Source organism: Bos indicus x Bos taurus, chromosome 4 (assembly GCF_003369695.1).
Source record: "Bos indicus x Bos taurus breed Angus x Brahman F1 hybrid chromosome 4, Bos_hybrid_MaternalHap_v2.0, whole genome shotgun sequence".
In the NCBI taxonomy this organism is placed as follows: Eukaryota; Metazoa; Chordata; class Mammalia; order Artiodactyla; family Bovidae; genus Bos; species Bos indicus x Bos taurus.
This window is the reverse complement of record NC_040079.1, coordinates 31,059,911-31,204,089: the sequence shown is the minus strand read 5'-3', so window position 1 is coordinate 31,204,089 and position 144,179 is coordinate 31,059,911.

Genomic DNA, 144,179 nt, shown 5'->3' with positions numbered 1-144,179 from the left:
AAATATTAGAATATTTATAGAAAAAAAATTCACCAACATAAAATTCTTATAGTGCAAAATTATCCTTCAAAAGTGAAGAAAAAGTAAAGACTTCTTGGACAAACAAAAATTGGGGGGGGGGCATTTGTTGCTAATAGACATGCCTTGCAATAAATTGTGACCAAAAAAACTTAATAACTGTACTTTTTGTTAAAAAGAAAAGAAGAAGATCTTTAAAGAGAAGTAAAATGAAATAGTTAAAACACTTGGATCTCTGTAAAGAAAAGAAGAATATCAAAGAAGGATAATTGAGGGTCAAATATAAACTTTGCATTTTTTTATTCTTATTGATCCAGCAAGTAAAAGTTTATTCAAAATAATAAGCAATGCTTTATTCAATTATGTACACATATATATACATATATATCTACTTATGTGTGTGTGTGTATATATATATATATATATATATATATATATATCTCCACTTATGTGGGCTTCCCGGGTAGCCCTAGTGGTAAGGAATCTGCCTACCAATGCCAGAGACATAAGAGATGCAGGTTCTATCCCTGGGTCAGGAAGATAATCTGTAGGAAGAAATGGCAATCTACTTCAGTATTCTTGCCTGGGAAATCCCATGGGCAGAGTAGCTGGCAAGCTCCAGCCCAAGGGCTTGCAGAGTTGGACGCAACTGAAGAAGCAAGAGCAATGTATTCATATATAAAAGTGAGATAAATGACAACAATGAAACAAGGGATGAAAGAGAAAAATTAGGATTACTTAATTGTTATAAGGCATTCATATTGCCCATGAAGTGGCACAATGTTATTCAAAGTGGACTTTGATTAATCACAAATGTACAGTGTAAACTCTAAGATAACTACTAAAGTAAAAAATAAAATATAACTGATATGAAAAGAAAGATGAGAAAATTGAATGATATAAAAGCTCAGTTAAGCCACAAAAGGCAGAAAAAGAATGAAAGACAAAAATAGGAGCAAAGAACAAGAGCAACAAACAGAACAGTAAGGAATACAGTAGATGTTAATCTAACTAAATCAATAATAACTTTAAACATTGTGCTCTAGATGCACCAATTAAAAGAGAGTGTGGGAGGAAATAAAAAACAAGACCAACTATATGCTGTCTACAAGATACTCACTTTAAATACAATTACACACACAGATTAAAAATAAATGGAGAAAAGCATACTACTGATTTCAACCAAGAATGCTTGATTGAAGAATCAAGAATGCTTCAAGAATGCTTCCATAAGATGTTGCGTGCTATGTGTCTACATGCTCAGTCGTATCCGGCTCTTTGCGACCCCATGGACTGTAACTCACAAAGCTGCTGTGTCCATAATTTTCCAGGCAAGAATACTGGAGCGGGTTGCCATTTTCTACTCCACGGAATCTTCCCAACTCTGGGACAGAACCTGCATCTCTTGTGTATCCTGCATTGGCAGGCAGATTCTTTACTAACTGTGCCACCTGGGAAGCCCCATATAGGAAGTCAACCTGAGAAAATGGATGAAATGCATATTGTAGATGTACTATTTTTGCAACTATTTTTGGATAAGTATCAGACTATTTCAAATTGAAAAATTAGAAGTTAAAAATAATTAATAAAATATCAATTAAATGTGCTGTATGACATGAAAATTTTCTTTAATATGTTCCTTTTTAAAATTTGCTAACTTTTGCTAAAGTTTAAGAAGGTTCAATTTAAAAATATTCTCAATTCTAAATGATACAGAAGGTATAACACGGTAGTTTCAAGTACTTATCTTCAAATAAAAAACTAAAAAAGTGAATTTTTGAAACACATTCAGTTAACAAGTTAAGAAAAAAAAGATACATATGTGCTCAAAAAAAAACAATTGAGAGGCTTGGTAAATTTTGGAAAAAAGGGGTTTTCTTTAAGGCAGAACATAATGTTTTATAGAACATTTAAATTATGGTTTGAACAATTCTACTTAGGTTGTTTCCAAGAGTATTTTCAATTGAATATAGTTGTTCAAATGGTTCTAATACAAAAGAAATAAATAAATTGCAGTTAAAATAAGCCAATTTAGCACTGACAAATATTGTTTTCAACCTTAGACAAGTGTCAAAGTTGTTGATTTTAATAGTAGATTGCCAAATTGGTGCAATTACTTGGTCACTATGAACTGCTTACCAAAAAAGAAAACATAGGTACGTTTGCTGAGAGAACATCTTTTAAAAAACCTATCAAACACAGGATTTTCATTTGCATCTGTCATGATATTTGGAAGCCATAATATGCAACTATGTGGGAATTTTTTGGATTATCAGGTATAAAGTTGTTCTGAATGGCTTTGCCTATAACTAGAATTTATAACCTCTGTCTTAACTTCTACAACACAGACTTCTTTGCAGATACAGTGCACTATAACTGGTAACCAACAGCACCTTCTTTATTCAGCTTCTTCCTGTAATTACAGAAGTACAGTTAACCTTGGAACAATGTGGGTTTGAATTGTGTGGGTCCACTTATATACAGATGTTTTTCAATAAATATGGTACCTGTAAATACATATGAATTTCTTTTTCACATTATCTTTTTATTTTGATGTCTAATGTTAATGATACATATAACATCTACAGTGTTTTTGTATCATATAAGACAATACTGATATAGGTACAGACAGACAATTTATCTTGTAAACAGATGGCATCAACTTATGGCATTGAGCATGCATGTTCAATCACTCATCACTTCATGGCAAACAGATGGGGAAACAATGGAATCACTGACAGACTTTATTTTCTTGTGCTCCAAAATCACTGTGGACAGTGACTATAGCCATGAAATTAAAAGACATTTGCTCCTTGGAAGAAAAGCTATGACAAATCTAGACAGCATATTAAAAAGCAAAGACATTACTTTGCCAACAAAGGCCCATATAGTCCAAGTTATGGTTTTTCTAGTAGTCATGTATGAACGTGAGAGTTGGACCATAAAGAAGGCTGAGTGCCAAAGAATTGGTGCTTTCAAACTGCAGTGCTGGAGAAGACTCTTGAGAGTCCCTTGTACTGCAAGGAATTCAAACCAGTTAATCCCAAAGGAAATCAACTCTGATAGTCATTGGAAGGACTGATGCTGAAGCTGAAGCTCCAATTCTTTGTTCACCTGATACAAAGAGCTGACTCATTAAAGAAGACTCTGATGCTGGGAGATATTGGAATCAGGAGGCAAAGGGGGCAACAGAGGATGAGATGGTTGGATGGCATCATCAACTCAATGCACATGAGTTTGAACAAACTCTGGGAGTTGGTGAAGGACAGGGAAGTCTGGCCCACTCCAGTTCATGGGGTCGCAAAAAGTTGGACATGACTCAGTGACTGAACAACAACATTCCATTCTGAGCCTCTTCACTTGGACAGCCTCTAATTATATAACCAGTTTAAAGGGAGAGCCTCAGTACTGCTCTATCAGCCCACACAAAGCCACAGGCTCTAGAAAAACTAAGGAGCTGCAAGGCAGAAGGTAGAAGATCCCAGGTTCCAAATATGAAAGATCCCCAGCTGAACCTTTTGAGGTAGAGGTGATACAAGGTCAGTTACAAGCCACTCCAGATCTTTATTTCAAAACCAATGCATTTCTCTGAGAACTGATATCTCACTTAATGTTGTCTCTAGGTCAGCAAATCTATAATCCTGGGATTGTGAGGGCTGATGAAGGAGCCAGGAGCCAAAATAGAGTTTAATTCATTCTGGCCTAAGAAACTGCAACTGAGATATTCACAGTATTAAAAAAAAAAAAAATACATTAGATGCTGTTAAAAGTGGCGAGGAAGACTATTCAAAACTATTGCAGGGATTTCCCTGGTGCTCCGGTGGTTAAGACTCCATGCTTCCACTGCCTGAAGCATGAGTTAGATCCCTGATCTGGGAACTAAGATCCCACATGCCTCACAGCATAGCCAAAAACAAACAAACGAACAAACAAAACCCCCCACCCCAGAGTCGAGTGAACACATTACAAATGGGGTCTATTGAATCAACTCCGCTGAAACAAAAGGCAGGAGAGATTTTAAGCTGTGGGGAAGGCAGAAACTCTGGAGGATGTTAGGGAGATTGGTCACTGTGATTAGGACATTTTGAGAAGGAATTGGTGTTTTAGTTACTTTTACCCAATTCTGAAGAGTCTGACCCAGAAGACTTCTTAATAGAAGAGGAAGTGCAAAATCATGTCAGGTTTGTGGATCACTTCTAAAATGATAAATAATATTGCCTCTTTCTTTCTAGTCCTCATCCCTCCTTCTCATTTATTTGTTTTTCAGGTTGAATCTCAAACTCTTTGTTCTTCCAACATCTTACTCACCTTGGAAGTCATCCAGCATCTCTCCTTTCCCTTAGTCCATTCTGTTGAAAAGAGAAGGAGACACGATGAGAAATTATTGTCTAGTAAGGATATAAATGCAGTGAAGACATAATTTTAAAATAAAGATAAAATATCACAATGTTAAGAACTCAAATTTCTGAGAAGCAAGATTGAGACTGGTGGCTTTTACAATCTAACATTACACACTAGAGCAAGAAAATAAAAAGTACTGTACACATGTTAAAACGGCAAGAAAGATTTTACTCAAGATTATTGCAATAGGGGAGAGAGATTGAAGTCAATTCTAAATACAATAATAATTACAGTTCGGAATGTATAGTCATTGGGTAAGCTGAAGAAGCGGGTGGAAAGTAACTTTATTAGGTGTCAAGGGTGAGAGAGGAGAGGAACTTGATTAGATATCAAGGGTGGGGATTCTTTATAAACTGGTTTAGTGGGATTCTTTGCTAAATCCAAGCTTAGCAGATCATCACTGGAGTCTGGGAAAGGCTCAGAGGAGTCTGGCTAAATTTTGGTTAAAGAGAGATTCATTGTCAATGCACTAGTGAATTAAATTGCTGAAAACATTAGAGTTTAGAATGGGAAAATAAATACATAAAATGGTTGTTGAGGTTATTTTGAATAGAAATTTGGTTAATTTGTACATTCTGGTTTATGATGACAGGCTTTAGAAAACACTTGGCCTTCGTTTCCCAGTGGTCTTGTCCTGATTAAATTACTCATATTCACATGAAACTCTAGTGTATAAGTTCTGATATGCAGGAGGAAGGTAAAGAGAAATAATGTGGAAATGTTTCAAGATTTTTTTTATTGCATAGCTTAATATTTCTTTCTTTCATGTAAGTACAACCCCATTATATGGATTTTGCCAATTTCTTCCGCACTTTCCACCCTCCCTCATTCTCACTGACCTCAATCGTTTTCCTTTTATGCTGTCTTCATTTCTAAAGTAGAGAAAAAAGGAAAGTTATTCTTTTTATATCTAGAGTCCTATTTTCAATTTATTTTATATTTTCACATAATTTTTAAGTTCTTAAAATGTTAAGCTAGTTACTTTGCTTCCTTAAAATGTGCTATAGCAAGAGATAAACATACCCAACTATTTTAGGACATGAAACTTTAAATTATCTGTGAAAGCCAGATGAGTTTTAGAGACATTGGCATGCAAGAGCATGTATTAGAGACTATTTAGTTTCCAAAGGTCCTTCACAGCATCCAGTCCTGAAACAACAAACATCCTTTTGCTCTTGAAACTGGTTCAGAACAGAATAGAAAGAACAAGGCCTGCTGGTTGAAGCTTTGGAGGTAAGCCGACCATTTGCTTAACAAAGCAAGGCCTTGCTCCACCTCACCAAGGCGCTTTCATCTGAAAACTGGGTTTAAAACCAAATAGAAACAGGCTCTCTCCAGTGGGATTCATCTCTTCCTAGTTTCAGACCAGCATAAAGAATAGTTTCTTTTATGCTTTCCTGCTATTCACATTTTTAAACAGATCCAAAACTAGACGTATGCTTAAATAATGATAGCTGGTACACATTTCCTTTTCTCCAACTGGGGATTCAGATTCTTATTTTCCCAGAGCAAGGTGAAACTGCTTTTCAACTCAGTGCACTAAAAGCTGATGTACAATAATATGAAAGGAACAGTCCTTAATAATGAGGAAGATAATTGGAAACATATAATCTCTGCTGCCCCTTTTGAATGCCCTTTTTATTATTATTTTCTTAGCCTTTAAAATCCACAGGTTTCTTTTCTGAGGGCTGGAGGTAGAGAGGAGAGCTCTTCAGCTGTACAGATGGTGCTAAAATCATATAATTTAATTTAACATGCCTTTCAGAAAGCCATTTGTTTCCCATATTCTCATTTCTGTGTAATTAATGAGAACTTTGCATTGATTTATGTCTGTACCTACTGGAAGCTTAAATACAGGGTTCATCACCAGCACAACCAACATTTCATCTCTGTTGCCTTTTGAGAATGGTCAGTCTCTTCTGGAATGGAAATAAAGAATACAAACTTAGACCAAAACTGATCACAGGCAAGTGCTGTTTGTGCCTACAAATGACCATAACTATAAAATTTGTTATTGATCTTACTCACCCTCTCAACAATTCCTGGATGCTACAAACACAAATACATACTTTTGGTGTTCAGAAGTGGGTCAACTCTTCTTTCCTTAGCCACCTAAGTTCATGGGGAAGATGCCTTTGGATAAGAAACTAAGCATTGAATCACTAATCATTTTAGGCTAGCTCCTGCCAGAACACTTTAAAAGACCATACAATTAAAATTTCCTTGAAATATAAGAGCACCTGGAAATGCTATTCTTCAATCTTTGAAAAGCTTCTTCTTAAAAGACAATTGTTGAAGGAGTAGAGGACCAACATTGAAGATGGTCATTCGCTTCTTCCTGATGACAACCTATTAGAAATAAAATTCTGAAGATCAGTTCCTAAGCAGAAAACAACCCAAAATAAAGGAGTGAAAACGATGGACTGATTGACAGGTAGGTAGAAATCTAAATATTCAATAATAAGCATTTTATTAAATGCTGTACAAGATAGTTGCTAAGGAAAAGGCACATTTTCTATCTTTGAAGAGCTCTTGCATTCTAGTTACCAGAACAGAACGGAGGAAGTAAAAGCATAACCTCATTTGTTATTGTCAAACAACAAAAATGAAGCAATTTAGTAAAGAGTTGGATGTCCTTTATTCAGGGAAAGCAATCCACGGATTGGAGGGAAGTACAGTTCCCCCAAACACAGAAAAGCATTCTTCCCGAGGGATTTTAGGCAAAATGGAGTTTTATAGAGAGTTAAAAGAGGCAATGCTAATGGAAATACAAATATAAAGAACAGACTTTTCGATCCAGTGGAGGAAGGAGAAGGTGGGATGATTTGAGACAGTAACATTGAAACTTGTACATTACCATACGTAAAATATATGGCTAGTGGGAATTTGCTATATGACACGGAGAATCCAAAACCAGTGCTCTGTGACAACCTAGAGGGGCAGGATGGGGAGGGAGGTGGCAAGGAGGTTTAAGAGGGAGGGGACACATGTATACCTATGGCTGATTCATGTTGAGGCATGGCAGAAACTATTGCAATATTGTAAAGTAATTATCTTCCAATTAAAAATAAAATAAAATTTAAAAATGCCTAAGAAATAAAGAGGCAATGAAAAAACAGGGCACAACTGGTCAGGAGGTCAGGGGTTTTCTTAAAAGGCTAAGGGGTCCTATTTTCTAGTGTAAGCTGAGTTAGGGAGCTGGAAGGTAGTGACTGGTGTGGTTGGGTTTCATTGGCAGCGAGGTGTTTCCCATAAACACAGGCTGAATTAAGTTTCAGTTTGTGACATGGGCCAGGCCACTGCGGTATCTTCCATTTTATGGGTCTCAGCATATACTGATCACCTAGATCACCATCAGTCCCAGAAATGGATGAGCAGTAAACTAGAATCATTCAATCTCTCTTTCTCCCTCTGTCTCAACATCTAGTTCTCTGCTCATCCCTGTCTTTACAGCATGTCTCACATTTATAAGGATTTTAGATGACCCAGAAACACTTGAAGACACAGAGATGGAGCCATGTTAAAAAATTTATAAATAAACCCAATAAGACCATGATAAAACTATTTTTTAGAAGAAGGAAGAGCAATTATGCACATTTTATTTGACAAGTCCTTTTTTCATGATGAGTCTGAACATGATGCTGCTTTTTTGAGGTTGTATCTTTTGTTTGGAGCATCGTCTTCAATTTCTTCATTTTGCATGACTCCATGTTGGTGTCTGTGTATTAGATTAACAGCCCCCTTCCCAGTCTTGAAGGAAGGAACTGCTGTAGAAGATGAGCCTCTTCCTTGAACCCTGCCCTGGCTCTTAGTTGTCTCTCAAGCCTTTGTGATTGTCCAAGCAGCCTATTTTATTTGTAGTGGTTCCTAGTAATTGAAGGTTTTTCTTCAATTGGGACATGGATGTCCCAAATTGAGGAATCTAGGCAGCACCGAGATTCAGGCAGACTGGAAGCCAGACCCCTCAGGCAGCAACTTTGAAAATATGCAAATATACACAGTCTTGTGGGGCCCCCAATTCAAATCCTAAGGGCTACCAGAGCCAGAGAGTCAGAGGTATCCCCTCGGTCCCAGCTGCAAAAACCAGGAAACCAGAAGAGCACATGGCTTCTGTCTGGGAGAAGCCGCAAGCTGCAGCAAGGCAGAGGGGGAGGTGAGGGTGATGCCCACCAGGGAAGAAAAAAAGAGCAAAAAAAAAATGGCCCCCTGCAGTTTTCATCCCAGGGAGAATACAGGCCACCAAACGTTTTCCAGGTCAGACGGCTGCCTATCAGGCTGAGGAGCCAAGACTAGTCAATGAACCTCTCCCACAAAGTACCCCTGTCACTGGACTTGCTGCTTCCTCCCTGGACCCTGCAGCAGGTAAGCCCAAGCGCCCAAGCCCTTTCAGAGTGGTTTCTCAGGTCTTTATAATCTGGTGGGTCTCGTGGCCGTTACCTCTGCTGGTTTTTAAAGCTAGATGTTTGGGGAGCTCATCTCTCAGGGACAGGTCTTAGAATTTGGAGGTACCTGATGTGGAGTTCAAATCCTTTAAGGAGACGTTCTGGGTTTCACGTTCCCTCCCGGGTATGGAGTGTCTGGTGAGTCGGTGGCCCAGCATCTTCTACCTGCTTCCACAGGCTTCTCTCCTCTGCAGATGTGTGGGAGTGACTCAGACAGTTTTTAGGGTTTTTTTTTTTTTCAGGAGAATATGGTTCATATGCAGCTGTCGATATGATGAGTCTGTGAGAGGACATGAGTTCATGATACTTGTATGTCACCATCTTGAACTGGGAACCCTACCATTGATTTTTGAGTGCTGAGAATGATAAATAATGACAGATTCAAAACTATTTACAGTGAGTATGGGGTGAGGAAATTGAGTGAACAGTTTCATGATTTTCTATCTGATGTTTCGTGTCCAAGAAATCTGTTATACCTAGAAGAGGTCTGAACTAATCATTTAAAAATCCAGACCCCAAACAAAACAAAACAGAAACCCTGTTAATTCAAGCATGCACTGAATAGATTCCAGTTATTAAAGAAACCAAACCCAAGAAGTGTCTTAGTTCTTATATAAGGCCTTTCCATGAATAAGCATCATTATTAATGATAAATACTCTCAGAGTATACTGTTTGTTCAACCAATAAATCCTGAAGTTATTTGATTTTTTATTGCAAAATTATATATTTTCTTTGTGGCTACTATAAACAATTATTTTTAAATAATTTTTAATTGTAATAATTATATGTGTATATGTGCTTGTGTGTTAAGTCACTTCAGTCGTGTCTGACTATTTGTGACCCCATGGACTGTAGCCTGCCAGACTACTCTGTCCATGGGATTCTCCAGGCAGGAACACTGGAGGGGGTTGGCATGCCCGAGTCCAGGGCATCTTCCCCACCCAGGCACCCTGTGTCTCATGCCTCCTGAATTGGCAGGCAGGTTCTTTACCACTAGCACCATTTGGCGGAGGAGGCAATGGCACCCCACTCCAGTACTTTTGCCTGGAAAATCCCATGGATGGAGAAGCCTGGTAGGCTGCAGTCCATGGCGTCGCTAGAGTCGGACACGACTGAGCGACTTTACTTTCACTTTTCACTTTCATGCATTGGCGAAGGAAATGGCAACCCACTCCAGTGTTCTTGCCTGGAGAATCCCAGGGACGGGGAAGCCTGGTGGGCTGCCGTCTATGGGGTCGCACAGAGTCGGACACGACTGAAGCGACTTAGCAGAAGCAGCAGCAGCAGCACCACTTGGAAAACCCCCATTTGTGTATATATGTGTGTGTAAATGATAACAGTTTTATTTTAATTTTTTCTCCTTCATTTTATATCCTTTTCCTCACTACAATTTGAAAACAAATGAGAAAGATATCCTTGTCTCATTTCTTATCTTAGAAAAAAATGCTATTAACATTTGCATTAAGTATGATATTTGCCGCAGTTCTTTTTGGGAGGTTGGGGGACCGTTTATTTTTAAATAAGGAAATTCTCTTATTCTTAATTGCTATGAGTTTCTTTTTTCATGAATTGATGTTGAATTTAATCAAATATTTTTCCTTCGTTTACTGGAATGAGCATATGATTTTTCTTCTTCAGTCTATGTGTTGAAAAGCTAGTGTCCCTATATACTATATAAAAGTTGCTGCTGCTGCTGCTAAGTCACTTCAGTCGTGTCCGACTCTGTGTGACCCGATAGATGGCAGCCCACCAGGCTCCCCCGTCCCTGGGATTCTCCAGGCAAGAACACTGGAGTGGGTTGCCATTTCCTTCTCCCATGCATGAAAGTGAAAAGTGAAAGTGAAGTTGCTCAGTCGTGCCCCACTCTCAGCGACCCCATGGACTGCAGCCTACCAGGCTCCTCCGTCCATCGGATTTTCCAGGCAAGAGTACTGGAGCGAGGTGCCATTGCCTTCTCCGATATAAAAGCTAGTGTCACCAAATATGTTATTATAGAAAGTGAAAGTGAAAAGTGATCTAAAGTCGCTCAGTTGTGTCCGACTCTTTGTGACCCCATGAACTACACAGTTTATGAAATTCTCTAGGTCAGAATACTGGAGTGTGTAGCCTATCCCTTCTCCAGAGGTTCTTCCCAACCCAGGAATCGAACCAGAGTCTCCTACATTCCAGGCAGATTCTTTACCAGCTGAGCTACCAGGGAGTGTCACTATAGAATTACATAACAAATCACCCCCAACCTTAGTGACTTAAAGCAGCAATCATCTGTATCAGACCTATTAAATCTCCTGCCCATGGGATTTCGCAGGCAAGAATACCGGAGTGGGTTGCCGTGCCCTCCTCCAGGGCATCTTCCCAACCCAGGGATTGAACTCGCATCTCCTACGTTGGCAGGCAAATTCTTTACTGCTGAGCCACCAGGGAAGCCCTCATGCAGAAACTATAAGTCCAACTTAAAAAAAAAAAAAAGTCAAAGGAAATCCCATTGGATGCTACTGAATTCCAAATGAGTTATATGAAATAGTACTGCGTTATTGTTAATGTTCAGAAATATTTCTTGGTACATTTTGGGGACTTTGATTTTATTATAAAAGTTCATGCACAGAGTTAAGCCTTAAAGTAAAAGCAATAAGTTATCTCCTCTCATACACCCCCACATTCCCAGTTTCCTCTCATCAGAAAGGCAACTTCTGTATTTTCTTGAATATCTTTAAAACGAAATGTCTTTTATTTGCTGCATCATTTTCCATCATCTAGCCTTTTATTTTTCCATTACAAAACCACCCCAATTCTATTACTCATTGAGTCTACGTATTCTGAGGTAATCAGACTAGAAATCACTTTTGGAACTCAACAGGGAAATATATTTTATTTATCAGAGAAAATATGTTCTTTTAGCAAAAGAATTGGAATTAACAAGACACTCTCTGAAGCACTAAGTCATGTGGCCATTCTAATTTTAATAATAATAGTCAATGATGGTGTGTGAATGTGCATTTTGTAAGTATATCACTGTCATTTCACCACAGGATTATTCAATGTTAGTAACTCTAGCAGCAAAAGATTTTGTAAACAGTGTTTCATCTTCAGTGTCGAGTAATTTTTATGTTTTGTCTTCACACAAAAGGTATGAATGATATCTTTTCTCTGAGACATACAGAACAAGATGTAAGATTTTTATAAAAGCTAAATATATCCTTGGATACATCTGCTGGAAGATTACAGGAGAGAAACGTGAGCTAGGCTAATGCATTTGAAGCTTGCTATGAAGTACAATATACTTTAAAGTAAGACTATTTTGGATTTCTTCCAAGCCACTTATTTCTAAAGAACCATAAGAACCTTATTAAGTCGGGATTATTCTGGGAGATGTTTTAACGTCCTTTTAAGTTTCTCAGACTACTTGTCCACACAATTTTCTCTTTCCCCCAGAGAATATTTTATCCAGTCTTTTAGGAACTCTCATAATATTTCTCCTTCCCATGACTCCAAGGCATTATTATTCATTTACATCTTAAATCACTGTGTTAGGATCCCATCTCTAATTCTGAGTAGACAGGTATGTTTCACCTTAATTAAAGGAATATACATCATTCTTAAATGAACCGGGAATTTCTGAGCCTCTTAAAGCTCACTCTGTGGGCTAAGAAGGATGGTCTTTAATTTAGTATAATATTATTTTAAAGACCATGTCACAGGTAGCATTTTAGTGAGGTTCCTGACTAACAGGGGGTTCCCCCAATTTTTGGTTATAGTCAGGTAACTTGGTAAAGAACCCCAAAGAAAAATATCTATATTTTTTAATGACAGGATAGACTTTGATTTTAAAGCTTCTCTCAAACCCAATCTTTCTGTGATTGACTGCTTAACTTTCTACTTTGAATAGATGAAGTCTCCTTTGCCATGATTTGAAACTTAGGTTGGTAAATGTGCTGTATTAGTGACTTGGTGATAAAGCTACATTAAAAAAAAAATGGCAAAGCATTAAGTCAACTATATTTCAATAAGAAAAATAAATGACAAAAATGGCAAAGCATAGCACTGTGATGGCTTTCAATCTGGACAGCCTCATCTGGTCTGTTTGCAATTATTTCAGAGTGTGAAATAATTTAAAATTTAATTCACAAATGAAGCAATGGAAGATACTATTGTGAAATTAGAGACACAATGAAAGGGTGTTCTTTCAAGGAGAGTGGCCACAGATGTCACGTATCTATTTTGGCCTTGAGATAATGGTAAGTATTTTTTCACAATATGGAATTCCATTGGTGACATTTGTGATTCTTTCAAGAGTTCCTTAATGTACTTGAACTACCTGGTGAACTGACTTAAGGGAATTTATTTTCTTGTTATCTATATGCCTAATGATCTTTTAACATGTACCTTTATGACTATCTTTTATGAGAATACAAATTGCTATTTCATAACTCTTATTATTGTATGTAATCACTCAACTGACTGGAGAAGGAAATAGCAACCTGCTCCAGTATTCTTCCCTGGAAATTTCCATGGATAGAGGATCCTGGCAGGCTACTGTCTATGGGGTCACAGGAGTGCAACATGATTGAGCATGCACATGCTCATACAACTGAGTGTCAGAAAGGTATTTAAAAGAAGGGCTGATGACCTAAAAAGGGAGTTAGCTGAGTAACCTCACTAACTTTTAACATTCTATTGAAGATAACATTCCAGTATTAAAGTATGCTTTAGTTAATGTTAATAGTTTTCCATATGAGAGAAGCTCACTACTCAGTCCCATCTGTTTATCTAGTACAGAGTACACTGTGACTTTTAACACAAGTAGTCTGGACTATACTATTTATTTTTAAGTAATAAAAATGCCATTGGGAAATGTGTTTATATGTGGCCCTTTTTTTTTACATCCCTTTATTCAGAAGCTTCCTTTACTTTTAGAATAATAACCAGTCACTTGTGAAACCAAATTCCTTGCAGTTAAAGACAATTTCACTGTGTTTTCCCATCCCCAAAATCTTTTCTTGTATATGGAGGTAATACAAGTGGTTAAAATAACCACTTACAAGGAAAAAAAGTAAAGGGGAAAGAAACTTCCAATGCAAAATCTACAGTAGATTTTTATTTATTTTATTTTATTTTTTTCAGTTTGCTTGCATGCTCAGTCTTGCATCTGACTCATTGTGACCCCGTGGACTGTAGCCTGCCACACTCCTCTGTCCATGGAATTTCTCCCGGCAGGAATACTAGAGTGGATTGCCATTTCCTCCTCCAGGGGATCTTCCTGACCCAGGGATCAAACCCAGGTCTCCCACATTGCAAGAGGATTCTTTATCATCTTAGCCACCAGGGAAGCCCCCCTTTTCACTTAGAGTATAGCAAATGATACCCACAAAATAACATTGCCATTTCCTTCTCCACAACTAGTCTTTAAACCGTAGCTAATCAATAATTTCCTTTCTTTTCTCCTATACTTTCTCTTCCTAAGTCTCTCCCCTAAGCACTTCCAGGTTGGTGCTGCACATTTTGAATCAATTTTTGCTCAATAATATGCCTCAGTTTATTTTTTAAACCCTATTTTATGTCAAGGAGGATTTGATGGGGATGATTAAGAGTACAGAGGCCTTCATAAGATTCAATTTCAGTAAGTGCAGCTCGTCCTCACAGGAATTGGAAAGAAAAAATGCGTTTCTTTCTGTCTCTTTGTCTCTGTCCCTGCTTGTCTCTGTTACTGTGTCTCTATCTCTTATACATACATGTCCTTCATTTTTGATGTACATTGGCTTCATTCATTCTTTCTTTCTTTTTTTTTTAAACAGACTGGCTATTTATGCATAATTTGCAAGTCCATCTGATCTTTTCGTTCAAGCTTTCATACTGGTTCATGAAATATCTGTGTCCCTACTTTTAGTTTTCAAAGAGAGAAACTGATTTTGGCCTTGCATCTGAAATCTACACTGAGTCCAGGGTCCATGGATTTCATGGAAAAAATCTATAGTGAAAAACCAGTCTGAATTCTGGCACAGATGTTGAACAGCTGTGTGCTCTTAAACATGTCATCCATCTCTCTGGGTTGCAGTTTGGAGATCAGGCATGGAGAAAGGCAGCACAATTAGGCGTAAAAGCCTCAGCCAGGCAGAACAAGATGTAGGACCAGGCAGGGACAGACAAGATGGTGATTCTTTGTCTGGGTCCTTGCTTTGAACTTCTTTGGAGCTTCATTTTTAGAATTTTGGGATTAGTCACCTTCCAAGACTGTACCAGACACAGAAGGGAAATAATTTTACTTTCTCTCCGTGCACTCCCTCCCCACCCCTTGCCCTTTCCTATTTTACTCAATTTATTTCCTCTTTCTCTTTCCTTCATCTGCCCTTTAACAACAAACAAGAGTCTGAGGAGTGCCAAAGATAGATTCTGGTGTGTATGCCGGAGACTGTAAGGACAGGCTGAAGGGCAGAAGGAGGGTTAGGAGGGCCACTCAGCCTGGAAGTCTGAGTCACTTGTTCATTTCTTTGGTAACTATTATTAGACTTGAGGAAATAAGCAAATGTGTTTTGATCAACTCTGCTTTATTATAGCTGTGAACGATACAACTGCCTAATTACTGAACTACACAAATGGAAGTGTCAGAAAGAACTGATTTAAATCATTAGTCAAAATAAACAGAAAAATAAACATCTCCTACTTATTTGAGAAATCCAAATTGGGACTTACCTGATGGCTCTGTGGGTAAAGAATCTGCCTGTAGTGAAGGAGACACAAGATCCCTGGGTTGAAAAGATCCCTTGGAGAAGGAAATAGCACCCCACTCCAGTATTTTTGCCTGGAAAATCCCATGGACAGAGGAGCCTGGTGGGCTGCAGTCTATAGGGTCACAAAGAGTCAGATTGTCAACTTTGAACGAAGCTGACGATATGGTATTTTTGACTGAGTGCTGTTGGTCAGTTATAAAAATTCAAATCATGAAGAACTAACTAAAGATTATCTGCAGGCTGAAGGACTAAACCATTTGTCCATATCCTCTCTGACACTCTTATTAAAAAAGTCCTCCCTCGTTCTTTTATAATCACACTCTATGCTATTGGCCTGGGCTAGAATCAGACTCAAAAGTTCAAGCTTTGCGGGTAGAAGTGACTCCAAAAGAAGAACTTACTGGAGGGTCAGGGAATAACTGGCACATCTACTTTTATGTCTTTGCTCTTGAATGTTCAAGTCCATGAATTTAAGCCCCTTTAACTCTATGGCCTGTGTGTACCTTCTCAGAACTCTATCTCCTCTTGTGTTCAACTCCATCAAAATGCCCTTTCTGTTGTCTTGCTTTCTCTCCATGTTTACATGTCCAGTCTGGGTGTAAAAGGAAATTAAAGAGGAAAGATTGCTTTAGGAGGTATGGAGTCCTTTTCAGCATCTCTCCCTGACATAGACATGGCTGAATAGAACCGATAAAAATCTCTTTGCTTAAGCTCCAGAGTTCTAGACTTGGTTTTCTCTCCTTTTTATAGATTCTCTAGATCTGTGTCATACCTGAGTCTGTTTCTCTATCCACTTAATTTCAGTTGGATCCTCCATGGCTCTGGCTGTGCTGTCACCCAGATTTCCTCTTAATACCTTCTAGCAATTTCTGAATTCCCCATTTGCCGCTTGATAACCATGTACCTGGCTTACTCGCTAAGTGTATTCTCTTCTGGGGCCCTTGACTAGGTATGATGAGTTTGGGCCTGAAGCTGATAGAGGCTTTCTTCTTCTTTTTTTATAAAGTACACATTTCTTTTATTTTTATTTTTTAAAGTTCTTCAAATTTGTTATTCTTCTTTTAAAGGCATGTGTGCTTGTGCATGTTCATGATTCTTTGTGAACTCATGAGCTGCTGCCCACCAGGTTTCTCTGTCCATGGAATTTCCAAACAAGAATTACTAGAGTGGGTTGCCATTTCCTTCTCTATTATTTTTATGTTTGTTTTTTTTTTAAATTTGTGCTTTGCCTTTTACTTGCCCATTAGCTAGTGTTCAATTTGTTTTTTACAGAAATGGCTTGTGATCCAATTTTATCTGATTTTGGTTTTCATTTTTGAATACACAGGCTGACAGCTGCCTATGCAACAGAAAAAAAAAAAATGTGTGTTAAATGTCTTAAAGATCTTCTGAAAATGTTTCTTCTAGAAAATGTCCCTGTGGAATGACATCACATAAAAACCTGATTTGATTTCTCACCAGAGTAAAACATCAGCGGTGTCTTTCCCAGACTCATAGCTTGACAATTTATTACTCAATGATATAAAAAGCCTCATATACTACATTTTTATTACATATTCTTATGGTATGCTAATATGGGTCAACGTCCTCTGTGTTCCATGCTGTGTTAAGGAACTGACGTCTGTGATAAGGAGATGGCCATATTTTATTCTATCAAGTGTTTACAAAACATTAATATTTACATGTTAGCACTATGCCATATGAATCTATTCAGTGGTAGTATTCAAAACCTAGGAGACAATAATGATTTTTTTGAGTATTTAATTTTTAAAATGGTGTATCTTAATTAATAGATGGTACTATATGCTGCTTTGTAAGCAGAAATCAGAGAAAACTGGGTCATGCATCATTTTTGCTACTGCATTCATTCATGTAGGATGTGAAATCAGATTTAGTGGCTCATATTTATTCATTTACTTAAAAAGAACCTTGTGATCTTGCCAAAAAAAAAAAAAAACAAAAAACCTGAAACAAGTCTTTTCCTGGCAGGGGCGGGATTACAGTAAATAAAGTTTATTATGCTGTCCCGTCTGCCCATGGCAAATCACTCATAACACTGACTCTTCAATAGTGACAATGATTTGGACTTTCTTATGGTCAGAATGTGCATTGATCCTTTGTAGCACTAGAGAGTGATATATGTAAAGTCACTTAGGACTTTTGGTAGGTGCTGACTTGAATTCATTCTGTGTTTAGATTATTTAATTATCTTTGAATAAGGACAGTGCAAATAATTGTTTCAACTGACTATAATACTAAGCCCTACAAACAGCAATGCAAGTGTAATTAGTCTAACTTTAAAAAAAGTGAATCTACCCTGTATTAATCCAATACTTTCTAATGAGTAGGAATAAATAACTTTATTTCAATAATTTACCACTTCATTTCAATAATCAAAATAATATTCCAAATGGTCAAGGAAGATATTCACTGTGAATTCCTTACTGTTTCAATACACCAGAGGAGACCAAAAAAGGATTAGGAAACTCTGTATCTGCACTTCATATTCCTTACATGTGAAATGGAGTTGGGCTAGTAGATGATCCTGAAGACCTTGCCAGATGATACACCTAGTCAAGGGTTTGCAAAGACCTCAAGGGCATCTAAAGTCAGCTTCCATTCCTCCATCTGAGGCCTACTCAGAACTTGAGCAAAAGAAATCTAGCTTTGAAAGTGTTCAAAAAAAGATTGCTTTTTGTTTTTCATGTGGTTGGCTGGATGAAGCACAAGCTGAAATCAAGATTGCTGGGAGAAATATCAATAACCTGAGATATGCAAATGATTTCACTCTATGGCAGAAAGAGAAGAAAAACTAGAGAGCCTCTTGATAAAACTTAAAGAGGAGAGTGAAAAACCTGGCTTAAAATTCAACATTCAGAAAATGAAGATCATGGCATCTGGTCCTATCACTTCATGCCAAATAGATGGAGAAAGAGTGGAAACAGAGGCTGACTTTATTTTTTTGGGCTCCAAAATCACTGCAGATTGTGACTGCAGCCAGGAAATTAAAAGATGCTCGCTCCTTGGAAGAAAAGCTATGACCAACCTAAACAGCATATTAAAAAGCAGAGACATTACTTTGCCAACAAAGGTCCATCTAGTCAAAGCTATGGTTTTTCCAATAATCATGTATGGATGTGAGAGTTGGATTATAAAGAAAGCTGAGTGCTGAAGAATTGATATTTTTGAACTGTGGTGTTGAAGAAGACTCTTGAGAGTCCCTTGGACTACAAGGAGATCCAACCAGTCCATTCTGAAGGAGATCAGCCCTGGGATTTCTTTGGAAGGAATGATGCTAAAGCTGAAACTCCAGTACTTTGGCCACCTCATGCGAAGAGTTGACTCACTGAAAAAGACTCTGATGCTGGGAGGGATTGGGGGCAAGAGGAGAAGGGGATGACAGAGGATGAGATGGCTGGATGGCATCACTGACTCGATGAACATGAGTTTGAATAAGCTCCAGGAGTTGGTGATGGACAGGGAGGCCTGGCCTGCTGCAGTCCATGGGGTTGCAAAGAGTCGGACACGACTGAGAAACTGAACTGAACTTCCTTGGCCATTTGATGTGATGAACTTTGACTTATAGCAAAGTAAGCTTATTTCTCACTAGTGAACATTGTGGACACATCTATTTCCATTAGTGTTTCAGTACAGCAACAAGAGTAGTTTCATCTGAATTATTAAATACACGAAGACAGTTTCCTAAGGGGGCTTCTGTCTATTTTGTCTACTTGTCCTAGAGGAATTAAGCATGTACATCATGTACTGGAACTTCCCTGGTTGCTCACATGGTAAAGAATCTTCCTGAAATGCAGGAGACCCAGGTTCAATTCTTGGGTCATGAAAATCCCTTGTAGAAGGGAATGTCTACCCACTCCAGTATTCTTGCCTGGAGATGGACAGAGGAACCTGGTGGACCATAGTTCATAGGGTTGCAAAGAATCAGACATGACTGAACAACTAACATATATTAAGTAACTAACATATTGAGTAACTAAAAATATTGAGTAATTAAATAAAATGTATTGACATCACGTATTAAGTGACACCAGGGAAAATGAGTCAAGAAACTGCCAGTCATAGAATCCAGACCATCAGTTTCATATTCAAGATACTGAAATATATTTAAAACTCTTTGACTTAAACCTTTAAAAATAATTTTAAAAGTATTGCCTAAATAAAACAGAGTTTTGTTTTTAAACTAGACAAGGTATGGATTTCAGATTTTGGGGGGCACAGAAAAAATAAAACCATTCTCTTCCCTGGCTCTTCTAAGTCTTCTTTAAGGCCAGATTTCTCATTCAATATTGTAGGTACACTTAGAGTGCTGCCACTGAAAAGTACTAAATGACTGCGAAGCACTTTGTGAATATGGATGCTATCCAAAGGCTAAATGAAAATCTATAGCAGAAAACAATAATAAAAATCATACTCCAACTGGTAGACACAGTGTTTTAATAATTTAATATGGTTTTAGCACAGAAGCAAACATATTACTTCTCTAATTTATTGATGGCCATGTAATAGTTGCAATAGAAATGGATGATTTATGAATTCATGAATTATTCTTCAGCTAGTCTTTATTCTTGAAACTAAGTGTTTAAGTCTTGCTGTAGGCTTTCATTCTTGGTGCTATGTAAAAAGAACTTTCTCTCAGGCCTGAAAATGTAAGCAGACCATATTTGTATAATCCAAACACTTTTTTCATTATTAATTTCTACAACCGGCCTGTGATGAAGGTATAGCTTGCTATTTCAATATACAATGAAATGTGCATAGTCTGTCATTTGGGCTAGAGAGCTATATGTTAATGAAAGGGAATTGCTATCAGATCCCAGTTCAACCAACTGTATCTTTCTTGGAAATAATGTTTTTCTACGTTTGTGTTATAGGATTGCTTTATACAGTGATCATATCCAGTACACAGTGATTGTATATTGACTTAAAGTCATTTACTCACATGGCATGTACAAGTCACAGATCCTGTGATGTCCATTTAGCAGATGTTTACTTGGCTGTCCTAATTGTTTCTAAATGAAATCTGAGCTGCTTGTTTGAACTCTGAGTGCACAGCACATGCCCTGTGGGTGAGAGAAAACTCTTTCATTTGCTTCTATCTTAGATGCACTGGAATTCTCTTGACATTCTATTTTAACCCCATCTTTTCTAAATCCACTGAGGGTTTATTACAACCTGGACTCAGATTTGCTTATTGGATCATTGTGCTCCTTGATGGAATGGAATCAAGTTTTAAGGGACTATTCCTAGACACACAATTGGAAACTGTTAGAAAATGATTACTAAAATGTAGGTGTAGGCTAGTGGGCCCCCACTAAGTTAACACTAATCTTTCTGAGTAAAACAACTTTAATAATAAATAGAAAAATGACCCTCCTGGAAAACAATAAATATATAAATGACTCTTCTAGAAATGAAATAAAATCCTGACTGACCACTTAATTTACTGTCACCTTGTAAAAATTATTTAACATAATGTCTGTACTTTTTTGCCCTAATTGAACAAAAGTATAAAACAGTGGTATGTCCTTCATAAAGTTGTCTGAGGAACAATTAAGATTATCCTTGAAAAGAATTTAGCAGGGCACCAGGCTCATAGACATCCTTCAATGTTGACTAACAATAGCAAACAGTTCTAAGTACAGTTCCTAGCATGCAGAGGGTTTTTGATAACTGTGTAAATGAGGCACTGAAAAGGTATAAGATTGGGCTGTAATCATAAAGAAAAGCTATTTTTGTCTCCAACTGCCCCTTTACGACGTACTCACCCATAAGAGATTTTCTCTGTCATGGACGAACACTGAGCAGATCCGTGACCTTTATGTTCATTCTTAGTAAAGATACAAACATGTAAGCACAAAATTATGGTTACTTTAAAGCACTAGATACTCCATCAAGTCACAAATCTAGTATTCTGTCTAAGATTTGCACTAATATTTCACTCTTCGATCAGAGTTCCTATTTCACTCCCTTTTCCTGCTTCTTGTGTAATCTACAGTTGGTTGACCAGAAGCCTTAGGTGGGAAGGGGCTGGGAGACATCAAGCAGTCTTTTTATTCATCTTCCCCTCTTGTTGTGTTAGAGAATACCAGGGATGGATAAGGGGAGGGAAGGGAGAAGAGAGGACGGACAGTCATGTTCTTGCTTGACTGATGACTAAATACGTAATGAATGAACTTCCTCTCTGACTCTAGGAGATGTTTAGACCTGGTTCTTTTTTTAGTGGCCTTCCATTTGGAGGGTCACTGCTCCCTCAGCCAGTCTCTGGGGGCATATTCTGTGTGTGTGTCTTCTCCCTGTTGGAGTCCCTGTCACTCGCCATCTAGAGGTTGTCATCTTAGAAGAGTTTGAACTGGCTGCAGGTACATGTTTTTTTCTGTCTTTGAGCCCACATCTAGTCTACAATAAAAATCATTCATTTTTGGCCCCCACCATTGGTGGGAGTATAGTTAATGTGTGAAGCCCTCTTCTCTACCTTTTCCTCTTCTGGTCCACACACCATGTGTATTCCAGGCATCACAGACTCTCCCAATTTGGAGGCAACAGATTCCAAGCTTTCCAAGTGGTTCAGGGGAAGCCTCCCATCTTTGGGCTGAAGGGAAGGAGGAAGCACTGGTTCTTGCTTTGTCTTTTCGCCTCTCACAATGCAGTCTGTTGCTTCCTTGAAGAAGGTGGAGACCCACTCAGGGGAGCTGCTCTCTTACAGTCTCTTTCAACACTTTAATATTTTTAAAACAGATAAGGAGGGATTAAAGAAAAAATGGGGGTAGTTTTATGTTGTTTAACTTAGGAATTTCTGCTAGTGGTAGAATGACTCTATATTATTATAGAAATAACAATGATAATAATAAATTACATTTATTGAATATTTATTAGTGCCAGATATTGCGTAAATGTTATTTTATTTGCTTCATTAAAAAGAAAATCCTACTGGAAAGTGGATCTTAATTTCTAATTTAAAAAAAACCAAGGTATTGAAGCACAGAGAGCTTTAGTTACATGTTCATGGCCACCTAGCTAGTTAAGGGCCTATGTTATGCTATGCTAAGACACTTCAGTCGTGTCCAACTCTGTGCGACCCCATAGATGACAGCCCACCAGGCTCCTCCGTCCCTGGGATTCTCCAAGCAAGAACACTGGAGTGGGTTGCCAATTCCTTCTCCAATGCATGAAAGTGAAAAGTGAAAGTGAAGTCACTGTCGTGTCTGACTCTTAGCGACCCCATGGACTGCAGCCCACCAGGCTCCTCTGTCCATCGGATTTTCCGGGCAAGAGTACTGGAGTGGGGTGCCATTGCCTTCTCCGAGTTAAGCATTTTAATTTAGAGGGACATACTTAACACACTGCAGACTGCTTTTTCATTACTATTAAGTGACTCAGTGATTATTTTAGTTTCACTTTCCATGATCTTCTAGGATTTTACACAGTTCCTGACAGAAAATAGGCTTCAAATTTGTATCAGATGAGTGAAAAAAAATGACAAAATTTAAAGATACTATAAAACATATAGTCTTTTTTTTTTTTTTTTTTACATATAGGCAGAGGTTTTCTTCCACAATTGAGTCAACATGAATTTGGGTGGGAGACACAAATCAGTCCATTATACAAGGTCTTAACTGTGACATCTCACAATGTGGGTTGACAACTTTTTATGGTATCCTCCCAGATTTGTGTTGTCAACTAATTTGAGAAAATGGTGGTGGTATTTTTCAGTGCAGGATTATTACCACAAACTCAGCTTACCTGGGAAAAACACAAGTTTGGAATTGTTCAGCTTCATTTTAAAACAGGTTTTGTTTTGTTGAAGTGGCGCTAGTGGTAAAAAAGCCACCTGCCAGTCCAAGAGACAGATAAGAGTTTGGAACGGCTCCCTTCCCCGGTGGCTCAGACAGTAAAACGTCTGTCTACAATGCGGGAGACCTGGGCTCAATCCCTGGGTTGGGAAGATTCCCTGGAGAAGGACATGGCAACCCACTCCAGTATTCTTGCCTGGAGAATCCCATGGGCAGAGGAGCCTGACGGACCACAGTCCATAGGGTCACAAAGATTTGGACAGGATGGAAGCAGTTTAGCACAAAGAACTCCTTTTAACTTTCCTGTGACCAACAAAACTCCTGTAAGTAATGAGATCAGTCTTTACACATTCTAATCCTCTAGGACAGATCATCCCCCAGGAACCTGAATGAGTAGCACTTTGTAGCCAGCTCAGCAATGAAGGAAGCTCCCCTCAGCACTGAGAAAGGAGGCAAGGAACATGGCTCATTAGTCTGTGACTGCAGATTCTTTGTTCACTTAAAGATAGATCAGTGTCTTAGCTCTTTTTTGGTTCTGCTAAAACTTACTCTTCTCTGCAGAACTCTTCTTTGATTTCTAAGTTTTTAGAATTTTCTTGGCAGGGTTTGCGAACGCTACTCTTAACATTCTTCTCAAAAACCAGTTTTAAAATTTTCCATGATAAATGCTTTACACAGTTGGTCATTGTAAACATCCTATGTTTTCTGTTTAATTCTTCCCTAGGCTTCAGCATTTTTACTTCTAAAAATGTTAGCACTTATAGGATTTACACTTGTTAAAGAAAGATGATGCTTTTTAGAGTCCAGGCTCTATAGCCAGACTTCCTGGGTTTGAAATATGGCTCTCCAGTTTATAATCAGCATGTCTTGAAAAAATTATTTAACTGCTCTGTTTCAGCTTCCTCATCTTTAAATTGGGATTAAAATAGGATGTTGTTAAGATTCAAGAAAGTGATTTATTTAAAAGGACTTAAAATACTGCTTGATATAGAGAAACACTCCATGAAATTAGTTATCATTATTCTTCCTATTTTTTTACTTTTATTGAATAGTTGTGGATGTCCCTGGGCAGTTTAGAAACCCCCATATTCCCTCTTCTGATTATATGGAATCAGCTACCAGGGGAGCTCATGGCCAGGTTTGAGTAAGACCCAACTTGTGAAAGGCTGCACAGGCAGACTCTGGGTTCCCGACCTGCCCTTTGTCTATTCCTTCCGAATTGGAAGCATGACTTAGTAATGTAAGATCAGCTTTCAAATCCCTGCCTGCCAAACCCACTCCTCTGACCACTAGTTGGTGGTAGAGATTCTAGACTTGTGGATATAGCTTTCTCTTCATGTTTGTGAACATAGGGTTCTTTGTATAGCACTGGGAAGCCATTATTTTAGTTAATTAAGAGTACCTAGTATCCTTAGGTAATTTTGCCACAGTTTATCTACCAACAGGAGTTCCATTAGTCTCCTACTGCCCAGGCTTCTTTTTGTCCTTGAGGTGCTCAAAGTCATCCTGAGGATTTTCCCTGGGCTGGTCTCCTCAAAGCGCATCAAAAATTATAGCACAATGACATTTTTTGACATGATAAACCAAAAGAAGGAAAAATCAGGAGGTTTGGGAAAGTAAGTCAGTATGCCTAGGAGATGCAGGCATCAGAGCTGGAGCTTTAGGAAGCACCCTACTTGACATCTCAGACTTTAGGATATATTAAGATGATCTGATCCATTGGGCAGATTGCTCAACTCTGCTAAACTTGAGTTTCCTGATCTGTGAAATGTTGTCAATTATACTTCCTACTTTATAGGTTTATTGCTATAGATATTTATTAAGTATCTATCAACTATATATATTTTTTCATCTATTATTTCTGTCTCTCTAGTATGCCTCTCTCTCTTGGGCTTCCCTGGTAGCTCAGATGATAAAGAATCGGCCTGCAATGTAGGAGACCCAGGTTCAATCCCTGGGTCAGGAAAATTCTCTGGAGAATGGAATGGTAACCCACTCCAGTATTCTTTTTGGGAAATCCCATGGACAGAGGAGCCTGGAGGGCTACAGTCCATGGGGTCGCATAGAATCAAACATGACTGATCGACTAACACCTTCATCATGTATCTAGATATAACTTCATCTGGGGTCATTCACTGTATAGACTAAAAAAGAAAGAAAGAATAAAGCATCTTTCTACTCAAAGCACCTAGGCTAACCTCTGCTCTCTCTTCACTTGTATTAGTCAGTAGCATTAGACATTGGTACTGAGATTAAGAGGCACAAAATACTATGTATAAAATAAGTAAGCTACACGTTATTTTTAATTTCTGTAAACATCAACAACTATTCTGTAGTCTTTTTTGCTAATAACGGTATTAGAAGTCATACTTGTCTGTTTTTGTTGACTCTCACGATGGTTTATTTCCTTGCATGTTGATAAATTTTGAAAGTGAGTATGTATTTGGTTGATCTTTACATACAGAAAATCTATTTGACTGGATTCAGAATACTTACATACTGATGGTATTTGTGTTGGCTTTTGCTAAAGCCAGGGGACACTTCTCCAGATCCTGAACCATCACTGGTTCAGTTGCAGAACTTTAGATTTAGCATTTTCAAAACTAATCAAACCTGTATCAGCAATCGCCTTCAGGGCAGCTCCACTCTTTGTATGTTCTCAATACTCACTCCATTGGTTTCAGTTCGTAGGTTGTTTGTGGTTGTTTGATTGACACTCAGGTGGTTTCCCTTACTTTTTGTGAAAAATGAAATTATGTTCTCTCCAGAATCCAGCTGTTTTATACTAAGAGGTTTTACAAGAGGACTCTTCCATATTATTAATACTTGAAAAAGTAACTTTGTGATTAAAAATTATTTGATCATATGTCTTTGATCTGTCTTTAATATACACAATTGTAAGTTATGTTTTATTATAATGATCCAGTTTTCCATCCTTCTCCTCCTGTGTATGTTATTACTAACATTTCACACTTCTTCCTATATGAGCATGTGCCATTTATAAATGTGTTATATACATGGATTCTGGAGAGTTGCTATGCATATTTTTGTTGTAGTTTCCTGACCAGTAGCTTGTATTGTACATATATATTCATTTGTAACACACTCCTAGGTGATTATCATAGCAGTAATGAGATTTGAAATGTATTATAAACTGATGGACATGTTTAATAAAACATTATGGGTTCTGTCAATGAAACTGCTTTCTACATAAAGGCTTATTATATATATGTATTTTTAAATCCTGAAAATGCTCTAGAGTTCCAAGAATTATCGATGATATCTGATTTACATCTGACTAATTGAGACATCTTTGTGACTCCATGTACTATACAGTCCATGGGATTCTCCAGACCAGAATACTGGAGGAATCCAGAAAACAGGCCAGAATCCTTTCTCCAGGGGATCTTCCCAAACCAGGATTGAATCCAGGTCTCCAGCACTGCAGGTGGATTCTTTAACATTTGAGTCACCAGGGAAGACCTTCAGAAACCTAATAAATGTCAAAGTTGGGTTTTGACACACATGGTATCAGATTTGTAAGGATATTTAAGGCTATTTTTGGAGTTCAATTTGGTGCCAAGTAGAAATACATAGAACATTATTTTGGGCATATTTTCTGCTTCATGTTAAGTTTACTAGGTGGCATCTGCCAGTTCTACATCATATTTGAGGGAAGACTTTTAATCTTTTATAGAAATATTTTTAAAAACTGTTTTAAATTTAACTTGTCAGGTTCATGGGAATTTGCCGGACAGATGTGTGCTGTACTGTTGCTTGATGCAGTCTCCCAGGTGTGTGTGTGTGTGTATTTCTTTTTTTTTAATCTCTGCTCATTGTTTTTTCTCCCTCTTCCTTTCCCACCTTCCCTGGCTTGGCCCACTGACTTCTCTTCCCACAGATTCAACCCACCTCAAGCTCCCAGGCCAATCCCAACTTGAGGCATTGATACCGAATATACTCCTTCAGATGATTTGGGACACAGTGCTCCATGCTGACCCCTGTACTCCAAAGCGGTGCCTTGGGTCATCATTGTTTCCAGCTTGGCTATTGCATGGTGTCCCAATGATGAAAGCTCAGAGCCTATGTTTTTTTATACAAGTAGCAGCCTGGGCTTCTCTTCTTGGGTCCTGCAGGATTGCTGGTAAACCTTTGCCTTTGTTGGCAAAGCCTTTAGTTTCACCACCTAAGAAATTTGAAAACATGCATTTGTGTTAATGTGTTTCTCTTATAGTTTCTGAATCATGATTCACTAATAAGAGAGGCTTCCTAGAACACCTCCAAGGACTGGTCCCTACTTCTTGGAGACAAATTTCTCTAATGCTAGTACTACCTGATTTTCTGAGCATTGCTCAGCACTATTCCTATTGTTAATCTCCCATTTCCTGCCCAGTGTACCTATGTTATTTATCTTGGCTCCATCATGTCAACTGTTTACTGGACATTTACTGAGCAAACACTTTACTGTGTTTGCTGAACACCTTAGGCACTGAATCTTTGCAATTTTATTGAGTGGATCAATTACCATGCTCTAGTCCTTCCCTCTAACCACTTTACCTTTTTGCTCTCCGTCTTTGAAGAATATATTCTATAACTTATCTCTGGGCCTCCCTAGAGAAAGTACAAGTTCAAAAATTTATAGAACATGAATTTCTTAAAATTCAGAACTAAAAAATTAGAATTTTTACTTATCCTGGATTGGTTTGGTTTAGTCATTAAGTCGTGTCTGACTCTTGTGACCCCATGGACTGTAGCCCATCAGGCTCCTCTGTCCATGGGATTTTCCAGGCAAGAATACTGGAGTGGGTTGCCATTCTAATATATATATATATATATATATATATATATATATATATATTACTCCTCTTTGATATATTAAGTCCTTTGACTCCTTTCTTTTTGAAAAAAAAAAAAATTTGTTATATAAAAGGGAATTCAGAAATCATTTTGTAGAGTACTTTCAATTTACAGATAAGGAAATGTAGGCTTGACATGTTAAAGTTATTTGTTCAAGATTAAATTAGAGAAAAGCTAGGTCTCTTTATATCTTACCTAAGAGAAGTTTAGAAAAACTAAGCTCTATATACTTTAGACTTTATTTGCCAAAGAGTAGCAGCCTCTTTATTTTAATGATAAGTGATATCTAAGGATTGTAATAGACGTTAAATTTCACAGAGTAGACTGTTGAGTTAAACCAATGCTGTAACCAAGCTTTAGAAAAATTTTCAACTTTATAGAATTAGCTGTTTCAAAAACCAAGAGACTCCATGAACTTTTTAGACTTACATACTAGCAGTGACTAAGGCAATGTCAGTAGGGGGCAGCCAGCTACTAAAATTTAGAAACGTGCCTCTTGGCTTTTCAATTCTTAAAGTTTCCAAATCAGATTTTATACAATATTTATGTGTCTGACCCAGTGGTGATAATTTTTGATTAAAATAAGAATTTATTCTATTTCTATATCAACTATTCCAGTGCTCACTGGAGTACTGAAAATCAGTTCTAACACCAACCAGAGTTAGTGTCAGACTACAGGTTTATTAAGGGGTAGGGTACCCAACAAGGCCACCTTCACCTCAGATGCAAGCCACAAGTTCAGGGGATTCCTTAGAACACTCACGCTTCTGATTGTCTGGGTCTAAAAGTGAGGGTTCCCATCTCACTGTTTGGTAAGTCACTAGAAAAACTCACAGAACTCAGGGATGTGCTATACCTCTGATTACAATTTTTTTTCATTTTTACAACATTTTCTCTTTACCAGTCATTTTAAGTAATGGTTTATTTTGTTTTATCTCCTTTGGCTGCTCTGTGTGGCTTGTGGGATGTTAATTCCCTGACCAGGGCTTGAACCTGGGGCCACAGCAGTAAAACTGCCAAGTCCTAACCACTGGCACACCAGGGAATTCCCTTGATTACAATTTTGTTACAAAGTATACAAATCAGGAGGACCAGTGGAATGGGGAGCTGTGTAAGGCAAGGTCTTGGAGATAATGTAGACCTTCTGTATTCTTTCTTATGGAATCAGGGCATATTCTTTGGGCAATCAGTGTGTTCACCACCCAGAAAACTCTACTGAACTTTGAGGTCCAGAGTTTTCTGGGAGATCAGGTTGACCTCACATGGCTCTCAGCTCCAAACCTTTAATAGGACCTTTCATAGGTCTGAGACCAGCTCCCATTCTGAAGCTCTCTGCAGAGCGGAGCAATTCATATCATAGCATAACAAAGCTACTTCTAAAACTGGAGCTAACACAAGGATTTAGAGTCTCCCTTTCAGGAACCAGGAATAATGGTCACTCAAATTCTTTATTTTACAACAGAATCGTATTACATAAATACACTCAATTTTGCCAAAGAACATTGGAGTTTAAGAGTAATCTCCCAATTACCATTATCTTTATCTGTTGCTGTTCCTAAAGTACTAAAGAATCATATATCAGTGATACATTATAGATTTTTCTTTTTTTCCTGAAAGATTATACAGAGAGAAAAACTCAGGAAAAATGTTTTGCTATTAGAAAATGTAGAAACACTTCATTCCTGATTAAATATTTTCAAAGTCTGTAACTTAAAAACTAACGTCTAGGTTTATATTCAGCTCATAATGGACATTGGGGAGGAGTAAACAAATTATAGATAAACCAACAGAGAATACAGGAAGAAAACTGCTGAATGAATAAGGTGGTGGTCTTCATTAGGCAAAGGGAAACCAGATTTGTGTCAGTTGCCTCTGTCCATAGCTAGCTGTATTATCTTAAAGATCTGGATGCTCTGAATCTCTCTCTCCTATATTCAATATGTAGAAATTATATGCAATTATTTTAATTATAGTTAAAATACATTTCATCATTGAAAAATATCTTTTATAAGAAACGATCAAGTCCATGGTATTGAAATGGGACTAAAGCCATTACTTGGACCTCCTAAGTAGCACTAGTGGTAAAGAACCCACATGTCAATGCAGGAGACATAAACAAATGTCGGTTCCATCTTTGGGTTGGGAAGATCTCCTGGAGGAGGGCATGGCAATGCACTTCAGTGTCCTTGCCTGGAGAATCCCCATGGACAGAGGAGCCTGGCAGGCTACAATCCGTAGGGTCACAAGAGTTGGACATAACTGAAGCGGCTGAGTACGCAAAGCCATTACTACACAGGGTGCTGTTACCTACAGCTGGCAGTGGGGTTCCAGATTTCAATGCCTCTGGGAAAAGAGGGCTGAGTGTATCTTATGGGGGTTGGAGATTGGAGACTAATTTCCACATCCATAAATGAAAGCTGTAAAACCTTTATGTTGTCTAAGTTTACATCTGGATACAACAGTTGCATGGATAGTGAAGGGAGAAAGCAAAGAATCCTAAATGATTGGAAGCTAGACAATTATTGGAATATTAAGGCTTCAGTTCTAAAAATGTGAAATCCTTGAAGACATATAACACATGCTATTGATTTGTGAAACCCTAGGAGCTGAGTTGAGGCTACTGAGAGAGAGAAAGAAAAATAAATCCACGAAAAATAAACATACCAACAAAATTTACAAAGCGTCTGAAGAAATCCAACTCCAAGATATGAATTGTCCCTCACTGCAAACACATAAACCTGAAAACAATAACAAACAAAACTTCAATCATAAAAGTATAGATGTAATTCAATTATCTAGAATGTACTTTAAATAAATATGTTTAGAAACCTTGAAGCAATATCTATAAAACAAAAAGTGGGAGCTCTAAAACAAAGACTGGTTCTTGTGAACCACGAGCCAATTAGATTCTTTGTAAGGAAAGAAAAAGCATTTAAAATGGGAACCGCAATAAAGATTTGATCCCGACCCAGGGATCGAACCCACGTCTCTGCATTGCAGGCAGACGCTTTAACCTCTGAGCCACCAGGGAAGCAATAAAGATTATACTTGCTCAATTGAAGAGAAAAATTTTAATAGAGAATTTTGAAGATTACCTAAAATACCACTTAAAAAGATAAAGAGATAAAAAATATAAAATGAAGTTTAAAGAATTAGAACATAAATATAGATGCTCTAGAAGAATCTAAGTGAAAGTGAAGTCGCTCAGTCGTGTCCGACTCTTTGTGACCCTATGGACTGTAGCCTACCAGGGTTCTCAGTCTATGGGATTTTCCAGGCAAGAGTACTAGAGTGGGTTGCCTTTTCCTTCTCCAGGGGATTTTCCCGACCCAGGGATCGAACCTGGGTTTCCTGCATTGCGGGCAGACGCTTTACCCTCTGAGCCACCAGGGAAACCCAGGAGAAGCTGAAGGCCAACAGTTTACAAAACTGGAGAATGATATAAATTCTTATACTGAAAGAGAACCTTCCGTATCATGTATGACAAATAGAGGATGAGATGACTCAGACTGGGTAGATTGGATTTGTTTAGTTTTTTTTAAAAAACGTCGGCATATTATTTTTGTTTTTATTCTTATACAGCATTTAAAAGTTATACTCTTTTTTACAGTTATTACAAAATATTGGTGATATTCCCTGTGTTTTACAAGATTGGATTTGTCTCATTAAGATTACAAAAGTCTATACTATTGCACAATTGCACTCATCTCACACGCTAGTAAAGTAATGCTCAAATTCTCCAAGCCAGGCTTCAGCAATATGTGAACCGTGAACTTCCTGATGTTCAAGCTGGTTTTAGAAAAGGCAGAGGAACCAGAGATCAAATTGCCAACATCTGCTGGATCATAGAAAAAGCAAGAGAGTTCCAGAAAAACATCTATTTCTGCTTTATTGACTATGCCAAAGCCTTTGACTGTGTGGATCACAATAAACTGTGGAAAATTCTGAAAGAGATGGGAATACCAGACCACCTGATCTGCCTCTTGAGAAATTTGTATGCAGGTCAGGAAGCAACAGATAGAACTGGACATGGAACAACAGACTGGTTCCAAATAGGAAAAGGAGTTCGTCAAGGCTGTATATTGTCACCCTGTTTATTTAACTTATATGCAGAGTACATCATGAGAAACGCTGGACAGGAAGAAACACAAGCTGGAATCAAGATTGCCGGGAGAAATATCAATAATGTCAGATATGCAGATGGCACCACCCTTATGGCAGAAAGTGAAGAGGAACTCAAAAGCCTCTTGATGAAAGTGAAAGCGGAGAGTGAAAAAGTTGGCTTAAAGCTCAACATTCAGAAAACGAAGATCATGGCATCCGGTCCCACCACTTCATGAGAAATAGATGGGGAAACAGTGGAAACAGTGTCAGACTTTATTTTTGGGGGCTCCAAAATCACTACAGATGGTGACTGCAGCCATGAAACTAAAAGACGCTTACTCCTTGGAAGGAAAGTTATGACCAACCTAGATAGCAGATTCAAAAGCAGAGACATTACTTTGCCAACAAAGGTTCGTCTAGTCAAGGCTATGGTTTTTCCTGTGGTCATGTATGGATATGAGAGGTGGATTGTGAAGAAGGCTGAGTGCCGAAGAATTGATGCTTTTGAACTGTGGTGCTGGAGAAGACTCTTGTGAGTCCCTTGGACTGCAAGGAGATCCAACCAGTCCATTCTGAAGGAGATCAGCCCTGGGATTTCTTTGGAAAGAATGATGCTAAAGCTGAAACTCCAGTACTTTGGCCACCTCATGCGAAGAGTTGACTGACTGGAAAAGACTCTGATGCTGGGAGGGATTGGAGGCAGGAGGAGAAGGGGACGACAGAGGATGAGATGGCTGGATGGCATCACTGACTCTATGGACGTGAGTCTGAGTGAACTCCTGGAGTTGGTGATGGACAGGGAGGCCTGGCGTGCTGCGATTCATGGGGTTGCAAAGAGTCGGACACGACTGAGCGACTGATCTGATCTGATTTAGTCACTAAGTCATGTCAGTCTCTTTGTCATCCCATGGGCTGTAGCCTACCAGCTCCTCTGTCCATGGGATTTCTCAGGCAAGAATACTGGAGTGGAGAGCCAATTCCTTCTCCAGGGGATCTTCCTGGCCCAAGGATTGAACCGTCTCCAGCGTTGCAGGTGGATTCTTTACCACTGAGCCACCAAGGAAGCCCACTGGAACATTACTTAGCCATTAAAAAATATGAAATAATGTCATCTGCAGTATCATAGATGGACCTAGAGATTCTCATACTGAGTGAAGTAAGTCACATAGAGAAAGGGAAATATTGTGTGATATCCCTTGTATGTGCAATCTAAAAAAAATGATACAAATGAACTTATTTACAAAACAGAAACAGACACACAGGCCTAGAGAATGAACTTGTGGTTACCAGGGGGTAAGAGTCGGGGGACAGGATAGTTAGGGAGTTTGGGATGGACATGTACCTTCTGCTATATTTAAAATGGATAACCAACAAGGACCTACTGTATAGCACAGGGAATTCTTCACAATGTTCTGTGGCAGCTTGGATTGGAAGTATGTTTGGGGGAGAATGGATACATGTATATGTATGGCTGAGTCACTTTACTGTCCACCTGAGATTATCACAACATTGTTAGTCAGTTATACTCCAATATAAATGAAAAGTTTTTTTTTCCCTTAAGTATGGTAAATGAGGTCATTTAGTAAGGTTTTTTATGCAGATATAAGTACTAGTTCTTGGCCTTTAGCGCAAAATAATCCATATGCCAAAGAAATGTATTTCAGGGTGGTGTATTCTGGTACTCTTAACTATCTACATTTGATTGTAAATGTTTATTACATTTTCAAAATTTATTACAAATTTCCTGAAGATTTACCACTACCTACATTATTTATATATTTTTTGTTGCCTTAGACAAAAGAAGGCAATTTCCAAAACCTGAAAACAAATTGAAACAAAATTATGGATCTTTATCATTTAATATTTGCACCGTGGTCTGCTTTTACAAAATTAAAATTTTAGGCCTATGACATTATTGGTTTTGTGTGCTATAAATTATTACTTTAAAAATTCCCCTTTAAGTACCAAATTATTAATCTACCTCTTAATTTAATTGCCAAATTGCCTTTTGGCAGTTAAATGTTACATTAATAATTTGATTCTTAGATTATGCTGCTGCTGCTACTGCTGCTGCTAAGTCACCTCAGTCGTGTCCGATTCTCTGTGATACCATAAACGGCAGCCCACCAGGCTCCCCCGTCCCTGGGATTCTCCAGGCAAGAACACTGGAGTGGGTTGCCATTTCCTTCTCCAGTGCATGAAAGTGAAAAGTGAAAGTGAAGTCGCTCAGTCATGTCCAACTCTTAGCAGCCCCATGGACTGCAGCCTACCAGGCTCCTCCGCCCATGCGATTTTCCAGGCAAGAGTACTGGAGTGGGGTGCCATTGCCTTCTCCGTAGATTATGCTGAACCTCAATTTGATAATTAAACTATTATGTTGAATCTATTAGAATATTAGTTAGTTTCTAAAAGAAATATTAACTGGTAAGAGTTTGATACATTCTGTGGCTTGAAAGAAGTCTAATTTAAATTGACAAGCTTTCTTGTATTCTAGTTCATAGCATTTTACATTTAGAATAAAATAGAATTAAGATTTGAAAGTTAAGTATCTAGTTCCCAGAACTATACATCTTTCAGTGTCAGGCAGTGAAGAAATTGATTACACGAATCATTTTTTTTCTCATGTCATAATATGTTCTTGCAACATTAATATTTTCAAGACATTTACCTGATACATTAGTTTATTTAAGTTGAGAAAAATAGAGATCATTATTTATGTTGATTTGTAACCTGAAAAACCGCAGATCTGAGGTATAGATTATTTCCATTTGGCAAAGCATTTTTGTTTAGTTGAGGTGGCTCAGATGGTAAAGAATCTGCCTACAATGCAGGAGACCCCAGTTTGATTTCTGGGTAAGGAGGATCCCCTGGAGAATGAAATGGCTACCCACTCCAGCATTCTTACCTGGAGAATTCTATGGAGAGAGGCAATTGGCAGACTACAGTCCATGGGGTCACAAAGAGTCAGACGTGACTGAGCGACTAACACTTTAACTTTGAGGTGGTTAAGGGACATAACTAGTCTGTTGAATCAGAATACTACTTAGATGGTATCTAGCAAATGCATGGATAATCTTTTATTAAAATTCTTAGCATATAAATTCTACTTCAATGAAAAATAAAAATCTAGACAGTAATGAGTTTCAGTGCTACTTAATCAAATGGACCACATTTCCATTATGTGAATTGGTTGCCAGACTCTCAGAGCTCTGAACAGAAATCCTCTGATATTCATATCCCGTTCCACTGAAAACTATCAAGACAGCATTGTTCAACCTACGTTGAGCTGTGGCATGAATTCTCAGACTGGGCATTGGCTGTGGCTTCCTTTGTGGTGCTTCTAGGTCTGAGGTACTGATATCCTCACTGCTGTCAACAGTGGGAGAGTAGAAGCCCTCCGCTTTCTAGGTGCTCCTGTTTTCATTTGTTTTATATGGCAGTCTGCTCTCTGTTTCTAATTAAGATGCCATCACCCAGGGCAGTTTGAGATCAGGGAATTGTGTTCCTGTGAACTGTCTCGTGCAAAGATTGCAGTGTAAATAAAAGAGAAACAGCCTTTCATTATTTGCTTCAAGTGCAACAACTCAATGGAATAAAACAGACAGTATTTGCCTTTGCCAAGGCACAGAGCAGCCTTTGCTCTGATGATACATGAGACTGAGATCGTGTCTTTATTTTCAGATACCAGGAAATCACATATAGAATAAATTACATGTAATATAGTATGTATTGTAAGCCCCAAATAATTAAAGCTCACTGGATAATTCCTAAATTGTAGCAGACCTTAATACTGTAGCATGAAAGACTTAAAGTAACACTTATATTTTGAGCTAAGAAAACTAAAACAAATTTTAAGGATACTAATTTGGAGTGGGATGTGTAGGATAAATTGGGAAGTACAGCAACTAGAGTCAGGAAGGTAAGTTAGGAAATTGGAAGAATTTTTATTGTGGAGTGATGACTATGGTCATAATATTCTAGGTTGAGAAAAGGACTTATTGGTAATCTGATAAGGCCCTCTCATATTTCACTGACTTAGGATTGATAGTGAGAAAAGAATTCTTCACTGAAAAAGTCATTAGCTTTCTCCCAGGTTAGAAAAAAATGGAATAAATAAGAAATTATGGACGAAGAGGCCACATGGGTTGAGTCTCAGTTTTTGCTCTATCTTGCCCATATTTGACAGAATTTTAAACCATGATTTACCATAAAGTTAGCAAAACTTAAAATTCAGAATTAACTTAATTCAGAACTAAGATGTCCCCAGACCATTTCAAGAGGACTATTTGCAATGGGCAGGAATAGTGGCTCAGACGGTAAAGTATCACCTGCACTGTGGGAGACCTGGTTCAATCCCTGGGTCGGGAAGATCCCCTGGAGAAGGGAATGGCTTCCCACTCCAGTATTTTGGCCTGGAGAATTCCATGGACTGTATTGTCCGTGGGATTGCCAAGGGTCGGACACCGACTGAGCGACTTTAACACATATTTGCAATGTAGTCACATATTTCATAAAATTTACAAAAGCAAAATATTTTTAAATTTAATTTTTATTTTATAATACAGTGTAGTTGATTTACAATGTTATGCTAGTTTCAGGTGTGTAGCAGAGTGATTCAATTACACACATACATATATCCATTCTTTTTCAGAGTATTTTCCCATATAGGTTATTATAGAGTATTGTTTCTTATCCTTGTTGATTATCTATTTTGTATATAGTAATGTGTATATGTTAATCCCAAACTACTAAATTATCTCTCCCCTCACCTTAGCCCTTTGGTAATCATAACTTTGTTTTCGAAGTTCGTGAGTCTCTTTCTGTTTTGTAAACAAGTTTATTTGTATCATTTTTCCTTAGATTCCACATTCAAGTGATATCATATGGTATTTATGTTTTTCTGTCTGACTTATTTTACTTTGTACGATAATCTCTAGGTCCACACATGCTACTGAAAATGGCAATATTTCACTCTTTTATGGCTGAGTAATGTTCCATCGTATATACATGTACCACATCTTCTTTATTCTTTCCATTGATGATAAACATTTAGGTTGCTTCCATATCTTGGCTATTGTAAACGCTGCTACAATGAACATTGGGGTCCATGTATGTTTTCAAATAATGGTTTCCCTAGATATCTGCTCAAGAGTGGGATTACAAAAGCAAAATATTTGATCACAGTCAATACCAGTGTCTGTGTTCAGTTCAGTTCAGTTCAGTCGCTCAGTCGTATCCGACACTTTGCGAAACCTAGAATTACAGCACGCCAGGCCTCCCTGTCCATCACCAACTCCCGGAGTTCACTGACACTCACGTCCATCGAGTCAGTGATGCCATCCAGCCATCCCCTTCTGCTCCTGCCCCCAATCCCTCCCAGCATCAGAATCTTTTCCAATGAGTCAACTCTTCACATGAGGTGGCCAAAGTACTGGAGTTTCAGCTTTAGCATCATTCCTTCCAAAGAAATTCCAAGGCTGATCTCCTTCAGAATGGACTGGTTGCATCTCCTTGCAGTCCAAGGGACTCTCAAGAGTCTTCTCCAACACCACAGTTCAAAAGCATCAATTCTTCGGCTCTCAGCTTTCTTCACAGTCCAACTCTCACATCCATACATGACCACAGGAAAAACCATAGCCTTGACTAGACGGACCTTTGTTGGCAAAGTAATGTCTCTGCTTTTGAATATGCTATCTAGGTTGGTCATAACTTTCCTTCCAAGGAGTAAGCGTCTTTTAATTTCCTGGCTGCAGTCACCATCTGAAGTGATTTTGGAGCCCCCAAAAATAAAGTCTGACACTGTTTCCAATGTTTCCTCATCATTTCCCATGAAGTGATGGGACCGGATGCTATGATCTTCGTTTTCTGAATGTTGAGCTTTAAGCCAACTTTTTCAGTCTCCTCCTTCACTTTCACCAAGAGGCTCTTTAGTTCCTCTTCACTTTCTGCCATAAGGGTGGTATCATCTGCATATCTGAGGTTATTGATATTTCTCCTGGCAATCTTGATTCCAGCTTGTGTTTCTTCCTGTCCAGCGTTTCTCATCATGTACTCTTCATATAAGTTAAATGAACAGGGTGACAATATACAGCCTTGGCATACTCCTTTTTCTATTGGAACCAGTCTGTTGTTCCATGTCCAGTTCTAACTGTTGCTTCCTGACCTGCATACAAATTTCTCAAGAGGCAGATCAGGTGGTCTGGTATTCCCATCTCTTTCAGAATTTTCCACAGTTTATTGTGACCCACACAGTCAAAGGCTTTGGCATAGTCAATAGAGCAGAAATAGATGTTTTTCTGGAACTCTCTTGCTTTTTCCATGATCCAGAGGATGTTGGCAATTTGATCTCTGGTTCCTCTGCCTTTTCTAAAACCAGCTTGAACATCAGGAAGTTCACGGTTCACATATTGCTAAAGCCTGGCTTGGAGAATTTGAGCATTACTTTACCAGCGTGTGAGATGAGTGCAATTGTGCGGTAGTTTGAGCATTCTTTGGCATTGCCTTTCTTTGGGATTGGAATGAAGACTGACCTTTTCCAGTCCTGTGGCCACTGCTGAGTTTTCCAAATTTGCTAAGTGCAGCACTTTCACCACATTATCTTTCAGGATTTGAAATAGCTCAACTGGAATGCCATCACCTCCACTAGCTTTGTTCGTAGTGATGCTTCCTAAGGCCCACTTGACTTCACATTCCAGGATGTTTGGCTGCAGGTGAGTGATCATACCATCATGATTATCTTGGTCATGAAGATCTTTTTTGTACCGTTTTTCTGTGTATTCCTGACATCTCTTCTTTATATCTTCTGCTTCTGTTAGGTCCATACCATTTCTGTCCTTTATCGAGCGATTCTTAACTCAGTTGTGCTTCCTTTTATATGGGTGGGACTAGAGAGGCCATGGGAATTTTTGACATCTGCCTGGCGGTGGCCGGGAGGACCAACCCCATGTCCAAGGAGCTTTGGCTGCACGGGTGCAGGAGGGCCTAGAGGAGCTATCCCACACTGAAGGTCAGGAAGGGCGGCAGTGAGGAGATACCCCTTGTCCAAGGTAAGGAGCAATGGCTGTGCTTTGCTGGAGCAGCCGTGAAGAGATACCCCACGCCCAAGGTAAGAGAAACCCAAGTAAGACAGTAGGTGTTGCAAGAGGGCATTGGAGGGCAGACACACTGAAACCATACTCACAGAAAACTAGTCAATCTAATCACACTAGGACCACAGCCTTGTCTAACTCAATGAAACTAAGCCATGGCCGTGGGGCAACCCAAGATGGGCGGGTCATGGTGGAGAGATCTGACAGAATGTGGTCCACTGGAGAAGGGAATGGCAAACCACTTCAGTATTCTTGCCTCAAGAACCCCATGAACAGTATGAAAAGGCAAAATGATAGGATACTGAAAGAGAAACTCCCCAGGTCAGCAGGTGCCCAATATGCTACTGGAGATCAGTGGAGAAATAACTTCAGAAAGAATGAAGGGATGGAGCCAAAGCAAAAACAATACCCAGCTGTGGATGTGACTGGTGATAGAAGCAAGGTCTGATGCTGTAAAGAGCAATATTGTGTAGGAACCTGGAATGTCAGGTTCATGAATCAAGGCAAATTGGAAGTGGTCAAACAAGAGATGGAAAAAGTGAATGTTGACATTCTAGGAATCAATGAACTGAAATGGACCAGAATGGGTGAATTTAACTCAGATGACCATTATATTTACTACTGCGGGCAGGAATCCCTCAGAAGAAATGGAGTGGCCATCATGGTCAACAAAAGAGTCTGAAATGCAGTACTTGGATGCGATCTCAAAAACGACAGAATGATCTCTGTTCATTTCTAAGGCAAACCATTCAATATCACAGTAATCCAAGTCTATGCCCCAACTAGTAACGCTGAAGAAGCTGAAGTTAAACAGTTCTATGAAGACCTACAAGACCTTTTAGAACTAACACCCCAAAAAGATGTCCTTTTCATTATAGGAGACTGGAATGCAAAAGTAGGAAGTCAAGAAACACCTGGAGTAACAGGCAAATTTGGCCTTGGAATACAGAATGAAGCAGGGCAAAGGCTAATAGAGTTTTGCCAAGAAAATGCACTGGTTATAACAAACACCCTCTTCCAACAACACAAGAGAAGACTCTATACATGGACATCACCAGATGGTCAACACCGAAATCAGATTGATTATATTCTTTGCAGCCAAAGATGGAGAAGCTCTATACAATCAGCAAAAACAAGACCAGGAGCTGACTGTGTCTCAGATCATGAACTCCTTATTGCCAAATTCAGACTTAAATTGAAGAAAGTAGGGAAAACCACTAGACCATTCAGGTATGACCTAAATCAAATCCCTTATGATTATACAGTGAAAGTGAGAAATAGATTTAAGGGCCTAGATCTGATAGACAGAGTGCCTGATGAACTATGGAATGAGGTTTGTGATACAGGAGACAGGGATCAAGACCATCCCCATGGAAAAGAAATGCAAAAAAGCAAAATGGCTGTCTGGCGAGGCCTTACAAATAGCTGTGAAAAGAAGAGAAGTGAAAAGCAAAGGAGAAAAGGAAATATATAAACATCTGAATGCAGAGTTCCAAAGAATAGCAAGAAGAGATAAGAAAGCCTTCTTCAGCGATCAGTGCAAAGAAATAGAGGAAAACAACAGAATGGGAAAGACTAGAGATCTCTTCAAGAAAATCAGAGATACCAAAGGAATATTTCATGCAAAGATGGGCTCGATAAAGGACAGAAATGGTATGGACCTGACAGAAGCAGAAGATATTAAGAAGAGATGGCAAGAATACACAGAAGAACTGTACAAAAAAGAGCTTCACAACCCAGATAATCACGATGGTATGATCACTGACCTAGAGCCAGATATCCTGGAATGTGAAGTCAAGTCGACCTTAGAAAGCATCACTACGAACAAAGCTAGTGGAGGTGATGGCATTCCAGTTGAGCTATTCCAAATCCTGAAAGATGATGCTGTGAAAGTGCTGCACTCAATATGCCAGCACATTTGGAAAACTCAGCAGTGGCCACAGGACTGGAAAAGGTCAGTCTTCATTCCAATCCCAAAGAAAGGCAATGCCAAAGAATGCTCAAACTACCGCACAATTGCACTCATCTCACACGCTGGTAAAGTAATGCTCAAATTCTCCAAGCCAGGCTTTAGCAATATGTGAACCGTGAACTTCCTGATGTTCAAGCTGGTTTTAGAAAAGGCAGAGGAACCAGAGATCAAATTGCCAACATCCTCTGGATCATGGAAAAAGCAAGAGAGTTCCAGAAAAACATCTATTTCTGCTCTATTGACTATGCCAAAGCCTTTGACTGTGTGGGTCACAATAAACTGTGGAAAATTCTGAAAGAGATGGGAATACCAGACCACCTGATCTGCCTCTTGAGAAATTTGTATGCAGGTCAGGAAGCAACAGTTAGAACTGGACATGGAACAACAGACTGGTTCCAATAGGAAAAGGAGTATGCCAAGGCTGTATATTGTCACCCTGTTTATTTAACTTATATGAAGAGTACATGATGAGAAATGCTGGACTGGAAGAAACACAAGCTGGAATCCGGATGGCCGGGTGAAATATCAATAACCTCAGATATGCAGATGATACCACCCTTATGGCAGAAAGTGAAGAGGAACTAAAGAGCCTCTTGGTGAAAGTGAAGGAGGAGACTGAAAAAGTTGGCTTAAAGCTCAACATTCAGAAAACGAAGATCATGGCATCTGGTCCCATAACTTCATGGGAAATAGATGGGGAAACAAGGGAAACAGTGTCAGACTTTATTTTGGGGGGCTCCAAAATCACTTCAGATGGTGACTGCAGCCAGGAAATTAAAAGACGCTTACTCCTTGGAAGGAAAGTTATGACCAACCTAGATAGCATATTCAAAAGCAGAGACATTACTTTGCCAACAAAGGTCCGTCTAGTCAAGGCTATGTTTTTTCCTGTGGTCTTGTATGGATGTGAGAGTTGGACTGTGGAAAAAGCTGAGAGCCGAAGAATTGATGCTTTTGAACTGTGGTGTTGGAGAAGACTCTTGAGAGTCCCTTGGACTGCAAGGAGATGCAACCAGTCCATTCTGAAGGAGATCAGCCCTGGGATATCTTTGGAAAGTATGATGCTAAAGCTGAAACTCCAGTACTTTGGCCACCTCATGCGAATAGTTGACTCATTGGAAAAGACTCTGATTGGAAAAGACTCCCTCTGGGAGGGATTGGGGGGCAGGAGCAGAAGGGGACGACAGAGGATGAGATGGCTGGATGGCATCACTGACTCGATGGACGTGAGTGTCAGTGAACTCCGGGAGTTGGTGATGGACAGGGAGGCCTGGCGTGCTGCAATTCATGGGGTAGCAAAGAGTCGGACACGACTGAGTGACTGATCTGATCTGATCTGATCTGATAAGCAAAAGTTAGTGAAAGTGAAAGTGCAAATCGTTCAGTCAGATCTGACTCTTTGCCGACCCCATGAACTATACAGTCTGTGGAATTCTCCAGGCCAGAATATTAGAGTGGGTAGCCTTTCCCTTCTCCAGGGGATCTTCTCAACCCAGGGATCAGACCCAGGTCTCCCACATTGCAGGTGAATTCTTTACCAGCTGAGCCACAAGGGAAGCCCAAGAATACTGGAGTGGTAGCCTATCCCTTCTCCAGCAGAAATTCATGACCCAAGAATTGAACTGGGGTCTCCTGCACTGCAGGCAGATTTTTTACCAACTGAACTATATCAGGGAAGCCCAAAGGAAAAGTTAAGATGTTGATATATTGAAGTTTGGATGTAAAGGGATTGTATTTATGTAGTTGCAGTCACATTGTGCATCAGTGTTTTTTAGCTGCCAAGGTTAAGGAATGATTGCAAAGAATTCTTCTATACCCAGTTGAGTCAACGGACACAATGTCATCAGTGAATGAGTACTGGTTGTGAGTGCTGTTAATTCACAGTACTTAAAAGTAGTCACAGCAGTACAAAACTTGATGTTCCCCCCAAGCACTACAGCTCATACAGACTTTAAAATTTCATATTTCATATATGAATGAAACATGTTAGAAGATTCCCCAAATTTGACAACAATCTTAAAATTTACATGGCATGAGTTGTGAAGCTAATCAATAATAAATGAATTTCCATCAGCCATGCTAGAGGAAAAACTAAATTACCTTCCTATTCTCTCTATAGAAAATAATCTTACAAAATTGACATGTATAAAGTGATAATCAAAGAGTAATTATCCACAAACATAACCTTGAAGTAAAGTATATTATTTAATGATTTAATTATATTAATTTTCTAGACTTTTAACGTTTATATTGCCTGTTAACTTTTCAATATTTGTGATTTTTATGATATCTTTTCCCTAATATGTGTACATTCATTCTAAAACCAAATTTTGTATTGAATTACTTTAAAAAATGTATCTACAAATTGCATATGGTTAAGGTCACACAAAACATGGATTCCTCCATTAATCAGGTGCTTAAGAATCTATATAAAGAGAGAGGTTTTTTTTTTTTTTTTTTTTAAAAAAAAGGAAGTCAAGAAATACAGGACACTTCACCACTTTTGAATACTGTTCTTAGATAAGGGCATCCATGGTTAAACATGTTCAAGATCATCTATTGGGATTTAGGAAGAAAATATTTCAGCTTCTGTATATAATTTTAAAAAAAGCTATGGATTTTTTTTTTTTTTTGCATAGGCTTAATGTTATAATTTTTTGCAATCGTTGTTTAATCTGTTTTTAATTTCTTCTTCCAGTTTCCTATTAATGGAGTTTTATCAGAGTTTTAATAGGAAAATACAATGACCATAAGTGATATGGAAAAAAGGTCTTATTATAGGGATTACATCCAATCATTTGTGGAAACTAGAGAAGAAGTCAAAGGAGGGTGGTTATCTGTCCTTTGGTAACCACCAGTGAGGTTAAGTCAGAAGGACTAATAGGAAGAAAAGCTGGAAATCAGGTAGAGAAGAGTTAGGAAAAATGGCAACTGGGAGGACCAACTTGAATCTATGAAATCAAACTGGAACCCATGTCTGCTTTTCAGTGTCTTTGACCTTGGCTATGTGTTTGGTTTAGAAAAGATTGGTGATCTTCACCAAGGAGTTGCACAGATTCTTGTCTCAAGGGTCAAGCTCACAGGAGATTCCATGGGAATTGAAGTAGATGTGGGTCTGACAGGTGCCCCAAGCCTACAAGGTGAGCCAAAAGATCAGCTCCACCATGTGTAAGCTGTAATGGTAACTGGCCTAACTGGTCACCTGTATCGACTTCAGAATATAATGACTACTGCTTCCCTATTGGCTTCGTAATTCAGGCAAATTTGTCTGGTGGCCAAACCCTAATATACAACTATCTAGGGAATGGAATTTGGGGAAGTGACTTTCTGGCTTATGAAAATTGGTATGTTTCTTCATTGACTAGGGATTGTTGAATATGTTTTCATGATTGTTGAACATTCAGATATACTCCAAAGGAATTAGAATCTTTTTCTTTCTGTTTTCTTTACCTTTTTTGCACCTAAGAATAATGGATCAATTAACACCCTTAACATATATCCTTATATAATGATAATTTTATTTCTATAGAATAGAGTCCTATAAATAATCTGGTCCAAATAGTAGTCATATTTTTAATTTTGATAGATGTTAAAAGATGCTTTTCCAGAAAAGTCTGTATAGCTTAACATTTCTAACTACAGTTTTTTTTAGTATATTGATTCTCCCTGCCAACAAGAGAAATGACACTTTTTAAAATTTATAATAATCCAATGAGTGGATGTGTTATTTCATTTTAAATTTGAAATTCACCCTTTCCTAGATATTTTGAATAAATGTTCATAATTGATGGCCATTCAGATATGCCCTTTTGTTAACTGTTGATCCATTATTTTGCTCAGTTTTCTATTTTTTTGGGGGGGGGTTCTTTCTGTCAATTTGTGCCATGTTATTTTTTTTGGGGGGGGACTTATAATTGCAAGGGTGTTTATAGGAATAATATAAGATCTGCTATGTGATGTTATCTCTCTTCAGAGAATATGTATGTTTTCTTCTTTCAGGTATCCAGTGGCTATAACAATACAGAACCATGTCAATTTTATTTCAAGAATGGTATTGATTCAGATCTCAGCTGCAGTCTATGCAGGAGACCAATGATTTCTGATTTACACTTAATCCTAGGGTGCAGCCTTTTGGTCCCTTCCTTTTATTCTTTTAAATGATTTAAAATCTAATTTCGATATTTATCTCTTAAAGAAGCCCTTCAAAAGATACATTTCAGTCTTTTATCCTCTCTGACATTTCTCTTGGAATCTGCAAGGAAAAAACCACCTCCAAACTTCCAGGCTCACCTTCCTGAACCTCTGCGTAATGCTTCACTATTTAACTATTCAAGTCCTTTAAAGAGATTTTTAAAAATACATGATAATGAGCTTTTCTACTCAGAGGTCAGGTCAAAGTACTCAATTCATCATTACCAGAACCTGATATCTGAATCTGAAATTGTAATGGCACTCATGCTTAGAGAGAAAGTATTGGTAGCACTGGGGTTTCTGAGTGAGTCCTCAATAAATGGCATACCTGTCCTCCATTTGAGATTCATGACAACTTGAGAAATAAGACAAAGAATCAAAGTTGTGTCCAGGAGAACTTTCTTAAAAACAGAGTTTAAGCTGCAGAAATAGCTTAGCATGACAATCAACTTGGCTTGTTTACTGAAACCCAGACCCAGGCAGATGTACCCAAGCCATTACGGGCCATGTTCTACAAGGCAGCCACCTCGTGTAGCTCTTTTGACCACACAGCTAAACGGAGGATAATCTTAGCTGTATCCATGCAGGCCTGCGTTCTAGTCAGGTGTCTTATCACCTGCTGAAGAGTGAGCAAAGGAGTGACAGAAAGGTGATGGTACTTAGGGAAAATCCCTTGTTGTTGATCTCAGAGACAGAGAAAAGAAAAAGTAATTGCAGCAATTTAAGTTTATTAATTGAGAAAGATCATCAAAAAGGCTAAAATTTCATGCTTATATATGGCTTAGCATCAAGACCTATGGGCTTTTGAAGGGTAAATATTAAATAATGGATACATCAGTGCTTGGTACTTGGACTTTTTAAATTATATGACTTTGGACAAACTGCTTAACTTCCAGCCAATGTTTCTTCATTAGTACAAAGGAGATCATAATCTCTTTTAAGCTAATGTTTTTTGTTTTAATGCTCAAATGATATGATATGTTTAAAATATTGTACACCATAAGGAAATTCTGTTAGCCTATTTGTGTGTGTGTGTTTGCTATTTGCAACACTTTCAGAGCACAGCTTCCTGGGCACTTCTCCTTATTAGGATGTTTGTTTGTCTGCCCTCTGCCCTCCTGTCAGTGCCCAAGGGGCCCCTTCTTCTTTCCTTAGCAGAGCTCCATCGTCATTTCCATGCAGCCCAGGCTTCACACTTTCATTGCCTAGCTTTGTTCTTTTTTCCCCCAGCACAGATGAATGGCAGGTGTTACAGATCTTTTCTAACTTAATATTATGTTTGTGGCGAAAATCACTTTTCCATTTGAAAATTTCTCCCAAACCCTGAAGGTTACTTTTTCTTATCAAAATATATTCTTTAGTTCTCTGACATGCTAGCTCATTAAACTGCATCTCAGCTCTGGGGGCTCTGATGGAGAAAAATCTGCTGGCTGTTATTTTCTCTAGTATTTGTCTCAGGCTTTAACCAAAATATAAGCAGAGAAATGTCTGAATAGATAATTATAGTAATATGATATGATGTGACACAATGTAATGTAATGTAATATATGATGTGATACAAATAATTTTGTGATAACCCCAATCCCAGCCAAACCCCAAATTTCCTCTTCATGCTTCTATAAATGTCATACAGAATTTCAAAATGAGATTATTGCTAGGTTAAATGTAGCAGAGATTTCTTTTTTTTTTCCCTAGGAAATTATCTTGCTGTTACAGTCTAAGACTTTTAGTAGAAAGTTTTTTGTATGCTAGCTCTCTTTGGTTATAAATTATGGAGAGAAGAAATTAAAAATGCAAGTATGAAAGTTAAAGTTGCTCAGTCATGTCTGAGTCTTTGTGAGTCCATAGTCTATACAGTCCATGGAATTCTCCAGGCCAGAATCCTGGTCTGGCAATCCACTCCAGTATTCTTGCCTGGAGAATTCCATGGACAGAGAAGCCTGGAGGGCGGTGTCTCAGAGTCAGACACGACTGAGCGACTAACACACACACACTCCTGCACTGCAGGAGAATTCTTTACCAACTGAGCTATCACGAAAGCCCAATGCTAGTAAAATGCAAGTATATCTTTTATCAATAAAAATTCTATTGTTTAAAATTAAAATACTTTCTTCTAAAACCCTAATGCTAAGTTCATTTCCATTATTCACCTGAGCTCATGAGATATTTTACACAGCTGGCTTATGAAATGGGTGTGCAAAATATTAGATGTTTCCTTTAAGCGTACTAAATATCGTCTAAAGATCATCTCATTTTTAGAAAGCTGTGCTCATCGAAACCATCTTCTGGCCTTTCCTAGTTTTGCATCCTCTTTCGTCCACTGCTGCCTGAGGTTTTACTATGGAAATGTCTTCTGCCTCATCCTGGGGTCCCAGCCACGCTGTCACTGCGTTCTACCACTAGCATCTATATCTACTCGAGCTGAGAATGCTTTCCTCTCACAAGTTGAAGTGCAGGGTACATTGGTTCCTTTCTATTTCCCAGAATTCTTTGTCTATTAACAAAAGGAACTCTGACCTTGGGTTTTAGAAACATTCTCCATTTATAATTACTCTTCCAAAATGGATGAGTTTGTTTGAAATTTTTAAATTAAGGTTGCCCAGGGTTTTCCTCTGTTGGCCAGCATTCATTTTCTCTGTTGAATATATGAAATTTCCTCTGAATTTTTATCCTCTGAATCATTTGTCTCTGTTAGACTGAGGCTGCATTGTACTGAAGAATCATGGTTTTCTACAGGATAAATGTTTGGATAAATGATGTGCCTGTATAGTTAAAAAATAAAAAAACAACCAATACCTATACTTTATGAGGTGTGCCATCAGGGACCATCAGTTTAATTTCTGTATTTGTTTCTTGTTAGCTTGGGGATTTATTTTTTGCTTTTATGTTTGCGTTGTATGAGGAAGATCTGCACTCATATCTGTGGTCATTCACTAGATAGTTAACACTTGATATGTCATGTGTGACAGCCCCTCTATCATAGAAGAATAAACGTGATAGAGAATTAGGTGACAGAGAAAAGCCCCCTTGTTTTGTGATTCTAAAGAAAATATCTGAGGATGTTTTATAATTAGGGTCATCTTTCCCTAGGATTGAAAATCTCTCTCCAGTATTTCCATATAGTCCTTTCAGTAGCTTTCAGGACTTCTAGATTTAAAGCTGGATAGTCTGGTGGGTTATAGTCCGTGGGTCACAAAGACTCAGACATGACTGAGTGACTGAGCATCCATGCATTCAGTTCAGTTCCGTTCAGTCACTCAGTTGTGTCCGAGTCTTTGCGACCCATGAACCACAGCACGCCAGGCCTCCCTGTCCATTACCAACTCCTGGAGTATACCCAAACCCATGTCCATTGAGTCAGTGATGCCATCCAACCATCTCATCCTCTGTCGTCCCCTTCTCCTCCTGCCCTCAGTCTTTCCCAGCATCAGGGTCTTTTCAAATGAGTCAGCTCTTTGCATCAGCTGCCAAAATATTGGTTTCAGCTTCAACATCAGTTCTTCCAATGAATACCCAGGACTGATCTCCTTTAGGATGGACCAGTTGGATCTCCTTGCAGGCCAAGGGACTCTCAAGAGTCTTCTCCAACACCACAGTTCAAAAGCATCCATTCTTCAGTGCTCAGCTTTCTTTATTGGCCAACTCTCACATCCATACATGACCACAGGAAAAAACATAGCCTTGACTAGATGGACCTTTGTTGGCAAAGTAATGTCTCTGCTTTTGAATATGCTATCTAGGTTGGTCATAACTTTCCTTCCAAGGAGTAAGCGTCTTTTAATTTCCTGGCTGCAGTCACCATCTGCAGTGATTTTGGAGCTCAGAAAAATAAAGTCAGCCAGTTTCCACTGTTTCCCCATCTATCTGCCATGAAGTGATGGGACCAGATGCCATGATCTTAGTTTTCTGAATGTTGAGTTTTAAGCCAACTTTTTCACTCTCCTCTTTTACTTTCATCAAGAGGCTCTTTAGTTCTTCTTCACTTTCTGCCATAAGGGTGGTGTCATCTGCATTATTGATATTTCTCCCGGCAATCTTGATTCCAGCTTGTGCTTCTTCCAGCCCAGCATTTCTCATAATGTACTCTGCATATCAGTTAAATAAGCAAGGTGACAATATACAGCCTTGATGTACTGCTTTTCCTATTTGGAACCAGTCTGTTGTTCCATGTCCAGTCCTAACTGTTGCTTCCTGACCTGCATACAAGTTTATTGTGACATTGTACAGGAGACAGGAATCAAGACCATCCCCAAGAAAAAGAAATGCAAAAAAGCAAAATGGCTGTCTGAGGAGGCCTTACAAATAAATAGCTGTGAAAAGAAGAGAAATAAAAAGCAAAGGAGAAAGAGAATATAGCCATTTGAATGCAGAGTTCCAAAGAATAGCAAGGAGAGATAAGAAAGCCTTTCTCAGCGATCAACGCAAAGAAAAAGAGGAAAACAATAGAATGGGAAAGACTAGAGATCACTTCAAGAAAATTAGAGATACCAAGGGAACATTTCATGCAAAGATGGGCTCAACAAAGGACAGAAATAGTATGGACCTAAGAGAAGCAGAAGATATTAGAAGAGGTGGCAAGAATACACAGAAGAACTATACAAAAAAGATAATCACAACCCAGATAATCACAATGGTGTGATCACTCACCTAAAGCTAGACATCCTAGAACATGAAGTCAAGTGGGCCTTAGGAAACATCACTATGAACAAAGCTAGTGGAGGTGATGGAATTCCAGTTGAGCTATTTCAAATCCTGAAAGATGATGCTGCGCTCAATATGCCAGCAAATTTGGAAAACTCAGCAGTGGCCGCAGGACTGGAAAAGGTTGGTTTTCATTCCAATCCCAAAGAAAGGCAATGCCAAAGAATGCTCAAACTATGGCTCAATTGCACTCATCTCAATTGCTAGCAAAGTAATGCTCAGAATTCTCCAAGCCAGGCTTCAGCAATACGTGAACCGTGAACTTATAGATGTTCAAGCTGGTTTTAGAAAAGGCAGAGGAACCAGAAATCAAATTGCCAACATCCGCTGGATCATCAAAAAAGCAAGAGAGTTCCAGAAAAACATCTATTTCTGCTTTATTGACAATGCAAAACCCATGTATTAGCATCCTGTCATAAGACATTTATTTTCTATATGCTGTTCTCCACATTCTCAAGTGTTAATTCTCTTTGAGAACATTGGAGTGTAAGCAATGCCAGACCTCCTATGGAAATTATTTAAGTTTAAGGCTAACTATTTCATTAATGTACAACTTTGACATTTTATTTAGCAGTGAGAAATATGAGTGTCCCTAGAGCTCCAGAAAACAATAAGCCTAAGATGGAAAACAACCATAGGTCACTCTCATGTCTTCATTGTAATATGAGAAAGATTGAACACCTATCAGCCTGAAAATTTCATTTTCACCAGTAAGTTAAAAAAAAGTCTGCTCATAACTAGTACAATACTAGTCAGGAATATGCTGTAATTTCATTTTTAGACGTGATCTGGCTCAGTTGTGCTGGTGAAGAATAGAAGAAAAATAAAGTTAGTAAGCATCAAGTTTGGGAACTTACAGAATTTTAGTTTTTAAAAACTACAGACTCAAAGGCATAGTCTATATAGATATCAGCAAATATTGCAGCATTTTAAAATATAGTCTAGTTTTTATCGCTGAATTGAAAAAATTCTAGATTGGACTTTCAGTCCAGATCACCAGTTTCAGACAATGATTCAGGAGGAAAAATGTTAACGGACATCCTTCCCCAAAAGATCATATGGCAAAAAAATATTGAGAATTCCAAGGGAAACAGAACTAATGGGTTTCTATAGAACTTTCAAAATCTTTGTCTTGATAATAAACATGCAATGTGGATCTGCCAAATGGCATAGAGTGGTAAGTGTTTCTCAAAGTCATATAGCCAGGAACTCCTTTTTTTCCAATTAAATATTTTACAATATTTGTGGGACCTCTAGTGTGTTTTCAAGCAATTTTGGAAAAACTCTTTCAATCCATGGCTTTAAACATTTTATCAATGCTGATGATGTCCATATTTTTATCTTTGGCTTTTGTTTTTCCCTTGAGGTTCAGAAGCATATAGATGACTGCCTTCATATCCCTATTTGGACATCGAATAGCCATCTCCAGCCTAACATAGTCAAACAGACTATGTCAACCCCATACATTCATATACTCAACCTACTTTTCTCAGTAGGTCTTACCTCAATAAATTGTACCATCATTCATACAATTATTCAAGCCAGATTAAGGTTTGCTGTCACCCTGGAATCCTCTCCTTCTGTTACAGATTGCATTCTCTGGAAGCATATGCTCAGATAAAACTGATGTGCAGGATGTTGATCAGGAACCAACATCTGTGAAAGGAAGAAGGTGGAGGCAAGGTCAGGCGGAAGGGAGGTTAAAACGTGCAATGTAGTCCCAATAGTGCTTCAGTCAAGCTGGCCGAGAGCTCCAAGTGGATAAAGTCCATCAGAGTCGTACCCTCTCAGGATCAGTGGCTGCTCTCTTGGACTCCTGCCTCACCTAGGTCAGTTGCCACAGCAGATACGCAGGGAAAGGCATGACCCCGATTTGAGATGTTTCCTCACAAGTAAGTGCTGGCTAGTGCTCTTCTGAATTCTTGAGGGACTCAACAGAGCTGTAGAGTTCTCAGTTCTGGGCAGCTTTCTCCTCTTGTAGACTCTGTCCTCTAGGACCGTGATCCCTAATCCTTTTGGCAACAGGGACTGATTTTATGGAAGACAATTATTCCACAGACCAGGGTTGGGGGATGGTTTCCGGATGATTCAGGGCATTGCATTTCAGTTCAGTTGCTCAGTTGTATCTGACTCTTTGTGACCCCATGAACTGCAGCATGCCAGGCCTCCCTGTCCATCACCAACTTCCAGAGTCCACCCAAACCCATGTCCATCAAGTCGATGATGCCATCCAACCATCTCATCCTCTGTTGTCCCCTTCTCCTCCTGCCCTCAGTCTTTCCCAGCATCAGGGGTCTTTTCAAATGAGTCAAATCTTCGCATCAGGTGGCCAAAGTATTGGAGTTTCAGCTTCACCATCAGTCCTTCCAATGAACACTCAGAATTGATCTCCTTTAGGATGGACTGGTTGGATCTCCTTGCAGGCCAAGGGACTCTCGAGAGTCTTCTCATACACCACAGTTCAAAAGCTTCCATTCTTCAGTGCTCAGCTTCTTTATAGTCCAGCTCTCACATCCATACATGACCACTGGAAAAACCATAGCCTTGACTAGATGGACCTTTGTTGGCAAAGTAATGTTTCTGGTTTTTAATATGCTGTCTAGGTTGGTGATCTCTTTCCTTCCAAGGAGTAAGCGTCTTTTAATTTCCTGGCTGCAATCATGATCTGCAGTGATTTTGGATCCCAGAAAAATAAAGTCAGCTACTGTTTCCACTGTTTCCCTATCTATCTGCCATGAAGTTATGGGACCGGATGCCATGATCTTAGTTTTCTGAATGTTGAGCTTTAAACCAACTTTTTCACTCTCCTCTTTCACTTTCATCAAGAGGCTCTTCAGTTCTTCTTCACTTTCTGCCATAAGGGTGGTGTCATCTGCATATCTGAGGTTATTGATATTTCTCCCGGCAATCTTGATTCCAGCTTGTGCTTCCTCCAGCCCAGCGTTTCTCATGATGTACTCTGCATAGAACTTAAACAAGCAGGGTCACAATATACAGCCTCGACGTACTCCTTTTCCTATTTGGAACCAGTCTATTATTCCATGTCCAGTTCTAAGTGTTGCTTCCTGACCTGCATATAGGTTTCTCAAGAGACAGGTCAGGTGGTCTGGTATGCCCATCTCTTGAAGAATTTTCCACAGTATGTTGTGATCCACACAGTCAAAGGCTTTGGCATAGTCAGTAAAGCAGAAATAGATGTTTTTCTGGAACTCTCTTGCTTTGTCGATGATCCAGCGGATGTTGGCAATTTGATCTCTGGTTCCTCTGCCTTTTCTAAAACCAGCTTGAACATCTGGAAGTTCATGGTTCACTTATTGCTGAAGCCCAGCTTGGAGAATTTTGAGCATTACTTTGCTAGCAACTGAGATGAGTGCAATTGAACCATAGTTTGAGCATTCTTTGGCATTGCCTTTCTTTGGGATTGGAATGAAAACCGACCATTTCCAGTCCTGTGGCCACTGCTGAGTTCTCCAAATTTGCTGGCATATTGAGTGCAGCACTTTCACAGCATCATCTTTCAGGATTTGAAATAGCTCAACTGGAATTCCATCACCTCCACTAGCTTTGTTCGTAATGATGCTTCGTAAGGCCCACTTGACTTCTCATTCCAGGATGTCTGGCCCTAGTAGCTCCACATTACATTTATTGTGCATTTTATTTCTATTATTATTACATCGGCTCCACCTCAGATAATCAGGCATTAGATCCTGAAGGTTGGGGACCCTTGTTCTAGGACTTTCAGCCCTGGCCCCTCAACTCAGGTGACTCTGTGCAGCTCTGCCTGGATTCTGTTTTCTTGAGCCATTACTGAGGGTCTCTTTCAAGCTGTAACCTGGGGTAGTTGTTGGATCTACACTTCATCTATTTTCCTTTTTCAGAGATCATTGTCCTTTGTTTTCTGATGTCTAGTGTCTTGAAGATAACGGTTTCTTTTTGTTGGTGTTTTTTTTTTTTTTTTTGGTTGTTTCGAGGAAGAAGGTGAATCAGTGGTTTGTTTCTTCACCTTGGCCAGAAGTGGAAGTTCCTCGAGTTTATCTTTTACACCTTTCTTTGTACAGTTTGCTTACTTTTACAAGAAACTGTTTTCTTGCAAGCTCCAATTATGTCCTGCATCAGCCCTCCTTTGTAAGTGAATCCTCTGGTAACTGTCCTGATTAAATCGATAGTTTGAAAGACATCTTGGTGTCCTTCCCTTTATTTCATCTTTTTTTCTCCTTGCTCAGGAGAGAACATAGCACACACATGCCACACATACACACACACAAAACTTATTTTAATTTGAGCTATGGCTACAGAGATCTTTAAAATTGAGGACAGGGATATATCTTACTTCATGTCTGCATGTCCAAAATAGCTAAGAGGAGCTGTCTAATTGAACTTTCTGTGATGATGGAAATGTTCTGAATCAAGGCAGACTATTGAACACTTGAAGTGTGCCTAGGGCAACCGACAAGATTAAAATTTTTATTTTATTTAGTTTTGATTAATTAAAATTTAAATTTAGATAGCTACTTGTGGCTACTGTTTTGGTTGTTGTGGGTATAAAGCTTGTTTTTGTCAGAGGTGGGTTTCCCTTGTGATTCAGCTGATAAAGAATCCACCTGCAATGCGGGAGATCTGGGTTTGACCCCTGGGTTGGGAAGATCCCCTGGAGAAGGGAAAGGCTACCCACACCAGTATTCTGGCCCAGAGAATTCCATGGACTGTCTAGTCCATGGGGTTGCGACACGACTGAGCGACTTTCACACTTGTCAGAGGTAAATGCTGGGTTAGAATATTGTAGTTCATATCTCTCTTGTCTACCAATTTTTTCCTAAGAATTTCATTCTATTGATAGGTTGAATTGCCATGGTATAGTGTGCAAAATATGAACTCCATTTACTTCCAACTGCTAATACTACTTACTAACTATATACATGATAAAATTTAGCTTCTTTGAATTTAAATTTTCTGAACAAGTGAGGCTAATGATACCTCATATTGGTTGGTATAAAGTTTATGTTAGAATGCATGGTACATAGTATTGCTCAGTAGACATTAATTTTTTTCTTCATTTTTTCTCCTATATATCTCTTTTAAAAAAATAGGAATATTTCTGAAGGTGATGCTTATTAAACTACCCACACTTTGGTATTATTATGTTTAAAAACTACCTTTTCTCTGGTTTTATTTTTGCATAGGGAAAATGTCTCAAGGAAGAAGAAAAGCAATTATTAGACTATCTTAGAGGAAATAGGATGTGCTAAAGATAAGATTTATCAACTTGTAGTGTCAGCAGAGTAAGACAGCAAAGAGGAAACCCAAAATAGTTCGGCCTTAACAAAATACTGTCCTTTTTACTCTCAGGTTATATGGGCACCCTGTGGTTACTAAAAGTCAACAAAATTTCTCCCAACCTGTTGTTCCCTGAGAACTCTCCACTCATAGCAATCTTTAACCACCACGCTTCACATTCAGCTCAATGGGGCTGGATTACTGAACTGGTGTAGCACCTTGCTGCCAAGAGCCCCAGAGATAACATTCAGATCAGCCATGATGACAACAACACAGTGTATTTAGCTTGTCTTTAAAAACTAACACCACAGGCATGCTGGAGACTTAATTCCATTGATCTCTATTGCTTTCCCCCTTTTCACTTCATCTGGAGTGGAATGTGGCTGAGAGCCCTACAATAACAAGGAGCTTCTCTATTTGCAAAATGACGACCATGTAAGACTGCTTCTCGAAGTGTAAGAACACAATCCACATGTTCTGTTGGCAGTCATCAATGTTTGTCACACGCAGACCCTGGACTACATGTGTGCAAAGTGCTGAGAGGATCTGGGGGCCTGACGTCAGGAGGCAGAGAAGCAGGAGTTAATGCTGTCCTTTGCTCTATTCTTACCTGCTCTGGGAGTGACGCTGGGAAAGTTATACCGTGTCTCTTAGCTTTAGGTTACACAGCAGTCCCCAAGCTTTTTGGTACTAGGGAGCAGTTTTGTGGAAGACATTTTTTCTTGGAAGACATGGATAGGTTGGGGAGGGCATGGGTGGAGAATAGTTTTGGAATGGTTTAAGAACATTATATTTATTGTGCACTTGATTTCTATTATTATTACATCAACTCCACCTCAGATCGCAAGGCATTAGATCCAGGAGGTTGGGGACCCCTGACGTATTTGATTAAAAAAAAAGAAGAAAAAATCCCAACACAGAAATTATACTGCTGTTCAGGGCAGTTGTGTCAATAAATGAAATCCAAAAAGCAAACCTCTGTGAGCTATGCAGTTCTTATTTTCTAGAACTATAGCACTCATTTAAGCTGAATTCCAGATTTTATCCAATTTAATTATTTTAAAAGTTTAGTTTTAAGCCATTTAAAAACTTTAAAGAAAACTGGCATTTTCTAAAATAGGTTGTGTACCCATTTTCACACTTTGGAAACCAAAAGTTCATTAGCTTGTACAGTTAGGCTAACTAGTTTTGGGGCATATCCAGAGAAAAAGAAGGCTTTTCTCTCCCTGCCAACACTGAATTATAAGACTATAGTTGTATCACAAGGCCTAAAAAGTCAAGCCTCCCTAGTTGCTAAGCTAAATTGCATTAGCAAGTACCCAGTAGAGTACATCCACACTGAACTTATTAAAATGTCAGACAAAGCTTAAAGGTCCCTGCTCCTCACCAGCTGATATCCCTCTTCATCTGATGCTGCTATGCTGTGGATGGCAAGCAATGTGTGGAAACTCACACCAAGTCATTTGGAGTTTGTGAAGAGACAGTGATGTTTATTTGAATGTGAGGATCAACTTTTATATATAAAAAAAAAAGAGCCAAATTCCTCAATGTATTTTATACAGTGAAATCATATAAAATATTTCTGTTATCCTTGCAGAGGTACAGTATCATGCTGAAATACAGCATAGCATATAAATAAAGCTCTCCATATCTTTCCAAGATAAAATTCAGGGAATTAAATGGAAACCTGAAAATGAAAATTTACTTTAAAAAATAATAATTTTATTTGTTTATTTTTTTTTGGCTGTACTGGGTCTTTGTTGAGCACTGGCTTTCTCTAGTTGCGGCAATCGAGAGGCTACTCCTCTCTAGTTGCGGTGTGTGGGCTTCTCATTGCCATGGTTTCTCCTATTGCAGAATATGGGATTTAGAGTACATGGGCTTAAAGAGTTGTGGCACGTGGGCTCTAGAGCATGGGTTTAGTAGTTGTGGTTCTCAGGCTTAGTTGCCACACGGCATGTGGAAGCATCCTGGACCAGGGATTGAACTCATGTCCCTCACATTGGCAGGTGGATTCTTAACCACTGGACCACCAGGGAAGCTCTGAAATGTACTTTTGATCATCATTTCAAGTGATAATTTGGTAGGTGAGAAAACAGAGCACATCATTGAGGAAAATTTCATGAAAGCATGTTCGTGATATTGCAGCAAGTATACTATGTAAGATTTTATAGAACAACGATGACTATTGTCTCTTACCTAAGCCACTCTTATTATGGTTTTTTTATTGTATTTAGTTTAAAAAATCCTAGTATATCTATTCACTTGAAGGCAGAAATTATATACTTTTTTTTTTATAGTTCTAGTGACACTAAATCAAAAGTTTTAGATTGTTCCACTTGGCTTGATTTTTGTGCCATATATTTTGGGGATGAATACAAGAACTTGCTACTTTTAAAGCAAGTGACATGCATTATAGGAGAAGAAATTATCAAGTGCTTAAGGTCAATTTTTAATACAATATCAAATAAAGTGACATCTAGTGATTTCTGTGCTAATAGTATAATTATAAGAGCAGAAAACTCTGCAGGTGAGATAGCTCCTATCATGCAATATCCAAAATGTAGCCAAGAAATCCTTGTAAAGAAGAATTGTATTTTGCTCAAGAAGCAAGTTCTTGAAGCTAGCATCTCCAGCAAATGTCATAGATAGTATTACCTATTAAGTTCCCTTTAAATTATCACAATTCTCATAAATTTATCATACAGCAGCATGCCAGATTCCTTGGGATTCTCCAGACAAGAATACTAGAGTGGGTTGCCATGCCCTCCTCTGACCCAGAGATTGAACCCACATCTCTTACATCTTCTGCATTGGCAGGCGGGTTCTTTACCACTAGTGCCACCCTGTATTTATCTGTCAGTTCAGTTCAGTCACTCAGTTGTGTCTGACTCTTTGTGACCCCATGGACTGCAGCCCACCAGGCCTCCCTGTCCATCACCAACTCCCTGAGTTCACTCGAACTCACGCCCATTGAGTCAGTGATGCCATCCAACCATCTCATCCTCTGTTGTCCCCTTCTCCTCCCACCTTCAATCTTTCATAGAATCAGGGTCTTTTCAAATGAGTCAGTTCTTCCCATGAGGTGGCCAAAGAATTGAAATTTCAGCTTCAACATCAGTCCTTCCAATGAATATTCAGGGTTGATATCCTTTAGGATAAACTGGTTGGATCTCCTTGCAGTCCAAGGGACTCTCTAGAGTCTTCGCCAACACCACAGTTCAAAAGCATCAATTCTTCGGTGCTTAGCTTTCTTTATAGTCTAACTCTCACATCCATACATGACCACTGGAAAAACCATAGCTTTGACTACGTGGACCTTTGTTGGCAAAGTCATGTCTCTGATTTTTAGTATGCTATCTAGGTTGGTCATAGCTTTTCTTCCAAGGAGCAAGTGTCTTTTAATTTCATGGCTGCAGTCACCATCCGCAGTGATTTTGGAGCCCCCCAAAAATAAAGTCTGCCACTGTTTCCCCATCTATTTGCCATGAACTGATCGGACCAGATGCCATGATCTTCGTTTTCTGAATGTTGAGTTTTAAGCCAACTTTTTCACTCTCTTCTTCCACTCTCATCAAGAGGCTCTTTAGTTCTTCTTCTCTTTCTGCCATAAGGGTGGTGTCATCTGAGGTTGTTGATATTTCTCCCAGAGATCTTGATTCCAGCTTGTGCTTCATCTAGTCCAGCATTTCTCATGATGTACTCTGCATATAAGTTAAATAAGCAGGGTGACAATATACAGCCTTGACATACTCCTTTTCTGATTTGGAACTAGTCTGTTGTTCCATATCCACTTCTAACTGTTGCTTCCTGACCTGCATATATGTTTCTCAAGAGGCAGGTCAAGTGGTCTGATATTGCCATCTCTTTCAGAATTTTCCACAGTTTATTGTGATCCACACAGTCAAAGGCTTTGGCATAGTCAATAAAGCAGAAATAGATGTTTTTCTGGAACTCTATTGCTTTTTTGATGATCCAGCAGATGTTGGCAATTTGATCTCTGGTTCCTCTTCCTTTTCTAAATCTAACTTGTACATCTGGAAGTTCACAATTCAGGTGCTGTTGTTGAAGCCTGGCTTGGAGAATTTTGAGCAATTACTTTGCTACCTTGTGAGATGAGGGCAATTGGGCGGTAGTTTGAGCATTCTTTGGCATTGCCTTTCTTTGGGATTGGAATGAAAAGTGACCTTTTCCAGTCCTGTGGCCACTGCTGAGTTTTCCAAATTTGCTGGCATATAGTGTGTGTATTGCTAAGTCATTTCAGCCATGTCCGACTCTTTGCGACCCTATGGACCATGGCCTGCCATGCTCCTCTGTCCATGGAATTCTCCAGGCAAGAATACTGGATAATTGAGAGTGAATTCTGATTTATATACCAAGTTTCCAAATCCCAATACACACTAATAAATTTGTTTGGGTGAAGATTAAATAAGGCAGAGGAGCTATAGCTAGGTTTCCAAGTCAGCTCAGGATATATCATGTGCTCAGGAAGTGTCAGTTGTATGTGCTTCTTATATATCCTCCAGGTATTAAGCAGGTACCAACCTAGGATTTCTTTGGAAGGAATGATGCTAAAGCTGAAACTCCAGTACTTTGGCCACCTCATGTGAAGAGTTGACTCATTGGAAAAGACTCTGATGCTGGGAGGGATTGGGGGCAGGAGGAGAAGGGGACTACAGAGGCTGAGATGGCTGGATGGCATCACTGACTCGATGGACGTGAGTCTGAGTGAACTCCGGGAGTTGGTGATGGACAGGGAGGCCTGGCGTGCTGCAATTCATGGGGTCACAAAGAGTCGGACACGACTGAGCGACTGAACTGAACTGAACATCTTTGAAAACATCACTGGTTAATTTTCATACAGAATGCCAATTTTATGAGGTTGTTCTCTATGTTCCCTTATTGTAAACTTTTCAAAATTATTTGTAAGTGTGTGGGTATGTAATGGATTCCAGAATTTTACTCTTTTATGTCCAAGTTCACTTCCAGGGTGTGAATAATTCACAATATATATAACTGATAAAGAAAGTATATTAGTTAACTGTTTTTAAAAATTACAATAGGCTTGCGTTGGCTTTGCATCTTGCTGCCATTTTTAACCTACTGAATGGATTTGTAGAGATAGGAATGTAGCTGTACTCTGGGGATAAATTCTTAGGGGTGAAACAAAAGGTTAAGTTTGGACATGAAAAACAAAGTAAATAATGATTCATTGGTTGCTTTGAAGGTTTGACAGAAATGAACACTGAAGAATATTTTAATTTTAATTAATTTTTATTTTTAACAACGGGTTACGGGAAAACCATTTTTAATTTTTAATACGGTTTTTAAAGGTTGCTTTCCAATTACAGTTATTACAAAATACCCCTTTTATTCCCCGTGTTGTACACATCCTTGAGCATGTATTACATACAGTGGTTTGTGTCTCCCCTTCCCTCATCAGTATATTGTCCACATCTGCCCCCTACTGGTAACCACTAATTTGCTGTCTATATATGTGAGTCTGCTTATTTTTCTTATATTCAGTAATTTATGTATCTTTTACATTCCACATGTAAGTGATAGTCATACTGTATTTGTATGTTTTTTTTTTACTTTCTCTGCTTAGCATAAGCAGCTGTACTCTGGGGATAAAATCTCAGGGATAAAATAAAACTTTTTATCTATTATTTGTTTTTAACATCATTATAGCATCAGTTCAGTTCAGTCGCTCAGTCGTGTCCACCTCCCTGCGACCCCATGAATCGCAGTACGCCAGGCTTCCCTGTCCATCACCAACTCCCAGAGTTCACTCAGACTCATGTCCATTGAATCAGTGATGCCATCCAACCATCTCATCCTCTGTTGTCCCCTTTTCCTCCTGCCCCCAATCCCTCCCAGCATCAGAGTCTTTTTCGATGAGTCAACTCTTCGCATGAGGTGGCCAAAGTACTGAAGTTTCAGCTTTAGCATCATTCCTTCCAAAGAAATCCCAGGGCTGATCTCCTTCAGAATGGACTGGTTGGATCTCCTTGCAGTCCAAGGGACTCTCAAGAGTCTTCTCCAATACCACAGTTCAAAAGCATCAATTCTTTGTGCTCAGCTTTCTTTATAGTCCAACTCTCACATCCATACATGACCACTGGAAAAACCATAGTCTTGACTAGACGGACCTTTATTGGCAAAGTAATGTCTCTGCTTTTGAATATGCTATCTAGGTTGGTCATAATTTTTCTTCCAAGGAGCAAGCGTCTTTTAATTTCATGGCTGCAGTCACCCTCTGCAATGATTTTGGAGCCCGAAAAAATAAAGTCTGCCACTGTTTCGCCATCTATTTGCCATGAAGTGATGGGACCAGATGCCATGATCTTAGTTTTCTGAATGTTGAGTTTTAAGGCAACTTTTTCACTCTCCACTTTCACTTTCATCATTATAGCATAAGTAAATAAAGTAAATGTTGCTCAGTCGTGTCTGACTCTTGGCGACCCCATGGACTGTAGCCTACCAAGTTCCTCTGTCCATGGGATTTCCCAAGCAAGAATACAGGAGTGGGTTGCCATTTCCTTCTCCAGGAGATCTTCCCAAGCCAGGGATCAAACCCAGGTCTCCCGGGTTGTAGGCAGATGCTTTACCGTCTGAGCCACTGGGGAAGACTTTCATTATAGTATAATGCCCTCCACATCCATCCATGTTGCAGCAAGTGGGAAAATTTCATTCTTTTTTTGTTTTGAGAGTTTATTCTAATTTACTCTAGAACTGGTCATTCCTAGAACTGCCTGCCTTCAACTCTAGTTTCTCTGAGAAGGGGAGGAGTCAGGACATAAATGTGATGACATTCTATGGTTGGTTAAGAGTGAAACTGAAAATGGATAGGGATCAACCTAGAGGTATAGGGAAGAGAGGATTTGGAAAGAGATTACTTTAAGACTTAATGACACAGATTCTCAGCTTGAGGAGAGACTTGGATGTTATCTAAGCCAAGATGAAGAGTGTGTGTCCTTTGAGAGATAGTACCTAGATTTTTTTTTTTTAGTCACCATATTCCAACTCTACAACGAGGGAGACGGCTGGTGTAGTTGAGTCCTGTCCAAAGACGTTAACTTAGTTATGTTATTATGCTATGCAGTGGTAAAAGGAAGAAAGTAAATATCCTTTGCAAATACTCTTTTTTTCTTCTTTGGAATATTTCCCCCTGTATTTATTTTTCTTTGGCACTGAGTTAGTTGTAAGGACAACTATAAATATGAATTTGTGAGTTTTTGAAATTTGGGTGGAGATATAAGAAGTAACTTTATATATAAATCTTTTTGTCTATAGGGTTTAAATCTGCCCTTAATAGCATTCTATTTCCTCCTTTGATAAATGAATAAAAATACCTGAACGCCTATTCTGGTAATTTTAGTCATCTTGACTGAGGTCAGAAAGTAAAATGAGGGGCTCTATGTTCTGTAACATTCCGATTGTGCAAAGATTTAGAGACCTAGAATTTTGAGAAGAAGGGAAGCCCAATCTGAAAAAAAAAAAAAAAGACTTTTTCATTTGGATGATACTGATTCTATAATCATCTTTGCTTTAATTCTCATGAGGGTAGAAATCTGCGAAGACCTACATGTGAGTTACTATTCTTTTAAGTTTTTGCCTTTAAGGCACATGAATCCATTTGTTAAAATTTATCCTGGAAGTAGGTTATCATGAGAAGACTTCAGTTATTTGTATATTGTTCCTCTGTGGTCTTTTATTCCAAAACTTTTTTTTTTTTTTTTTAAGATTTAATGTGACTTGGCTAAGAATCAGAGAGAACCAGATGCATGTCCTCAGGTAACATTCCCTGCTCGGAAGTGGCCACAATCAGGGCACTGTGTCCAGCAGAGACCTCGGATTCTGGTCTGCAAGCATCCTCACAGAGGCGCTGAATTGTCCTGAAAACCAGGGAGGGGCTTTGTGCCAGTAGCTTCCCTGAACTGTCTTTGAAACTGACCTTATTAAATTTCTGCCGGAGTAATTTGCTCTAGGGATCTCCTGAGTTACTTGAATGGATAAAAACAGGCTGTCAATCTTTGACCCGACTTTAGTTACTAGGACAGGGTTCATGAGGGGTTAGCAGGGCCTCTGCTTCAGGCTGAGGGAAAGCTCATGCAGGTTTATATGATACAAAAGTTCTTTCCTGCCTGAGCTACAGAGTCCTTATTTGCCCCCTCCTGTTATCTCCTGTCCTCATTTGGAAATATACAAGTTACAGTAACATACATAAGAAAAAAAATGACTACTAAATTATTTTTTGGCTTTTCACTGGGGAGCATATATTGTGTTGCAGACCTGGTTGGACAAAACTCCTTTCCAAAACTTAGTGTGTGTGTGTGTGTGTGTGTGGGTTTCCTCCTTTGATTTTAACTGCAACATCCAGCTATTCATGAGCTTCCCTGGTGGCTCAGACTGTAAAGAATCTGTTTACAGTGCAGGAGACCTGGGTTTGATCCCCTGAGGAAGGTAATGGCTACCCACTCCAATATTCTTGCCTGGAGAATTCTATGGATGGAAGAGTCTGGCAGGCTACAGTCCATGGAGTCACAAAGAGTTGTACACGACTGAGCGACTTTCACTACTACTTCACTATCCAACTGTTCATATAGAATATTTCTGAACCTCAGTCACTGGTGGCATTATTCTGGCTATTTTCCTAGGATATTCTTCTAACCCTCTGCATGTCCATAGCTGTAATGGACACTTGATGGAGGCAGGTACTCTCTGGATTCTCACACAGAATCTTCAATTAAAGTTAACCAGGAAAAGAACTGATTAAAAGAAAGACAAAGTTAAAGATAAAGAAAGACAAAGACAAAGATAAAACAAGATCCTGAGTAAGAATAAAATGATACAACAATGTGTGAGGACACAGCCCTTGGAATGACCTCCCCATCAGGGTCAGATGAGGGCCACTGGGTAGATATTATGGTGGTATTTATCTTTCTAAAGGCCAGACTTCCCTACTGGGCTCCCTGGAAGGGACACCTAGAAGAAAAACCTGGAGACACCTGGAACCTGGAAGTGGTAAGGACTCTTGGAAGCAAGACCAGATGGAGAAGCCAAGGTCACTTCCATCTTTGAAAACATATACCACTGAAGCAAGGACTTGCAGGAGTAGCCCCAGAGTCACACTAAGATCAGTGTCTGTCCCAGTCCTGTTTTGCTTGCTGGTGGGTGTATAGTGTTAGGGGCTCAGTTGTGTCTGATTCTTTGTTACCCCATAGACTGTCGCCCGCCAGGCTCCTTTGTCCATGGAATTCTCCAGACAAGAATACTGAAGTGGGTTGCAGTGTCCTTCTCCATGGGATCTTCCTAACCCAGGGATCAAACCCAGGTCTCCTGCATTGCAGACAGATTCTTTACTATCTGAACCTCCAGGGAAGTAAGTGGGACTTAAATGAGGTGAAAAGAAATTTAGAGAGCTATCATCCTGCCCCAAGTCCTAATGAACATTTCTTGAATTCGAGGAGAAAGGGGTAAGAGGAAAGGAAAAGTTAAGAGGCAAAGCAGGAAAGGACAAAGAATAAATAGAGTGGCACAAGTGAGGGCATGGAGGATGATTCTAGAAAGTCTCCCATGAGAGGGTGCAGAGGAGGGAAAGTAGCACTTAACTCTGCCATCTATCAGTTTTGTACTTGGGGAAGCAGTGTCATAAAATTCAATCCAGTTAACAGGATAAGAGGGGATTTATTCTATGCCAGACACCATGTTTCATGCTATGAGAAATAAGAAAATGAAAGAATGGTCCCTCCCTCTCGAGGTATTGAAGTATGGCCAGGAAGATGACACATTCACAAGAAACAATCATTTACATCCCACTGAAGTAAGATCTAATTAAAGATGCAAGCGAATAGCAGCCTGGCAGCAGAGGATGAAGTAATGAATGCTGTGTGTGGAAAAGCCTCACACAGCAGGTGTGGGTATAAAGAACAACCAAGTAGACGAAGCAGACACAGAAGGGAACGACTTTCAGACCGAGGAGAGAGCTTAACAGAAGAGGCATGGAGCTGGGGAGGGCTGCCTATGTTTGGAGAAAGGTGAACTTTCTCCTGACCCTGGAGTGAAGGGTGAACAGTAGATAGTCTGCAGGGGAAGGTGAGGCCTGGTTTCACAGATCCTGTAATATCAGGTTAGGGAGGTTTGACTTGAGTATGTTTGGAACGTGGATACACTGATGGCTAATCAAGAAGAGATTGACAAGGTCACAGTTGTCCTTAAGGGAGATGAATCTACAGGTGTTATGCAAGATCCACTAGAGAAAGCAGAGACTGGAAATAAGGACTGCCACCCAGCAATCTCCCAGGCATCTCTTGCATTTATGCATATCTTGCAAGCAGAAGGACTGATTTTTGTTCTGAACTCTTTTCAAGGATGTTTCTTCATAGTGAACAGCCTTGGAAGATAGCGATAGTGTCTTCTTAGCAAAAACTAGGCAGACCTCCTTGTCCCTTAATAACAACTTCAGTTTTCCCGATATCTATGCAGAAACTGATCTAGGTCCATCCTCAGTGCCCTTCGGAACTTGGAAGTAAAGGGAACTGATATAGATATATTGCTTGCTATGCTGTGCTTAACAAAATATTTGTCTCTGACCCAAAAGTCCTCTGCCTTCAGCTATAAACCATGAAACCAGGGTGGGCTAGCTTGTTGCTTTAAGTAGTGTAAAAAATCTCAAATCCATCATAATTTTTAATGGAGGATATACCCTTAAGATGGAGAAGGCAATGGCACCCCACTCCAGTACTCTTGCCTGGAAAATCCCATGGACGGAGGAGGCTGGCAGGCTGCAGTCCGTGGGGTCGCTAGAGTCGGACATGACTGAGCAACTTCACTTTCACTTTTCACTTTCATGCATTGGAGAAGGAAATGGCAACCCACTCCAGTGTTCTTGCCTGGAGAATCCAAGGGATGGGGGAGCCTGGTGGGCTGCCGTCTATGGGGTCGCACAGTCGGACATGACTGAAGTGACTTAGCATAGCATACCCTTAAGAAACTATTTAAGGACTTCCTTGGTGGTCCAGTGGTTATGAATCTGTCTGCCACAAGTCTGTTCTCTATGCCTGTTTCTCCATTGCTGCCTTGCAAATAAATTCATCAGTATCATTTTTATAGATTCCATATATATGTGTTAGTATACGATATTTATCTTTCAGGGAGAGGGGAGGAGAGGGTGAGATGTATGGAGAGAGTAAGATGGAATCTTACATTACCATATGTAAAATAGATAGCCAATAGGAATTTGCTGTATGTCTCAGGGAACTCAATTAGTGGCTCTGTGTCAACATGGAGGGGTGAGATGGGGAAGGGGTGAGAAGGGAGGGAGGTTCAAGAGGGAGGGGACATGTGTACACCTATGGCTGATTCATGTTGATATTTGACAGAAAACAAAAAAACTCTGTAAAGCAATTATTCTTCAGTTAAAAAATAAATAAAAATTTAAAAATGCATCAAATATCATTAAAAAAAAAAAAGAACTGCCTGCCAATGCAAGGGATACGGGTTTGATCCCAGGTCCAGGAAGATTCCACATGCTGCAGGGCAACTAAGCCCATGTGCTACAACTACTAAGCCAGGGCTCTAGAGCCCATGAACTGCAAGTACTGAGCCCGTGGGCTTCAAGTACTGGAGCAGGAGTGCCCTAGATCCCATACTCTGCAACAAGAGAAGCCACCACAATGAGAAGTCCAAGCACCGCAACTAGAGTAGCCCCCATGACAACTAGAGAAAGCCTTTGTGCAGCAGCAAAGAACCAGTACAGCCAAAACAATTTTTTAAGGCTACTTCAGTAACCCTAGTAGTACAATTTAGGGCAGAGATATAATTTTATTTATTTCTGTATATCCAGATATTTGACATCTGGGTTTCCCTGGTGGCTCAGTGGTAAAGAATCAGCCTGCCAAATGCAAGAGACCAAATGTTTGATCCCTGGGTTGGGAAGTCCCCCTAGAGAAGGAAATGGCAATCCACTCCTCCAGTATTCTTGTCTGGGGAATCTGAGGTGCTTGGTGGGCTACAGTCCATGCGGTCACAGAAAGAGTCAGATGTGACTTAGTGACTAAACAACCTGACATCTACATGGACCAAACAGTCTAGAAAATAGTTTCTTTATTGCAAAGATGAAGTGGGCAAAACACCCTGACCCAACTCCATGAAGGAACATCAATTATATCACACCTTTGTCCTGAGTCTCATTCACTAGAGTCTCAGAGGGGAAGTATGGCTCCAGGAGAGGGCAGGTGGGTATCAGGGATTCCTATCATGTATAGAATACTAGCTCTTTCAATATGTCTAGGTGAAACCAAAATAGCTATGTCAAAGTGGCTTATTAAAACTCTTCAGAGGGTTAGCAAGTAGCCTGGCACATAGTAGTTAATCAGTAAGTATTTAGAGCCTGAAAGAACAAGTGAAATAAGGTAATTGAGATTACAAAACAGAACTAGTTGGGAAATTCTTGTCTTTAATCACCTACCTCAGTTCCAAAAGTAGAATTGTGTTCAAAATTATTTAATCTATTGTCTGTATACAATATGACCAATACCAGATATATATATTTTAGGAGTGGTTCTGCTACGTAATGTTTTTATGACCTTTAACCTCAGCACTCTTACCATGAAGTGAGAGAGTTGGACTTGATTCTCCTTAGAGTCTCTTCCAGTGTTGGATTCCAGAAGTATAGTTCATGGAGCTGGGTTATACTGTTACCTCTACCTTCTTTCTACCTTGAAAAAATAGCCAGAAAAGTTATTTCCATAGAAAAGAGGAAAGGTGAACAATTTGAGTGTATCCGTATGTCAAATAAGCTCCTTAGGTTTTTTTTTTTTTTTTTTGCTAGTAATGGCTTTCTTGCCCCATTCTTCACTTTTGAAGCAAAACTTAAATGAAAAGGTAGCAATTCTTTGACTAGTAAATTCATAGTGTCTTTCAGTTCAGTTTAGTTCAGTCCTTCAGTCATGTCTGACTCTTTGAGACCCCATGAATCGCAGCACTCCAGGTGATGTCCCTGTCCATCACCAACTCTTGGAGTTCACTCAAACTCATGTCAATTGAGTCGGTGATGCCATCCAGCCATCTCATCCTCTGTCGTCCCCTTCGCCTCCTGCCTACAATCCCTCCCAGCATCAGAGTCTTTTCCAAGGAGTCAATTCTTCTCCTGAGATGGCCAAAGTTTTGGAGTTTAAGCTTCAGCATCAGTCCTTCCAAAGAACACCCAGGACTGATCTCCTTTAGAATGGACTGGTTGGATCTCCTTGCAGTCCAAGGGACTCTCAAGAGTCTTCTCCAACACCACAGTTCAAAAGCATCAGTTCTTTGGCACTCAGCTTTCTTCACAGTCCAACTCTCACATCCATACATGACCACAGGAAAAACCATAGCCTTGACTAGACGGACCTTTGTTGGCAAAGTAATGTCTCTGCTTTTGAATATGCTATCTAGGTTGATCATAACTTTCCTTCCAAGGAGTAAGCGTCTTTTAATTTCAAGGTTGCAATCATCATCTGCAGTGATTTTGGAGCCCCCCAAAATAAAGTCTGACACTGTTTCCATTGTTTCCACATCTATCTCCCATGAAGTGATGGGACCAGATGCCATGATCTTCGTTTTCTGAATGTTGAGCTTTAAGCCAACTTTTTCACTCTCCTCTTCACTCATCTTTAATTTCTTCCAAAGAAGACAAAGAATGGGGTTTGGATAAGAATTCTTTCACATGGTCATAAAGGTGCTGATATTCTCACCAAAATATAGAAACACAGTTTCAGTACTGAGATTTCTGCTGGCATCATGATTTGCAGCTGGTAATTAGCTTTTATTGTTTGCTAGAAGTGTGAAGAAGCAGATACAAAAAAGTCTTCACCGTTGGAAGGAATGGCCTATTAATTGTGATTGCATGAAAACAAAAATACCTCATGGTGCTGTTTCTCCTGCCAAGTGTAAAGATGGACATATGGCTGGATGAGCTCAATTGGTTGGTACATTGTGTTAAAGAGGCCAAGGTCACAGGTTGAAGTCCAATATGTACCAGCCAGCTCTGCTCCCTTCTGCCCTGCCAAGCATCTTACCAACAGAAACTTTACTGGTAGTCAGACCCTATTGATGTTCTGTCAATTAAAACTTCATACTTGATAAATAGTGAAAAGAAGGTCACCAAGTTCACTCTGTTCTGCCTACTTTGAGTTCATGATTTCCTTAAAACAAAAATATTAAACATACTAATACAGTTCAATTTAAAAATATTCATTGCATTATTTTATGCTTATAAATCATAAGCTTTATTATGTTTATAACCAATGGACTTGCCTGGCAGTCCTGTGGTTAGGGCTCCATGCTTCCAACTCAGGGGGCTTAAATTCAATTCCTGGTCTGGGAACTAAGATCCCACGTGCTGTGAGGGGTGGACAAAAATAAAGAAATAAAAATTTAAAAAAAATGCTTATAATCAACAGTTTGCCCTGGGGACGTGACATAACACCTATTTTGGAAAAGCTTATTGTCTTGAGTGTCTTCAGTGTCTGCGCAGCACGCTGGAGCAGGTGAAAGGAGATACCCCATGTCTAAGGTCAGTAGTGGCAGCCGTGAGTAGATACCCCATGTCCAAGGCAAGGAGCAGTGGCTGCGCTTTGCTGGGGCAGCCGTGAAGAGATACTCCACGTCTAAGGTAAGAGAAACCACAGTAAGACAGTAGGTGCTGAGGAGAGCATCAGAGCGCAGACAGACTGAAACCACAATCACAGACAACTAGCCAGTCTAATCACATGGACCACAGCCATAGGGTCCACGGACTAAGGAGGCCTTAGTCTTGTTGCAGGGAGGCCTGGCGTGCTGCAGTCCAGGGGGTCACAAAGAGTCGGACATGACTGAGAGACTGAACTGAACTGAACTGATTGTCTTGAGCGAAAAGAGAAACTCATGAAACATTTGACAAAAATAAAATAAACTAGAAATAATAGAGAACAGTGTGTGACTAAGACCCTGGAGTAAGAGTTAACATGCACATTTCCTTGAAATAATTTTTCAGAAACTATATTCATATATATGTTTAGTATCAGTGATAATTTTTAGAACTTCTTTTTAATCAACTAATGTTGATCAAAACATCTTTGCTTCCATCTAAACTGTGTAATTAGCCTAAAAGTGAGTCTGTGTGTGACTCTGTTCCCAGAAGTGTTATCCGGACTATGAGTACCCAGTCCAGGGCCATTACCCCTTGAACGTGCCTAGCCTCATCTGAGTGTTGTTGATGTTGTTCAGTTGCTAAGTTGTATCTGACTTTTGTGACCCCATGGACTGCAGAATGCCAGTTCCTCTGTCCTCCACTATCTCCTGGAGTTTGTTCTAATTCCTGTCTATTCAGTCAGTGATGACATCCAACCATCTCATTCTCTGCCCAATTATATAACATTGGGATCTTAGGACAGGCTTGTTTCCTCTGTGTGTGTATTTTTTCAATCTTCCCATGCAATCACTCACCAAATTTCTTTATAAATTATCTCTCAAAAGCTAGTTTTCAATGATATTCTTGAAACTGTAAAATAATATCCTCAGGATAATATTTTCTTTCTTTCTACCATTTTCTTTCATATTTCTACCTTTCTCTTTTCTTCTAATAATAATATCCTTTTTTCTCCTTTTAAAAAATTATTCTTTATATTTACCTTTGCTAACCTGACTTCCATAAAAATTTCACTAACTCTTTTACTTTTCCACACACATTGGGATTCTGTTTTCCTGGTTTATGCCGAAGAATGTTCTAAGATCTAACTCAGACTTGTGCACTTATCCTTTGCTTAACAACTTTAATTTTTTCCAGAAAATTCTGCTCTTAAGTGAAAAGTTGTTGAATTATATAAAAAAAGACTCTTTAGAGAAAGATCATAATTTAGTTCATCTCAACATGAGCTATCCAAACAATTTTCACAGATACAAACATTTGGCAACAAAATGACAAAAGCAAGCTTATATAAGCAAACAGTTTGCAAGTTAAGAAATGTAGATTGTATATAAAATGAAATGTACTGAAAATTTATTGTGTGTACCAAATAAGACAGAGAAGCCGTGATGGCAAGTTTTGGAGATGAATGAGTATGAGCTAATCATCATTTGAATGTAGATTTTTTTTCCGCAGTGTTTTCTTCATCAATTTTTCAAACACAATGAGGCTCATGGTTATCTTGCCCATGAACTGCACTGAAAAGCAAAGCTGTAAATTAGAAAAATCAGTTTTAGGGCAACATAAAGACTTAACCACAAGAGTGCTTTGAAGTCTATGGAAAATATGTATGTGCACATTTTCTATGAAAAGTCACAGAAAATTCAAACTTGTCATCCCATTCACTTGACTTACACACACAAAGAAAAATGCTTTGAGTTCTTCTAAATGTGGCACATAATTCAGGTTTATTTCATGGATAATCTCTGAGTACTGACTTTTATGTTGAGTAAACATGTGTGTCTTAACCTGAAACTACAGTTTTAAACTATTACTTAGTGGAGTTAAGTAATATGGAGCATATTTTGGGGGGCATGTTTCTGGATTAAAAAAAACCATTGTAAAGAAAACAAAGGAATCCTCTGAAAAGTGATACAACCTTGAATTGTTGTTATGAAAACTTACTGATGAGTAATTGTGTGCAATGAATCTTCATCCTGGTCTCAGAGCCCATCTTTGGACACCTAGATGGGTAAGGGTCCCTTCCCTTCACTCTCCTCTGTGTAGACTTTCCCATCCCCTCAACATTGCTTTTAATGATCTCTTTGTGTATTTCTACTACTGTATCGTAAGATCTTTGTGTCTTTAACACTTAACCCTATACATGGCCTATAGTTCTTAAATAGATCAATGAATAGATATGTCTCCAAATTCCCTTTAACCACTTGCCTCCAGATGCAGGTTACTTCTGGAAGTAGTATCTGTGTTACCTACTCAATCAACTACTGGAAATAGTTGTTTGTCTTCAATTTGCTGTTTAGTCACTGAGTTGTGTCCAACTCTTTGCAACCCCATAGACTGTAGCCTGCCAGACTTCACTGTCCAAGGGGTTTCCCAGGCAAGAATCCTGGATGGGTTGCCATTTCCTTCTCCAGGGGATCTGCCCAACCCAGGGATCAAACCCACGTCTTCTGCATTGGCAGGCAGATTCTTTTCCATCGAGCCACCAGGTAAACCCTTTTTATGACATGTCTTCAGCTACTCAAAATCAAATAGAGCATTTCACATCTGGAAGCATTTCACATTTCCTCTATCAAAATTATATCTGATAATTTGAGTGGGAAATTACTATAGTGATCAAAAATTCACCTTTTTTTCCTTTGAATTTGCCTAAATGTTGGTTGGAATAAAATACTGGATTTCTCATTTAGTGATCTGAGACTATTTACTCTGGGCACCAGATGGTTGCCTCTTCCACTTGAAAATGAAAACATCTGACAGACTCTGTCAGGGCATGTGTCAGCAACGCCACTCGTGGGGAAAGTCTTCCAAATGACACACTTGTCTTGGAGGGTGTTTATCTGGAGCATGTGTTACGTCTTCAGATGCCTCAAGTTCACACATTAAAGACATTAGTTTAGCTGTAAATTGTGGCAGGTCTATAGGCTCAATGCTTGAAAGAGATCCTGCTTTGGGAAAATGAACATTTTCACTCTTCTTTTTCTTGTTCAAGTTCTAAAATATATTTATAAACTGAAAGGGGAAAAGAAATTCGTATTTTCTTTTGGAAAAACTATTCACCTTGCACTGATTTATTCACATACTGTCAGCAAACCAAATTTTCTTGGAGACTAACGTCTGCTAAGAAATTGTTCCTGGGAGAGCATCCAGATTACCTTCTGTCAGGCACTGCCCCACACTCAGTAGCAAACAATCCTCAAAACATCATTTCATAAAAAGCAACAAAATAAGGTCATTTGTAGAGATGTGGATAGACCTAGAGACTGTCATACAGAGTGAAGTAAATCAGAACGAGAAAAAAATACTGTATATTAACACACATATGTGGATTCTAGAAAAATTGTTCAGATGAACCTATTTTCAGGCCAGAATTAGAGACGTAGATGGAGGGAACAAGAGACCAAACATATGGACACAAGGAAGGGTGGGATAAATTGGGGTATTAGGATTGACATATAAAATAGATAGCTAGTGGGAAGCTGCTCTGTAACATGGGGAGCTTAGCCAAGTGCTCTGGGATGACCTACAGGGGTGGGATGGGGGGGTAGGTAGGAGGGAGGTGCAAGAGGGAAGGGATACGTGTATACATATGGCTGATTCACTTCTTTGCACAGCAGACACTAGCACAATATTTTAAGCAATTATGCATGTGTGCTAAGTCGCTTCAGTCATGTCTGACTCTGCAACCCTATGGACTGTAGCCCGCCAGGCTCTTCTGTCCACGGGATTCTCCAGGCATGAATACTGGAGTGTGTTGCCATGTCCTCCTGCAGAGGATCTTCCCAACCCAGGGATCGAACCTATGTCTCTTATGTCTCCTGCACTGGCCGGTGGGTTCTTTACCAGTAGCACCACCTAGGAAGCCCCAGAGCAATGATACTCCGATTAAAAAAAAAAAAAGATAACTAACAAAAAAATCAGGTTGTACTGTGACAATGTGTAAATGTCTAGCTTACATGCATCACAGCTGAGTGCCCAACAATATTTTAATGCTAAAAATATGTGTGCTCAGTTGTTTAGTATTTTCCAACTGTTTGTGACCCCATGGACTGTAGCTCACCAGGCTCCTTTGTCCATGGAGTTTTCCCAGCAGGAATACTGGAGTGGGTTGCCATTCCCTTCTGTAGGGGATCTCCTTGACCCAGGGATCAAACCCACATCTCTTGATTCTCCTCCACTGGCAGGCAGATTCTTTACCACTGCACCTCCTGGGAAGTCTGAATAATGAAAACATGTTTTAGTTGTCACCCCTCTCTTCCACTGTAGGACAGCTAACAGCCATTAGGAAGACAAGTCTCTGGTTATAGAGATTGTGATCCTGGAACAATTTATCTCTTTACAATACTGATAACAATCTTGGCCTCATTAACACTGTGTCCATCTCTCAGGAAAATTATGATTTGATGGATTGTCATTTCCTGATGGCTCAGGAAGTAAAGAATCTGCCTGCAATTCAGAAGACACAGGAGATGCAGGTTTGATCCATGGGTCAGGAAGATCCCCAGGAGAAGGAAATGGCAACCCACTCCAGTATTCGTGCCTGGAAAATTGAGTGAACAGAGGAGCCTGCTGGGCTGAGATCCATCGGATTGCAAAGAGTCAGACAAGACTGAGCAACGAAGCATGGGTTATCATTTCAGTGTGTAACTTCAAGAAGAAAAAGAAAGAGGAGAAGGAGGAGGAGGTGGAAGACAAAGGAAGGATTTCCAATAGATAAAGTGATGTGTTGTAACTACTATAGTAATTATGATACTATGAAAGTACTGAAGGATCAAGAAACAGACCGGTTTTAAAGAAACAGAATCACAGTATGACTTGCTGCTGCTACTGCTGCTGAGTCGCTTCAGTCATGTCCAACTCTGTGCGACCCCATAGATGGCAGCCCACCAGGCTCTTCTGTCCATGGGATTCTCCAGGCAAGAACACTGGAGTGGGTTGCCATTTCCTTCTCCAATGCATGAAAGTGAAAAGAGAAAGTGAAGCTGCTTAGTCATGTCCGACTCTTCGCGACCCCATGGACTGCAGCCCACCAGGCTCCTCCGTCCATGGGATTTTCCAGGCAAGAGTACTGGAGTGGGGTGCCATTGCCTTCTCCACAGTATGACTTAGTATGACTTAATTGTTGCTTTGACAAAACTGAGGTAAAGATAAAGAAGAGGAAATTGTATAATATTGCAAGGCCATTCGTCACCACTATAGATTATACCCTCAGTAACTTTTTAGAATGAAACTTACACCAAAGCAGTTCTGAAATTATAAGCTGCAACCTCAGCTTGACAAGGCTTCTTTCACTTTTGAATTGCTCATCTCTCTTAGAATTCTGTCCTTGAGGTGGAGAAGAGTATATCTATGATTCTGTACCATTAGTGAACTGTCTGTCAGTACTGTATAAATAATTAATTATTATTAAAAATTACCATCACCATCTCCTCTTTGTCTCTAGCCCCTGAACATGGCCAGCACTTCTCTGATAAACTGCAGGGAACCTGTTTATTATTTGGCTGCTGTGATGAATAGAACATGCCAAGTATGCCCAGGGCAACAGAAAAATTCCAATAATAATAATTGGGTAAAATAACTTCCATGTCACATCAAAACAGGATTATTTGCAACTTAAATATTTTTCACTGACTTGAAAAACATAATTAGAATATTTTGAGTTTTAGTCTTTACAAAGAGGCAGGAATTAATATTTTGAACTTTAATCAATCAGCAAATATTTGTTGAGTTTTTCCTACTTGTGAAGTGCCTCAACAACTCATTCAAAAGGAGTACCCTCTCTCCTGTTCTGGGTCTGAAACTAAGCTCATGTCAAGGAATGGTCTCCCTTCCATAAAGTCTCCTGTACTAACTATGATAATTATTTCATCTTTATACTTGATAAAAATGAAAAAAATCTAGCACTTCTAGATATAAAATAATTCTAATTATATTAATATTTTCCTCCTTTTTTATCCAAATCATTCTCAAAATATATAATTATTTGATGAAAAAAGAATTATATATAAATATATATATATCAGTCAGTCAGTCAGTTCAGTCACTGTGGTCACTGCTGAGTTTTCCAAATTTGCTGGTGTATTGCATGCAACACTTCCACAGCATCATCTTTTAGGATTTGAAATAGCTCAACTGGAATTCCATCACCTCCACTAGCTTTTATTCATAATGATGCTTCCTAAGGCCCACTTGACTTCACATTCCAGGATGTCTGGCTCTAGGGGAGTGATCACACCATCATGATCATCTGGGTCATGAAGATCTTTTTTGTAGTTTTTCTGTGTATTCTTGCCACCTTTTCTTAATATCTTCTGCTTCTCTTAGGTTCATATCATTTCTGTCCTTTGTTGAGCCCATCTTTGCATGAAATGTTCCCTTGGTATATCTAATTTTCTTGAAGAGATCTCTAGTCTTTCCCTTTCTATTGTTTTCCTCTATTTCTTTGCACTGATCACTGAGGAAGGCTTTCTTATCTCTTCTTGCTATTCTTTGGAACTCTGCATTCAAATGGGTATATCTTTCCTTTTCTCCTTTGCTTTTGGCTTCTCTTCTTTTCACAGTTATTTGTAAGGCCTCCTCAGACAGTCATTTTGCTTTTTTGCATTTCTTTTTCTTGGGAATGGTCTTGATCCCTGTCTCCTGTACAATGTCATGAACCTCCATCCATAGTTCATCAGGCATGCTGTCTATCAAATCTAGTCTCTTAAATCTATTTCTCACTTCCACCATATAATCGTTAGGGATTTGATTTATGTCATACCTGAGTGGTCTAGTCATTTTCCCTACTTTCTTCAATTTAATCTGAATTTGGCAATAAGGAGTTCATGATCTGAGCCAGTCAGCTCCCAGTCTTGTTTTTGCTGATTGTAGAGAGCTTCTCTATCTTGGCTGCAAAGAATATAATCAGTCTGATTTCATTTTTGACCATCTGATGATGTTCATGTGTAGAGTCTTCTCTTGTGTTGTTGCAAAAGGGTATTTGCTATGACCAGTGCATTCTCTTGGCAAAACTCTATTAGCCTTTTCCTTGCTTCATACTGTACTCCAAGGCCAAATTTCCCTGTTACTCCAGGTGTTTCTTGACTTCCTACTTTTGCATTCCAGTCTACTATAATGAAGAGGACATCTTTTATGGGTGTTAGGTCTAGAAGGTCTTGTAGGTCTTCACAGAACTGTTCAACTTCAGCTTCTTCAGCTTTACTGGTTGGGACATAGACTTAGATTACTGTGATATTGAGTGGTTTGCCTTGGAAATGAACAGAGATCTTTCATACACACACGCACACATTCTGGCAGTTACTTTAAGTGTGATGGAGAATAGACAATGGATTTTTATTAACCATTATGACATATTCATGTTTAATTTCTCTTTTCTTAAAGAGTTCAGTTCAGTTCAGTTGCTCAGTCATGTACGACTTTTTGTGACCCCATGAATTGCAGCACGCCAGGCCTCCTTGTCCAACTCCCGAAATTCACCCAAACTCATATCTATCAAGTCGGTGATGCTATATACATATATACATACAAATATATATTATACATACAATGACAATATCTAATGAAATGAAAAACACTTGGAAATAGTGAAAATGAGTAGAAAATTTACCAGCAATGACAAAACACTGGAAGGTTCTTATCTTAAACCTCAAGTGATGGTCATGGGAAGAGAGTCCACATATTCAGGGGAGAATCCTAGCCCCACTTCCATTACCACCTGTAAGAAGCACTGTGGGTGCATTCTGAAAATTCTCATGAATAGTGCAAAATTTGCAGAAAAGTGACAGTGCTGATTTTTCTCAATGTTTTCCCATTTTAGATTAGGGAGAGCAGAAGTAGCTTGTGGGGAGATGGGGATGAAGCAATCAGGGCTAAAGATCTCTCACAAAAAAACTCTATAGTTATTTTGGGGGCAAGATTTGAGCTACCAGAGTACCCTGGACATTTCACCCATGCTAGAGAGGAGAGATGAGCTTCCCAGGTGGTGCTAGTGGTAAAGAACCCACCTGCCAAAGCAGGAAACATAAGAGATGAGGATTCAATCCTGGGTTGGGAGGATCCATGAGAGGAGGGCATGGCAACCCACTCTAGCATTCATGCCTGGAGAATCCCATGAGCAGAGGAGCATAGTGGTCTGTGGTCCATGGGGGCATAAAGAGTCAAACACGATTGAAGAGACTTGGCATGCAGACAGAGTTGGAGAGATGCAAGCTCTATTAACAAAAGACTCACAAAGCGTCAGAACTGCCTTTTCTTCTTCCTCATCCCTTCTCTCGATTTGTGGAAGTATAGAATACAAGGCTTTAGGGATATTACAGCCTAGGGGGCTATCAAAGAGAATCTACCTATATATCAGAGCACACAGAAATTTTGAGAAAGAATTCTGTATTAAGTGTGGACAAGATGAAAACAAATGGTTTGTTAATTGTGGAGATAAATGATAACAAAGAAGCACATTCTACGTGCAAAAGAAGGGTGTAGAACTTTCTAAATGAAAGGCAACATGAAGAGTATATATTTATTTGTTTTTATTTTTTTTCAGTTTTATTAATATAATCAACATATACCATTTTATAAGTATAAGGGTTGGGCTTCACTGGTGGCTCAGTGATAAAGAACTTGTCTGCCAATGCAGGAGACACTGGTTTGATCCCTGGATCAGGAAGATCCCCTGGAGAAGGAAAGAGCAACCCGCTCCAGTATTCTTGCCTGAAAAATCCCATGGACAGAGGAGTCTGGTGGGCTACAGTCCATGGGGGTCATAAAGAGTCAGACACGACTTCATGACTGAACAACAACGAAATAAAGTGGTGCAGTGTGATGAGTTGATACATGTACGTATTACTAGATGATTACAACAATAAATTGACTTATGATCTCATCCCCTCCCATAATTATCTTTTTCTCTTTTGTGTGTGTGATAAGACATTTGAGAGCTACTCTGTTAAGCAACTTTCCAGTATACAATACAGTACTGTTAACAATAGTCCCCATGCTATAGATTAGAGTCTCAGAAATTATTCATTTTATACCTGGAAGTTTTTGTTTTTGTTTAAAAAAAAAACTCCATAGCACCATAAATTATTTTAATGCAACATAAATTTCATGATCAATTTAAATATAACAAATCTTAAGATCAGAGATTAGATGACAAAACAAGTCCTGGGGGTAAAAGGGAGGTGGTAGAGTCAAGGAAACACATTGAGACCCAAAACTGTGCCAAGGTAGAACTAACAATTAGACAGCACAGGACAGAGGAGATCTGGCAGAAAATTTCTCTCCACACTGTGTATTTTCAAGTTGGCTTCCATTGTACTGTGTCCCCATGGGCCAACCAGAATAAGCTACATGCATCAAAGTGATGCCTTGTTCTGAGGATTCCAGTTGTGTGCAGTCACTGGAAAGCAACAGCAGAGATTGGAGAAAGACAGAAGGAGGTTTGAGGATGTTACTCCTGGACAACTCCTTAAAGGACCAGGGTGGGCTAGTTGCCTTCTTGTACCAAGCCATAGACTCTCTCCAAAGTGAATATTCTCTCTCTCTCTCTCTCTGAGTTTCTCTAACCACTTTCCTCTCCCAATTTCAGGCCCAGGGCAGGTAATTGTTCTCCCCACCTCCACCACCCTATTACTAAGTTCCCTATTACAGCGTTATCCCTTGTGGTTTTCTTACAATCTGCCCCTGCATTTATGAACCATTTATTTATTATTAGACTCTTCTCAAATTACCCAATTGGATAGTTCCATTTCCTGACTGGTAACACTGACACAGAGCAAAGAGTTGAGACAACATAATGATATTAATGTAATAGAGATACTAATAGATTAAAATGTAATATTATTAAGAAATTACTATGAGCCAGGTGCTTTTAATGTGCCTTACATATTTCTTCACCAGATATAAACACAAGAAAGGGAGTTATTTTTGTCATCCTTTGTCTGCATTTCTCAGAGGAAGAAGTCTGAAGAAGACCACTTGGCTAAGTCAAACAAGTAGGAAGTCGACAAGCTAGAATTTTAATCTAGTCATTCTGAATGCCTTCACTCTTCACTGTATTCTGTTACCTTCTGTGAAAAATGTGGAGGACAGAGACAGTCTAATGAAGGCTAAATGGCATCTCAGAAGTTAAGAACCTAGGGAATGGGGCAGAAAAAGTATTAGTCAAAAATATAGCAAAGCAATGTTCTTTAAAATTAAGAGATGAAATTGCAACCTGTTCTAGAAAAATGTACTCAGACCTACAGATGCCAAGACTATTAAGCCTTAAGCATAAAAATACTCTTCTTTATAGATTTTTTTCCTCTTAGAGTGCCTTTTAAGAAATAATATCTCCTGTAGTAAAACAGAAAACATTTATGTAACATCCAGAATTCTTTCAGTTTGATTTTGCTTTATTTGTGTTTTTCTTCCCCTACTATTCACTACAGCATTAAAATGGTTGCTTTTAATTACCAAGTAGTATTTATATTATGATCACAGTCTTATAATATTATTTCTATCTTTCTCTGCTTTCTACATATATATGTGTAAGAAAATTATGATTATCCAATGTTAATGGAGATTATTTCTGAGTGGTGGATTTGGATATTTCTCTTTTTTCCTTATAAAGAACATGTATCATTTTTACAAGAATAATGACATTATCCTTTCTAACATGAAAAATATACATGATTTTTCATTTAAAAATAGTGTTAACTACAAAGAACAACATTTATTCTTTGCTATATATAGAAAGTATTATATATCAAAGAAGGTAAAGAAATGGGATATATATGTATATACATGTATATATTATACTATACTATTATACTATTCTTGGTATCTCAAAGCAATTAAAGCAAGTATCTTTATGTTCCTAAAATATTAGTTTATTTTTCAATCTTTGTAGCTCTAATCAATTGAGTTTCACTTAATTTTCTCTTTAAAGTCTGAGAGTCTCATAGCAGTTAAAGTGTTCTCATTATGAGTTCAAATTCTCAATGATAATATGCTTGATGTAAAATTGTTAAGTATTGATCTAACTTTACCCTGCTTCCAGAACATTTTTTGGATGTGATGAAAAGCAAAATGACCTCACTTTTTATATATAGATAGATAGATATTTTCTTTCTTTGTTAAGCTGAATTCTTTTTTTTTTTTTAAGAAATAGCAAGTTCTTTATTGGTGATGACTTGGTACTTGTAAAATAGATAATTCATAATACTTTTTCCCCTGTCAAATCACTCAGATTTGTTGTGAATTGGGCTTGGATCCACTTTTTAAAATACCAATACCTGGTCCACCCCAGAGATTCTGATTCATTTGGTCTAGGTATATTCTGAGCATAAGAATTTTTTTTAAAGAATCATGCATTTTATGTATAGCATATCTCATTTAAAAAAATTAGCTAAATTCTTAAAAAGAAAATGGGATATTAGTAAGATGAATTTCATTTCATTATTTTTCAGTAATTCATTTATTTTTTGGCTTGTGTTAGAAAATTATACATTCACACAATGACTTGTTATGAATCTATAAAAAATAACAAAGAATAATTTTTTAAATATTATGTTTCTACTGAGTATCAAAGTTAATCTTGTGCTCATAGGATGGAAATTACTGCTTTGTCTTCATATGCTTAACTTGATGCTCATTTATTTATGAGCTATATGTATGTTTCCAATAAAAATTTTAGGTTAAAATACTAAAAATTGTGTATTAAAAAACTTGAATGTGGAAAGTCAATTCTGTATTCCTGCTTTTCATAAGAGACTATTGAGATTGCAGTTCAGCCAACAAGTCATTCATTTAACAGATGTTTATCGAGCCCTTCCTCCTCAGACAGTGCACCGGGTTGCAGCCTTGATGAATAGGAGAATGCCCCTGTTGCATGGAGCTTACTTTTCAGCAGGAGAGAAGCCAATCAATTAATTGTGTTGTTTGAGGTAGCTGGAAGCACAAATTATTGATGTTGTTTAAATGCAACCAAAGATTATGTGGCAATCTAGGGAAACGCAGATTTAAAATCAAACACCACCACCACTACTTTTTGGGGGGATGATGTCTTGTGTTAAAGTGTTTTATTTTATGAGCTATTTCTTTGAAAGGTCCAGTTACAGTTGTATTAAAGATGGTGTCATTATAGGGACTTTCATATTTATTTACAAAACAGAAGCAGACTCACAGACATAGAAAACAAACTTACGACTACCAAAGGAGTAAGGGGGTGTGTTAGTCACTCATTCATGCCCAACTCTTTGCGACCCCAAGGACTGTAGGGGTCCTCTGTCTGTGGAGATTCTCCAGGCAAGAATAGTGGAGTAGATAGCCCTTCCCTTCTCCAGGGAGTCATCCCAACCCAGGGATCAAACCTGAGTCTCCTGCATTGCAGGCAGATTCTTTACCATCTGAGCTACCAGGGAAGCCACCAGAGACGGAAGTATTAGGAGTTTGGGATTAGCATATACAAACTACTGTGTATAAAAGACAACAAAGTCTTACTGTATAGCACAGTGAACTATATCCAATATCCTGTAAAAAACCATAATGGAAAAGAATATGAAAAAGAGTATATATGTGTATACACACACACACACACACACATATATATATATATACACACACACATATCTGAATCACTTTGCTGTACACCAGAAATAAATACAACATTGTAAATCAACTATACTTCAAAAACAAACAAAACCAAAACAAACAACCACAATAATTAGTTCTTAAACCATTCTAGTCCTGGAAATTTGGGTGTCTCTTTTGGAGCAACTGAAGATTCTAACTTAATGATCTGCTGCTGCTACTGCTAAGTCACTTCAGTCCTGTCCGACTCTGTGTGACCCCATAGATGGCAGCCACCAGGCTCCACCATCCCTGGGATTCTCTAGGCAAGAACACTGGAGTGGGTTGCCATTTCCTTCTCCAATGCAGGAAAGTGAAAAGTGAAAGTGAAGTCGCTCAGTCGTGTCCAACTCTTCGCGACTCTATGGACTGCAGCCCACCAGGCTCCTCCATCCATGGGATATTCCAGGCAAGAGTACTGGAGTGGGGTGCCATTGATCACTTAGATTTAAACTTGTGATTATTTAAGGACAAAAATGTGTTAAGAAAGGAAAGCTTTCTACTAGCCATAACTTTCTATCTTTTATTTTCCATAGATATTGTCAGGAAAGCTTGTTAGATTTAGACATGGGCAAAGAGATTCCTGGGTGTCCTTTCAGAGGCCTGCTGGATATCACCAGTGTATCTCTGGGGAAATATCTGATTCTGCAGGGATATGCCCTTTTGATTGCCTTTCTCCTCAGTAGAGTGATTTACAGCTCTGTAGGGATAAAATGGCAGCCCAGTCCAATATTGTTGCCTGGAAAATTCCCTGGACAGGGAGCCTAGCAGTCTACAGTCCATGAGGTTGCAAAGAGTTGGACATGACTGAGCACACACAGGAGTAAAACATTAGGTTGTAGGAAACTGAGAGTAATGCAAATTATCCTTGTCAAGGGTGATTCATACTCTGTAGAAAAGATGACTCAAAGCTCTGCATTTGATTACTCTATGGGATATTAAACTGCTTTGCATTTATTAGCAAATGTATTTCAGTGTTTCCAGTTGCCTGTACTATACACATATGTCTGATCTTCAAATTCTCTTTAAACAGGTTCCAACATCTTACTCATTTCCTCACTAATTAATGAATTAAATAAAATCTTTGACATATGCTCATTTTATATTTGTATGAGAGTCATGATGTACTATTTGAAAATTGTACTTAAGCAATATGGAATGCTGACCTAAACAATGTCTGAATTTAGGAACATTTTTATTTTGTTTAGCTTTGTTTTTAATAAAAAACAAAACATGAAGGCTTATTTCAGAAAAGTTGCTTTAATGTACTAAATATAAAATTTACCTTGCTTAAAGGATTTATTCTGTATATTTACATTTAAATTTGTTTAAATCACTCAATTTTTTTCTCTATTTGAAAGACAAATCAGTAAGATATTTTGTCAATGATATGGAGCACATAGGAAAAATAGAAAAGAAACAATTAAGAGACCCTTGACAGTATGAAATATCCATTCTTTATGATTCTACCTAAAGTTAACATAATTGAATGAAAGTGTGGAAACTGAAATCAAATTTACAGTTCCTTATCATTGTTATGCAATTTTAAAAGCACTTTCAACTTACTATTTTATTTATCACCTTGACAGCATCAGAGGCAGATGGATAATGTATCAAATTCTGTATGTTAAAAAGCACCAAGAGGTTAAATGACTTCTATTCTGATAATGGAACAATGAAGAGCTTGCAATACGATGAACAGGTCTCAGGTCTTCTGTTACACGATTGAGTTGTGCTCATCTCTTTTTACTATAATATATGCTGAAATTATGGATGAAATATCACTCCCCGCCTTTTTTGGTTTTGCTCAATGAGTGCCCGTTACTTGGCTTAAGTTGGTGAGAGGATTCTTTTTCACTAAATAATGCAAGAGTTCCTAGTGACACAGAAAAGAACAAGGAGCTTTTTTTACCAGCAAAGCTTAGGCAGAATTTGGTTATTTTATAATTTAAACAAATTGCTAAATAGCAGATTTGGTTTTAATATGTTTTTCTCTTTGTGCACTTGAAAGCTTTTGGGATCATGTTCAATTTTTAATCTTTTTAAAGAGTGAAATAAAAAGCAGGGAGTTCCAACAGTTTAGTGAAGAGATTTTTTTTTTTTTTATTCCACAAAGGCTTGGGATCTTAAGGTGGAGGAGAAAAGTGAAGGTTAACAATAAAATCCAATAGTTTTTTTCCTTCTAATAATTTCAGCAAATTTCAGAGAAAGGGACATTTATTATTTTATCAATTCAATATATTTTCTAAATACTTCTGTGTCAACCATTGTGGTAAGTGCTGGTGGCAGGAAGTACAACATGCAAGAAGATTTGCTTCTTGAATGTAAGGGAATTCTAGAAAGGAAAACAGAACAAAGAGCAAATAAGAAAGAGGAGACAGTAGCTTGAAAAGTGCTACACCTGGGATATGTATAGAGCATATTAGGCTTCCCTAGTGGCTCAGTGGTAAGAACTTGCCTGCCAATGCAGGAGATGCAGGTTCAGTCCCTGAGTTGGGAAAATCCCCTGAAGAAGGAGATGGCAATGCACTCCAATATTCTTGCCTGGAGAATTCCATGGACAGAGGAAGCCGACAAGTTACAGTCTAAGTTTCAGTTCAGTTCAGTCGCTCCATCGTGTCCAATGCTTTGCGACCCCATGAATCGCAGCACACCAGGCCTCCCTGTCCATCACCAACTCCCGGAGTTCACTCAGACTCATGTCCATCAAGTCAATGATGCCATCCAGCCATCTCATCCTCTGTTGTCCCCTTCTCCTCCTGCCCCCAATCCCTCCCAGCATCAGAGTCTTTTCCAATGAGTCAACTCTTCACATGAGGTGGCCAAAGTACTGGAGTTTCAGCTTTAGCATCATTCCTTCCAAAGAACACCCAGGGCTGATATCCTCCAGAATGGACTGGTTGGATCTCCTTGCAGTCCAAGGGACTCTCAAGAGTCTTCTCCAACACCACAGTTCAAAAGCATCAATTCTTTGGCGCTCAGCTTTCTTTACAGTCCAACTCTCACATCCATACATGACCACTGGAAAAACCATAGCCTTGACTAGACGAACCTTTGTTGGCAAAGTTATGTCTCTGCTTTTCAATATGCTACCTAGATTGGTCATAACTTTTCTTCCAAGGAGTAAGTGTCTTTTAATTTCATGGCTGCAGTCACCATCTGCAGTGATTTTGGAGCCCCCAAAAATAAAGTCTGACACTATTTCCACTGTTTCCCCATCTATTTCCCATGAAGTGATGGGACCGGATGCCATGATCGTTTTCTGAATGTTGAGCTTTAAGCCAACTTTTCACTCTCCTCTTTCACTTTCATCAAGAGGCTTTTTCGTTCCTCTTCACTTTCTGCCATGAGGGTGGTATCGTCTGCATATCTGAGGTTATTGATCTTTCTCCCGGCAATCTTGATTCCAGCTTGTGCTTCCTCTAGCCCAGCGTTTCTCATGATGTACTCTGCATAGAAGTTAAATAAGCAGGGTGACAATATACAGCCTTGATGTACTCCTTTTCCTATTTGGAACCAGTCTGTTGTTCCATGTCCAGTTCTAACTGTTGCCACCTGACCTGCATATAGGTTTCTCAAGAGGCAGGTCAGGTGGTCTGGTATTCCCATCTCTTTCAGAATTTTCCACAGTTTATTGTGATCCACACAGTCAAAGGCTTTGGCATAGTCAATAAAGCAGAAATAGATGTTCTTCTGGAACTCTCTTGCTTTTTTGATGATCCAGCAGATGTTGGCAATTTGATCTCTGGTTCCTCTGACTTTTCCAAAACCAGCTTGAACATCTGGAAGTTCATGGTTCACGTATTGCTGAAGCCTGGCTTGGAGAATTTTGAGCATTACTTTACTAGCATGTGAGATGAGTGCAATTGTGTGGTAGTTTGAGCATTCTTTGGCATTGCCTTTCTTTGGGATTGGAATGAAAACTGACCTTTTCCAGTCCTGTGGCCATTGCTGAGTTTTCCAAATTTGCTGGCATATTGAGTGTAGCACTTTCACAGCATCATTTTTCAGGATTTGAAGTAGCTCAACTGGAATTCCATCACCTCCACTAGCTTTGTTCATAGTGATGCTTTCTAAGGCCCACTTGACTTCACATTCCAGGATGTCTGGCTCTAGGTCAGTGATCACACCATCGTGATTATCTTGTTACAGTCTATAGAGTTGCAAAAAGTCAAATACGACTTAGTGACTAAACAACAACAACAGCAACAAAAATAGAGCATATTGGAACACAAAAGCAGAGAAACAATCCAGTTCCTGCTAGCCAGAATATGGTTTTTCCAGTAGTCATGTATGGATGTAAGAGTTGGACTATAAAGAAGGTTGAGCGCCAAAGAATTGATGCTTTGGAACTGTAGTGTTGGAGAAGACTCTTGAGAGTCCCTTGGACAGCAAGGAGATCAAACCAGTCAATCCTAAAGGAAATCAGTCCTGTATATTCATTGGAAGGATTGATGCTGAGGTTCCAATTCTTTAGTAATGAAGTATTGGATGTGAAGAGTCAACTCATTAGAAAAGACCCTGATGCTGGGAAAGGTTGAAGGCAGGAGGAGAAGGGGATGACAGAGGATAAGATGGCTGGATGGCATCACCAACTCAATGGACATGAGTCTGAGCAAGCTCCAGGAGATGGTGAAGGACATGGAAGCCTGGTGTGCTGTAGTCCACAGGGTCGCAAAGAGTCCGACAGTTCAGTCCACTGAGCAACTGAACAAGAGGCAAGGGATTTTAATCCTTGAACACATCATATCCAAATCTAGAATCCAACATGTCCAAACCTGAACTTATTAAATCCCCCTAAAATCACTTCTTCTTCCTACAATTTCTTTTTCCTCTTCTTTTCCTGCGTCACAAGGTCAATGAAGGATTTTTCGTTGGTGTCCTGGTCTATGAAACTTAGAGGAGATAGCAAGGTTGGAAATATAGATTTGACAGTTGTCACTGTATCTTTGTCTCTCTAAAAAATGTCTATGTGCATGCTTAGTCACTCAGTCGTGTCCGACTGTTTGTGACCCCCTACGGACTGTAGCCCTCCAGGTTCCTCCATCCATGGAATTCTTCAGGCAAGAATACTGGAGAGGATAGACATTCCCTTCTCTAGAGGATCTTCCCAATCCAGGGACTGAACCCAGACCCCCTGGATTTCAGGCAGATTCTCTTACCATCTGAGCCACCTGGGAAGCCATCAGTCCATGGACCATATCACGTATTCCTGGAAATGTCTCATTTGTAGAAACGTAATCCAAACAGGAACTCCAAATTGTACTTGTGTCCTTTATCCTCTCTTTTATTTAATCAGAAAAATTAATTTGTTGCAAGCCTTGATCACTATAAACCTTGATCAATTAATAAACCACTCCAAAATAATTAGTTTGTAAGCAAAATAGAGGATTAACCTTTTAAGGTAACATTTTCATTTTCAATTAAGGATACAAACTTTTAATTTTTTTTTAGTTTTAAAAATTTTTTCCGACTCAAATAGTGTCTCCAAATCTCTCATAATGTTTTTAATTGGTGATAAAAATGAAAATTATATCACCTGAGACAGCAAATGACTGATGGAGTAGTCAGAATTGTCAGGGAATGAACAATCATGTGTCCATTTGTATTGCATTGTACATTACACTTCTAGTCACCAAACTGAGTGATACAGTCTATTAATTAGATCAAGTTAAATAAGAATTTGATAATCTGTAATTTAAAAAAAAATTAAAGGAAGAAAAATAATCACCAAAAAAGAAACAAGATATTGGGACTCTTTATTTCTCCTAAGAACTTGCGTTGGAAAAAGAATGAGAAGTTATCTGTACAAGAAAGGAAGAATAATTAAATGAACTCTGCTCATTTTCTTAACACATATGCAGCTAAGTGAAGAAGAGGGTGTCAGTGTTGTTCCTTTCTTTTGGTTAAGATCAATTTGTATACTGAGAATCCTAACTGGATAAGAAGCATAGGACAAGACCTTGAAAATATCAGGCTTTTATCCTGAAAATGTCATTTTCTCTGTAGGAGGTATTCTCTGGGGAGCCCAGAGAGATTTCCTATTTCTCCCAGATAGCAGTGAGGCTTCCGATAAATTTCTGCCTTTTAATTTGTCTTGTTCTGTATGGTAACCACTACTTAGCTTCTGGAAATTGAAAAACGACTGCTCAGTTAATAAATAAAAATAATATTTTTTCCTGCTCTGTTCAGTTGAGTATCTTTTCTGGCAGTATGCTGGAATAAAAAATAATCATACTGCCAATACATGGTCTGTGATCTTAAATCAGGGCCAAAGCAAGATAGAACAAGTGAGATGTTAATTTATATTTTATTTTATGAAGCTCTGTGACCCACATCCTTGTGTATGAGATATACTAAATATATATTTTCAGAAGATGAAATGTGTACAGGAACTCTTCTCACTGTGCCTTCAGAGGCTAAAAAATACCCTTCCTGATGTGATTAAGTAAAGTCCATTAAAACATTCCACACATGGTTTTCTCTGGAATTAAAATTCCATAAAAAGAGATTCTGTGGTTTAATCTCTCACTGGTAGGAAAACTGACTAAATTGATTTCATTTTATATGAAGATTCTCTCAGGGTGGCAAATGAATGATGGAAGTGAGGCCACAGGATCTTTAATCTTAACAGATGATTTTCAACTTTTTGATTAGTTTTGATACAATCACTGATAAATACTTGATTAGCTCATCTCCCTTTATTCATTAAAAGTCCTCACCAAGATAAGAAACTTGGAACTATTTTTAGTAATCAAAGTCTCCAGAATTTTCTTGTGCTCCTTCCTTCCAGCTCTATGGTCTTTCCAAATTAAAAAATACCTAAAAATGGCATGCAATTCAAGTTAAATATGGCTGATTTCTAGTCATCCATTAATCAATATTGTTCATCTTACCACCTAAATATTGAAAGTATGATTAAAGACCAGGAATGATAAATTTTGCAGAAATTTGATTTTCATCTTCTAGTACCCATAAAGTAGGGGAGGGAAACACAAAAATTACATGAAGTATAATGACTGTAACATAAGCCTAGATATTCTGGGAAAGCACATCTACATTAAGAACAGAGATAAATCTCTTCATGAGGGATAAAATGTACCATATTAAATGATGACTTCATTAACACTTTAGAATAAATAAAATAATGACCTGCATAGAGAGCTTTCTTATCAGATCCTATGATCTATGACAAGATCATTCGAAACTCATTGAGTAAAAGCGTTTTGCTGTTTGGAAGGACAGGACAGACGATGGGGTAGGGGTAATCTCTGGCACTGTGATCTTTCAAGGATGGATGTTGGCCTGTGGGAGAATCAGGCTCAAGAGTCCTATTTCTCTTAATGATATTTCTGATAAGACCTAGGTCAGAGTAGCTCTAAGATCACACCCTCTAATTAATGAATATCCTGAGTTCAGTGACTCAGTGTTGCCAGTTAAGGGAAAGCTATAAGATTTCAGTCTTTTGGATTTGTTCTCCATGGGGTAAGCCTTACTAGAAAGCTGCACCCTTCTGTGTAGGCTCAAGCTGAAAGTTATTTATCTACAACACCAAAATACTTCTTAAGAGATAATTTTGGATATATTCCAATAACATATTTTCTTGTTTTGTTTTTCTAACTTTTTATTTTTATCTTGGAGTATAGTTGATTAACAAAGTTGTGTTCGTTTCAAGTGTATAGCAAAGTGATCCAGTTATACAGACACATGTATCTATTTTTTTTCAAATACTTTTCACATTTATGTTGTGACATAATATTGAGCAGAGTTCCCTGTGCTATGCAGTAGGTCTTTGTTGGCTATCCACTTTAAACATAGCAGTGTATACATATCAATACCAAATTCCCGATCTATTCCTTCCCCTGCAACCTCTCCCCTGGTAACCATAAGTTCGTCTAATAACGTGTTTTCAGTGAAGTGCTCATGGTTTCAAGTTTTTATGCTACAATCTAGCTATAATTATTTTAGCTTGGAATATTTTTAAATGCATATACTTTAATGGACATATTAATTATGATTTTCTGTTTAGTAAAATATTCGTAGCATATTTGATGCTGAAGCATGCAATGTCCTCTAATTTCCTAGATAAATAGGTTATGATATCTAAATTTCAGCTGCAGTTTCTAAATGTAGTTTATTTTAGACTTATTAGTCATAAAACAAATACTTAAAAATGAAGATAGCAGTTGAGAAGGAATCCTACAGAATTTTTTTCCTGAAAATTTATCTTTTTAAATTTAGTATTGAAATCACTCATATTCTTGGTAGATAAACATATGAGTAAAAGCAAAGTATTTTTATTTTATTTATATCAACCATAGAAAACCACTTATATTTTTGTCTGCTTCCTTCTAGGCATTTTGTATATATTTAATTTATACTTCACAACTTATTTCTGTTCACTGAATTAAATGCTGGAAAGAAGAAAAAAATGTGTCAACTAGTTTTTTGTGTTGCAGATTTTCCATGATTGTTAAAAATACAGCATATTTCAATAGACAGATACAGTACTTATAATTTTCCAGGTCCCAGGGCAGACCCTTGATTGGAGAAACTTTAGCTTTTCAATTTTTCAAGGAGAGAACAGCATATATTGAATATTACTTGTCTAGTAAACTAATGTGTTTGCAATTATGAGAGATGAATCCATTTTAAAAACATAGATAAACTATACTCTTTGCCTACATAGATTGGAAATACCTGTAGAAATAATTGTAAACAAGTTAGCAGTGTTGAGGACCCTTATTCACTGGTCTTTGAATAATTCTGGGGTAGGAAATAGTTCCCATATATAAACAGATGGATATTTCTCCCAATTTTATCTGAATAATGATTGCATTTTTATATTCCAGGAATTTTAAATTATGGATACAAAAAGGCATTCATTGTGTAAGATGATGTATGTGAAATATACAAAGAGGTAAGTAGATTAAACATGGCTACATATTCTTTGCTACTTCATCATTTGAAAGGTTGAATTTGGGCTGAATCTGTTGCTTCATTAATAGAATAGAGTACAAGAAAAAATGTAAGACATGGAACATTCTGGGGCATCGGAGGCTAGAAAAACTCCTGCAGCTTTTGCTTTGGTCTTGTGGAACACTCATTCTGGGGGAAGCCAACCTCCATGTAAAAAGTGCAACCCTAAGACTCCATGTTGAGAGAAAGCCCAAGCTAGCCACATGAAGAGAACCAGATGGCTGACCAGCCTCCATCTGTTCACCTATCTAAGCCCAGGTACCAAATGTGAGTAAAGAAGCCTCCAGATGACATGCTTTCAGCTTCAGCTGGAATATGGCTGCAACATTATGAGGGACTCCCCAAGCTGAGCACATCCAACCACAGAACCATGAGTGTTAAATAACGAGGCTACTAAATTTTGCAGTAACTTTTAAACAGCGGTAAATAAGTATTTGATACACCTAGGTTATGACTGAAAAGAATCAGCCCAGAGTCACCTTACCAGTTTCATAGCAGGAACATAAAGCATCCTTTAACTATATAGTCCTGGTGAAGAGGAAGATTTCTGGAGTGGGATCAGGGGATCCAGCATCTAGCCCTGGCTCTACAGCTTCAAGGTGTTTGCACTTGAATAAATCACTTAACCTCTCTGGGTCTTGGTTTCACCATCTGTCAAATGAAGGAGTGAAACAAAATGATTTTTAAAGTATTGTGAAACCCTAAAATCCTATGAGTTAGTAACTTGAAATCAGTAACTAGCAGTTCTTGGTTGTCTCCACTTCCTAACTCCTGTAGGTTCTTAAGTTCTATCATGAGTAAGAGGAGAGGAAATAAGAAAGTTATGAGCCCCACTGAAAATGACTTGACTCTTTCATATAATACCTCTGAAATGTTTTTTGGCTATGTCAAGAGAGCAGCCATATGGAAGGAAGGTATTTTGCTGAATCATAATAGCTTCAGTTCAGTTCAGTTCAGTTCTGTTGCTCACTCATGTCCAACTCTTTGTGACCCCATGAAATGCAGCACGCCAGGCCATAATACCTTAGTATCAGGAAACTTGGATTCATGCAGGATCAGCAAACCTATGTTTCATAAATTTTTCCATAATGAAGCTATGATGAAATTCTCTGCTACAAAGAACTCAGATACCACATGTACTTTTGTCTCAAAAGTCTAAATGCTTCATCGACAACTTTCTAAAACAAACAAACAAAAAAAAGAAGCACAAAACCCGTGATTAACTCAAATATTCATTTGCTGAAGGAAATTTGAAATTCCATGTTGCCTAATGCTTCCTGAATTAAGAACCATTTAAACATCAAATTCTGAGGACTTCGAATTTGTTTCATGAAATGGGGACTTACAATCACTGAATGTGACTGGTAAATGCATTAAGACATGTACTTTCCTTTCTAGTTGTTTATAATCCCTCAGGAGAGACATGTGTGTAAGAAGTTTGAAAGAAAGAAAAGTGTTAGTCAGCAGTGTCTGGCTCTTTGTGACTCCACGGACTGTAGCCCACCAGGCTCCTCTGTCCATGGAATTCTCCAGGCAAGAATACTAGAGTGGGTTGCCATTTTCTTCTCCAGGGAACCTTCCTGACCCAGAGATTGAACCCCGGTTTCCTGCGCTGCAGGCAGACTGTACCGACAGAGCCACCAGGGAAGACCTTATAAGAAGTATATGTAATAATAACGAAGAAAAGTAAGGTGGGAGATGCTGATAATGGTCAGTTATAAAAAATAATCACCTTGGGACTTCCTGCGCAGTCCAGTGGTTAAGACTGTGCTTCCAATGCAGGGGTGTGTTCGATTCTGGGTTGAGGAACAAGGATCCCACATACTGAGAGCTGTGGCTGATGAATAAATAAATAAGTAAAATAAAACAATTTGGAGATAATTTTTACACTTTCAAAAATAACAAATTCAGAGTTTCGACTGAGGGTCTATGTGGACCATGTTTAACTTTTACTCCAGCTGCAAGTTTGATGGTAGAATTCCACCTGAGTCTAGAGGCAGGGGACAGGTAAACTGGAGGAAAGAAACAGTGGGAGACAACATAAGAGACCCTCTCCCGAGAAGATTTTTGCCTGCTTAGAAGAGGTGGAAGCAAAATTACACAGACACACATACACACACACACACACTGAATACACGCATTCTAAATCTTTTTATTCTTATTTGAAATGCTGCATCGATTATTACTTCAGAATCCTGTCCTCAAATCTTAGTCCCATTACTATTTTTCTGGCATTGATGGAGTGACAGTGAGAGAGTTTTCTACTTTGGCTTAAATGATATAAGATGCATTTGCTCCTCATATCATCATATGATGACAGATGAGACCAGGATATTTGGAACAGAATTTTCAGCTTTCCCAGCTTGGGTTGAATTTGGAGCCAGCTCTACCTGAACATGTCTGGAATGTTAGGAAATTTAGTCTATGGGAAGCCTAATTTTCAGGAGGACCAAGGTTCCAAGAACATCTTTTTTTTTTTGAATGAGTCACTCTAAGCAGAATGCATGTGCTATATCCGTGTGAGGTGCTGCTGAATGATATCTAAGTAGATACGAAACTAAATAGCTTGAATGTTTCATATTTCAACACTGCGTAATTTGTACTGGGGTTCTAGCCACACATACTATTTAGTTTTACTCAGTCGTGCCTGACTCTTTGTGACCAGGTGGTCTATAGCCCACCAGGCTCTTCTGTCCATGGGATTCTCCAGGCAAGAATACTGGAGTGGGTAACCATTCCCTTCTCCCGGAGATCTTCCTGACCTGGGGATCGAACCCAGGTCTCTTGCATTGCATTCAGATTCTTCACTGTCTGAACCAAGAGGGAAGCCCTTCATTCTTTATACTACAGATCTATATACTAATTACTTATTCTTTCTGCCTATGCATATCAATTCTTTGCTTATACTGTTTATCTATGCTTTTTACCTGTAATATTCCAACTTCCCCACCTCATGCATCTACCGCCTAATATTTCCACTGCTTACTCTTCAAGAAACAGGTCAAGTGTCACCTCCTCCAGCAATCTTTTACAACCTCATTAGTCTGGACAAGACACTTTATGGCACTCTGCAAATCTCTTTCGTGTTCTTTACTAAGTCATTTGATGATGGTTTCTATACCACACTGTCTCTGAACTCCTTGAGAGCAAGGACCATGATTATACCTCTGTATGCTGCTGCTGCTGCTGCTGCTAAGTCGCTTCAGTAGTGTCCGACTCTGTGCGACCCCATAGACCCCAGGCTCCCCCATCCCTGGGATTCTCCAGGCAAGAATACTGGAGTGGGTCGTCACCTCCCTCTCCAATGCATGAAAGTGAAAAGTGAAAGTGAAGTCGCTCAGTCGTGTCCGACTCCCAGCAACCCCATGGACTGCAGCCCACGAGGCTCCTCCGTCCAATGGGATTCTCCAGGCAAGAGCACTGGAGTGGGGTGCTGTATATTCAATATCTAATTCAGCTTTTTGAATAAATAAATGACTGAGTGCTACACTTAGAAACAAGTGGAAGGGGATCTTCAGGGCAGGCAAAGTTAGAGGTAATTCAACACATCTGTGTTAAGTTCCTATTGCTGTTATAACAACTTGCTATAAATTTAGTGGCTCAAAACAACACAAATTTATTACCTTATAGCTCTGGAGGTTAAAAGTCCTAAAATCAAGTGTTAGCAGGGCTGCATTTCTTACAGAAGTTCAAGGAAACAATGTTTCCTTGCCTCTTCCACATCCTTAGAGTCTGCCTACTTCCTTAGCTTGTGGCCCCTTTTTCATCTTCAAAGTCAGCAAAGTTACATCATCAAACCTCTCAGATTCTGGACTCCTTCTGCCACATATAAGGGCCTTTCTGATTATATTGGAACCGCTTAGATAATACAAGATAACTTTCCATTTCAAGATCCTTAATCACATCTGCAAATTCTCTTTGTTATCTGAAGAAGCATAGCCATAGGATTTGGGGATTAGGAACCGGGCATCTTGGTGGGGAGTATTATTCTGCCTACCAGGCTTCCTAGGTGGTGCTAGTGGTAAAGAACCCACCTGCCAATGCAGGTGAAATAAGAGAAGCAGGTTTGATTTTGGGTTTAGGAAGATCCCCTGGAGGAGGGCATGACAACCATCTCCAATATTTTTGCCTGGAAAATCCCATGGACAGTGGAGCCTGGTGGGTTACAGTCCATGGGATGGCAAAAATTCAGATATGACTAAAGTGACTGAGCACACATGCACCCATTCTGCCTACCACAGTGTCTGTTTATGATGCCCATTAGCAAATGTGGTCTAGTGCACAGTTCCTGTTTAAGTCTGGAAGGCGGAGGCTCATGACCTAACAATATGAAACTGATTCTTGTAAATCTACCCTTAGAAATTTGCCTTCTTGATTTTATATAGGGAAAACCATAGTTATTTATAGATATGTTGGAAGGATTTATAACATAAATGATCCCTCACATTGAGGAAGCTTTCTTTTAATGTACTAAGTATGACTTTCTAACCAAATGAGAAGAGTGAGTACAAAATACATTATTACTCCCCTCCTTAAAAGTAAGAATCATTGCCGCACCAATAACCTTATATATCCTAGAACAGTGGCTCTCAACTGCACGTTTATGTCACCAGGGATGCTTTCTAACAGTACTAATACTTTGGATTACTCTGCCCTCCAAAGATTCTGATTTAATTGGCCTGGGATGGAGTCCCGACATTACTCTTTTAAAATCTATCTAGGTGATTTTAATATTCCAGAGGTTTCTACTCTCATTCACAAATCATAAATGATACATTACAAGTTATTAACAAGGTAGTTATTCTGGTGTCAAATTGAAAGGGCTAGACTGTACAAACTGTGCAAGTTCAGCAGAACTAAACCATATTAAACTCTTCTAGACAATTTCTCATATTTCAAAAAGTAGCCACAGTTAGAAATTTGAGATGCTATGCATTTACCTGTAAATTAATAATCTCACTCCACTTGTGATATAGACACCAGAGATATATTTCAGGAAAGTGAAAGTGTAATTGCTTGACTCTTTGCAACTCCATTGACTGTAGCCCACCAGGATCCTCTGTCCATGGAACTCTGTAGGCAAGAATACTGGAGTGTATTGCCATTTCCTTTTTCAAAGGATCTTCCTGACCCAGGGATCGAATCCATGTCTCTTATGTCACCTGCATTGGTACCTGGGAGACCCCAAAACAGTCATAGTCCAATTTTTTAAAATAAGATAAAAAGAAGCAAAAAACATCAGGTTGTGCTGTGACAATGTGTAAATGTCTAGCATACAGGCATCACAGATGGCAGTGCCCAGCAATATTTTAATTTTGAAAATGTGTGTGCTCAGTTGCTCAGTCATGTTGAACTCTTTTCGACCCCATGGACTGTTGCCCACCAGTCTCCTTTGTCTGTGGAGTTTTCCTGGCAAGAATACTGGAGTGGGTTGCCATTTTCCATTCCAGGAGACCTTCTGACCCAGGGATTAAACCCACATCTCTTGATTCTCCTGCATTGCAGGCAGATTCTTTACTGTCTGAAAGAAGGAATGATTTAGACGTATTGAGGATGTGGTAGGGCCTGAGGACACATAAGGTGGGAAGAAATTTATACTGATCTTAGTTTGTTCTCAAAGTGGATAAAAAGGGGGAAAGCCTCATTAATTGCTTCACAATTATTTTGTTGAAAAAGCGATGTAAGGCAACAAGGACTTGGGTTTTGTGCATCTGAGCAAACCAAGATGATTATAAATATAAAGAAAGCTTCAGACTATTCTATGTAAGGAAAATGACAAGCCTTCCCAGTGCATCACTGCTTTGGCAATGAACATGTAATTACACTGTTCTTTAAAAGTGCACTGCAAGCTGCATTTCCTGTCAGAATGGTGGCCACTTCTTAAACCACTATCTCTCGCAATTTTATTACACAGGGAGATCCTGTCTTCTAAACTTGTAGTTGTCAGGTTAATATATAAGTTGCAAGATATGTTTTTTCCCCTTGATTAGAGAGTTGGACTCAGAAAGAGAATTCAAGAAATATTCTCACTCTTAGTACTTATCTTCTGGCTCAATGTGACTGTTTTAGGAGTTTGGATTCCTTTTTTGTCTGAGTTTAATGATTTAGCTAGTAACTACTGGGTCCCTTTTAAAAAAGGCAGGGCACTCCCCAGAAACTCAGAGTAGTGTGGCATAGTAATCTTTTGCAGGTTATAATTTTTAATGTTTCGACCTATCCCTCTGAACTTTTCACTTAGGTGCTTGTTATAGGGCTCATGGCTCAGGAATAAAAGGAGACTCATAGCAGCAATTTGAGACAATAGAACTTTAACAAATATTGCATCCTTGATTCATTAGAAATGGAATGTTCTCTATTAGAAAAACCATCTTATTTCAAGTTCAGTACTTTTTGAAAAAGCATCTGATTAGGTTCTTGATTGTTTGGGTAATTCCCAAAGGGAAAAGCAGTTTAAGGGAAAAGTATTAATATCTTTGTTAACCTAGATTTTGACATTTAATATAAACAGTTATCAGACAAATGCTATTTTCCATATCCAAGAAAATTTTTTCTTAAAAATCTGATATATTTTAAATGATTCTCCACTTTTTCACTCTCTTTATTCAAAAACAGTTCTTTCTCCCATGGCTCTCCAGGCAACAAAGCAGCAGTGGACATAATTATTATCCTACATATAGTTAAGTGAAATATACAACATGTGTCAGACACAAAAGGCCCACCCTGCAGATAAGATCTGTCATGCACATTCTCCCTCTATTTCCAGTTCAACAGACTGTGGTCTCTATTAAATTGGAAGAAATGCTTTCATTTTCCCACAATATAGCCACAATAAAGGGCTGAAGATGAAAATAGAATTTGTCTTGAAGCTGCTTTTATCCCTTTGCTTAATTGTAAGCCATAGAAAAGGTGAAAGCACATGTCGGAGGCGGGGGTGGCGAGAGACCCTTTCCATTTCTCTAATGCACGACAATTTCGAGACACTCACATTTGCCACTGCAGTCTCAGTGGCTTTATTGGTAAGAAGGGAAAAAAAAAACTGTTCTAATGGTGTCTCCTGGGCTCGACAGTAAAGCTTGTTGAAAAGACAATGCCCTGTCCTCCAAATGAGGAATGAGGCTTTTTATTCTGCTTATGAAGGGCATTTATGCTTCATTATGAATACATGGTTATTTATGTGTGCCCTTTTACTGTAAAAGGTTTAAAGCTTTGCCACCCATAGCAAACACAATTAAAGGCAAGAGGACACCTCCTTGAACAAACAAAGGCAGGCAAAAAATAGGGCTTGCCTAGATTGAGGGGAAAATGAAAAGGATGGAGGTAATTTCTAGAGCACCCCCCGCCCACCTCATACTATATGGTTTACATTGTCTTAAATCTTCAAAATTTGTTAGGTTTTTAATTCTCTGCCTTAATTTTTTTCCCTGGGATCCTTGTCATATATTCTGATATTGCAAAATTAATGAATGAAGGTATGCTTCTTAAAGTGAGCAGCTATACATCTGTGCCTACTGAGACAACTCCAACAATGTACTTAAATGCCAAGTTCTGGTGGCCTGTGTGTTTACAGAACCATGTTATTTTAGAATTGCAACAGACTTTGGAGATATTCCAGTTCTATTCCACTGTTTTCTTCCTGAAAAGTAAAAAATAAAAAAAATGGAGACCCTCTAGTGAGAATTTTTTAGTTATGCTTTTAACTCCTGAGTGTGTTTTTGGCAACATAAACTGAGCAAATGATGGCCTTAAGTGGCTCCCAGGAGCTACTTTGGCAGAACTGGCCTTTTCTATAAGCAGAAGTGCACATGTATACTAAAAAAGCCCTTGGTCTAAAGTACAATGATGGGAGCATGCATTGATTGAATTAATAAAATAAAACATGATTCCTGATGGATTGTGTGACATAGTTAGAGAGGAAAGATTCTATTGTGAACTGACATTCTATTTCCAAGCACTCCTCTCTAAAAGGTTAATACATAAAATTAACAGATAATGTGGGAAAGTATTATTCTATGCTTGCTGCTATCTGAATCCACATGGCTTAGAGTAGTGCTTGTCTAAAACTATCTAAAGAGTTGTGTCCATTCACAGCTGAGGTTTTTTTTTTTTAATCCATCCAAGGATAAATGAAATCTTAATAAAATAGAAGAAAATTAATATTTTAAATTATCTCAGTTTGAAATATAGTCCTTTTTCCTGAGATGAGCTCCTTTCTATTTTTCTTATATTAAAATATCTAGTTTTAGGAAATAATCATGCTGCTGTATGGTAGGTTTTTTTCTTCTGTCATCTTTATTTGGGAAAAAAAATTGATAGCGCTGTATTTAATTGTTCCTAGGAAGCCAAAAGCTTGCTACTTCTTGACTTCCATATGCTGGGTGGGTTTTGACATATTAAGCACAGGAGCTCGTGGTGAGTAGGAGGCCCTGTAGCCTGGCTGCTGGGGTTTGACAGCGAGAGCGCTCACTGTAGGGAAAATAGTGTAGCACTGTGAACTGCCACCCTTTTTGACTGTCCAGAGCACACAAAATCCTCAGATCATTCCTCTTCTGCTGTGTCTTATGAAACATCCTCTCTTCCGTTCTTTTTGTTCCATTCTGTGCTGTGCAGGTGAATGTCCCCACGGGGACTCAATACATGACTTTATCCTGCCTGCCTGACCCAGATGTCCTCTGTCTGGATTTCTAATTCCAACTTCAAGACTCAGTATCAGTTGTGAAATTGCATAAAACTCACTTAGCTTCTTTAAATCTGTTGCCTCTAATGTAAGTGGAAATAACCTTAATAGCCAATTTATAGGGTTATGCAAATTACTGAACAACATTTTGTGTTTATGCCTAGAACATAGAAACCCCTTAACAAATGGAAACTTTCTCTCTACAAAAATGTATATATATATATATATATATGACAATGTATATGTGGTATATACATATTGTATATAGTATCATGTATTTATACATATATGACACCGTATATACTTTTTATATATGTGCATATATGATTCATATATATATAAAGGTGATATATACACAGTATATACATATTATATATACTACATAGTATATACTACATACTATGTGTAATACATATTATATGTACACACACTACAAGTATATATATGTATCTTCTATGTATAGGTGTGTATGTATATATACATACACATCATACACATAAGTGCATTTATGTGAGTAACGTATATATACATATATGACATGTTGCTGCTACTGCTGCTGCTAAGTTGCTTCAGTCATGTCTGACTCTGTGCGACCTCATAGATGGCAGCCCACCAGGCTCCCCCGTCCCTGGGATTCTCCAGGCAAGAACACTGGAGTGGGTTGCCATTTCCTTCTCCAATGCATGAAAGGGAAAAAGGAAAGTGAAGTCGCTCAGTCATGTCCAACTCTTCGCAACCCCATGAACTGCAGCCTACCAGGCAAGAGTACTGGAGTGGGTCACCAGTGCATTCTCTGCATATATGACATATTAAATAATTATACAGTAGAATTAAATAGTAAGTTTTACAGGCTTAAAGAAAGGAGAGATAATGCCACAGAAGTATAACATATACTTATTTAGGAACCAGTTGAGATTCTTCCTAAACCTTGAAAGGTAGAAATCTGGAGAGAGAAATGAAGCAGATGTTCAGAGAGATGGGATAGTGCAGAATGACCATGGGATCCAAAGCTGGAGGGCTTACAGTTGATAAATAAATGACTGGCATTTATTCTTATTCTAAAAAGTTGGCACAACTTGAATAATGAACCATCTTTTCAAAACTAAGCTCTTCTCAATTATTTTAGTTAAAAGTTTAAAAGGATAAGCTGCCTTTATGCCATGGAGATTTTTTGTTCTGTTGCTGACATTAAGGTTCATAGACATTAGAATGAATCCAAAAGGCATGCTTTAAGCTTGTTTTATTAAAAGAACAGAAGTCACATTCTTTGAAGACTTGTAGTTAGTAATACACAAATGCATCTGTTTTACATTTCATTAATGGCATCAAAGACACTTTTTTAGGAGTTTCTGATTTTTGCCCTCAGTTTTTGAGATATGAAAAAACATTTGAAAATGAGCTTTTATTTTTAGAATGTTTTAGGCTGCTAAAGTGGTAGGACATATTTAAGGTGAAGGTTTGGGGTTTGATTAGATTTTGTTTGGATGTTGCTAAGTCAAGCTCTTTTCTAAAGTCATCAGACTCTAACTCCATTGTACAGTGGGATTTTTCTTAAATGTTTTCTTACTAATTCCATTTCCACGTGATGTGTGGGTTCACCTCTTCCATAATATTGCTAAAGAGATAAAAATTAGAAAGTGTACCCCCTAACTCTGGACACTCTTGTGTCTGCTTTAAATACTTGTCATTTTTAGAATATACTAGTTTGCACAGGACTATCTAACTATGGTAGTTTGAGGACAGGAACCAACCACAGGGTTAGTTTGCAGAAGTTGATGTTTTCATTGTTTTATTTCAGAATAAACTGCAACTGTCATACCTCTAGTTCACCTTTATGGAGTTATATGAAGTGATATGAAGTGATAGCTTCTAAGCCATCACTCAAAGTCTCCAAACATGAATTTCTAGATATGACATAGTATGTCAACTCTCAATTGTATTTCTTACTCCTGTTTTCTGGGTTTCTCTACTCAGTATTCTATAACTATTCCAATGTTTATCTGTCTAAAATGGAATCTTCATATTTCTAAAGAAAACAACAGCAACCAAAAAACGCAACTCTGACTCTTCATCTTAATTATTCACTTTGTCAAAAGAATCGTTTTCACAGGCCAGAAAATTCGAATTCCTCTTTGCTACTTCCTTCTTCCTGGTTCTTGGAATGTCTTTCAGATTTAGCCCATTTTTCCAACGACTTTAAGCCTCCCCTACCTCCAGTCCATTAGACAATAGTAAGGTGGATCTTTTGAAGACATGTTCTTCAGCCTGCTGTACTTAAGCATTTAGTAATTCTGTTACTTAATCCATGGACTCAGATTCCTTTGTCTGATTTTTAGGGTTGTCTATTCCTGTTTCCACTCAATCTATCAACTCAATTTACTCCCAGCCCCAGGCCACCATGCTCACACACATGAATGCTCACCTATCCAAGTCAAACCATCCTACTCCCTTCTCTTATACAAGCCACCCTCAGCTTCCTCTCCCTCTGTGTATTGATTCACACTGCTGGTAGTCTGGAAGTAGCCTCTTTTCCCCCTCTGCTATACAAACATCATGACTTAGTTTGGGGCCAGATCAATTATCAGGTCAGTTGCTTGTCTTTGATGCAATTTCCCTGACTATTCAAGTTCATCTCAGTTTCTTCCTCCTTTAAAGTTGGTTTGCCAGTAAAGACAGAAACTCACAAACTATTACTTAGTTGTTCCCTGATTGTTTCTTGTACATTGAGTTTGGGGACCTCTTTCCTATCAAAGAAAATTAAGTACCTGTTTTTGCACACAGCTAAGTACTGATTTTTGGGGGAAATTAATTGATTGTGGTTCTCTTTCAGGACTTAAATATCGTTTTAAGATTCTTTGAAACTATAGTCTTACTCACTCTAAAATAATTTGTACAAAAAATATTTCTTTAAAAAGATTTCAAAGCTAAGTCAGTCCTTTAAAAAGAAGTGGCTTTCAGTCTGGGTCCCAAAATAATCACATTCTTTAGAAAGCTATCCATGAGAAATTCTGAGGAGAGTGCTTTAGAGGATATATAATAAAAATCTATGTATATGCTTTTATCTTTATCCAAACACCTCAGTGCTGAAGCAACAAAACCATAAATAAAAAAGTTCTTCAAGGCAGCAAAGTGAATAAGGAACAATGTGAAAACAAAGCAAGAAAGTGTGGGCCACATGCCAATCATTTGAATCATCTTTTCAGTTACACGAGAGCAGTTCATGCCACAAATACTTACCAACACTTATATGAAGAGAACTCACTGTCCAGGTTCTATAAATTGGAGAAAAGAACTCATTGTCCAGGTACTGTGGATAGGAGAAAATAAAAGACTGAGATAGAATGTGTTGACTTAAAAAGTAGTCCCAACCTAGACATTGAGAGTTATATTTTATTTGGTGGGAATTTTCAGGACTTTAAGCCAAGGAGATAACATCTCAAGTGACCCAGAGAGAACTGTTCCCAGGAGCTTGGGGGAGGAGTCAGGTTATATAGAAGCTTGCAACAAGGGGTGGGTAGTATGACGTCAAAAGATTATTGTTAATTAAGGAAAACCAGATATTTCTGGGCTTCCCTGGTGGCTCAGATGGTAAAGCATCTGCCTGCAATGCAGGAGACCCTGGTTCGATTGCTGGATTAGGAAGATCCCCTGGAGAAGGGAATGGCTACCCACTCCAGTATTCTTGCTTGGAGAATCCATGGACTGAGGATCCTGGTGGGTTATAGTCCATGGAGTCACAAAGAGTCAGACAGGATTGAATGACTAACACTTTTACTTTCAGATATCTCAAGTTAAGGAATTTAGCACTTTTCTATGTATGTGAAGATGGAAGAGTCCAGGCTTACTGAAATCATTCCTTTCTCATGCATCTCAGCTATCTGGGGCTAGCATCCTGCAATTTGATTATTCACATCTTTAGTCCCTTACTCACTGTAGGGTGGCAGCTCAATGGCTGCTGGATAGCAGGCATTCTTCTTCATGGGCTCAGAAATTCATATTTGAAGGGCTGCAACTCCTGATGGCTGTGACATTCTTATTTACTGATATGGCAGGAAATACTTTATTTTGGGGGGCTCCAAAATCACTGCAGATGGTGATTGCAGCCATGAAATTAAAAGATGCTTACTCCTTGGAAGGAAAGTCATGACCAACATAGACAGCATATTAGAAAGCAGAGACATTACTTTGTCAACAAAGGTCCGTCTAGTCAAGGCTATGATTTCTCCAGTAGTTATGTATGGATGTGAGAATTGGACTATAAAGAAAGCTGAGTGCAGAAGAATTGATGCTTTTGAACTGTGATGTTGGAGAAGACTCTTGAGAGTCCCTGGGACTGCAAGGAGATCAAACTAGTCAATTTTAAAGAAAATCAGTCCTGAATATTCATTGTAAGAACTGATGCTGAAGCTGAAGCTTCATTACTTTGGCCACCTGATGCAAAGAACTGACTCATTGGAAAAGACCCTGATGCTGGGAAAGATTGAAGGCAGGAGGAGAAGGGGACGACAGAGGATGAGATGGTATCACCGGCTCGATGGACAAGAGTTTGAGCAAGCTTTGGGAGTTGGTGATGGACAGGGAAGCCTGGCGTGCTACAGTCCATGGGGTCACAAAGAGTTGGACACGACTGAGCAACTGAACTGAACTGAAATGAGACATGAACCTTATCTGTAGTATCTTTTTCTTCATTTTCTTATACTCTGTGTTTTCTCCTAGGTTGAGAAGAATAGGTTAGTCTACGTTTATTGTCTTCTTTTGATTCCAAAATCTCCTGGGTTCATTTCAAATGAGCAAAATGTACATATTGCCTTTCAAAATCAATACTTTAAGAGAGAATATGCTAATACTAATGATGTTGATATTTTGCAAGGCTTTTTGGAAAAAAATCTCTCCTTTGCAAACAGTTCAAGGTTAACTTTTGTGATGTATAAAATCCACCTAATTATTTCATAGTTACATTGCATTTTTTGATGTAAAGTAACCCCCAACTAATCACCCAACTTACTCTTCAGTCACTGAATAATTCTGGATCATATTTGAATGTTCATTTAATTACCAAACACTGAAAACTTAACACTATTAAAGATTTCCAAATAAATGTCTCAAGTAGATTTCTTCCTTGCTTTTCCCATACACAGTTCTAAAGGTATATATATGCATTTTAATTGTCCCCAAGGGTACAATGGTTTCCCTTAGAATTTAACATTAGACATAATTATCCACTTGTTTTTATGAGCTATTTCACTTCATGAATATTTTATGAGTTAGAAACTTGTCACTCACCTTTAAAAATCTTTTAATATTTTCAGTATTTCAGAACTGTATTTTAGCTGATACATGAAAAAGAGCCCTAATGGTAAATAATTTTGAGAACTGTAGATAAACAAAGTTAAACAAATTTCTTTGTGTCAGTACTTCTGAGAGTCTTTTATATGCTAATATGCACTATGAATATCCAAGACCAATATAATACATAACATTTCCTAGGTCAGGCAAGCAATCTAGATCCCCTCTTTTTTTTACAATTATCCTCCATCCTTCATAAAGTGTATAATATTCAAGTAACAGCATTAGTATATAATGTAGCAATGATATCGCTTGTCTCTCTTTATTCTTCTTTATTCTTTTCCTTTTCTTGTATTAAATCATCATCTGGTTCATCAGTGGAAGTCAGTACAGTGATAGAGACACACAAATAGTTACTAAAGCACCCTGAAAAGTCACACTGGCTTCGTTGGCTTTTTAAAAAATCATTGCTCTATAATGTATATTTGCTCCTATTTCTCTTCTGCTTAAAACTCCTCAGTAACAATTCATTGCTAAAAAAAAATTCTATGTCTACTTCTTACCTTTCCGAATTCATCTATCACAAAAACTCTCATGTCCCGAATGCTCCAGCAGCACTACACAGCTTGCAAATCACCTAATTGGCCAAACATGCCAGACTATGCTGGCAAGACAGTGTAAGGAGCTTTGTAGACTAACTGGCCTGTGAAAATGGTACAATTGTTTCTTTTAAAAAGACATTTTAAAGCTTCTAAAAACAATATTGAAGTACACAGCAAATGAAGAAATATTTATTCATGAAATTTCAATAAGAAAAGCATGAATATGTGGTATTCGAGCCAAGATGGCTCCCTTCTTCTTCCATTGAACTCAGTGGGACACTATTCTGCCCCACTGGGGGCAGACTTATACTATTCTGGGGCAGACTTGCACAGTCAAGAACAAAATTCTCTCTCTCACTCCAGCCACAGAAAAGGGATTTCTTTTTGAGAGCAATAGGGTATCATCATTTCTTATCCTGTCCCCAGCTACCTATTGCTGAGATTATGTTTCAGATGAATCTGGTTGTGAGATGGGAGTTTCCTTTTGCCAAACCATTACTCATGGATTGAAGACTCTACTTAGGGCAAAGAACTGCTGATAATATTGGGGTCTTTACCACTCTTTCCCTGGCTCATGAGGAAAGGCAGGCTGAGAAGTCCTCAGGATACTGCACCTCTCCATTAAGTGCTCAGGTCCTAAAGTGGGGATGTCATTCAGAGAAAGAGGCAGAAAAATTATTCTAAGAAATAATGGCTGGTAACACCCCTAATTTTTTTTTTTTTGAAAAACACTAACCAACACACTCAAGGGGGCTTCCCTGGTGGCTCAGATGGTAAAGAATCTGCCTGAAATGCAGGAGATCCAGGTTTTATCCCTGGGTCGGGAAGATCCGCTGAATAAGGAAATGGCTACCACTCCAGTATTCTTCCCTGGAGAATTCCATGGATCAGAGGAACCTGGCAGCTTACAGTCCATATTGTCACAGTTGGACACAACTGAGAGACTAACACTTTCACTATCACACATCCAAGAAACTCAACAAACTCCAAGTAGGATCTATAAACAGACACATTACATTAAATCACTGAAAGTCAAGAATGGAGAAAATCTTGAAAGTAGAAAAAGAAAAATGATTCATCACTTACAAGTTGCTGATGTTTAGCTGCTAAGTTGTGTCTGACTTTTTGTAACCACATGGATTGTAGCCTGCCAAGCTCCTCTGTCTGTGGGCTTTCCTGGGCAAGAATACTAGAGTGGGTTGCTATTTCCTTCTGCAGGGGATCTTCTTGACCCAGGGATTGAACTTGCATCACCTGCATTGGCAGGCAGATTCTTTACCAGTAAGTTACCTGGGAAGCCCATCACTTGCAAGGGAAGTCAATAAAATTAACAGCCAATTTTCTAGCATAGATAATGGATGACTGAAGGCAGTGGAATAGTGTACTCAAAGTGCTCAAAAAACCCCGCCCAAGAGTCCTATATCCAGCAAGGCTATCTTTTAAAGCTGAAGGCTAAACAAAGACAGTCTCAGAAAAACAAAACAGAATTTTTGACAGGCAGAATTGCTTTATGAGGCATACTAAAGGAGGTTCTTTAGGATAAAAGTGGGGGATTCCAGATGGTAATTTGAATCCACTGACAAAAATCCAAAAAATAGAGAAAGGTAACTATAATTATAAAAGACAGCATAAACGGATTTTTTTTCCTTTCTTCTCTCAACTGATTTTAAAAGCAATTATATAAAATAATGTGTATATAACATATTTTTGAGTGTTTACCATATAAAAATGTAATATATTTGCCAGTAATAGCAGAAGGAGGTGGGTAGAAGCAAAGCTGCAATTGGCTACAAAAATGACAACAGATGAACTGTGCAGATCCACTTACTTGCAGATTTTTTTTACTGAATTCTTACAACAGTACTACACCATCCAGGTTTGGTTGAATTCACAGATGCAGAGCTATGGATATGAAGGGCCAACTGTGAAGTTTTATGTGGATTTTTGACTACATGGATGGTTAATTCAAGGGCCGACTGTCATTAGAACAATGTATGACTAGGCTTATACATTAATGGATGTATATAATAGTAATGCCACAAAAAGGAAAAAATAGAAACATATAGGAAAAATGTTTCTATGTGTCATTGTAATTTCATGAGTATAAATCTAAAGCTGAGTCTAAGTTAAGATGTATGTGGCAAACTTTATAGTAATAACTAAAAAAAAAAAGAAATACCTGAAACTAAAAACTTCAAAAATATATAGTGTAAAAATTTTTTAAATGACACATTAGAAAATATTTACTTAATGCAAATAAGGTGGTAAATGAGGAATAGAAGCTCAAAGAAAAGAGAAATACATAGAAAACAAAAAATAAAATGGCAGATATAAATCCAAATATATCTATAATAGCATTAAATACAAATAGACTAATCCATCAAAAGGCAGAAACTGTAAGGCTAGACAAATATGCTAGCCTGTTTTACAGCTCTATGTATGTAAAATTCTCCCTCAAATGTCTTTTCCATCTTGTTCACCTCTCTCACACCATTCAAAACATAATAATAATACAAAATCTAACCTTAGCATTTGTAGGCTCTAGGGAAAAAGTGAAATGGAGGCCTAAATGTCATATTGTCGTTTTTGTCGTTTAGTCTCTAAATTGTATGCAACTCTTTTATGACCCCATCGACTGTAGCCTTCCAGGCTCCTCTGTCCATGGGATTTCCCAGGCAAGAATACTGGAGTGAGTTGTCATTTCCTTCTCCAGGGTATCTTCCTGACCCAGGGATCGTACCCTCATCTCCTATATTTCAGGTGGATTCTTTACTGCTGAGCTACTGTGTTAAATAGTTATTAAATTTTTTTTTTGGTATTTTTAAAAGATAAACACAACATCTCTTAACATCACTTTGCTTGTTCCAACTGCTAATCAAGTCGCTTACATGCCACGGCTGCACCCAAAACTTTCTGTTGTCATGCCTCACTTCCAACTCACAATCAAGAACTCCTCCTTTTATTTCCACTTTTATTCTTTCCTCATGATTTTTCTCTCTCCTCATTGACCTTCTCCCTTTTTTGGTACTCTCTTTAAAGAGTACTGACATGATCACAACAAAGTCTAAGAGATGTTAAGGGTTGGGGGTCGGGTGAGTCTGAGCAAGCACTCCAGAAATATCCTTGGGATATAGATTGCAGATGCAGTAACCTGGTTATTAAGACTGATTTAGGAATCATCTTTGGCCCTCATTTCCTCTTATCTTCAGTATCCAATGAAGTACAACATCTTGATGAATTGGCATTCTAATCCTGTGTTAGAGAGTCTCAGGAAGAAATACTGTCATATAAAATCATAGTTAACCTTAGCAAGAGCAATTTCAGTTGGGTGGTATAAGTGGATGACATAGTACAGAGAATTATGTAATGCATGGAAGGGTGAGCAAATGGAGAAGAGTAGATGAATGTAGAAAACATTTTTGAAAAGTTGTGTGTGCAGTAGAGAACAAATAAAAGTATAAATGAATGAATAAATGGATGTACTGTGTTGTATCTTCTTACAGTTATAGAATAGTTTATTTCCATGGGCACTGATTTTACAATTACAATAAGAATATCTAATTCTTACTGAGAATGTGTGTACTCAAATTCTGGATTTCCAGGGAAGATATCCTCAGTCCAAGTTGTGAACTTATTCTTTAAGCCTCCAGTTTGGTATCACATTTTTGCAGAACAGACTAACCACATGATAAGAGCTTACAAGGAGGTTAAGGTATCGGGTGTGTATTTTAAGTAATGATCACCTTTATGATCTTTTTCAATTCTAAGAATCTATTATTTTATGGCTTAAATGGTCATTCAGGCATAGAATCAATTTTGTTCCCTAAATTTATTGTCATGCTAATCACATTCTCAAACTGTAAAGTGGTAATACTGTTGCCTGATTTATAGACTCTCTAGTTTTATTGTACCTGACTGAGTATATTATATTTTATAAAGTGCAACTTCAGAGTTCTAGGTTAAAAACTTTAGATTTGAATACCTAAAAGAAAATTCCAGGCTGCCTAAAAGTATTTAATTGTTCCTTGTTTCTGGTTTTTAAAAAGCTTATATTGTATTAAGTTTAGTGGTAGATAAGACATAATACATGAAATATTTGTCAATAATTTTAAAACTTTAAACACTCCCCAGTTAAACTTATACCCTAATATATTTAGAAGGTAAAAGAGGAAGTGTTCTAGTCAGGGGAAATGGGCCTAGAGTCCTGCTCACTTAACTTTATCATTTAGACTTTCCTCTTAAACACAAAACCACACTACACACACAAAAACACATGCATATTTATACATACCTACCCATTAGGGCTGGAGAAGGCAATGGCACCCCACTCCAGTACTCTTGCCTGGAAAATCCCATGGACTGAGGAGCCTGGTGGGCTGTAGTCCATGGGGTTTCGAAGAGTTGGACATGATTGAGCGACTTCACTTACACTTTTCACTTTCATGCATTGGAGGAGGAAATGGCAACCCACTCCAATACTCTTGCCTGGAGAATCCCAGGGACAGGGGAGCCTGGTGGGCTTCTGTCTATGGGGTCGCAGAGTCGGACACGACTGAAGCAACTTAGCAGCAGCAGCAGCACCCATTAGGGCCCTGAAGAACAGCATTTAAAAGTGGCCAATCTCAGCAGTAAAAAGAGCCCACCTGCCAATGCAGGACACATGGGGTTAGGAAGATCCCCTACAGAAGGAAATGGTAACCCACTCCAGTATTCTTACCTGGGAAATCCCATGGACAGAGCAGCATAGCAGGCTACAGTCTATGGGATCGTGAAGAATCAAATATTACTGAGTGACTGAGCATGCATGCATACAATGCAAAATAACTTGTGATGAAATTCCAAAATGATGGTATCATTCAGCAATGAAGGAGATTAATATCCACCCAGGGACGGGGGAGCCTGGTGGGCTGCTGTCTACGGGTCGCGCAGAGTCGGACACGACTGAAGCGACTTAGCAGCAGCAGCAGCAGGAACGTTTATGAAGTGTGTATAAATTATCTATTGCTGTGTAACAAATTACTCCAAGACTTAGAGGCTTAAAACAACCCTTATTATCTTACAGTTTCTGTGGGTCAGGAATTTAAGCATAATTAAGTTGACTTTGACTTCAGTTCAAATCAAAGTCACTTACAAAGTTCCCAGGCAGGCATAGGCTACGACCACAGTCATCTCAAGATTCTGTTGTTGCAGGATCTGCTTACAAATTCTGTCTGTGGTTTTGGTAGAACTCAGTTCATTACAGGCTCTTTGACTTAGGAATTTAGTTTTTTTCTGGCTGTGGACTGAAAGTCACAGTCTCAATGAAAATAAAAAGATCTATATACATTTGTACTCAGTATTATTTAAGTTGTCAAACTTGAGAAATCTTTTGCTAGTTATATGAAATCAGATGTTTCATGTTCTTTACAATTTTTTAGAACTTTTCTTAATCTTATTTCCCCCCAGAAACTTGATGAACATTAGCATTTATTTTTCAAATGCTACATTGCGTATATCTAAGTTTTATGGAGTATGTTAAGTATGTATCTTGGAGAAGAGGAACAGGGAGTAAACTGGAGTAAACTGGAGATATACTGAGGCCTCCAGACACAATGTCTTGTTGTGCTTCAGAAGAATACATTTCTGTGTTTGCGGGGTAGTTGCATGTTGCCTTCACTCCTGCCACAACTTTGAACCCCACAATCATAGACTGAAGAAGAGCCACACCCCCTGTCCGAGGTATCTGTCACTTCATAACAAATTTTCCAAAAGAGCAAAACCAGAGAGCAAGTTGCTAGGCGTTGTTTCTTGATATGGCATTTATATAATGCGGAATGAACATCTGTGGCTAATAGGATAACTGATGCTAAATGAGAATCATTAAAAAAAAAACAAGGCACATTTTGGAAAGTGAGCTTTCTCTTGCATACATCTTAGTGAATTTCACCCAAAGGACTTCTACATGCAAGATGATGCAGTTCTTCCAGAAGCACTTCAGTAATCATGCCTCATTTCCTCAAGGAGAGACAGGGAGCAGCAATGAGAGAAACCTGTTTTTTCCTAAAATTAAGGAAAGAAAATCCTGGGTATATGAAGATTTTGCTATCAAATAATGCACTAGAAACAGCTGAAATCACAAAGCTGGAAAGCAGTGCTAGGCTTTGAAAGAGTTCTGTCTCAAAAAAAGGACTTTTTCTAAAAAACAGAAAAACTGAAGATGACTCTCTGGACTGCCTCAGCTTCCCAAGAGCTCTTAGAATGTATGGGGCCAGTCTTTAACTTGACCAACTGTCTCCCACTCCTACTTTTGTCTGATTACATGATGTGCAAGGCAATCTGCTTTATGTTTTATACCAATTCCACTAATTTAAATGCTGTATGTGCATCATTTTCTGTGCTCAGTCACTCAGTCTTCTCTGACTCTTTGCAGCCCCATGGACTGTAGCCTGCTAGCCTCTCCAGTCCATAGAATTTCCCAAGCAAGAATTTTGGCGTGGGTTGCCATTCCCTACTGCAAGAGATTCATCCAAATACACCCTTACAGAAGCACTCAGAAGAATGTTTATCCACATATCTGTGTAAGGTGGCTCAGCCAACTTGATATATAAAATTAACCATCTCTGATACTCAGAGGTTTTTTTCCCCTATATCCTAGTGACAGTGGATAAGTCACTCCCTCATTCTTTCCAGTCCTCAGTCTTCCTTTTTGTAAAATGAAAAGAGATGATTTCTAAGTTCCCTGTATTCCAATCTCAGTATATCCCTTTCCCTAATATAATGTCTTTCTCACTTTTCTAGCCTTCTTCTGCACAAAGATACTTTTGTAGATATGTAAGTATACAAGCAGAAGCAGTGATGATCATTGATCCAATTACAAGAGACTGTCACATCAAAAATTGCTTATTTTTTCCCTACAAGAAGATAGTATTTCCATACATTGTTAGAAGAATGAACAGAGTTGCTTTTTTTACTCCACTGCATATAGATTTGAGCTCTGTCATCCTCATTTTCTCATCTGGTTTACCTTGAGGCTAAAGGTACGCATGATAAGAAAACTGGCTATTATTTTCAGTGTAGACTGTGCCCTAAGGACAAAGGTAACTGGCTTCTGGGGGATTTAATGACCTTATTTGCATTAGAAATGTGTTCTCTAATCAACTGAACCAACTAAGCTAATGATCTGAGGGTTTTGTGTACATAGCTAACACACTAGGATTCACGAGAAAATGTCTTGTTAGTTAAAATACCAAACTCAAAAGGCAAAGCGATGTTAAGCAGACTGTATCGAGACCTCTAATTTAAGGCATGATTAATATGTTCAAAGTTACTGGAAATGTTTGTCTTTCCTGAATTGAGAGTAGAAAAGTAAAGTGTTAAAAAGTATAGGTTTATTAAAAGTTCACCTTTATGACACAGAGTTCTACTTTTCTAGTGTGTGCAAGTAAGTTTCCACTGTCACAGAAATGTTCATAATCAGAATTTCAGAAGACATGATGGAGCTAACACGTGTAAGACATATCAGTTATAGAACTGATCAAGTTAAATAAATACTCAAATATACATATATCTAAATTTTGATTTTTTTCCCTGGAAAATTATGTTTATAAGATCACAAAATATTGTCTTTAAATCCAATCTAATGAGAATTTTTCAGTTAATTCCTCCATTAACAACAAAAAAGTGCCTACACTGACTGCAGCACTATTGACTGTTCTCTTCAGCATATCACTGTTGTCTTGAAGGTCAACCTTCACACTAGCAGCCAGTGATACCCTCATTTCTGTGATTGCATTTGTACCTCTCTCCATCCTTGTTTCTTCTTTCCTGAGTGAACAGTAAGAGGTTTCTTTTCCCCTAGGTTAGGTGGCCTCTGCATTCCCTCCCTTTGAAACCTCATGTCTTACTCGGATAGCATTATATAGAAATGATTCCTTCATCTAGATCTATCATCTTGATGAGCTACACTCTCTTATGAGCCATAAATTTTGCACATATATGGCCCTGTCTGAGCCAAGAGGGAAACATGCTTACACCTTTGGCTGTAGTTGGAAAAGTCATATTGACAATATGTAATACAATTCCAATAAAAGAAAATCTAAACTTACAACAAATCATTGATTAATATTTCTTGTATTTCAAAAATCTGCTGCAGGATTCTTTGTGGAATTTCTATGGTAGTTTAAGTTTTCATTTCTATTATTTCATAAATAAACTGTTTGCATGTTAATTAGGAAGTTACTTATCACCAGCTTTCTATATTGAATCATATATATAAGGTTCTAAGAATTTGTAAAAATTAAAGGTAAATAATAATGATGTAAAAACAGCAAAAATTTGCTAATTAAGAAGTACTATCCTACATCACAGTGACATTCAATTTCTTCTGTGCAGTGCACAAAATGAGCATAATAAACAAAGTGAGGTTCTTTTTTTTTTAATGTAAGAAGGTAACTCATGTCTTGAAGTTATTATTGGGAATTGATAGAAAGGACTTACAGTAAAGGCTGGGCTTCCCTGGTGTCTCATTGGTAGAGAATACACCTGCCGATCCAGGTGGATTAGACCCCTGGGTTGAGAAGATCCCTTGGAGAAGGAAATGGTAACCACTCCAGTATTCTTGCCTGGGAAATCCCATGGGCTGAGGAGCCTAGCAGACTACAGTCAGTCTATTGGATCAAAAAAGAGTTGGAGTAGTACAGCCACTATGGATAACAGTGTGGAGATTCCTTAAAAAACTGGAAATAGAACTGCCATATTACCCAGCAATACCACTGCTGAGCATACACACCGAGGAAACCAGAATTCAAAGAGACATGTGTACCCCAATGTTCGTTGCAGCACTGTTTACAATAGCTAGGACATGGAAGCAACCTAGATGTCCATTGGCAGATGAATGGATAAGAAAGCTGTGGTACATATACACAATGGAATACTACTCAGCTATTAAAAAGAACACATTTGAATTAACTCTAATGAGGTAGATGAAACTGGAGCCTATTATACAGAGTGAAGTAAGCCAGAAAGAAAAACACCAATACAGTATACTAACGCATATATGTGGAATTTAGAAAGATGGTAATGATGACCCTATATGTGAGACAGCAAAAGAGACACAGATAGAAAGAACAGACTTTTGGACTCTGTGGGAGAAGGCAAGGGTGGGATGATTTGAGAGAATAGTACTTATACATGTATATTATGATATGTGAAATAGATGACCAGCCCAAGTTCGATTCATGAAATAGGGCACTCAAAGCTGGTGCACTGGGACAACCCTGAGGGATGGGATGGGGAGAGACATGGGAGGAGGCTTCAGGATGGGGGACATATGTACACTCATGGCTGATTCATGTCAATGTATGGCAAAAACTACCACAATATTGTAAAGTAATTAGCCTCCAATTAAAATAAATAAAAAAAAAAGAGTTGGGCAGACAGCAACTAAAAATCAACAACATGATAAAAATTGATTCAGTATAATGAAGACTGAGGAATCATAAGCTGATTCCTGTGAATGTAATAAATCTCATTTAATGAGAAGGGAAGGGCTGTATTTGATCTCACCTTCTTCATCTTGGGACACTCTTGCTCTGAAGTTCTCTGCTCCAGAAATTCCTTCCCGCACATCCTCAGAGGGTCCAAGCTCTTCCTTGCCTCAGGGTGTTTGCACATTCTGTTCCCTCTGACCAAAACCCTCTTCCTCCTCACACTTCACCTGGAAAATTCTCATTCACATTTCAGAAAGCCTGTTAACTCACCATTTCAACTGAGTGGAGCCCTTCTTACTATTTTCTTTCATTGCATGTTTTCTTTTCCACTTTAGCTTTTTAAGAAGTTTATCAGGTATTTCCTTGTGTGTTTATCTTCCTTTAAATTGCAGATTCCATGAAGCCAGAGGAAACATTTTACCCTTATAACTGTAGTGCCTAATGTACTGCAATTGTTTAGTAAGTATTTATTGAATAAATGAAAAAGTTAATAGTCTTGGAAATTTCAGCTCTCTAGTTCTTGTAAAGTGGTTAAGATGGACCAAAGAATAAAACCTTGACTCACTTTTTTGATGACTTCATTCCTCAAGGAGTAGATGAAACAGCATAGGTATCTGCCTTTTTAAATTTAGATATTACAAGTAATTACATTTTTAGTGATAAAGATCTTGGAGAATAGAGTAGTAGAAAAACAAGAGATTATCAAACATAGGTATGAAAGTGTGATGACAGAATCCTCTGCAGAATGGGAACAAAGCCTGTCTGCATATATTATGGAGTTCTTTTGAAGGTCATATAAGCTAAAAATAGGTAAGAAAGCTTGGAAAATTGTAAAGCCTTACAACTTGTTTTTGTTCAGTCGCTAAGTCCTGTCCGCCTCTTCGAACCCATGGACTGCAGCACACCAGGTTCCCCTGTCCTTCATTATCTCCTGGAGTTTGCTTATACAACTATAAGACAGTAGTATGCCAGTTTAGGGAGAGGATATTTCACATATTAAGTAAGTAATATCATTACAGGTGGATTCTTTACCAACTGAGCCATCAGGGAAGCCCAAGTAATAGATAGGACCAAAAAGGAAAAGGGTTTCTAAAAATACATATAAAAACCAACCAGATTGAAGCACTTTATTTTAATTCTGAAGTAATAAATGTTAACTGTAGAAACATATATGGAATTAAGATTTTAAAATAAGTTCAGTTCAGTCTCTCAGTCGTGTCCGACTCTTTGCGACCCCATGAATCGCAGCACGCTAGGCCTCCCTGTCCATCACCAACTCCCAGAGTTCACCCAAACCCATGTCCATCGAGTCGGTGATGCCATCCAGCCATCTCATCCTCTGTCATCCCCTTCTCCTCCTGCCCCCAATCCCTCCCAGCATCAGAGTCTTTTCCAATGAGTCAGCTCTTTGCATGAGGTGGCCAAAGTACTGGAGTTTCAGCTTTAGCATCATTCCTTCCACAGAAATCCCAGGGCTGATCTCCTTCAGAATGGACTGGTTGGATCTCCTTGCAGTCCAAGGGACTTTCAAGAGTCTTCTCCAACACCACATCTCAAAAGCATCAATTCTTTGGTGCTCAGCTTTCTTCACATATTCCCTTTAATTTTATCCCTTGGAAATAATCATTTTTAACATTTTGTGGATATTTTAACATTTAATTTTTGTTTTTATTAACAAAAATGTTGCAGTTTTCTAAAATGACTTTGTAATCTTTTCACTAAAAGATATACTTCTTAGTGGATGAATAGCTTTCCCCTTATTCAGTCTTATATCTGTTCACTGATTCAATAATTATCTTTTGCATACCTGCTCTATGCAAACAAGCATATTTGGTGCTGGGAAGACAGTGGAGGTCATGACAGAAAACAACCAAAATTTATTCCATTACACATTTGGTTCTAATACTGATAAATGCTAGGAGGAAAGTACCTGCACTTAATGGGCTGTTTGACCTAGTTGGAGACTAGGAAGTCAGGGGAGGCATATTTTGAGGATGGCTTTGAAAGGAGAGAAGAAATTACCTAAGCAAACAACCAAAAAGCTGGCATATTACAGATGACTTACTGTAGAAAGATACACGCAAATATGATTTTTGTGTGGGAACAGAGATTGGAGCATCATTAAAAAGTGAAATTCTGAAAATACTTTTAAACAATTCCAGCTAAGAAAAACAACAACAACAGAAGCAACAACAAAAACAAAACAAGAGAGACATTTAAAGAAACCAAATAATAAGAAGCATTTGTACAATCAAATTTTAGAATACCTAAAAATTATGAAAGAAGGGATAGAGAATAAAAAACTCTTATTATTCAAGGATCAATTTAAATGTCCTGCAATTTGGGGCACCTTCTCTGATCTCCTTAAATAATTCAATTGGGATATCAAATTGAGCTTAATACAGTACAGTCATTCCCTAACAGTTAGAAATAGACCCTGGTGGAGTAACTGTATAGATCCCGTGAACTCTGAAGCATGTATACTGTACACTGTCTTCATAGATGTGTATCTGAATCATTTTTCACATGTACATATGTGGATGCCATGCTTAATGATATACAAGTATTTTAGAAGCACTGCTGCTACTACTGCTAAGTCACTTCAGTTGTGTCTGACTCTGTGCGACCCCATAGATGGCAGCCCACCAGGCTCCCCCATCCCTGGGATTCTCCAGGCAAGAACACTGGAGTGGGTTGCCATTTCCTTCTCCAACGAATGAAAGTGAAAAGTGAAAGTGAAGTCGCTCAGTCGTGTCTGACTCTTAGCGACCCCATGGATGCAGCCCACCAGGCTCCTCCGTCCATGGGATTTTCCAGGCAAGAGTACTGGAGTGGGGTGCCATAAGACATCACTAGGAATGGTCAACTCTTCATTCTCACCAGCTTAGAGCCAGAAAATGTTTAGTTCACAGAGTTAAGCATTTAATAGAATCTCCATAAGTGTTGATTAGTTGGCTGATGTTTTTCATGATCCGACTATTTCAATAGTGAATGTCAGAATTGGACACTATTTACATAAATTAGTTCCTACATAGGAATAAATCTTAATTTCTAATGGCAGAGAGATGTCTTGCAACTGTCAAGAAAATATTTAAGTGAGTGTGTACATTTGTGTTTTCTTTCTAAGACACAGATTGATTTTTTTTTAAATGCCATTCTGCTAGCAATTCATTTATTCACTTACTGGTTCACTCATTTGTTCATGTACCACATATTTACTGGAACCTCACTTTTTGCCAGGCAGTAGGATAAATTCTTAGGATATAAAGATGGAGAGAGAACTTTTCAAGGCTTCCAGCCTAGCATAGGTAAGAGGCAGACAATTTAAACAGAAATGGCAGCATGGAGCTCTAAGGCAATGGCACCCCACTCCAGTACTCTTGCCTGGAAAATTCCATGGATGGAGGAGCCTGGTGGGCTGCAGTCCATGGGGTCGCTAAGAGTTGGACAAGACTGAGCGACTTCATTTTCACTTTCATGCATTGGAGAAGGCAATGGCAACCCACTCCAGTGTTCTTGCCTGGACAATCCCAAGGACGGGGGAGCCTGGTGGGCTGCCGTCTCTGGGGTCGCAGAGAGTCGGACATGACTATTATATTAGAAGCATTAGAACAGAAAAATAGCTAGTCTAATATAAAGAAAAGGAGTACGTCAAGGCTGTATATTCTCACCCTGCTTATTTAACTTCTATGCAGAGTACATCATGAGAAATGCTGGGCTGGAAGAAGCACAAGCTGGAATCAAGATTGCCAGGAGAAACATCAATAACCTCGGATATGCAGATGACACCATCCTTATGGCAGAAAGTGAAGAGGAACTAAAAAGCCTCTTGATGAAAGCGAAAGAGGAGAGTGAAAAAGTTGGCTTAAAGCTCAACATTCAGAAAAAGAAGATCATGGCATCTGGTCCCATCACTTCATGGGAAATAGATGGGGAAACAGTGGAAACAGTGTCAGACTTTATTTTTTTGAGCTCCAAAATCACTGCAGATGGTGACTGCAGCCATGAAATTAAAAGACGCTTACTCCTTGGAAGGAAAGTTATGACCAACCTAGATAGCATATTCAAAAGCAGAGACATTGCTTTGCCAAAAAAGGTTCGTCTAGTCAAGGCTATGGTTTTTCCTGTGGTCATGTATGGATGAGAGAGTTGGACTGTGAAGAAAGCTGAGTGCCAAAGAATTGATGCTTTTGAACTGTGGTGTTGGAGAAGACTCTTGAGAGTCCCTTGGACTGCAAGGAGATCCAACCAGTCCATTCTGAAGGAGATCAGCCCTGGGATTTCTTTGGAAGGAATGATGCTAAAGCTGAAACTCCAGTACTCTGGCCACCTCATGGGAAGAGTTGACTCATTGGAAAAGACTCTGATGCTGGGAGGGATTGGGGGCAGGAGGAGAAGGGGACGACAGAGGATGAGATGGCTGGATGGCATCACCGACTCGATGGACGTGAGTCTGAGTGAACTCTGGGAGTTGGTGATGGACAGGGAGGCCTGGCATGCTGCGATTCTTGGGGTCGCAAAGAGTTGGACATGACTGAGTGACTGAACTGAACTGAACTGAATATAAAGAAATGCAAAGAGAAACTTTATCAAGAAAAAATATAACCTGAGATCTAAAGGAGGAGCGTCTGATAGCAGGTCCAAAATGGGGGTGGGAGGAGCGTGAGGAGAGTGGGTGTAGCGTAGCTTAAGAAGCCTGGAGAACAAGGGACATTGGACCACAAGGTTAACTTCGCTCCAGCACAATGTTTATGCAGTGGCAAGAAGTGAGATGGGAGACCCAGAAAGTTACTGAAGAGTCTTATAATGTATTAAGGAGGGTTCAGAGGAGATAGTCACGGGGTTTCAAGCTGGAATTTTGGCAAAGATCATTATTAGATGCATTTATAAAGTACTGCTGGCTTAATTGGGCTTCCCTGGTGGCTCAATGCTAAAGAATCCATCTGCCAGTGCAGGAGATGTGGGTTCAATCTCTGGGTCAGGAAGATTCCCTGGAGAAGGAAATGGCAACCCACTCCAGTATTCTTGACTGGGAAATCCCATGGACAGAGGAGCCTGGCAGGCTACTGTACATGGGTCGAAGAGTCAGACATGACTTAGCAGCTAAACAACAACTAGTGTAACTTTTTCTTATATGCTTGTCACTCTTCTGATCATCAGCCCTGGTTCAGCTAATCTTGCTGACTTCCGGTGCCTCTCTCCTCACTCTGTGCTGTGGAGTGCATTTATCACAGGTTTTTAAAAGTACTTTGTAGACATTTCTTAATGAATTCTCCTAGGAATTTTGTATTTATAATTTAAATATTAATGCTAGAGCAAGACAATAAACTTCAAAGTAAAATGACTCCAGGGGACGAGAACAGGAAAGAAATGTACCAACTCATTTTGCCTAATTATAATGGCCCTAGGAGGCTGATTAGTGTAATATGTGAAACCACCTAGGCAGGAAAACATGATGGTTCTCTAGGGCCTCAGAAATTGCAAATCAAGCATGTTTCAGAATTTATATAGTGTAGACTTTGAGTCAAAGTCTATTAACTAATTTTTTAAAATGAGAACACGAGCTCAGGTGCTTTGCTTTTCTGCTCTGCTGAGGAACTTGTGCTTTCTTGTCCCAAGAGACTGGTAATTTTGCCATACACCATGGCTTCCAAAACACCACAGAGTATGGTTTTAGAACAGCATAGAACATATGACTCGAGTCACACAAGAAACAGCAGTTCAGATATATTGAGTACAACACATACCCAAGTGACTATGCAACCTGTAGAAGAATAATTTCTACTTCAAGAATAATTCCACTTCTCAACCAGTTCCATCATGGGAAGAATAAGTTTCATGGGATACTCTGTACTGTCTCCTAAGACAGAGGATTTTCCATCATGCTATCTTGCTTCCAAGTTTATATCTCTAAAAGAAATGCAAAAAAGCAAAATGGCTATCTGGTGAGGCCTTACAAATAGCTGTGAAAAGAAGAGAAATAAAAAGCAAAGGAGAAAAGGAAAGATATAAGCATCTGAATGCAGAGTTCCAAAGATTAGCAAGGAGAGATAAGAAAGCCTTCCTCAGTGATCAGTGCAAGGAAATAGAGGAAAACAACAGAATGGGAAAGACTAGAGATATCTTCAAGAAAATTAGAGATACCAAGGGAACATTTCATGCAAAGATGAGCTCGATAAAGGACAGAAATGGCATGGACCTAACAGGAGCAGAAGATATTAAGAAGATGTGGCAAGAATACACAGAAGAACTGTACAAAAAAGATCTTCATGACCAAGATAATCATGATGATGAGATCACTCACCTAGAGCCAGTCATCCTGGAGTGTGAAGTCAAGTGGGCCTTAGAAAGCATCACTTCGAACAAAGCTAGTAGAGGTGATGGAATGCCAGTTGAGCTATTTCAAATCCTGAAAGATGATGCTGTGAAAGTGTTACACACAATATGCCCGAAAATTTGGAAAACTCAGCAGTGGCCACAGGACTGGAAAAGGTTAGTTTTCATTCCAATCCCAAAGAAAGGCAATGCCAAAGAATGCTCAAACTACTGCACAATTGCACTCATCTCACACACTAGTAAAGTGATGTTCAAAATTCTCCAAGCCAGGCTTCAGCAATATGTGAACCATGAACTTCCAGATGTTCAAGCTGGTTTTAGAAAAGGCAGAGGAACCAGAGATCGAATTGCCAACATCCGCTGGATCACTGAAAAAGCAAGAGAGTTCCAGAAAAACATCTATTTCTGCTTTATTGATTACATCAAAGCCTTTGACCGTGTGGATCATAATAAACTGCGGAAAATTCTGAAAGAGATGGGAGTACCAGACCACCTGACCTGCCTCTTGAGAAACCTATATGCAGGTCAGGAAGCTACAGTTAGAACTGAACATGGAACAACAGACTGGTTCCAAATAGGAAAAGGAGTACATCAAGGCTGTATATTGTCACCCTGCTTATTTAACTTCTGTGCAGAGTACATCATGAGAAACGCTGGGCTGGAAGAAGCAGAAGCTGGAATCAAGATTGCCGGGAGAAATATCAATAACCCCAGATATGCAGATGACACCACCCTCATGGCAGAAAGTGAAGAAGAACTAAAGAGCCTCTTGATGAAAGTGAAAGAGGAGAGTGAAAAGTTGGCTTAAAGCTCAACATTCAGAAAACGAAGATCATAGCATCCGGTCCCATCACTTCATGGGAAATAGATGGGGAAACAGTGGAAATAGTGTCAGACTTTATTTTTGGGGGCTCCAAAATCACTGCAGATGGTGACTGCAGCCATGAAATTAAAAGACACTTACTCCTTGGGAGGAAAGTTATGACCAACTTAGGTAGAATATTCAAAAGCAGAGACATTACTTTGCCAACAAAGGTCCATCTAGTCAAGGCTATGGTTTTTCCAGTGGTCATGTATGAATGTGAGAGTTGGACTGTGAGGAAAGCTGAGTGCCGAAGAATTGATGCTTTTGAACTGTGGTGTTGGAGAAGACTCTTGAGAGTCCCTTGGACTGCAAAGAGATCCAACCAGTCCATTCTAAAGAATATCAGTCTTGGGTGTTCATTGGAAGGAATGATGCTAAAGCTGAAACTCCAGTACTTTGGCCACCTCATGGGAAGAGTTGACTCATTGGAAAAGACTCTGATGCTGGGAGGGATTGGGGGCAGGAAGAGAAGGGGATGACAGAGGATGAGATGGCTGGATGGCATCACTGACTTGACGGATGTGAGTCTGAGTGAACTCCGGGAGTTGGTGATGGACAGGGAGGCCTGGCGTGCTGCAATTAATGGGGTCACAAAGAGTTGGACATGACTGAGCGACTGAACTGAACTGAACTGATACACACACACACACACACAAATATATATATTTGCTCACTCACAATTGAAACTCTCCTCTGGGGTTATCTTTACCCTCCTTCACCTCTCCAACCCAGAAGGGAACACAAATTGTTTATTCTTTCTGATGGCTCATTTCCATCCTCCCAGGAGGCACTCTGGTGCACACCCTTGTTAACTCACCCCTGAACTACTGTTGCAATTTCCAGACTGAGGGAAAACGTAAGAGCGATATTTAAATATCTGAAGAACTGTGGTGTACGAGTTGCAGCCCGTGTTGCTTCAGAAGGCAGTGAGAGGACTGGTCGTGCAAGCTATTCAGTAGAGCACTGGGTCAATATCAGGTAGCCTCATGGAAGAGTGAGTCCCTATTTCCTTCTTCCAAGCAGAACCCCGATGATTTTGTCAGCAAAACAGAGATTTCTGCATTGGAAATGCGGTGGGATTTGAATATGAAGTTCTATGATTATCTGATTAAATAGTTGAAGACATGTCTATTGCTACCATTTATCAAATTTCTCAACAGATTGGTAGGAAATTCAAGGTAGAATTAAGTACATAATGGGGAAATATGTAAACATGTTCAATGATATTTTAGGATAACATTTGATTCTAAGCATCTTATTAGGTACTATCTTTAGGACAATTAAAATTAAGCACATATGTTCATCCATCTGCTTTATAATATTATGATAATGATATGTTTATATCAATTTTGATTTAGTTAATCCCCATGTTCCCATTTTACAGAGGAAAGCAGAACAATGCCATAGGAACGATGACACTTACTCTATGACATTTTGCAGATATGTTTTTGTTGAGACTTCATGAAAGTCAGTAGAAGCCTTAAATATCAAGATTATTTAAGATTTCTTACATTACACTGAATCGTTATGGGATTATAGATGTCAGGTGAGATATTATAGGCAGGGATCCCAAAGTAGATGAAGAATGGGGTTGTAGTTGGTGATTTGATATTACTCTGCATAGAGGTCATATAAAATGAACACAAACACAACAGAGGTTTGGACTCCCTCTTTACCAAAGAATAACTCCTATCACCGTTTAGAGTTTTAAATTGTTTAAATTATATAAATGCAGTTCATACATCCTTGCTGTGGGTGAACTTCATGTTCCACTTCTCTTATTTGACTAAAATATAGTTATGGAATGCCTCCAATATACCAGGGTATGTAAAGATATGGAATGTATTAATTTTTTATGTGAATTCCTCCAAAAATCTTCTGGGCTCTTTCCTTGACTCCAGCAAATGCTCCTTCCAGTCCACCCTGCACACCACTACCAGAGTTGTTATTTCAAAACACAAGTCAGATGGCATCACCGCTTTAGCTAAACCTTTTTATGGATCCCATTGGCAACTGAATGAAACCTAAACACCTTTTCCATCATCTGCTTGCATTTCCAGGCTTGTGTCCTAACATCCTTCTGTGTTTTATTCCAGTCATTATGAACTACTTCTTAGAGACTTTAGCACAATTCTTCTTCCATGTCTTCACACATGCTACTTCCTTGATCTTGAAAGCACTTTCCTCCTTTTCCTTTTTTGCTCTAGGCTGCAGAATATGTAGCAAAGACAATTCCCATTGATTTTATTTTTGTTTTTCTTGAAAATATTTTCTTAAGAATAAATGATTTGCTCTGTAATATCTTGGTTCTGATAACCCAGTTTGTGTTCATGCTACCAATACCCTTCACTACTTATAGATACTCTGAGGACAGTGGAGGAGGTAAGAAGAGATGATCAATGGGTTTAAGAAGTAGAAGGATGTGGAAGGGAGTCTTTATGAAGAGGATTCAATCAAGGAGGCTGACAGAACACCAGGGAGGCCCTAAAGGAGGCTTCCAACTTTCATTGCCAGTATTGACTGATTGCACCACTCAAGAGGTTAGACAGATCACTCTTCTCTAGGTTGAGACCTTGTACGCATTTCTACCTCTTTTAATCTTCTTTAGTATCTTTCTACCATAGGGAGTCATGAATAATTGTCATCTTGTATTATGCTTAGTGTCTCATATTTCTGTCTTCCCCACCAGTCTGGTGTTTCCTGAGGATAACTGACTTAGAGTAGGCTCTTGATGTGCTTCATGGAATGAATAGTGGACTTTGCTTCCACAGAAACTTATGAAAGAAAATAGTATGGCTTCTTTTGTGCCAGACGTTGTGATAGATAGTTGGGCTATGAAGGAGAACAAGACAGATAAGATCTTTTCCCTTACAGAGTTTAGAGTCAAGTATATGTTGGTGGTCAGGCAGACAGTTTTAATAATGGAGGACCATGGTAGTGGTTTAGTTGCTAGGCCATGTCCAGCTCTTGCGACCCTATGGACTATAGCTCACCGGGCTTCTGCTCTGTGCATGGGATTTCTCAGACAAGAATACTGGAGTGGGTGCTATTTCCTTCTCCAGGGGATCTTCTCGACCCAGGGTTTGAACCCATATCTCCTGCATTCCATAGACACATGTTATTGTAATTAAAATATAATATGATGATGGCAATAATAACATTATATTCAAATGCTATGCATATGGGCTTCCCAGGTAGCACTAGTGGTAAAGAACCTACCTGCCAATGCAGGTGATGTAAGAGACATGGTTTCAATTCCTGGGTTAAGATCCCATGGAGTAGGACATAGCAACCCATTCCAGTATTCTTGCCTGGAGAATCCCATGGACAAAGGAGCATGACGGGCTACAGTCCATAGGTTTGCAAAGAGTCGAAACTTAGCACATGCATGTGGCTAACTATCCTTAAGGAATAACTAGGTGGATAAAAAGTGATAAAGGCAATATAATTATGGGAAAACATTAAATGACATTGAGATGCAAGTTTATCAATACACATGTCTTCAGACCATGATTCAAATTCACTGTGGCTAGAAGTGAGGTTGGCATAGGAGGCATGGTATTTATTTAATGATGTTTCTGATACAGCATCATGGTGTTAGGGAAAAATAACCCCAGATAGGGTAGACTTTGGAAACCTGATGAAGCTCTGCAAGACTGTAAGCTCCATGACAGCAGGGACTGTGCATTGACTTTGATGCTTTAATGTCTCACAGCATGCTTAAACATCCTGTAGTTGACTTATGTTTCTGTTCTCTCTTATCTGGCCTGTAAAGGCTTCCCCTGTAGCTCAGTTGGTAAACAATCTGCCTGCAGTGCTGGAGATCCAGGTTTGATCCCTGGGTCAGGAAGATCCCCTGGAGAAGGAAATGGCAACCTGCTCCAGTATCCTTGCCTGGAAAATCTCATGGACAGAAGAGCCTGGTGGGCTGCAGTCCATGGGGTCGCAAAGAGTCAGGCATTACTGAGCGACTTACACTTACTTACACTTACCTGGTCTGTGAGAGCCCTGCTGTGATGAGCAAGGGCACTCCACAGATACTGTTCTGTAATTAACCATGTCCTGTGTGTTTAAGAGCACTCTTAGTGTGTATTCCCTATTGGGAGATTTGGAGGAAGAATGGGAGTTTTGTCTTTTACCTTTATCTGGCAATGATTACTCTGGGCATTATGAATGAGTCCGAGATCTATTCTCAAATATTAAAGATGCTTGTTTTCTGGAAAGTTGGATATTGGATAATGCCAAAAGTTCAATTCTAGAGAGACTGTTTTTCCTACAACATATATAAAATTCAAACAACAGACTTTTTTGTATGACAAAGAAGATTACCTTATTTAAGTAAAGTAACTTGATCTGTTCAAGAATTTGAAAGTATTTCTATTTTATTATGTTTGATTTAACAATATAGTGCTTGGAAAGTACTTCCCAGTATAAATATAAGCTTATACTCAAATCAACTTGAGTCAGTTTGAATACTAGTTTAAGCATTCAGTCACAAATGTGCTTTTTGGAATTCCAGCATTTTGCAAACAAGCAGTATGATTTTCTTTTCCCAGATATTCATATCGGTTAAGAGAAAATAGTTGTTAAAAGTATAATAGAATATCAAGCAATAATGCAAACAAGTTACATGAAAATACTAGTGAAAAATCATAAGAAAAGTTGAGTATTTGAGAGAAACTATTATAGTATTGGGGTTCTTGGTTCTCATTTATCTTTTTATCAGCTCTGTTATCAGTATGTACTCTTAGATCCTCAAGACTTAAGTAATCTTTGTTTTTCTTATAAAGCATGAGACAATTAATTTATATTTCAAGTTGACATTTGTTGTCTGTGGGAACACACTTTTTCATTCAGTCCATACGTTTTGAGCCTGGATTGCTATATTGCGCTTATGTAGAGCCAAGGTAAGTGAAGACTATCCTGAGGGAAGCCTTATGAAGCTTCTTAAATGTTATGTGCTTACCCCAAAGACAAGGGAGCCGCCCTGGGGTTAAAACAGATTTTCAATACAAATGGGCTTGATTGGGACAAGGGATCAGTGTGTTGTTAACATTAAAAGAACATGGCATTGCCCTTCCAAAATGGGTCCCTTTAATTCATTTTTAAAAACAAGGGCCACTTATAATGAGCTTAAGAAAAATAAGCAAGTTTTTATTCGGGGTTTGCTGCACAGATTTGGGCATAATCAAAAGTTCTAATCATAAAAGGCTCAGAAAGCATAATAATCGCAGAAGAAGGAGGGCCACCAAGTGTCAAACACTCTGGAGGAAATGGAGATTTATCATCTCGGTGGTGAGGCAGGTGAAAGATGAATAGGGTGGTTTAGTGTCACTCCAGTGAATTTAGTGAGGAAGTGAAAGGCAGCCTTTGGGGGATATTTTGAGAAGGAGCTGGGATTTATGAACTGAAATATGTGTTATAATAGAATGGATTTCAGGAAGCTTACTCATTCTTCAGTCTCAGTTGCAACATTATGGATGAGCCCCAGACAGTGTTTTAATGAAACCTTTCAGATCAATTGAATGTTTATTATTATGAACAACCTCCACATGGAGAGCATATGTAGGTTTTCCAAATCTCAACTCTAGTCATTCCAGGAAGGTGAAGATCTAATTATGCATTGAGGTTTTCTTTCTGCTTAATAGAGATATTTGCTAAATAACAGGTTAACAAAGTTAGATGTGTTTTCTTCTTCCTGAGCTTGTGTACCTCTATCTATGTTAATTTTTCACTATGAATGCTTAGAGGCAGTATAAGTGCCTCTAACAGATGGAAAGAAAAAAGTCCTAAGAATGAGACTAAGAATAAGGAGCCTCCTGGTTTTGCTCCCACCTCATCCTGGGTATTTCAAAACATCACATTTGTAAGGTGAGCAAGTTGAATTACCAACATATGAACTTCTAAGATCCTTCTTGTTCCAGGATTCCATGAAATAGAAAGGGAACTGTGACTTTATTTCATGCTAAAGCTAGACAGACTCCAGATATCTTCAGTGAAAAAGAAAACCAAATATATAAAAGAACAATAGCAACCTAATACCCAATCATAAATCTATCAAAATATTGGCACTAAAATATATACAAAACATTAATAACAATATAGTTTTACTGAGTTTTGTTATATTTATGTGTCACTTTATACAAATATATTCTGAGGCACATATTACACTGTGTCTCTCCCTATATGAAAAAATTTGATTATTCACCCAGGAGGATGCCTAGTATAAAAAAAAAAAAAGAGAGAGAGAGAGAGAAAATAGCAAGTGTTGGTGAGGGTGTTGGAGTAACTGGAACCCTGTGTGTACTGTTGATGGGAGAAGGCAATGGTACCCCACTCCAGTACTCTTGCCTGGAGAATCCCATGGGCAGAGGAGCCTGGTAGGCTGCAGTCCATGAGGTCGCTAAGAGTCGAAACGACTGAGCGACTTCACTTTCACTTTTCACTTTCCTGCATTGGAGAAGGAAATGGCAACCCACTCCAGTGTTCTTGCCTGGAGAATCCCAGGGATGGGGGAGCCTGGTGGGCTGCCATCTATGGGGTCGCACAGAGTCGGACACAACTGAAGTGACTTAGCAGCAGCAGCAGCAGCAGTACTGTTGATGGGAATGTAAAACGGTGCAGCTACTGCAGAAAATGCTATGGCTATTTCCAAAAGAGGAAACGCAGAATTACCATTGTTGCTGCTGTTGTTCTGTCAGTAAGTCATGTCTTACTCTATGACCACACAGACTGCAGCTCGCCAGGCCCCTCTGTTCGTGAAATTCTCCAGGCAAGAATACTGGAATGGATAGACATTCCCTTCTCAAGGGAATCTTCCCAACCCAGGGACTGAACCTGAGTTTCCTGCATTGCAGACAGATTCTTTACCATCTGAGTCAACAAGGAAGCCCATGACCTAGCAATTCCACATTTGAATATACACTCCCCCCGCCCAAAATGAAGGCTGGGACTAAATAGGTATTTGTATACCCACGTTCTTAGCAGCATTACTTATAATAACTAAAACATGTACAAAACCCAGGGGTCCATTAACAGATGAGCAGGTAAACAAAATGTGTTACATGCATACAATGGACTATTTTTCAGCCTTAACAAGGATGGGAATTTTACACATGCTATGACATGGACAAACCTTGTAGACGTTATTCTACAAGGAATAAGCCAGATGCCAGGACAATGTTTATCCTTTTGCATCTGGCTTATTCCTTGTAGAATAAGACATCTACAGTAATCAAACTTGTAGAGACAGAAAGCAGAATGGTGGCTGCTGGTGGGAGCCAGGGGTGGGGAGCAGTCTTTAATGAGTTCAGAGTTTCAGCTGGGGAAGATGAAAAAAGCCTGGAGGTGATGGGTAATGATGGTTGCAAAACAATGTGAATGTACCTAAAATCACAAAACTGTACACTTAAAAATGGTTAAAATATGTTTATGTTACATATATTTTACCACCACTGAAAGTATTCTATTAACAAAAACATAACTAATACAGAAGCTCTGGTTCATCTTTGGAAATCAGATCTTGGGCTAATTTAAATTTATGTTTCAATTTTTCACTATAAAGGAAGTTACAGTTCTCGAAAAATAAGAGAACTAGATGCTGAGTAAGCAAATGTAGCAAATGCTATCTATACCATGTCTCTAAAGGAAGACACAGGAAAAAGCTAAAAAGGCAAGTCAGAAAGTAAGAGTTCAGTCAACCATAGGCAGAGGTGCCATGGGGTTTTGAGGAGGATCAGGAGGGTAAGGCAATGGCACCCACTCCAGTACTCTTGCCTGGAAAATCCCATGAACAGAGGAGCCTGGTGGGCTGCAGTCCATGGGGTCGCCAAGAGTCGGACTCGACTGAGCGACTTCACTTTCACTTTTCACTTTCATGCATTGGAGAAGGAAATGGCAACCCACTCCAGTGTTCTTGCCTGGAGAATCCCAGGGAAGGGGGACCCTGGTGGGCTGCCGTCTATGGGGTCACACAGAGTCCGACACGACTGAAGCGACTTAGCAGCAGCAGCAGCAGCAGCAGGAGAGTAATTGTAAATAAAGGATTTTAATTTTGGCATCTTTATCCAACCATAAAATGGCCAACTCCCAGACATTTGTCACTTATGAATTAGTTCCTATCATCATTCCTTTTCCTTTTATTTTAGTTTCATACATTTTTGCTTCTCCCACTGGATTGTTAGATCCTTAAGAATACAATTGATTCTATAATTATTACTAATGTCTGTATAATTCATAATAGCTACTTTCCTAAGAAAGAAATGAATGAATGAAGGTGAGGTGAGTAATAGAGTGTCTGTCCTGTAGGGATTTATACTGCAGGCAAATATTGATTTGCTTACTAGCCAAACAATAGGAACATAGCTTAATTGATTGTTTGAACCACCCACCCAATTAAGGAAAACATGTCCAAAAGATTTGTTATTGTGTTGGCTACACACATGACTACACTCTGAGGACTGGCACAGATCACCTATCTGCAGCACGGCTGAGAGGTAAGTCTTGATATCAGAGGTACACACATCAGAGAGGTATCAGAATTCCAAACTAGCTGGAGCAAAGAAACTGCACCGGGCACTTTGTACTTTCAATTAAAATCCCACAAAGACTAAGGGCCAAGCTCTGGAATAAGGGACATGCCTTAAGACTAAGTATAAAATAGACTTGCCCTAACAAAGACTAAAATTGGGCTTAATAAAATGAAAATGATCCACCAGCTATTTAAGTCTCTTTTTGGACAAAACTCACAACTCAGAGGAAGACGATGCAATTGAGATTGCCTACATTCTATATTCCACAATAAGAAGCAAACAATCAAAGATTTTTTGACATATAGGGAAACACAATTTTTTTTTTTTAGATTTTATTCATCTACAAGTGCAGAATAAAGTATAAATTTTAGTGAACTGCAAATTTTGTGTTCAAATTTTGTTTGAACATGTGTTCAAATTTTGAACACAAAATAACAAAATGCGTTAGTTAGTCTAAGACACTCAGTCGTGTCTGACTCTTTGTGACCCCATGTACTATAGCCCACCAGGCTGCTCTGTCCCTGGTATTTCTCTGGCAAGAATACTGGAATGGGTAGTTATCCATTTCCTTATCCAAGTTATATTACTGACCCAGGGATCGAATCCAGGTATCCTGCATTGCAGGTATATTCTTTACCATGTTAGCCACCAGAGAACAAAATGCATAGAGAATGATAAGTTAATATATAAAACTAATAACAGTTTAACATATACTTAGTGTTTATTAAATGGTAGACCCTATATTGTTCCTTGGAAGAAAAATTATGACCAAACTAGACAGCATATTAAAAAGCAGAGACATTACTTTGCCAACAAAGGTCTATCTAGTCAAAACTTTGGTTTTTCCAGTAGTTGTGTATGGATGTGAAAACTGGACTATAAAGAAAGCTGAGCACCCAAGAATTGATGCTTTTGAACTGTGGTGTTGGAGAAGACTCTTGAGAGTCCCTTGGTTAGCAAGGAGATCCAACCAGTCCATCCTAAAGGAAATCAGTCCTGAATGTTCATTGGAAGGACTGATGCTGAAGCCGAAATTCCAATACTTTGGCCACCTGATGGGAAGAACTGACTCATTGGAAAAGATCTTGATGCTGGGAATGATTGAAGGCAGGAGGAGAAGGGGACAACAGAAGATGAGATGGTTGGATGGCATCACTGACTCAATGGACATGAGTTTGAGTAAGCTCCAGGAGTTGGTGATGGACAGGGAGGCCTGGTGTGCTGCAGTCCACGGGGTCACAAAGAGTGGGACACGACTGAGCAACTGAACTGAACTGAAACCATATTAAACAGTTCTTATGAACTCTCTTGTATAATCTTAATAATGAATTTGGAGGTATTTATTTTTATTTTACAGATAGAATAGTCCAAAGATATAAGTTTAAATAATTTTACCAAGGCCACACACACATGCATGTGCGCATACACACACACACAAGCATCCGATTAATTTTAACCCCAGAAAAATGAATGTAAATTCCACAGGGTTTTAAGACAACAGTGTTTCCTGCCTGGTGACATAATGAACAGCAGACCAGAGGCACTTGACGCACAGTCAGGCCACCCAGGACACACAACTTCCTAAACCAGTGCTTTGTGCCAGTTATACAGTGGGCTTCCCTGGTGGCTCAGCTGGTAAAGAATCTGCCTACCAAGCGGGAGACCTGGGTTAGATCCCTGGGTTGGGAAGATCACTTGGAGAAGGGAACAGCTACCCACATCAGTATTCTGATGGAGAATTCCATGGACTGTACAGTCCATGGGGTTGCAGAGTTGGACATGACTGAGTGACTTTGACTTTCACACAGTGTATTGGTGAGATCCTGAGATTCTTATTAGTCGTCACAGATGATCACAGAGCTTTTTTTTGAAGGAATGAACATTTTAGTTGTTTTCAGTAGTGAAATAATCTAAGCATTGTCAGGAGCATCTGCAAGCCTGAGGCTTTTTATGGAGTGTGATGTGAATAGATATCTTTTAAAATTAAAAACGACAGACCTATTCCTGTAAAAGAGCAGCTAAAATAGGTTTTAAGGGAAAGATAAGGTTTAAAAGAGATACTTAAGAGCATCTCTCTTCTAATAAAACAAAATTGGTTTAACCATTTAAAATGTATCATTTTAGTTATTAATGCCAAAGAATGAAGTATGCCTGAGTTCCCAGTTTGATTGTTCAAAAATATCTCTTCTTATAAAGCATGGCTCTATGGTGTGTTTTTGTGATCTAAGTCCAGCTTTATATGTGGATTTTTAGTGTATCAGACATACATACATGATGTGTATAATACTGCTGATTGGATGTACACTGAATGGTAATTATTAGACAGCCTATTTTATTCTTTGGTTTTATAGTACCATTAGGGCTTCCCAGGTGGCGCTAGTGGTAAAGAACACACCTGTCAATGAAGGAGACCTAAGAGACGTGGGTTTAGTTCCAGGTTGGGAAGATGCCCTGCAGGAGAGCATGGTAATCCACTCCAGTATTCTTGTCTGGAGAATTCCATGGACAGAGGAGCCTGGCAGGCTATAGTTCATGGGGTTGCAAGAAGTTGGACATGACTTAGCACAAATAGTACCATTAAGACCAAGCCTAAAGCTTCATTTCTTCAAAGGCCACTTAGTTCTACACGAAGGGTATATAGTTGCATAGAGCCATTATCTGCACCTTTAACCTTATCTTACTCTTGTCCAAAGGTGTCACATTATATTGGGCAAGAGAGTTTATATCATGGAAACAAAACTAAATAGAATAGAAAGGACCACCATTCCATTCTCACTAGGCAACTCAAATACATGTGCTGATTTGTAATATTTTTATTTTATTTCTGCATTTTTGGATAGGACTATCAATTTAATCATTGTATTCTAATTTTAAAGTTGTTTTAATGAAGAATAACAGATATGCAGAAAAAGAATCACTGACTGTATATCTCAATAACTTATTTTGAAAGGAACATTTCCATTTAATCACTCCCCAGGTAAGCATGATCTTGATTTCTAAGTCTGTTGTCTGTTCCCCTCCCCGCCCCCCCACCCCGTGCTTGGCTGTTATGAATAAATGCATACTCACACTTTTGTTGGTATAAATGAAGGGATGGAAATTGCTGCATCAAAGCATAGGCTTATGCTTAGTTTTAAAACAAAACACTAAATCATTTTTCATTGTTTTCTTTTACTGTTTAGTCACTAAGCCGTGTCCGACTCTTTGGCAACTCCATGGACTATAGCCCCCCAGGCTCCTCTGTCCGTGGGATTTCCCAGCCAAGAAAACTGGAGTGGGTTGCCATTCCGTTCTCCAGGGGAACAATCTCCTGTGCTGAAGGCAAAAAAAAAAAAAAACCTTCTGAGCCACCAGTGAAGCCCTTGTTCTCTTTTACACTCCTACTAACAGTATATGAGAGTTCCCATTGCCTAGGTCCCTAATCAACCTTCTTATAAGCTACACGGAGCTGAGTTTTATTGTTGTATGAGTCTGCCAGACATTTTCTTCTCATTGGAGTATCTCATACATTTACACTTAATATAGTCACAGGTCTTTTGTTATATAAATCTATAATCTATAATTTGCTTAATTATAATAGGAAAGATGGAGGTGCAGCTCTTCTCTAGTTTATGTCTGTCAGATGCTGAGCTCTGCCTCTTCACTTTTCAGTTTCCTCTTCTAGTTTAATCAGGGTCACTGGGGAACAAATGAAGTCCCAATGATAATTTTTATAAGTACTTGACTATGCATATTTATATAGTTAGTGCCTTTTATGTGTTAGGCATTTTATATACCTTATCTTATTCTCTCTTCTTTTTCTCATATAAAAATTTATATGAGAGAGAGAGAGACAGAAAGGGAATAGAGGACAGGAGAGAACTGGGGTTGAGGGGACGATAAACAGGTTAAGTGTTGTAGCCAAGGTCTGACCCATAGATTTAAGGGCCGGAGAGAGCTTAGGTTCGCCATTGTTTAATCCCAAAGTCTACTATTTTCAGAGCATCACAAATGTCTTTGGCAGCAGATTGCTCACATCCACCTGTTAAATATAAAAAGTAATCATAAAGCTAATAGATTTTATAATTCTCCACAACAAATGGTTATTTCTTTCTCTAAGAGTTTTAACTATGATTTTCAAATTCTTTCAATCAGGAAATCCGTGTGTTTGTACATTAAACACACACATATGTGGATATACCTACAATACATATATATATACATATAATTCGGAATGTATTCTTTCCCCTTTCATTATATGTATATACATAATATACATATAACATTTAGAATGTATTTTCTTCCCCTTCCTGTCTTTTTAAAAAGATTATAATCAAAGTCAACTAGTCATAAATATCTGTTTTAAATTTTTTCTTAGATAAAAGATTTCTATAAGACCCAGGGATTTTTAATATAAAATTAAGATGATTTCAGGAAATCCAAAATATTTTCAATAGTAATATTGGCTTTATTTCTTAAAATATGTTTCTTTCACCATGGAAGATGTTAACCAGAATTAAATAATTTATGTGACTTGGGATATATGATATTGCTAAAAATCCAATACCTTAAAATTGTTAACATTAGCCAAAGTAATCTAAAGTCATTTTCAACTTCAAAATAGCAAATAGCCCATTAATATTGCTATTTCCATTTTGAATGTTACTATTATACTTTTACACATTTTCTTATCATTAAAAATCATCTTAGAAACAATCAATTCTAATTCTACTATTTGTTTCCTACATTGGAAACCTTAGTATTGCACAAATTTAATATTACAGTTGATGATGAAATAGTTGACTATGACTATGAACTTGATGTGAAAGTCAAGCAGGATATTCTAAGAGGATGATATCTGTTTAAGGTCCAGAAAGGTAAATATAGGACAAAGAGATGCATCAACATCAATATCAGAGTAGAGCAGAGAGGGACTTCCCTGGTGGTCCAGTGGTTAAGACTCCACGCTGCCAATGCAAGGGGTGCAAGTTCCATCCCTGGTTGGGGAACTAAGATCCCACAAGCCACATGGGCAAAATAAAAAGCTAGTCTTGAGACTCTATGGGAAACATTAAAAAAAATAAGTTAAAAAAGAAAAGAAAAGAAATTCTCGGAGTAGAGTATGTTCTTTCTGGTCTGGTTCAGAGCCACAATTCTTGGAGGGCTACACTGAGAGGCTTCTTTTCTCTCCTTCCTCCTTCCCTGTGCTCCACCTGGTACATTACCTTGCTCTCAAACTCCTGTGCTCAGGTTCTTTTCCTCAGGTTCCCTTTGCCAGAACCATTACTATTGTTTGCAACAAACATCCAGAAGAGTTAAGCTGTGCTTCGCCACTTTAAAGGATTTTCAGGTCAATGCTTTTCCTGTGATTTTTAAAAATGCAATTTTAATTTTACTCTGGTGTTTAGTGAACATGTGATAAATATTTTAAAAATTCTATGTCTGAACTTAAGATAGAACCTGGACTATCACATTAAGGGTGACTAAGATATTAATTCACCTTTCCCATAGAAAGGAAGTTATGTATAGTTGAAAATATAGACAAGGAAAAATAATTAATTTTTGCCTATTTCATGGTTGCTACTATACATACATACATTACCTTACATAACACTTACAAAAACTTCAGAGTAGTTACCATCACCTCTGTTTTATGGACCAGTAAGTGGGTATAAAAGAAAGCAAGTATCATGTTTTATAGCAAATGGCTAGAGTTGAGGATTCAGAGGAGCCTGCTTCTAAGGTCCCTGCCTTCTTCACAAAACAGTCACCTTCCCAGACTTGTAACTAATGTTGATGTCTATTAATATACAGACAAAATTAGAGTAAATCTATGCAAGCATTTTTTTCTTATCTGTTTGTTTCCATGCACAGAAAACATGGTGGTTCAATGGTGGATAAGAGCACAGTTTTTGTTATTAAGCAAGCATGGATTCTAATCTTGACTCTGCTGGTGGTGATTTAGTCATTCAGCTGTGTCTGCCTCTTTGTGATTTCATGGGCTGTAGCCCCCAAGGCTCCTCTGTCCATGGGATTTCCCAGGCAAGAATACTACAGTAAGTTGCCATTTCCTTCCCCAGGGTATCTTCCCGATCCAGGGATTGAACCCATATCTTATGCACTGCAGGAGGATTCACCTCTGAACCATCAAGGGAGCTCAATGTTGACTCTAATACCTAATAATTACTTTACCCAAATGCAACCCACTCCAGTATTCTTTCCTGGAAAATCCCATGGACAGAGGAGCCTGGCAGGCTGTAGTTTATGGGGTTGCAAAGAGCTGGACATGACTGAGCACATACCTGTTAAAGAGTTAATTAAGCTAAACCAGACTCTGTGAGGCTCTGTTTTCTCATTCATAAAATGGGAATAATAGCAGCACCTTCCACTGTAAGGTTGTTTAAGTTGTAAATGAGATAGTGAAAAGGAAGTGTGTGACATAGCTTACAGTAAGAAGGCAAAAAAATTAGCTATAATTATTCGTATATATTGTGAACTTTGAACACATTTAAAAACAGCTTAAAACAACCTGCCTCTTAGTAGGGGGAGCAAGTAAGTCATGATTCACTACTGTGCTGGATCTAAACAGCATAACTGATGTGTTGACAATCACTAAAAAAGGCATTTATCACCACTTAAAAAATAAATAATCTTTATTTTGGGAGTAGAAGTGTTAGTACAAGTTTAGTTGCATTTGCTTATTGGTTGGAGAGGACTTTTGAGAGTCCCCTGGACTCAAAGGAGATCAAACCAGTCAATCCTAAAGGAAATAAATCCTGAATATTCATTGGAAGGACTAATGCTGAAGTTCCAATACTTTGGCCACCTGATGGGAAGAGCTGATTGATTAGAAAAGACTCTGATGCTGGGAAAGACTGAAGGCAGGAGGAGAAGGGAATGACAGAGGATGAGATGGTTGGATGGCATCACTGACTCAATGGATATGAGTTTGAGCTGGCTCCAGGAGATAATGAAGGACAGATGAGCCTAATGTGCTACAGTCCATGGGGTCACAAAGAATCAGACATGACTTAGTGACTGAACAACAAAATCCTAGTCATTCCCTTAGAAAAAGCATTCCCAAACTCGTCCACTAAAACTAACAGTGCAGTATGCTAACACCTGCTTGAAAAAGTAATTCCTTGACAAAATATAGTTAAATCATTTTAAGTTACATACATGTAACCTGATAAGATGTCTATAATTGTGGTCTATATACTCTCAAATTACCAATGCATAATTTATTTTGATTTATAAGGACTAATTCATATTGCCATTAACAATATTGAATAATTTATTTATTAGTCCAAATCATCTTATTATGCCCATGTATCAAATAACTATAATAGCAGATTTGCATAACAACAAAATTAATATGTTGCAGGATTTTTGTGTGTTCATTAAAGGAAGTGAATACCTACTTTGAGATGTCAAAGAAACATACTTTAGAAAATAACCTGGTGACAATGTTTTATAAAGTCAATAATAGTGGCAATGATGTATGATGAGAATCATAACTTCATTTCTTAATCTTTTTGAGCCTCAGTTCAGTTCAGTTCAGTCTCTCAGTCGTGTCCGACTCTTTGCGACCCCATGAATCGCAGCACGCCAGGCCTCCCTGTCCATCAGCAATTTCCGGAGTTCACTCAGAAGTCCATTGAGTCAGTGTTGCCATCCAGCCATCTCATCCTTTGTCATCCCCTTCTCCGCCTGCCCCCAGTCCCTCCCAGCATCAGAGTCTTTTCCAATGAGTCAACTCTTCGCATGAGGTGACCAGAGTACTGGGGTTTCAGCTTTAGCATCAGTCCTTCCAAAGAAATCCCAGGGCTGATCTCCTTCACAATGGACTGGTTGCATCTCCTTGCAGTCCAAGGGACTCTCAAGAGTCTTCTCCAACACCACAGTTCAAAAGCATCAATTCTTCAGTACTCAGCCTTCTTCACAGTCCAATTCTCACATTCATACATGACCACAGGAAAAACCATAGCCTTGACTAGATGGACCTTTGTTGGCAAAGTAATGTCTCTGCTTTTCAATGTGCTATCTAGGTTGATCATAACTTTCCTCCCAAGGTGTAAGCGTCTTTTAATTTCATGGCTGCAGTCACCATCTGCAGTGATTTTGGAGCCCCCAAAAATAAAGTCTGACACTGTTTCCACTGTTTCCCCATCTATTTCCCATGAAGTGATGAGACCGGATGCCATGATCTTTGTTTTCTGAACGTTGAGCTTTAAGCCAACTTTTTCACTCTCTTCTTTCACTTTCATCAAGAGGCTTTATGGTTCTTCTTCCCTTTCTGCCATAAGGGTGGTGTCATCTGCATATAGGTTTCTCAAGAGGCAGGTCAGGTGGTCTGGTATTCCCATCTCTTTCAGAATTTTCCACAGTTTATTGTGATCCACACAGTCAAAGGCTTTGGCATAGTCAATAAAGCAGAAGTAGATGTTTTTCTGGAACTCTCTTGCTTTTCTGATGATCCAGTGGATGTTGGCAATTTGATCTCTGGTTCCTCTGCCTTTTCTAAAACCAGCTTGAACATCTGGAAGTTCACGGTTGATGTATTGCTGAAGCCTGGCTTGGAGAATTTTGAGCATCACTTTACTAGCGTGTGAGATGAGTGCAATTGTGCAGTAGTTTGAGCATTCTTTAAACAAAAATGCCTTTTCATGGTTTTATGCAAGTTCTTTTTAAAAGGTGACTGGCTAGAAACATAAAGGATTTTTACTTAAATAAGGTAACTATTTCAAAATTCGAAAATTGTGAGTTCAAGCTTATATGTTTATATATGTATACATTTAAGTGAAGCATACCTAAGAGGTCATCAAATTTATTAAAAATTGGAAATTATGTATTGGAAATAGGGATTTCTTTGAATGTGTGTGTGTTTGAGTATATGACATTGGATAGACGTGTATATTTGCTACAAGTTTAAATTTATACTTTGAATATACAATTTCAATGAATTTGCGTAAAAATCTTTTAAACCTAGGGCTTCCCTAGTGACTCAGATGGTAAAGAATTTGCCTGCAGTGTGGGAGGCCTGGGTTTGATCACTGGGTAAGGAAGATCCCCTGGAGGAGGGCATGACAACCCACTCCAGTATTCTTGCCTGGAGAATCCCCATGGACAGAGGTGCCTAGTAGGCTACAGTCCATGGGGTCACAAAGAGTCGGACACAATTGAATGACTAAGCATACTTTTAAACCTAAGTCTTTACATAAGAAAATATATATACGCTTGTGCTGGGAAATATGACCCAATTTTTCAAATTAGCATTCATGAAAGTGCTGGCTGAGTCTTAGCAGAACATATTGAAAATGTAGCTCTAATTGTTTACAACCCTTTCTACTCCTGTATTTTGTAATATCGGCATTTAGAAAGCCCCTAAGGATGTATTTCTCTGAATTAAAAGGACCTAAAATCACACAGTTAGGTGACTCCCTTTTTGCTCTGAAGATTTATTGTTACAAAAACTAGTTTATGTTTTGTTGCTGATTAAATTAAAAATTAATGCATGTTCACTTTTTTAAAAGTGGTAACAATGAAAGATAAAAAGAAAACAAAAATTTACACATTATCCCACTCATCCAAATAAAATCACAGTTACTATTTTGGTGAATTTTGGATCCATTTACATTGAAACTACTGAAATTTAAATTTGCATAATATTTTCATACTGATGGTTTTAACTTAATATTATGCGCAAGTCCTTTTTTCCAGCATTATCATACAGGCTGTTAAAGCATCATTGTAGCAGTCAAGGCTAGAGGATAGAAGGATAGAATAGGAAGGCATTTATTATCAGGATATGATCTTATGCAACTGAGAAAAATTAAACATCCTAGGTGAAGTTATTCTTTGTCTGGTGCAAGAACTTGAAGACAGTTGGGCAAGCAACCTAGAAGGAAGGATAGTCATGAAGTAAAGGAGGAGCACAGTAAGCTGTGAGGATGGGCCGGGACTGACATGGCTAAACTGGAATGAGTGTGCCAAGTGCCGATATCTCTTTGAAATGATATATTCTATTCCTTTAGTGGGAATTACTAGAAGTGGGATTACTAAAGATCTAAATGTAGGGCATGACAGCTGTAGTCAATAATACTCTATTGTAGGGACTCTATTGGTGGTGCAGTGGTTAAGAATCTGCCTTGCAGTGCAGGGATATGGGTTCAATCCTTGGTTTGGGAACTAAAATCCCACATGCTGCAGAGCAACTAAGCTGAGTCCAGGAGCTCCAGATCATATGCAACTAAAAAGTCCGTGCACCACAAAGAAAGATCCCACATGAAGGAACAAAGATCTCAGGAGCCACAACTGAGAGCCAAAGAAACTGAATAAATAAATCCATTAATAGCACTCTTGGAATAGCACTATATACTTGGAATTTGCTGAGAGCTGATCTTAAGTGTTCTCAGTGACACATGGACACACATACAATCATAATGCTGTGAGATAATGGATGTGGCAATTAGACTGATTGTGGTAATCATTTCACAACGTATTCAGTTCAGTTCAGTTGCTCAGTCATGTCCAACTCTTTGTGACCCCATGAACCGCAGCATGCCAGGCCTTCCTGTCCATCACTAACTCCTGGAGTCCACCCAAACCCATGTCCATTGAGTTGGTGATGCCATCCAACCACTTATCCTCTGTCAGCCCCCTCTTCTCCTGCCCTCAATCTTTCCCAGCATCAGGGTCTTTTCAGACAAGTCAGCTCTTCACATCAGGTGGCCAAAGTATTGGAGTTTCAGCTTCAACATCAGTCCTTCCAATGAACACCCAGGACTGATGTCCTTTAGAATGGACTGGTTGGCTCTCCTTGCAGTCCAAGGGACTCCCAAGAGTTCTCGAACACCACAGTTCAAAAGCATCAATTCTTCGGCGCTCAGCTTTCTTTATAGTCCAAATCTCACATCTATACGTGACCGCTGGAAAACCATAGCCTTGACTAGACAGACCTTTGTTGACAAAGTAATGTCTCTGCTTTTGAATATGCTATCTAGGTTGGTCATAACTTCCCTCCCAAGGAGTAAGCGTCTTTTAATTTCCTGGCTGCAATCACCGTCTGCAGTGATTTTGGAGCCTGGAAAAATAAAGTCTGACACTGCTTCCACTGTTTCCCCATCTATTTGCCATGAAGTGATGGGACCGGATGCCATGATCTTCATTTTCTGAACGTTGAGCTTTAAGCCAACTTTTTCACTCTCTTCTTTCACTTTCATCAAGAGGCTCTTTGGTTCTTCACTTTCTGCCATAAAGGTGGTGTCATCTGCATATCTGAGGTTATGGATGTTTCTCCCGGCAATCTTGATTCCAGCTTGTGCTTCTTCCAGCCCAGTGTTTCTCATGATGTACTCTGCATAGAAATTAGCAGGGTGACAATATACAGCCTTGACATACTCCTTTTCCTATTTGGAACCAGTCTGTTGTTCCATGTCCAGTTCTAACTGTTGCTTCCTGACCTGCATACAGATTTCTCAAGAGGCAGGTCAGGTGGTCTGGTGCTCCCATCTCTTTCAGAATTTTCCACAGTTTATTGTGATCCACACAGTCAAAGGCTTTGGCATAGTCAATAAAGCAGAAGTAGATGTTTTTCTGGAACTCTCTTGCTTTTTCAATGATCCAGTGGATGTTGGCAATTTGATCTCTGGTTCCTCTGCCTTTTCTAAAACCAGCTTGAACATCTGGAAGTTCACAGTTCACGTATTCCTGAAGCCTGGCTTGGAGAATTTTAAGCATCACTTTAGTAGCGTGTGAGATGAGTGCAAATGTGCAGTAGTTTGAGCATTCTTTGGCATTGCCTTTCTTTGAGATTGAAATGAAAACTGACCTTTTCCAGTCCTGTGGCCACTGCTGAGTTTTCCAACTTTGCTGGCATATTGAGTGTAGCACTTTCACAGCATCATCTTCCAGGATTTTAAATAACTCAACTGGAATTCTATCACCTCCACTAGGTTTTATTCATAGTGAGGCTTCTTAAAGCCCACTTGACTTCACATTCCAGGATGTCTGGCTCTAGGTGAGTGTTCACACCATCGTGATCATCTGGGTTGTGAAAATCTTTTTTGTACATTTTTTTCTGTGTATTCTTGCCACCTCTTCTTAATATCTTCTGCTGTTTTTAGGTCTATACCATTTCTGTCCTTTGTTGAGCCCATCTTTGCATGAAATGTTCCCTTGGTATCTCTAATTTTCTTGAAGAGATCTCTAGTCTTTTCCATTCTGTTGTTTTCCTCTATTTCTTTGCATTGATCACTGAGGAATGTTTTCTTATCTCTCCTTGCTATTCTTTGGAACTCTGCATTCAAATGGGTATATCTTTCCTTTTATCCTTTGCTTTTTGCTTCCCTTCTTTTCAAAGCTATTTGTAAGGCCTCCTCCGACAGCCATTTTGCTTTTTTGCATTTCTTTTTCTTGGGGATGGTCTTGATTCCTGTCTCCTGTACAATGTCACAAACCTCTGTCCACAGTTCATCAGGCATTCTGTCTATCAGATCTAGTCCCTTAAATCTATTTCTCACTTCCACTGTATAGTCATAAGGGATTTAATTTAGGTCATACCTGAATGGTCTAGTGGTTTTCTCCACTTTCTTCAATTTCAGTC